This window comes from Strix uralensis, chromosome 7 (genome assembly GCF_047716275.1).
Source record: "Strix uralensis isolate ZFMK-TIS-50842 chromosome 7, bStrUra1, whole genome shotgun sequence".
NCBI lineage: Eukaryota > Metazoa > Chordata > Aves > Strigiformes > Strigidae > Strix > Strix uralensis.
The window spans coordinates 40232105-40355443 of NC_133978.1; the positions used below are offsets into that span (position 1 = coordinate 40232105).

Sequence of the window (123339 nt, forward strand, 5' to 3'; positions counted from 1 at the left end):
CTTGGCCCTTCGCTTCCCTTCCGCGGAGCCAGGAGGGAGCCAGGCTGCCGGGGCGGGAGGTAGCAGCGCTGCTTAAGCGCCCGCCGGCGCGGAGGGGTCCGCAGGATGCGCGGGAAGGGTCTCTCCGCCTCCCCGGTCCCGCTCCCGTCGATGCGGGCGGTGTCCGCCAGGCGGCTCCGCGCCCGGCGCTGAGGGGAGGAGGAGGAGGAGGAGGCGGCGGCGGCGGCGGCGGCGAAAGGAAATTTCCTGCCCGGCTGCCGCCGCCTCTGCCCGCCGCCTCGGGCCGGAGACCGGCTGGGCGTCCCGCGGGCGGGGGCGCCGAGGGGCCGGCGGAGCCACCGCCGAGGGAGCCGGCGAGGCGAGGTGAGGGGAGCCGGAGGGCGGGAAGCGGAGGGCGGAGAAGCAGGGTGGGGGGGAGGAGAGGAGGAAGGACCCGCCCGGGCAGCGGGCTGGGGGCGGCGGGGCCGCCGCTGCCCGTCAGCAGGTGCTTGCGGCGGGGGCCGGGGCTCGGCGCGGAGCGGCGGGGGGAAGCCCCGTCCGCGGGTGCGCGTCGGGAGGAGACCGGGGGGTTTGCGAGCGCGTTCCCGCAGGGCTCCCGGGGCCGGCCCCGGCTGCCCGCTCCTGGGGGTGGGGGACACGCGTGTCCCCTGCTCCACGGGATGCCCGTCCTCGGGAGTGCCCGCTGGAGAGGCCGGAGGGGTTGGGCGCGTTCCCGTGGGAGCCGGGAGGCCAGCGGGCGCCCTGGCGTTGAGGCCGGGTTTTGGGGCGATGCATCGGGGCCAAGCGTTGTGTGACCCACTGTCGGGCATCCCCCTGAACTGGTCTCCAGGTCACCCAACTGGGAGGCACGGTGGCCGGCTCTTCCCCGGCCCCCAGGATGGGGCTCGACAGCCAAGTTCAGGTTTAACAAGGTGTTTTATCTCCTGTCAGTGTGTCCACCTTGTTTTCATCCAGCTCCTTCTGAGGTGAGCGGGGCTGTGGGTCCATGCAGCGTTCAGGGGTACAGGACCAGTGACTGAGGGGGTGACGTGGCTGCATCCAAACTCTTTCACTCTCCCTTGGGTAAAATTATCGTTGTTCAAAACCTTTACGTTTCCGTTGATGCCGTTTATTGGTTTGCTGTTACGTTGGTCGGCTGGTTCCCACGGCTGACAACACGGTGCCTGGGCAAACCCTGAGATTTGGCACCAAAGGGTGCCCCGAGGAAGGGGGTCACTGGGGAGCCAGTGTCGGTGCTGCTGCCCCTGTGCTCCCCAGTGACCCCTTCCCTGGGGGAGAGCGAGGGGCTCGCTGAGGCTCTGGTGAGCCTGGGGCTGCTGGCAAGGAAAGCACCTGGTTGTGTGGAGGTAGGTGTAAATCCTGCAGCTGGTGAAAAACTTTGTGTTTTCCTTATGCAAGCTCTGAGGGAGAAGTCAAATGAGGCTTTTGTGGAAAAAATTGAATTATTACTTGCAAAATTAAAGATACTGTGTTCCCCCCCCCCCATGGTTTAGTTTAAAATAATGACAAACCTCACAAAGATAATGTAAATTTAACTGTCTCCTATAATTGGATTTTTTTTTCACTTTAATTGTGGGTTGTCGAAAGGGTTAATGCATATCTGCTGCAAGATTGGACAGTGTTTTTTAATTGGGAAGGGGTGTCTCTTAATTTTTTTAAATCTTTCTGTGAGGTTGCTCTCCTTGTGGCTTATTTCCATAGAGTGAGGTGATTTGCTGTGTGTTCAGCTGCGTCGCTGCTAAACTACTGCCAGTGCCTGATTTGTATGGGGTAGAGGCTGCTGAGTTAGAAAGAAATGACATCGCTTATTGAGCTTTTTTTTCCCTAAAATGTTATAAGGTCTATGAGAAAACTTAGAAAGTGGAAATAAAGAGGCTGAGAACTGAAAAATATTTATTATGTGCATGGCAATCTTACCTTGTAAAAAAAAAAAAAACAAACTTTTGATAAAAATTAATGATGTTCAGCTGGAAACTTGATGTCATTGAAAAGAGATTTTTATGTGGATATAACAAGCCTCTGGACGAGGAGAGCGCATTAAGTTCCCAGTTATCTTTGCTGGGTAAGAAATGAAACCACTTATGTCATGATGTAGGAAGATGCAGGTGGTCTGGTGGCACCAGCCCTGTATTGTTCTTGCTGGAGGTGGAAGTTGGGCCTTGAGGAGTCCCTAATGGGGTAATGTTAATTACTAATTACTGTTGATGGCGTGGGCGGGGCTTACGGGGCAGCCTGCCCCTGCTTTGTGCTGGGGGTGGTGGCACTTGTGTCCCGGGAGATGAAGGGAGTGAGGATGGAGGTGGGAAAAGCAGAGACCGTCTGGCTGAGGAGTCCGCGATGAGCGGGGCTGTGATGGTGTGGATGCAAATATCACGTACGGGGGCTCTGCATGAGGGAGAGCCAAGGGAGTTAAGCTAGAAACGTTTGTTTTTGCAAGTGACAGAATCAGTTGTTTTAGAAATGTAGGAGGAGAAGGGAAAGAAAATAATGCGAGAAACAAAATGGTGTGGGTGTAGTGTTTGATTCCTTAATTTGCTCTGTCCTTGCTCACAAATAAAAGAATTACACAGAAGCTGTGTTACACCAGCCATCCTTGCTTGCTATGCTTTGACTAACATACTCTGTATTCCTTAAATGCATTTAATATATTCTTTGAAAATAAAAACTGAATTCCTAGTTTAAAAGCTTCCTGACACCTTTAATAAAACCAAACATCTTTATATTCCTTAAATCAGTGTGATGATGCTGTTTGGACTACAGTAATTTATCCTCAGCCTGTGAAATGCAGGTGCAAAGTGGATAATTTTAGCATGTTTGGGTCCTAGTTTGCTTTTGTATCTTGCTTTCTCTCCTCTTTTCCACTTCACATGTTTATGTACATGTTACCCAGCTCGATCGATGTTTTTCATCTGTATGAGTTAAGGGCTGACCTCTGCCAGAACAGCTGCCTCGAATCCCCATTTTTCTTGGTCTTATTTTTCTTCCCCTTCCCTCCGTTGCACTCCCAGCTCCCGGATTATACGGCCTGGGCAATGTCAGAAATGCACCATGTGGGCTGAAATTATGGGGAGCTGGAAGATGATGGTTCGGGGACTCTGCAGATTTGAGGTCTGTGTAAGACCTTCCTCTTCCTCGTGAATTCTCAGGAAGGTGAAGCTGAGGACAGGCAGAGCTGCAGTCCTTGCCTTGCACAGGTCGAGTGGGCTCTGGCATGTTCCCAGCTGGAAGGGGCCAGCAGTGGCTTTTGGGGATTTTGAAGTTTGTATTTTCTTGGCCTCTTTCTCACAGGATGGTGTGTCCTTCGTTACAGCAAAAGTTGCACTCGTGAAATAAGTTTGGCGCCTTGCGCTGCGCCCGTGGTGCACTTTTTGATTCTTCTGTAGGACAAGCTGTGCCATGAGTTGTTTTTTTGGAGTCATTGGTTTATGGATCAAAGCTGCAGAGCTGTGTTATTAACTGAACTTGTTTTAGAGCATGTGATAGGAGTACTTCGACCGGTGTACTTGGTGACCTTTCTCTTTCATTTAAGAGGTTATATGAAGAAAAATGGTGGACGTGGGTTGACAAATTACAAAGTGAAAAAGAGCTGTAGGAAGTCAGTGGCACAATCCTGCCTTGTCAGAGATGTCCTTGGACTTTTCAGAGAAGTCAGCTATGTTATCAGTAAAGTGCTTATATACTACTTCATGTTTGATGATGTCACGTAAATTTGTTCACTGAGGTTTTTGGAGCGGGTCAGTCATACTGTGGCGAAGAACAAAAAAGAGCTGAGGGGAGTGCTGAATGCTGTGTGGGATGAAAAACAGAATGATAAAAAGGAGCAATGACTGTTTGCCTTAGTGATGTGAGCAGAGTCCCCCCTGCTCACTGAAGGAGTGGGAGGTTCTGCAGGACAAATTGCTCGATTATAAAGCTGAGGATTATGTTTGTACCTCCTTTGAATGATGTTGTCATTTTGTAAATGTGATATTATATTTCAGTCTCTATTTCCAAAATACTCTTCAGCACAGATTTATGACAGGGCTTAACACCAGGTGGAGATCCTGTGTTTGAAGGTTGTATCAGAGCACTTGAAGGCCATCACCAATGAATGAAGATGCTTTAGTGAAAAAACAACTTGCCTTTGCATAGAAACATTACAGTGAATGACTCTGTATCTGAAAGTACCCTGAAAATTCCTCAGCGAAAGCAGTTGGCAAGAAAACAGCTGGTTTTGGTAGAAGGTGCTGTTCTGTGGGTGCTGGGGGTCGGTAAGTAAGAAGGGGCCGGCTGAGTGGTGGGGGCTGATCTCCGTGGGGAGCAGAGGTGGGGCAGGTTGGGCTCTCGTTCCTGCCCAGGAATGGGGAAAGCAGCAGCGAGACAAACCCACGTGCTGAGGCGCCCACGGTCAAACCCCTGCTTTCAGAAGGGTGATGCTGGCGTTTTTAATTTTTATGTAAAACGTAGTGATGGGGGCAAGGCAAAGAGATTGCTGAGTATACAGTTATATGTTTGAGTTTACTGAAGGGTGTAAGGGGCTCTTAGGAGTTTTCTCAGGGTTAGCAGGAGTGGTGCATTCAAAGTAGATGGAGAGCTGTGTGAGAAATTGCTGCTTGTTTAAAATGGAAGGCTCATTACCATAATTGTCGTGTTTAGAGATAACCACGCAGTTTACCCCATCCTGGAATGTAAGCCGTACACTGCATTTCAAGGAAATACTTGGATTTTTTTTTTTTTTTTTTTTTTTAAATTAATGCCTAAAGAGTGTAGGAGGAACAGTGCAAGGCGGTGTTCCCGGGGAGTCATGGATGCAAACTGAAACTTGGCCACTTGCTCCGCGTCCAGCGGGCGCCGGGATGCTGTGGTTTTCCAGCGCCGCGTCTTCGCGGGCCGGGAAGCGGCAGCAGAGGAGCCAAACCTGAGAGCTGCCGGTGGGGTGCCTGCAGTGAGCAGGTCTTTGTTTCTTGACAGACGTTTCATGATTGATTTCTTGATACAATATTAATGAAAGCCGAATCCCTCTATAACCTAAAATATAATTTGGTGCCCCGTAATCGAAAGTCTTGTAAATTGACTTGATGCATTATTAAAGAGTTCTGAATTACGTATTCTTTGTGGAGCACCGTGTATGGGTACCCTGTATGTGATGCTTGTTTTATGGGTTGAGAGCTGTCTTGGGGAATGATTCAGATATTGCTTTAACTGATTTGCGATGTGATGCAGCAGAATTCAAGCTGAATGAAAAGTGGCTGTAGCCACCAGGCTGCTCTGCACAGGCTTTCTGCATCCTTTTGAACTGTAATCTTATCTTCTTTTTCTCATTGCTTATGCCCTTCTGCACAAGGTTTCATCCAAGTGTAGTCTTTGTCCTGTCTGATAATATATTGTATAATCCCAAATGCTATAAGGGTTAATATTAAAAAAGAAGTGCCTGTGTTTGTTCCAAACTTTTTGCTAAAATGTAGATATCTTTTAAATATGTATGTACAACAGACTGGAAGACTTGTGTAAGCCAGAGCTGAAATGAGATACTGGTAAGGCAGAGATTAGGAGAAGATCATCATCAGCAATTTATTGAAGTGTTTGTACAAGATTTATTTTTGAGTTATTCACAACATGGAACATATTTTTCAGGCATGTGCACAGTGCTGTGCCTTTTAATTCAGTCGATTTACTGCAGATATTCCATCACAGTATCCTTTTGCCTGCCAAAATCCTCTGTGGGGTCTGCAGAGGATGCCTCTGGGCAATGGAAGAGTAGATGGGAGATTTTCTTGCTGATGGGAGACAGTGATGCTGTTGGACTGCATTTTGGTTGCGGCGTGCTCAGATTTTTCTTTCTAAGTAAGCCAGCCAACCCATTACCTCCAGTGAAACAGCTCCCTGCGCAAGTGTAGCATTAAAGGCTCATTTTTTTTTTCCTATCCTCCTGGCCCTGGCAGCACACGAGGAGACGAGTGGCCTCGCTGATGGTCTGCCCTGGCACCCGCAGCACAGGCACAGGAGCCCTCGCCCTGCCTGGTGCCGTGGCCATTGGGCACGGGGGGAAGCTGCCTCCACTCCTCACCGAGTACATCCCCTGTCCACCAGTGATGCCCTAAAAATGCCCTTTTTCCTTTGACTCCTGGCTTGTGACTCACTGATGAAGTGGCAAAGCAGAACTAGATGCTTGCAGACATCTAGTGCTTGCCCATGCAGAGGTGATGTGTCTGTGCTCAAAGGTGGCTCCTGGCTAAGGGAAGAAATCAAACTGGAAAGAAATTTGTTGGGGTAGTTTGTTGCTTGCAGTGACAGCTTATTGTCACTGGAAAATGTGGCACAACTCAGTCGTGTGCTTTTCGATCCCTTTTATCCCCGCTGTAAAAAAGGAAAAAGTGCTCAGTCCTGAAAACCTAGCTTATCAGAGATTTTCTAATGTAAAGTAATAATTTTCGGTAAGAATGAGAGATCTGAGCAGGTAAAACCAAATAACAAAACTGTAAATCAGGTAAAGATGAGATGAGATATGAACTAAAAAACATAGATGAGTGATGGAAGTGACAGTTTTTTGGATTATTGGCACCGAGAAGAAGCAACTGTTTCATGCAGGAGAGTGGGGATGCCCTGGCAGCTGGGCAAAGCTGTGCCAGTCATGCTGCTGTTCACTGAAGGTGACACACACAGGCAACGATGCAGCAACGTCAAGAATCGCCAGGAAAAATGCCGTCTCATAAAGGCTTTGGGTCAATAGTACTATGAATTTTTAAGAAAAAGCAAATAGCTAGCAGAAGACTTACAAGGGAATCAAGTGAAAATTGTATTACTCCTGTCACTGAAAAAAATCAGGACAAAATAATTAGATAAGCTGGAGGATAAATTTTTCTACCGCAGCAAGGGAGTTAGCTGAACTAAGAGGTCTCTTCCTACTTCGAGGTTTTGTTGCTGTGGAGGCACCAGAGCATAATTCAGAATGAAATATGCAACTCCACATTCATGACAAGATCTTACTCTTTCTGAGACCAGGCGGTTGCAGGTTTCCTGATGGTTGAGTGTTTCTTTAATTGTTGTGGTTCTTGAGTTTTCTTCCTCTTCAGTAAAATCAATATTTCTTTCATCTGAACTAGCTTTTAAAAAAAACTTAGCTAAAATGGAGCGCTGCCATCGTTCACGACAGTGCCTTGCAGGGGGGTGACTGAAGACTAGCAGAATAATTTTGATTATCGGCCAGCGTAACCAGACTGAGGTGAACTGTGGGAGCACGATGCTCTTAAACATCACTTTCCCGTGGACGCGGTGTAATGTGGGTTGTAACAAGGCCACAATAATTTGGTTGCACAGAGCTGGTACTTCCCAGCCTGTGGCCTTGCAGCTGAAGGGACATGGTGCCCCGTGGTTGGCTGGTGTCCTGCCTGCGGGCGGGACCACGTTCCCTGAGCTTCGTGCTACGTCGTCTCTTATCTTGGCATTTGCTCCCATCACTTGTTACCTCTCCTGGTTCTTCTAATGAAATTTTTTATCAGAAACAAAAGATAGCTCTTTGGCGATGAGAGAGAGCCCATGTAATCACAACTTGAAGCTAGCGATGAGAATTTGTGGTTAAAGACCCTCTTGTTTTCAGTACATTTGATGAAGGATCTATAAATATTTCCTTACCAAGAGCTGTAATTCTTTCGCTTCAGAGCAGTTTTCACTACTACATGGGATGCATTTTAATTTGTTTCTTAGAGGGGCAATTCACTTTTCAACCAACCTTTCTGTCTTTTAATTTATTTTTGGTAAAATGTGGCAATTTGTAAGCATATCTGTGTGTAAAATCTGCAGAGAATTTACCATAACTTATTCAGATACTTTCTTGTCTCACTTGTCTGAGTAGTGCCAGGTCTACTCTCACTTCCAGTGTGCTTCAGTTGCAATTTTTAGACTTCCAATGCTGTAAGACTGGTTGGAAGAGTGTGAACCTTTCAAAGTGTACTTAAAATTATTTTTTTCCTAACAGATTTTATTGCTGAACATGCTGATTTCTTCACCTGTAGCTGTTTTTCAGCTGAATTCCAAACTAACAGTGCAGATTAAAAAAATAAACAAGCAAATGAAAACAATCTTGTCCGATACAAATATATCTATTAACCCTTCTTCCATCTGGCTTGCTATTTCTTTTAGTAAATCCCATTTTTATTGTCTTTTGCTCTTTAATCTTGCTGTCTTTGCTGTTTGTCCTTTGATTATTTTTCTGTGCATTCCTAGCCTTAGTTTCTGCTGTAATCCGCTGTGTATGGCTCGAGCTACAATGCTGTGCTTTTTCATGAGTAGTAGGCTGTTGGTTTAAAAAAGCAATGGATAATGTTTGTATCCCATGTTCTACAGCTTTAGATGTCTCAGGTACTTTCTGAGGGGTTTTTTTTTTTTTTTAAATTTAGATTTGGGTTTCATGAATGTGTTTAATCAGACTGCACAGTGTCACTTAAAATATTTAATTACTCAACAATATTAATTTATCTGCTGCCTGTTTCTACTAATCTTGTACAATTGGGCCAAGTTTGCAAATTGCTACTGAGAGCAAGATAGCAGTAAAAAAGCTTTCATAATGCAGAAGAAAAGCCTTTGTATAAACAAGTTAAAATGATATATGCTTTTCCTGTTAAACAGAGAGATGACTTTAAATGGGTTCACATTATCATTTTGTTTGCAGTTGTCAAAAACTCATTAATTTTAAGTCAAACTACCTAGCTTGCTGCTTCAAATTGCTTTTAAATTACACATGGGCTGATCAGTCTTGAAAAGCCAAATTAAAAACTCAGCTGAGGGCACATTTCAAGGCCACAGATACAACACTTAATTCTAATCTGGTTTTCACAGGCTAACCTCCCACCTCCAGCACCTCTCCGGTTCCCGGCAGAGCTGGGGGGAGAGGAAGTTTTAGTGACTTAGATATTTCTAGGAAGGCTGGGAGGAAAAGAAAAGGTGGAAACAGGGAACTATATTTAAATAATGACCTATTTACATTGCTTAGTTTGAACTGTTAGAAGCAAACTTAGAAAGATGTGACGTTGAGATAATTGGTACTGTTATGTGTGATTTTTTTTTTTTTTTTTTTTTTTTTCTTTCCGAGGAGACTTGCTCCTACTCCAGTGTAAGTCCCTCTCTGTTTCATCGAAGCACAACGTGACTTGACCTGCGGTACAGAGTGATGTGCAGGAGGGCTCTTGGCAGTCAGATACTTCACTTTTTCTTTTTTTTAATGTCTTTGACCAGAAAACTGCAGAAGTTATTTACAAGTTATGTGTCCACGTGACTGACTGAGTTGTAATTTGTGCTGGAAAAGCTGCAGAATTGCTGTATTATATCGAGCTATTAGCCCTTGAAATTTGGCCTCATTTACCGGGATCTTCAGAGGAAGAAACTTGAATAATTTCCTTGAAAAATCACTGAACCCTCAAAATTTGCTCTGTAAACAGTGTTTTACATTTCTAAAGGCCCTTGGTTAGCAGTTTATTCTTTAAAATGAAAGCTTAATGCCTTCCAAAAGAGATTACATATTTTGTCCAGTGTAGCTCTGTATGCAGTTAACCTCTTCAGGCTCAGTTCTGCCTGTCTGTCACTGTCCCACCAGCATACTGCTTTTTCCTCCTGTGATGTTATATTTAAATATGATAAATTTTAGCAGGTTAATTGCCCACGATACCTTTTAGATTTTTTTTTTTTCTGGTACTCTGTCTTTCCCTCATCTGCCGGGCTCTTTCACATCAGTTTTGCCAGCTGTAATGTCTACATTTCCTGATGTTGGTTTTGCTTTAAAAAAATGACAAGGAAAGGTCCTGCAGTGGCTGAGCCTCCGTGACATCTTCTGGATCTTAGAAGGAGAGAAAACGGGGGTGGAATTGGTGTCAAAGTTGGAAACAGCTTGCACCGTACTGTTCCCTGATAATATACTGACTTCTTTGGGGCATTGTGCTTTCTAACTGATATTTGACTGCAGTGGATATTTTCATAGCTGTCAGCCTCGGTGGGGAATGGAGGTACCTTTTGTTCCTCGTTGGGGATTGTATGAAAGAGAGCTGAAACACAGGGACTGTCAGAAGGAAGAGAGCAGAGAGCCTGGGAATAGCTGCTGGTTTATCTCCAACCTGCCCCTGTAATCTGTACAGGGCTAATGTTTTAAGTAATTAATACTATGCAGGATGCTTTGGTGCTGAAGATGTTCTTTAAGGACAGTTTTGCGCCATGTACTTTTATTGTAATTGAACTTAAAGGTGGCTGGTTATGACATGCTGAAAGGAGAAGAAAGATTATGTTAGAAAATTCCCTCGGGGGGAGGGCTGTGATTTTTATCTTTTTTAAAGGAGAAAGTATCCTGCTTGCAAAATGAGATGAAAAGTATTCCAGCAATAGATTAGCAGAAGAAAAATCTTCTGGGTTTCGAGACAGTGCATTTATTTACTTTGGCCCTTGTGGCAAGGTAAGACCCTCAAGCAACTCTGCATTTTCGGAGACAAAGCTTATTTTGGAGTTTTTGGAGGATAGATAAATAAGAATCCACTGTTCCTGTCCAGCCTGGCTGTGGTCTGCCGAGATCTTTCCCCTCCGGAGAGAAACTATTCAGCCCCTTAAAAAATGATCCAGTGTGAGCTTTGGGGACAGACCGTGGCTGAGCTTTTGTCCCCAGGGCTCCTTGTTGCAGAAGGCGCTGGGGCTGCCTGCCCCGCGGGACGCTGCTGCCGCTGGGAGCTGCAATCGGAACCAGCTCCGGAGCGTGGGACAGGAAGGGACTATCCTGCTGGACGGCTGTCTGCAGAAATGTGCCCAGCTGTCCAGGGGCCGGAGAGGGGAAAGCGATGTTTTGTCAGTTTTTCAGCTAGAAATGCATTCACAGCTGTGTACCAGTTTTCAGAGGGGTGTTTACAGGATTTAATTTTTGCTTTCATACCTGAATTTTATATATATTTCACTTTTAAATTTAATGACTTCTACTAAACATAGCTGTTTACATCTGTAATACAGATACTAGTTGATCTTTAAGGTCCCTTAAAGATTTTGTAGTCTTCTTCAAAACCTCCAGGCTCTCCTGTTCTCTTAGAGCTGTTGTCCTGTGCTATTACACAGCCCCATATCTATCCAGCAGTGCTTTGGGCAGCTTTTAATGTCTTAAATGATGATGCTACTATGCAAAGACATGTTGAAAGGTGGATTTCTACTTATTCATTTAACTTATTGCTCAAGTGCAGTAATGTTTTTCACGGTGTTGCTGAGAGGCTCTGACAGTGCTCTGTCCTGCTGCTCTCAACCCTTGTTGCATCCAAGTAATTAATATCCTCATCACTGATGGAATCCACCAGGTTGGATTTTTATTAAGCTGCTTGCAAAATAATTTTCTGAAGCTGTCAGCGACTTGGATGCGTGACAGTTACTTCCACTTCCACATGTGCACTCTGCCTGGAAGTGAGTAGCTGTGTTCTCATCCTCCTCCGTGAGTTTATGCCCACAGTGCTAAACCCCATAATAACCATTGCATGACTGATAACGGAAACATCATCTTTGTAGCAAACAGAAAGTAAGATCCTGGTGTAGTTCAGCTGGTTTTCAAGTGTCTGGGCTGTAGTACAGAAAATTGCATATCCTCATTTACTGCTCTCTGTAGGTGTGTGCTGTTATGGCCAAGAAATAGAGGCTGATGATTCAAGGTCAATGAGACAGCAGACTGGCAGGATTTGTTAATAGATATCCGTTGGTGGTAGGATCATGTAACCTACCTGGACAAAGCATTTGACACTGTCCCACACGACATCCTTGTCTCTAAATTGGAGAGACATGGATTTGATGGACAGACCACTCGGTGGGTAAGGAATTGGCTGGATGGTTGCACTCAAAGAGTTGTGGTCAACAGTTCAATGTCCAAGTGTTGAGCAGTGACGAGTGGCGTCCTCAGGGGTCGGGGTTGGGACTGGCACTGTTTAACATCTCTGTTGGTGACATGGATAGTGGGATCGAGGCACCCTCAGCAAGTTCACCAACGACACCGAGCTGTGTGGTGCGGTGACGTGCTGGAGGGAAGGGATGTGCCATCCAGAGGGACCTGGACAGGCTGGAGAGGTGGGACCTGCAAACCTCATGGAGTTCAACAAGGCCAAGGGCAAGGTCCTGCCCATGGGTCGGGGCAATCCCAAGCACAAATCCAGGCTGGGCGAGGAGTGAATGGAGAGCAGCCCCAAGGAGAAGGACTTGGGGGTATCAGTGGATGGAAAACTGACTGTGAGCCAGCAACGTGTGCTGGCAGCCCAGAAAGCCAACCGTGTGCTGAGCTGCATCCAGAGCAGTGTGGGCAGCAGGGCAAGGGAGGGGATTCTCCCCCTCTGCTCTGCTCTCGTGAGACCCCCCTGAAGTGCTGTGTCCAGCTCTGGGGGCACCAACATCAGAAGGACAGAGACCTGCTTGAGCGGGGCCAGAGGAGGCCACGAAGATTCTCGTGGGGCTGGAGCAGCTCCCCTGTGAGGACAGGCTGAGAGAGTTGAGGGTGTTCAGCTGGAGAAGAGAAGGCTCCAGGGAGACCTTAGAGCGGCCTCCCAGGACTGAAAGGGGCTACAGGAAAGGGGGGAGGGACTCTTGATTGAGGGGGGGGGAGGGGGGGATAAGATGAGGGGTAACAGCTTTAAACTGAAAGAGGAGAGATTTAGATTAGACCTAAGGAAGAAATTGTTCCCTGTGAGAGTGGTGAGGCCCTGGCACAGGTTGCCCAGAGAAGCTGTGGCTGCCCCCTCCCTGGAAGGGTTCAAGGCCAGGTTGGACGGGGCTTTGGGCAACCTGGGCTAGTGGAAGGTGTCCCTGCCTGTGGCAGGGGGTTGGGACTAGATGGTCTTTAAGGTCCTTTCCAGTCCAAACCAGTCTGATTCTGTGATCACTTTGAAGACATTCCTTTTATAAAGGTAGATTTATGGCAAATGCTTATATTGTATTTTACTTTTAAAAACATTAAAAAAAAAAAAAAAAAGACCAACCCCCTGAAAGGCTTGTCTGGCAAAGCATGATGTGCCCCTTTGATGGTACTTGGATGCTTAGGTTCCTATGCCCCTTTACTAAGCAGATGGACAAGTTGAAGTTCAGTGGAGAATAGGTGCTATGTCACAGTTCCTCACCCATGGAGCATCGGGGTTAAAATTGGAGCTGGGATATTCTGTCTTCCTCCCAGCAGTCAGGTTATTCTCATAACAAGGAGAATGACATATGCTCTGCAGCCCCTCAGAGAAATAGTCCTTTCTCACACGGTGTGTGGGTGTGAGCTTGTATTATTTTTCTGTGTTTGGGAGCAGGTCCAGCTGCTGCTGGGATGGAAGGAGGCTGTGCCTGATCCTTCTGGCAGAGCAGGCTCAGGCTCTTGAACTGCCTCTCAATGGTCAGCGGGCGTTTGCATGCACAGAACGCTGAATTTAAGTATATGAGAAATGTGTTTTCACACTGGTTGTATTTTAACACTGCTGCTTTTGCCATGATCAGAATGGAAAGTTGGTGGTTGGGTAAATTTTCAAACTGTTGTATCTGTACATGAGGCATGCTGCTGTTAAACAGGACATTCGAAGTTGAGAAGCGTATTAATACTGTATTTTTTCCAAGATTAATGTATTGTGTTTTCAAAGGCAAATTTTTTGTGAGTGTCATATAATTAAAACCTCTAGGAACCTAGATACGTTGCTATCTTAATATTACTGTAAATTTGAAAACTTGTATTTCCCGGTTTATAAACTTGGGTATGTGCACTCCCCAGCACTGTACCCCTAAACTGGCAGGCTGGTTTACTTAAGCTCTGCCTTTAGTTGCTAGAGAGAATCTTCTGCAGTGATAATTCAGACAACCTGTGGGCTTCTGCCCTGTACTGAGGGCACTTCTGGCCCCGAGACACTTGTCCTACCTTGTCCCGCTCTCTGATGAGGGAAGGGAGCACGGAGAGATTAACTGGTCGAGTTCCAGTGTTGGGCAATGTATATTTTATAGATCTATTTGTGTCTATTCATATATAGAGATTGATTCTTGCAGCTAAAAGAAACTTACCAAAGCCAACAGAACAAGGTAAATACAATAAAAATATTTTAGTTTATTTCTTGTATACGAATAACAATGATAACCTGATTGGTAGACAAAATTCATGGATAGTTTGAATGGGAATAAAACAAGGTGTGATTTTTTTATTTTTTTTTTTTTAAGATTTGAAGTGAAACTTCAGCCTGTTGATGTTTAGTTTCCAGGGATGGAGGTGGCTTATGTCAAGCTGTTTGGGGAAAGGCAAGATGAAGAGAACAGATAATCATGAATTCAGGAGAGGGCTGTGGTGATGCCTGGGTCGAGTGGCAGGTGGGTGAGGGTATGAGAAACCCCCTGAAGGGGCAGGGTTTGGAAGGTGGAAGTGGGCTTGCGAGTTCCTGGCTCTGGTGGTCATCACCTCCTTGGTATAACCGGCTACAGGGCAGAAGTTGCAGCTAGTAAGGGTGGTGGGCTTTCCTGTTTCTGCTTTGAATAACAACCTGAAGCCAAAGAACACCTTGCAAATGTATCCTTATGTGCATTAAAGATTTTGTCGTAAAAATGATTTTTTTATAACAAGATCTGCCCTCATTTTTGAATGAATCAAATCTGGCCGTGCTGCAGCTTTCCCTTAGGTAAGCACATTTCCTGATTGCTTTTCATTTTGAGACACTCTGTAGCTTTGGTGCTTACTGAAAGTTGCTTCAAAATGCAAGGATGAAACAAAAAACCTGAAATTTTTAAGAAAATACTGCATTTCTTTTGAGTATTTTTCACCGGAGGTGATACAAGCACATCTGTTGATGTCTAGTAGGCTGCTGCTCAACCCAGCCTTGAGGAACCACAAACACCCATTGTGTTGGGCAACACGATGGGCTCTGGAGCTCGCTTGTCACACGGTGCCAAACACTGAAGCTATTCACAGTGTCTGATCCAAGGGGCTGGCTGACAGCAATCTTTATCTCTGCATAGAAACTAGAATTTTCCTCTGGGACAGAAGCAACAAAGCTTGAGGGGAAAAATGACCGTGTTCAGCACCGATTTGTTGCATCCTGTCAACGGCAAGGCCGGAGTGTAGGGAAGTCTCTCCACTTCCCTGAGCCAAAGGCAGGTGGTATCAGCTCTTTAGTATCTGGGGCTTATGGCTGTGTTTTATATATGCTTATCTTTCTCACAAGTGGGGCTTTTTATTTATTTTTTTCATATCTTATTAGGTCAGAAGGGCATACTGCTTTCTGGAAAGATTCCTTGTAGTATTGATCTATTTTTTTTTAACACTATTGATGAATTGTATCTATGGAACATAAGTGCAGTTTCAAAATACTGTTGTGATCTCAGGTAGAAGGCAAAGGGAACTTTTTTGGGTGGTTTCAGCATCTAAAATCAACAGTTAGAAATGATACAGCATGTAAACATCAGAAGTAGTACTGCATTTGCTGGGAATTGGTGGCATGTCAGAATTTGCTGCTTAGGGGTTTGCAGCAGCTGAACAGTAGCTTATAAATTTTCAAAAGTATTAAACAGATTCTGTTAGTTTTTGGGGCCAAAAGGAAACAAAACTCAGAAACCACAGAGGCATTTGTGTAATTTCCGACTCCATGTTTAAGAACTCCCATGGGAACCTCTTAAAACCAACAGGTGTTTTCTAGCTTTTTAGGTCTTTATTGTTTTCTAGCTTTTTAGGTCTCCCTGGAAACATAAACAATTGCATCACATGCCTGCTCTTTGATCAGAGTCTTTAAATACTGAAACTCTTCTTGTTTAATTGCAACACATGCTGTTTGGTAACATGAATTTGTGAAATAGTGTATCCTTAAAATAGCTTCATACCTAGGTCGTGGTAAATACATAATCAAATTCAAGCTGTACCAAGGTACTAAGTGGGGGAAATTGGTAATTGTTGCAGTAAAATTAATTTCGGGATTGTTGAGACAACAAAGTTGTTGTGTTTCTTTGGTTTGGGGTCTATTTTTGGTCCGTTTTAATTATGCCAGTTAAATAATTGAGCAAGGATGATGTTTATGGCAGCAATTCCCTAGTGTGGCAGAGCCTCAAAATAGGAGGTTGCTCCATCCCGAATCCCTGTAGCCCACATTGCTTCTGGATTGTCTGGCAGCTGTTCGTTTTATTTTTTTTTTCCCAAGGCATGCAAGCAGGTATTGAATATGTCTATGCTGTCATCTCTGTCTGTAGGAAGAATGGGCAAACAAGGCATTGCCTGTTTATAAAGTTGCTGGAACGCTAGAATCATTTGTGTGCTTTGTTTCCAAGCAAACAAAATCAGGACAATGGGGAAAGGATATTGTTATTGGGCCTCTGGGACTCTGCGACTGCATTTTATTTTGAAATAGCCTTTAATATTTCTGACCTGATATCCTGAGCAATATAAGAAAATTCCAAGTGGATAGCTAGCTTTCCTTATTTTGGAAATGTCTCTGCTTCCCCCCATTTTTTATTTATTTATTTTTTTTAACTTAAGATGCAGGTTATTTTCTTAATGCCAGACCAGCTTATCTGCTGGTGGTGCACCACTGTGTCTGAGAAGTTCAGTAAAAAATAATTCTCAACACAAATGAAACCAGCTAATGTGGTGTCGATGTCCTGCCAGATGGTAAAGCAGAAAGTAAAAAAGGGAAATAAATTATGCAGATAAATAGCATCACAAGAGGGAGCATTGAGTATAGGGTTAGATGATGGATGTTGTTTGAGACTGTCTTGAGTGTCCGTCCGTCCATGAGCTTTCAGCCAGGTAGGATCAAGTCTTTAAAATACCATCTGAATGAACAAGGAACCTTTATAATGTTGGATCCTAGAGAGGGCTAAAATTATGTCATGGCCTTGTGGTCCAGAGATCCAAATCCAAACTATTTCTCCTCCCAGCCTTGAATACTATTAGCAGGCATTATTCCGTAGATGTCTTTTAAAACTTTATTTTAAAATGTTGTTTCATGTTAACTGAATGGCCCAGGGCAGGCAGGGATCCCTTGCTCCAGCCTGAAGGGAAGCACTTGAACGGCGCTTCAGCACAACGGTCCAGTTTGATGCTGTTTGGGTTTAATTTAGCAGATTTGGGGCGTTTTCTAGGGTTATTTTTACAAGAGAAGGAACAACTTTCTTGCTGGGAATGCTGAGCAGTTGTTACTGCGTGTGGGTGGGCTGTGTCTGGGCGATGTTACACTTCATTTTGGCTCATCTCTTGGGGGATACCTTCTCTCCATTTATGTCTTCAGTAACATGTTTACTGTTAGCATTTAAAAAGAAAATAAATCTGGTTTTCATTTTCCTTTTACAATGTTTCTGCATAACAAATGGAACAAATTTATTGCGTATTCTCGCTGAGTTAACCTCAGTTCCTGGTAACCCACGAGGACCAGCCAGGAGCCAATTTAGTCTGTGCAGACTCTGTTTCAGCAATACTTCTGCTCGCCGTGAAATAAAAAGTCTACTGATATTGTGAAATAATGCATGGTATTGTGAAGATATAGAGTACATTATTGCATGGTATTAAGACACTAACAGGGATAGATATCTGGGTTAATGTTGTGGCATTCTGTGCTGCTTCCTTCCGAGGCTTAGGCTATGTACTCTTGAGAGTGTCTCTGATGCTGACCTGGTGGGGGTGGCTTGTGCAGAAGCTTTCTTATATTTTTGACTGAGGCATAAAGTGATCATTCCTGGTAACAAAATGATATTTCTGTCATTCATGTCTGTTAGAGGGACAAGGACAGCTTGGACAGATAAGAAATGGCCATTAAAAGAAGAGGTAAGAGCTGCTGTCAAAATTCTTTTTCATGATTATGTACAGAATTTGCCACGTGACTGAAGAAATCTCATTGGCAAATGTAGGTTTTGGAGAAGAGGAGCTACAGAAAGATGCTGCTCCTTACAGTAAACACAGGAGGAATGAAGAGAGAAAAATCCTTCCTTAGATGCACCAATGTGTTTGCTGCCATCAGTAAAAGTGACTGGGACGTCCTTCATATTGTCTCAAAAAGATTTTTAAAAAATTTGCAATAATTAGGGGAGCTTATGACGACTTGCTAATAGTCCTCATCTTCCAGCGTTTGTGCCATCATTTCACTTCTGAAGGCTTTGGGCTGGGATGTGGTTCTTCTCTTCGGTTCCCCTCCCTCACCCAGCTGTGGTTTACCTACTGGGAAGCTGCTAAACCAGTCCTAGCTCTGAGGCCTTGGCTTCCTGAGGGCCCTGAATTTTAGGTTGAAGGATGAGAACAGTCAGAGGTCTTTAAAACTTAGACCCTTTGGGTTTCTGTCCTCCTGAAACAGATCTCCCTGGGAGCTGTGGTTGCAGTAGGGGCACTTTACACTCCACAGGGAGATGTAAGAGAGGAATATGCATGACCCAGGAGACTGTGTGTTGATTTTTTTCCACATCCCTGGAGTGTGGACGGCATTCTTGGTGTGGCCCATCAGTCTCTTGAGCGATTCACATCTTTTGTTGCTGGTTTGTGGACCTGCCTGCCAGGTCCCGTCACCATGTCTGTCCCTTCTGTAGCTTCAACCTCAGAGCAAGAGGGAGAGAAGAGCACACGAGCAGAAAAGGCCTTTCTAAGCTGATTGATTTCTAGCTCTATGGTGTTTATAGTTGAATTCATCTGTGTAGGGCTATCCAACCACCAGTATTGGAGGGAAAGGTTCATCTGAAAGACAGGCACTGTTATTTGAGCCTTTTAAAGGCAACCAAGTCGAAGAGGGTGTTTTCTTCATGGAAAAATAGTCTGTGCTAAAAGCTGGGCATAACTCTCCATTATTTAAGGAAGTGGAAGGGACTGGGGCAGCAGAAGAGCTCATAGAGAGTCAAGTCTACCCCTTGACTTTAACATGTGGACTTCACTCTGAAAAAAACGTGTGTAATACATGCATTGGAAGTTATGGGACTCTGGAGGTGGCAGGAGTCACTGTACTGGTCATCATCCTCAGCCTTGAACAGCTCCTGGACATCTCAGAAAATATATCGGTGTTCATTATGTGTTTTCAGCTTGGAGTTGTAGAACTCCTCCCTCATCGTGTTTTTGTAAAATAGTGAGAGTCCATATGAAATCCTGTATTTTTAAAAGGAGATTCATCTGTTTTTATTTCACTCTCCCACCAGTAGTTTTTGTTTTGCAACTGGATTTCGGGTTGTTTATCCAACCTTCAAACATGAACATCTGACGTGCTCCTGGAGCCAGTAGTAATAATGACTTAAGGAAGAACGAAGTTCACCATTTCTTTTTGGATAATTGTAGGGAAGAATAGCTGAAATAAGCAAAAACTGATACAAGTATGAGTTTTCATCTCCCACATTAGGCAAACAGTGGTTCTAAGTTTCTACAGGAAGGTCTTAGGATAGCAGTGTCCAAGCCCCTGTAGGACGTATCCAGTATATTCAAATGAAGGATATTTTGTATAAATGAAAACATGAAATGCTCTCTGAGGGCGGTAACTTTTATTTATCCCCTCAGTGTTACAGAAAACAAACTTGGAACCAATTTCTGCTCTTTAAAGCATCACTCTGAGTCTCTGGAGGATGCTGGCCTCTTTCCTGTGCATGTACAGGTCTCCAAGGAAGAGTCCTCTCCAGTCGGCTCAATCTGTGAAGTTGGACCTTTCTTCTGCGCTAAGGCAGAGAAACAGTTTATTCTCATCACGTTTGTTCTTAAACAGAAGAAAAGGCTATAGGTTAACTTGGCATCAAAGCACATTTATAATGAAAATTGGCACTCCTAAGGGGAGGAGGTTACATCTCCTGTACTGCAACATTAAATGACAGAATAGTTCCTTGAATCTTACAGATTGATCGTGGAATGGTTAAGGCAAGGCAGTGCTAGAATGAAGAAGATGAAGGTGATATTTAAATGTTTCCTGCTGTTGAGGTATGTGATTGTGAGAATCCCATTGTGATAAAACTTAATGCCTCAGAAACAGGAGATTGTTTGTACTTATCTGGAAGTTACCTTTCTCTCAAGCTGATAAAATTCTGAGGAGAATAAAAATAGAAATTGCCATCCACTGAGTTGTGTAATCTCATTCGGAACAGGTTTTCTAGGCACTCTAGTTGATGGAAAAATATATTCTTTAAATAATATTTAATGCAATCTATCATGTTCGTGAAGTAGAGTTGCATTATATGGGCTGTGGAAGAGGAAACTGAAGGAAATAACTTGTTAACTCTTACCGGTGATCTGGTGGTGTGGATGCTGCTCCCACGCTGCAGACGAGTGTCCACTGCAGCAGACCTGACCTGGCAGCGCCGGTCTCCAGGATGGGAGAGGGATTAATATTCTGTTTGCATTACACTGGAAAAAACTATTCCGAAGTCTGTGCAAATGGCTCACGATTTACTTGAGCACCAGACGGAGATGACCGCAGGACCTGCAAGCAGAGCCTGCGTTTCCCTGGCTCCGCAGAGGAGCTGCTCTGCTTGGCGCAGTCGGTCTTTCTGGTCTGTTTATCTTCCCTTTTGCCCACAGGGAGCCATTATGTGAAGGAGATTTTTGGACAGGAAAAGTTACAAACTAAACAGAGACAACAGACAAAGGCTGAAGTAAATGAGCTAACAGTGTTCTTGTTTTGTCGATTTGAATGAAGGCTCTTCTGGTTATATGAATGTCTTCTTCCAGCAAAAATTGTTAATAGGTTTCTGCCTGTCCTCAGTTACTTATTCATGCCCCTGAGCTGCCACTCACTGAAGATGTATAATGTTATTATTTGTGGGCTGTAAATCAGATCAGGGAAATGTTTCCTTCTGCAGGGCTCTTTTATTTATTTATATTTTATCTATTTCTTTTAACCCAGATAGTTTCTCAGGCTGGCTTACAGCAAACAGTTATGCCAAGAGACCAGGTTCTCAGCTATGGAGGGAGGAGAGAAGAGACAAAGGGAAAGAAAAAGGAACCTCTGATCTTGGACATTGTTTTTATTGCTGTTTGTATTCATGCACGTGCTGCACTCTTTATTTTTGCAGTGCTGTGAGCTGTGCTTCCTTTCAGCGTAATGTTGAAAAGAAGGTCCACCATGGTTATATGGTGTTTTAGATGGCTACGTCGCAACTGGTGGTCGTGTCTTAAAGATGCCACACAAAGAGAAAAGTAGAAAGATTGAACAGGAAGAATAATAAACTGATTATTACTAAATCAATATGAAATGCAGCACGGAGAGCCATGTTTCTGTAAAAGCACGGATGGCTGATGGAGCTGCCCTTTCCTCGGGCTGTGGCAGTAGGTGCTGTAGCCAGGACTGCCCTTAGGGTAGAGGGAACTGTCATTGCCCAATAACCTGAGATTCTGACTTAAATTTGTTGCTTCCCCTGGATATCCCTGTTTGAGAGCACACTCTTGTACCACTTAGCTTGTCAGGTTTGCACTTCCTGTGACACTTCTCTGATTGTCCCAGGGGGAAATTGCCTTGCTCTCGGTAATCCTTTCAGAATGAGCGTGTTATCAAACCCTAGCGTTATTTCCGGATGTTGCAAAATAAGGTTGTCTTCAAGACCTGTATTGCCACATATTGATGCAGAGCTTAGTCATCAAGTTTTGCTTCTGGTAATTTGTTAAATAACTGTTTAAAACTCTTCAATAACAAATACATCTGGGCTGTTTAAAAAAGGAAAAAAAAATCTCCTATGTCCTTATAGAGATAATATTTCATATTATCTTCTTCAGAATTACAATTTCTCCTCTGACACAGAGGGTAAATCCAGAGCTTCTAAAGCAGAACCCTAAAATGTTTGCTGCAAACACACATCCCTTGTTAACTAGTATTTACATAAAACATGCTGACACCACTTTGGGGAGATTGAGTAGGATGCTTTCTCAGCTGCTGAAATTTGCACACGAGATGGAAGATGTTTTGATTAAAAAAAAAAAAAAAGGGTTAGCTGAATATTTTTTTCCATTTATTCCCATGTGTCAAAATCAAAGCAGCGTTTCTCCAGGCGTTTTGCCCATTTTTCTTTTTTTGTTCCTCTTGTTCAGTTGTTTGGATTTTTTCCCTCAAGGTTGTGATTTGGGTTTTTTTTTTTCCTCTTAATGGAGGAATTCAATCACTTAATGAGATAAATACATGTAAAAATGCCTTTTAGACAAAAATGAACATAATGTTACTAGTTTTAGTTTCCTGGTTATTTTTAGTAATATTTGTAAATTCATTCTTTTATTTATTGGTATAGGCAATGGTGAACTAGGGGCAGACAGTAGGAGACCTGTGAGACTTCACCAAGAACGTCCTCCTGCTGTGAGAACACTAATGAAGAAGATTACAGTTATAATGCCTATTTTACTTCTACACATTCTTGTACCTTGTGAGTTTTCTAATATGAAGCCCTTTCTGTGACAACATTTTAGTATGTGGTTGCTTAGTTTATTTTTGAGCTGTATTTCAAAAGCCTCCTGTCAAGGAGGAGAACTCCAACTTTCTTAATCAGTGTTGAAATGACTTCTTAAAAGCATAAAATAGAACCTTATCTTTTTTTTCCCTGCAGTGAGGAAAAACATTCCCTTTCTCGTTTCTTTGTTTTTATTTGCTCGTGCTTCTGGCCACTCAGAAACTAGAGCAAAATCTTTTTTTAGAAACTAGAGCAGAATTTTCATAATAAACCTGATCTCGTGCAGATTCAGAGCCTCCTTCGGGGGGAGGGATGCTGGAATTAGGAAGGGTTATAAGCAATGTAATTTCAAGGATCCATATTCTAAAAAGTCTCCATGGATTTGCCACTACTGCCTGGATTAGGAAGCCCTTTAATTTGCTTTTAATTAAAATGATTTTCATTTATTCTGTGCCTTCTTCAAAGGTCCCAAGGCACCTTACAAACTTGTGATTATATATATGAAATGCAAAATCCATATTCATGTGATGGTGAGGTTTCACGTTGAAGTATGAAAGAGTTTTACCCTCCTTTTTTCTATTAGCATTTTTAGAACCTCAATTCCCCATTACAGTGGAACTTTTAAAGCACTGTACATGTTTGATCTCAATGAGATTGCAGTCCAAAGTGTAAACATTGACCTTCCATAAATATCTTATCTGAATAATATATTTGAGTAGCCAAGGCTTTATTTTTGCAACCTCATTAAGCTGGAGGAAGAAATCATGTAAATACCTTTATTTTGTAACAAAAGGAAATGCACCTATTGCAGAAAATTCCAAAACAAAATGCTATAAAAATGGTGTATTAAAATGGAAACTGTTACATAGCTCGTATGTGTAGTTAGTTTATGCTAATTTTCTTTTAAATAGCTGATCTTAATACAATGTAAATATTCAGAAATGAAGAAAAGCCTTTCCTAAAGATGACTGTACTGCACTATATTTTACTTGTGTACTCGACAAGAATTACTAAGGGGAGACCTTCTCTCCATGTTCCAGTATTTAAAGGGTGGCTACAAAGCAGATGGAGACTCCCTTTTTACAAGGCGTCCCATGGAAAAGATGAGGGGTAGTGGGTACAGACATTCTGACCGGATACGAGGAAAATTTTTCACAATGAGAACAATCAGCCACTGGAATAATCCCCCCAGGGAAGTGGTGGGTTCCCCAACATTGGACACTTCTTAAGATTAAGCTGGACAGGGTGCTGAGCCAGCTTATCTAGGCCGTGCTTTTGCCAAGAAAGGCTGGGCCAGATGCTCCTTGAGGGCCCTTCCAACCTGCTATTCTATGATACTAAAGAATGGAAGAAATAGGGTCATCAGCTGGGAAATACCCATATTTTAAATTACTTCTGTGGTGGTTTCGTTCTTTTTGGTTATTTGCTGTGGAATTAAACTTGATGATCAGCACAGAAACCTGAAGAAGTCCAAGGAGTCGTATGGATAGCGAAGTCTTGGGTAGGAATTTGATGGCCCAGCTAAGATGATGGAGCCGGTGTTGGGAGAGAGGAGCAGCAGAGAGCAGGAGGCTGGCAGGAGCAGGGATGCACAAATGCTGAATTTTTCCAGAGACTGGAAAAGTTGCTTTTATGTTGGTTCTTTTGGTTTTGGAAGAAGCATAAGCTATAGTGGCAGAGATGCTAACATTTATTTTTTTTTTCATGCTCATTAGTTTAGACAGCTCTGCATTAGCGTTGGGACATTTTGTAACGACCCACAGTCTGCTGGAGGCAGAAGTTCTCTGTGTGCTTTTGCACGACGTAGGCAGTTGTACAAATTTGGTAACTGTACCATGAGTTTTTAATATGTGGTAATTAAAATGGAGAGACAGAATAAAGTCCTTAAAACAATTTAGACATACTTATTCCATAATAAACTTGTATCTTGAAAAAAATGGGTCTTCTACTGTCAAGGAAAACCTGATACTTTTGCTTGTTTATAGAGAGCCAGAAATTTCACTGTTCAAGTTTGGGTAAGCAAAATGCCATTTTTGACATTACACTGTTGTTTGAAGATATTACACTAGAATTGTGAGCAGCATATTTTCTTATAATACCGTTTTTGTTTTCGAAATGAATACAGCAGTGTTCGTTTCTACGGAGGAGTTATTCATGAGGAGTTCACAGAACTTGCTGAGGATCTGGGAGGAGGGGAGATGGCTGTGCTCAGAAATTTGACCAAGGATGGGATTTTCAGGGGGTTAATTATGGAAAGGTTGGGATCTTTGCGTGGATATGTAATATACAATTTTAAAAAAAATGATGCGATTCAATTCCGTAGCTGTTGGCAGTCATCTGCCAAAGCTATCCAGGTAGGGTAGAGGTGGTGCTGGTGGAGGCTGCGGTTGAGTAGCAAGAACTGAGTGTTCCCAGTGAACAGACAACTTCGACTTGCAGGATTTCTTTTCCTAAACGTGAATTTTTGAGTTTACTGAATTCAGTTTGAGGCTTATTGGTTTTTTTTCATTTGTTTTTCTTCCACCATTATGTCCCAAACCTGTTCCCCATCTCTTGCTCTACAGTCAAAACCATAAAGTCTCAATATTATTTTCAGGTAGAACCGATAAATAAAAGTGACTGAACACGTGAAGGCTGGTATTTGGCGAAGCATTAGTGAAACACATTGTGAGGTAAAGTGTCTCCTCAGGGCAGATATGCTGCCTTCTCCCTGCTGTGTCCTCTTCTGGCCTCTGTGGTTGACAGTGGCAGCAGATTTCTGGTGGTTGAGTCTTTCTTCAGACCTGGAGTGGCTTGTTTCCAGTAAGAAGTTGCTTGCAAACTTTGGCCTGAGAATCATGTATTTCTGCTTTCTGGAAACACGTTAGGCAGTAGGAAAACTGTATTTTAAAAATACAGTTGCATGGTAAAGCTGAAAAGGCCTTTCATTTATTTTTTTCTTGGTTTTAATTGACTCTTACCTTGAATAAGATGTTTGACTGAATTAGAAAGATGGTTATAACCATCTTATGAAACAACTGTGTTCTGTTACTCTGTAAATAGGTATCAGAAATGACTGGTTTGGGATTGTGTTCATTTGAGACCAAGAAACATGCTGCTGCAGGGTCATTTCTTGTGAAATTGGAGGCCATTAAGACAATGGACTTTGCGGCAGCTCTCCGCATACAGCTTTATGAAGGGCCAGTTTATGCATTTGTGATGAAAACCGTAGCAGTTGTGTACTTTAAATGACTTTGTGAGCCATCTGTGTTGCATCTACTGTGCTCCGTTGTTTCATTTAGGCACAGATGTTAGAAAAATGACTGAATGGAGTTATGTAAAACTCCAGTGCAAATGGTTATTCTCTTTGAAATGAGGACGGTGTCGTCTTATTTTGACTCTGGGGAGGTCAGATGAAATGGGCTTCCTAGAGGAACATCAAATACCAGAATTTGCAGCTGAGTGTGACCCCACATGCTTTGTGAGAGCTCGCTGCTCTCCATCCCTTTAGTAGTACTACCACCATGTGGCATCGGTGTGAATTATGATCCCCAGAGAAATGCCATTTACGCTGCGTTTCGCTGCCCGTGGGAGGGTGTCGGCATCCAATAAAGGACCATCATGTTGGAAATCCAGTTGAAGAGATGTATCCTGCTGTCCTGATGTGCTGCTTCAGGACGAAAGGGTGTAGAGAAGTGCCTGTAAATTCTACAGGTTTAATGAACAGCCTTAAAGGCTTCCCACAAAGCAGCATTCACTGCTCTTCAGGCAGTGCCATTGTATTTTGAAGGCGAGGGCAAGGTATGCAGAGGTAACCCCTGTAACTGCTGAGGGTTTTGGCCGGCTCTGGTCTGGTGCAACTTCACCTCTTTGTTCAGGATTTCTGATCAGGAGTTCATCTGTGAGTTTATCTAAAGCTGGATATGCAGCGAATGCTGCAAAGTTGTTGTCATCTCATACGTGCATGAAAGGAAGTTCCTTAATGAGTGCAGGGTAAAAGTCATTTTCATAATTACTGTTCTAAAATAAATTTAGGAAATACTCATAACTCTGACAGTCTCTGGAAAACCTAATCTAAGGCCCAGCTTTCCACAGAAGATTGGACCAGGTCTCCACAGCTCCTTGCCAACTTCAGCTTTCCTACCATCAATTTTAAAATCACTTGGCATGTTTCTTTCAGGATTTGCAGCCTCTTCAGTAGATGCAATTAATTAATTTCAGGTGGAGAAGAGTGCTTAAAAGAAGCCTTGGGGAGGCACATTTAAACTCGTGTCAAGCATATGTCTTTTTTTGGGAGGGGTGGCAGTGGTGTGGAGCCCTTTTAATGCATGCATTAATGCAAGTGAGTAACCAGCATGTTGGAAATAAATGCGGTCGCACACCCCTCAGTGAACATCTGAGTTGAGCTGTTTGTATTTCTGCTGCATTGAGGTGTAGTGACGTTTGGGATTTTGCCTCTTGAGTGCTTGTGGCAAATGGGAAAAACATCAGCCATTGAAGTCTGCTGAAATAACTTCAGGTTTTAAAGTGTTTTATATTCATCAAGAAGCAATTTTTGTTGTGGGTTGTTTTTTTTTAAGGTGTGGTACAAGAGTTGGATGTTAGTTAACATTGTCCTGATTTTGCATTCTGTATACATCTAAAACATCCTAACAAACATCCTTTGCACATCAAAAACATAGAAGGCATGCAAAGCCTGACCTCTGAACACAGTGGATTTTTCCTGTTTACATTGGCCAAGACGCTTTAAAAAAATTATTTATTTTGTCATGAAGACAACTACCAAATAAGTTCACATCTGTGGAAGCTCGTCTAAGGTAGTGAAACTTGGCATGTTCTGTGTGTTCTTGTCCTTCCAGGAGATCACTCAGGACTTCTGTGTGGTACCATAGTCTTGTCATTGGAGACACATGGGATCAAAATGAAGTGACCGCTACTGCGCTTTACCAGGGAGCAAACTTTGAAGTCAGGTTTGCCCAGCAGCTGTTCCTTATTTAATCTGAACAAACATGAGAGCAAAGGTCTTCATACATCATTTTCCACTGGAGACTGTTCAGCCATGTGTTCATATGCAACATCTCTGCCAGTGACCTGGGTGAGGGGATGAAGTGCGTGCTCAGCGGGTTGGCAGATGGCCCCGGTTTGGGAGGAGCCGTTGCTGTGCTGGAGGTCGGGGCTGCTCTGCAGAGGGACATCAAAAAGCCTCCTGGCCTTGGGCAAAGCCAAGTGCAAGGGCATGAGGATGTGAAGCCCAGAGGAGAGGCCTTGCAGGGTGGGGACTGAACTGAAGTCTCCTTGGAGGAAGGGGATGGAGAAGGCTGAGCCAAGCTCTACGCCGAGGTGCAGAGCGCAAGGGGAGGAGGCAGTGGGCACAAGCAACTGGTTCTATGGGGGGAAAAAACAAAAATTCTTCGTGAAGGTGGTGTGCAGCCCTGGAGCAGGAGCGCAGGGGGGCTGCAGCATCCCTTCCTCGGAGCCCCCCCAGCATGAGCACACATCCCAGCAGCCTGGAGCTCAGCTCTGCTGTCAGCAGGAGGTTGGGCAGATTGACCCTAAAGGTCCTTCTTGGCTTAAGTTATTCTATCTCCTTCAGCATTGATGCCCACCTGAAATCGTTGCCAGAAGCTGTAAGTGCTGTTAAGTGACTGGCTACTGTTAACTGGGAAGTAAGAAAAAATTACTTACGAAAGGGAGTTCACATCTGTGTGCATCTCCAGCTACACTCGGGTATATACAGCGGGATTCCAAAACGCTGGAGATCCTCACACTTCTTATCATCAATCTGCTTAATTTTTATTATTATTAATCATTATTATTAATATTATTATTAATACTTATGATTAGTCTAAGAAAAATGTTTAACATTTCTGTTCAGAGGCTGTATTGACAGGATAGCGTAGCTTATCACAGCGGGTGTTTGTGCTGTTCTGAGGGACTGCACTGCTTTAAAACATCCTCTGGTTACAGTTGTTAATTGAATTATATTATAAATAAATTTTCATGAAGTAGGTGTACTGTTATGCTTTTATTTTGAGCCATGCTGTTAGCTGGTATAATACTGGAAATCGGAAACAATTCTGTTGATTCAGAGGAGAGTAAAATTTGACATTTATGTAATGCTTAAATTATTAATGCTTCTAACGGACTACAGGGCAAAGTGAGAGCTCAGCTTAAATGTGGAGAGGGTTGTAATGTAAGTCTGGTGTACTTAGTGAACTCAAAGCAGCGTTACAGACCGTAGTTAACGGTTTTAAAGAAACTGAGAGGTGAACCCATGTTTCAGGGTTTAAACTCCCAACAGGGGAGGTTTAGACTGGACATTAGGAAAAAAATTTTCTCAGAAAGAGTGGTCAGACAGTGGAATAGGCTGCCCAGGGAGGGGGTGGAGTCACCATCCCTGGATGTGTTTAAGGGTCATTTAGATGAGATATTGGGGGATGTGGTGTAGGGGAGAACTTTGTAGAGTAGGGCTGAGGGTTGGACTCGATGATCCCAAGGGTCTTTTCCAACCTGAATGATTCTGTGATTCAGTCATCAGAAGGTACCATGTTTCAATACTGGTCACTCACCACCACCCATCCTCTGCAAAGAGCTTATCTTCTTGCACCATCCCCGTATTTATATCAAAAATAGTGCTGTTTCTAGCCCATTAAACCAGGACGTGTAACACCAGACACAGTTTGTAAAGGAAGTAAAATATATATTTATATAGCCTTGTGTGGTAGCTGTGATACATGTATGTATGCATATATATCATAGCTATACATATATGTATTATAGCTATACATATATGAAAGGTAATACACAGTTTTACTCTGTTTTGAATTTTTAGTGTTGAAAAATAAGTCAGTTTTTATCAAGTTGGTACAGTTACGTCTTACAATACGTCTACTTTTGTGTTTTTCGTGATGCATTTTGCCTGCGTGGGTGAGCATGCACTAATTAAAAGTCATCAAGGGGTAAAAGTCTTGGATCTTTAATGAGTTTCTTCAGATCTTTTTGATGAAGAAGGGAAGGGTTCCCCTCCAAAGGAGTAAGCTCTGCAGGTATCAAAAGTGTCAACAGAAAATGTGTTTAGATTTAGATCTTCATAGAAGGAAAAGGTTGAGAAGCTGCACAGAAAGGTATGTAGATTAGTTTTGAATTGTATTGTGCTGGGGGAATCATGCTGTTCTAGAAAGGCTGATAATGAATGAATGAATCACCTGAAGATCTCCTGTGGCCTCTTTTGGGCAATATTTAGAGAAGTACTTCGTTACCAGTGCTGGGAGGCAGAAGGACACAGTGGGCTACAGCCGTAGCTCTCAGCCACTGCAGCCAGCTCCCGTGGGTGCAGTACGTGGTTCAACTGAGCGCCAAAACCTCTGCGTTTTGGTCGAAAATCACTCTGCTCTAGAGAGCACGTGGCAGCAGCCTGCCTGGGGGCCTCCTGGCTTCCACCCCTGCCTGTGCAGGTAACTTTGCAGATTGTTTGGGTTTCAGGCAGTGCCATGAGCCATCAGTGCCCCCTGGCGTAGTGGGTTAGTCCTCAAGGATGGGTAGAAAACCAGGGGGCTTTTCAGAGCCAGCAACATCTTCTCAAGATCTAGTGAGTTTAGAGACAACCCGTTGTGTGTATAGTCAACATTTTCCCCTATTTTACCAGTTTGCATTGGTCATGATTGAGTGGTGTGATAACCTTCCCCAAAATCTGATCAGGAAATGTGAACTTTGTCCAGACTGAATAATTTTAAACCTGCAGATTTCGTCACCTCCCTCTTTATCCTTTTTCCAGATCCCTGAAGAATGGCATTTCTTTCATTTATATTGTCCAGGCGCCAGTGCAGCTCCTCATGAAACACTGTTGTGAAAACCAGTAAGTAGAGCAGGAAGAGTAAAGGGCAGAAAAAGTGATTCACCTGCTAGCAGGTCTTCAGCTGTGTCCTCTGGTTAAAATAAAGTGACGTCAAGAACCTCAGTTTTACATTTTCCAAAAATGATGTTTAGGAAGTGTCCTCCATCCCAATCTTATTCTTGGTGATCAGTGTTTGTGAAATAAGGAGAAAAAAAACCCCAGTGTCTTGCCATTCCACCTCACTTCACATTTTTTTGTCAATACAGGTGAAGCAAAGGTTTTGCTTTATTACTGAAGAATCTAGTTGGCCATTGTTTCGAAAATACTCCCTGAGGGTTCATCTTTCACTGGCTCAAAAGCACTTTAAAGAAGGCATTGCCTTATCTCAGGAATGCATCTTGGAAAGTCATTTAGTGAGCAAATTGCCAGAATTGCAGTTGCATTGATCTGCTGTCGAGAAAAATGCTGATAATGGACTGATCTTAATCATGATATCAAAATATTGGTTCTGTTCTATTAATTAGCATGCTGTGAAATATATATATATATATTTTTAGAGAAGCAACTTAGGCTGATCTGATTTGCTTTTTATTTTTAGTTAATGCCTTTAATTGGTTCCCTGAAAGAATCAGAGCTTTGTGCCTGTGTGTGTGAGAGGGAAAAACAATTTCTAGGGTGGCAATAAATGAAAATATTAAAGTGTTTTACATAAAAGAAATTTTGAGGTATATCTCGGGATTTTGTGTAGCTTTGTTGAAAGATTTTTCTCTTTCCTTCAACACTGCTGTTTTCCTAAGAGTTGCCCACCAGTGACAGCATGTGCTTCACTTTTAAATCAGTTGTTAGCAGGAAAACTCCTGCATTAGTCTGTCATGGTACATCTGCATTTTCTTTTGCTGACCTTGTCAGAGAAGGTGATGACTGAGCAGCCAGGAGATGCAGGAAGGTGATTGAGTTTGGCTTTTTCCATGAAGTTTTAAAGCTTCCTTGATGGTTTTGGTGACACCCGGAAAGCTGCTGTTCAGACACGGAGGAGGCTCATTTTATAGGATGTTTATGACTTAATTTGCTTTTCTCCCACACTTTCCTTTGTAGTTGATCTACTTGACCTGTGAACAGAAGGTCTCTTGGAAGCCAGTGTGTCTTGATTTTCTTATGTTGTTGGGTTTTGTTTTTGTTTTGAAGCACTTTTTTGCAGAATAGTATTGACCTAAGTGTAGTTAACATCAATTTTGTTGATAATTAGACTTGGCTCTCTGCTCTCCAGCAATTTTTTTTTTTTTTTAAATCTTTACATAACTTACTGCTGTTAATACAGCCAAATAATTAAGACAGTGAAATAGGTGCAAAAATCAGTTGGAGCCTGGAAATTAGTTACAATCCCATTATTTTGTCTCATTTATTTTTCAGACTGTGGTTCTTCCATGGCCTTTGAGGAAAGGTATGCAGTACATTTGAGTATGAAGGGAGAAGAATTGAGGATAGGATTTCTTTTCAGAAATGCTCCGGTGCTACTTCTGATAAGGCTAAGATATGTTTTATGAAAGAGCTAACTTGCATTAAATTGTACATTAATGACTTGAGCTGGAAAAGCAGATCATAAGCACAAAATATGCATGCCCCAGGGCAGGTTTTTGTAGCTAATGCCTGATGTGATAGGAAAGGAAGGGATATGTTTCAGACGCAGACTGCAGAGCTGCTTGTAAATGTAGCTTGGTTCCATTTCTCTCCATCACTGCAGTATGCTGCATATAGGGTGTATATATATATATATATTTTTTTTTTTTTTTTTTTTTTTCTGTTTAAAAGTGTGTGAGATGGGGAGAAGCCCTCAGCACCCCGGCAGTGCCTCCTGTGGTCTCTGGGATAATCCTTACCAGTGCAGGAGCGAGCGGTTCTGCCAGGCATGCTGTGCTCGGAAGTATACCAGCAAATTATCCTGTTTTGGTTTGGTTTTTTTTTCTTGGTGTAAAGCAGTTGACTTCAACCTAGCAAAATCAGAACTACCCGTTGTTTTGCAGCTGCTAGAAAGATTTCTTGGGGAAAAAAAAAATCAACTCTGGTCTTCCACCTAACGATGGTTCAAGTTCCACATGAGTCTTCCTGAGACTTCATTAACTCAAGTTTATCTGCTGCCTTTCTGAGTTTCCCACAACTAGTAATTGCTAATATCTAAGAAAAAGACCCTGGTTTTGTTACATGAAATTTTTGTTACGTGAAACACAGAGTCCCACAGAGCACACGGGTGAACTCTTATCTTTCCTCTTCCCACCACCCTGCTCAAAATGAGTGTGAGTTACACCATCAGTTGGTGGGGCTTCCCAGAAAGCAATTTCCTTGCTTTGGGACATCTAATAGGCTTTAAATTAGCTTTTCCAGCTCACTGAGTGCAGCTCTTGGTTCTTTTAAATGCCTGTAAAGAGACAGTTCTCCGGAGCCTGCTGGACTCTCAGAATATAGTTAAAATTACCCTGACCTGGTGATAAAAACCTGGTTTACTTTTTCCTGCTCTCTCAAGCTTGTGCATCTTTTTCAAACATGAAATTTTTCTCCTTCTTCCTTCTCGTGAGATGTTTCCCAACATGTATGAAAAAATAAAGTAGTTGGAGATGGGATTTTTAATTTAATCTCTTGCAAATATGTTGCAGGAACCCCCTTCTGGGGGCAGGGAGCAGGGGCACCCGAGTGATGGGAGCAGCGTTAACTGGGTTTGAAGAAGTTGAGCCCCAGTTTCCCAAGCTGGGCTTTCCCAGGGCAGGGGGGAGGCAGCCGGCGTGGGAGCACGCTGACAGTGCGCTTGTAGGGAAAAGGGAAAATTGCAGAAAAAAAAATTTCCTGCAACTTCCCCTTTCCTCCTCCCCCAGCGTTTGTTGATGAGACTGAGGACTGTATATTGAATATTTTGTTTACCTGTACCACAAGCAGATTTTCTGTTATCTCCTAGGATAGAAATATGTGACCAGGTTCTCAGTAGCTGCTCTGTTGAAAAAAAGAAGGGACTTCACTTTGTTGTGGCTTCAACCAGTCATTGATCAGCCTGAGTGTTTCCTTTTCCAGTCACAAGAGGGAAATTTTGATGTTCTAATGTGGCCAGTGCCTCTCAGGTTATTCCACTGAATCCATGGGATGAGCACTTATCACATGCTAAAGCCATGAGCAAAACATTCAGCAATCAGGTTTTCCATCACCAGGGTGGTACTATACAAGCACACTGAATTTATTCTATAAAAAAGCTCATCCTTTTTTTGGCTGAATCACTCTGAAAGACAAGTTTGACAGCCAGCAGCATTCAACTGATCTGAAAAAATGGATCCCCTGGGGCAGCGGTGTTTGCTCTTGCGCAGCTCTGCATCAGTTGGAAAGCAGGTAAATAAAAGGAAAATAAAAATTATCAGTTTGTATAATTCAATTTGATGAAGTGTACCTGTATTTCTAGATATGTGCCATCTTTGGGACCACAGAGGGGAAATACAGGAGATGTTGTGTGTCTCATATTTTGCCGTGCTGGGGTAAATCTGCCCAAATGCTGTGGAAGAGGAGGGCACGGCTGGGGGCGCAGGGAGGCAGCGAGGGACCGGAGGGACAGTGGAAACACGTCTTGCTGAAATACAACTCCACTAGTGCATTTAGATTGAAGGACTGAGAATGAATCAGGATTACTTTTAGTAGGCTTGGCCATTGATTGACCTGAAATAATCTCTTCAGGAATATTAAATTAAAAAAAAAAAAAGAAACACAAATGAGGGGGAGGACTGTAGAACAGCAACCTATAAATTACTTAAGTGAAAAGAGTTGGAAATACAATTTGGAGGGTCTCCTTCCTTACTCTCTTGGGCCTATATTTTTTTTTTTATCCTAAAATGTACATGTGTGTGACTTGTCTCTATGAAGCTGGTACTATGGCTTGGGTTTAAAAATATGGGTGTATTATTTGTGCTTTAAGTGACTGTGGTCCAGAATGTGCAAGGGAAAAAAAACAAGGTTGTGTTTTGTGGACCAGGAAAACAGAGAACTAGGAAGGTATTTTAAATATTCACTGCTTTGAAAGATTTGTTGTTTTAGAGAAATTCAGTTGTTACAGTGTGGTAGCCGATTACTCAAAATATAAGATGAAAATGCAAACCAACCAAACGAAAGAAGTAAAAATATTAGTACCTGTGCATTTGTAAATTATACTGCTTTCGTACTGGAGATTTCGGTGATGCTATTTTAATCCTGCTTCATCAGAAAGGGTTATCAAAAGGAAGTAAGGTTGACTGGTTTAGTTTCATATCCTCTGAGGCTAAAAGTGTCATTTAAGTAATTTTAGGGTCTTTCTGTATCTGACAAACTAAAATTAAGGGTTTATGTTTCTGTAGCCTAAGGCAGTCTGGAAGTTTTATCGTTGTCTTATTAAAAAGTTACTGTTTAATTAGCTATATCATACTGGCAGTGTATTTTTATTACAGCAGATGTAACATACTATGATGCTCAGTACTTGTAAAATTGCACTTCTAGTGAAAACCTCAAATTCTTTTCCATATGAAAAGAAAATTCATCTTCTGAAATGGGCCTTGGGGTGTATGGTATCTGTACGCAGGTGCTTGGTTGTTCTGCAGGTAAGCGGAAGTCTGGAGGGGGGTGAATTTTGGAGTAACAAATTATTTGTGTAATATTCCCTGGTAAAAGCCCGTGAGCAGCCGCGCACCGTGCAATTGCCAAGGTTGGATTAGCAACTACAGCGTGTACCTACCCGCTATGACTGGGACCTCGGGACCCCTCAGTGTCCCCAGAATCCCTTGGGGAGGGACAGAGCCAATGATATCCAAAGCCAATGGTATCCTGGCTTGTATCAGCAATAGCGTGGCCAGCAGGGACAGGGAAGGGATCTTACCCCTGGACTCGGCACTGGTGAGGCCGCACCTCGATGAGTGGGTTCAGTTTTGGGCCCCTCACTCCAAAAAGGCCATTGAATGACTCGAGCGTGTCCAGGGAAGGGCAACGAAGCTGGTGAAGGGTCTGGAGCACAGGTCTGATGGGGAGCGGCTGAGGGAACTGGGGGGGCTTAGTCTGGAGAAGAGGAGGCTGAGGGGAGACCTCATCGCCCTCTACAACTCCCTGAAAGGAGGGTGCAGAGATGGGGGGATGAGTCTCTTGACCCAAGGAACAAGCACCAGGCCAAGAGGGAATGGCCTCAAGCTGCGCCAGGGCAGGGTCAGACTGGCTCTTAGGAAGTATTTCTTTGCAGAAGGGGTTGTTGGGCGTTGGAATGGGCTGCCCAGGGCAGGGGGGGAGTCCCCATCCCTGGAGGGGTTGAAGAGTCGGGTTGACCCAGCGCTGAGGGATCTGGTGGAGTTGAGAATGGTCAGTGTGAGGTTCATGGTTGGACTGGAGGAGCTTCAAGGGCTTTTCCAACGGAGATGATTCTGTGATTCTGTGGAGCTGATCCCAGGAGCCTCGTGGTGCCTCATGCTCCTCCCGTGGCGAGAAACATGCTTTTTTTTCTCCCACCCTCGTGTTCTCCCCCCAAACACACTCCTGCTTGCGTTTTATCCTCAACGTGTAATGTGAAATAAGGGACTCAAACATCACGTAAGTGAATAACCGGATGTGGAGCCTGTCTGAAGCGCAGGGGAGTGTGTGTTTGTGCATCCTCCACGTGAGGCTGGGCTACCAGCAGGTTTCCAGTAAGCAGAAACAGATGGCTCGGGCAGACGCAGAGCTCTTGCCAGCTTCCTTTTTTCAGCACATGCCGTAATAAACACTGGGGCAGAAAAAAAAAAGAAGTTTTTATTAAGAGAAAAAAAAAATCTGCCCTTTCAGGGAACAACTAGTTTTAGAAAGGGAGGAGCTTTCCTACCCCGTTATTTCAGTGGATGCTGCTGGTGCTTGGCATGGAAGGGGCAGGACATGTGCCTGCCAGACAGTACCAGGTTGTAGGCTCTGCTCTTGCTGTTGTCTGCTGTTGGGTTTGTGAAAATAAAGCTTGCAGATTTGGAACTGAGTGTCCTGTACAAATGATGGATTTTATTTTTTTTTTTTAGTTAACATACTTCCAAAATAGAAATAGAATTCTCTTTGATCTTAGATCCAGAATACAGTCTCAGTCCAAAAAGCTATTCCCATGGTAATAACCCACGTTTGACCAACGGGTATTTTCCACCAAATAGTATTTTTGGATGAAATAGGCCAGCATCTCTAAACGCGATGGTCAAATCAACAACTTTGTTACGTGTTTCACTTCAAGGACATTCCAAAATGGGATCCTCTTCTGTATTTTCTACACATGGTGTCTTAGAGACAGCTGTCAAGGTCTGGTGGGAAAACACTCTGCCTTTTTTAATCCCTATCCTCAAAGAAAAACATTCCTTTATGAAAAAATCCAACTTACAGAGTAAGGAAGAGAAATAAATGACTTTAGAAATCCTTGCAAAATTATGTTTTTGTGAGCTATAACAAAATCTGCTGTAAATGCCCAGAGCAGCACTCAAAATTTGCTTGTGCTAAGTATTTCCCGAGAGTATGCTTCTATATTATTGCTATTATTATTGTACTATTAATCCCATACCGTTTTTCTTCTGTTCCTTAGTAAATACGTTCAGGAGCAGCAATTCCTTTTAATACCATGTCTTGAAAAGAATTGATGAGAATTTGAATGCTGCCTGGCTCTGGATGTTCGGTGCTTTGCCAGGGATTTAAGATACGTGTACATTTTATCAACGGTAATGCCATCAGGAATTCCAGTGACAATTTTAAAACACATTAAATAATAAAATATCAGTTTATTCTGCAGCAAACCTAGCAGTAAATGCATACTGTTGTTGACACGAGCTGTCACTGGAAAGCAAATATTCTTTAAGTTGTTTATTTGTAGGCAGCAGAAGTGATGACAGCAACCTATAGGAAAATCAATAGCTGGATTTTCCATCAGGCCAAACTACTCCTGAATGAAACCGCTTCAAATTAGCATGTCTGCACGCTTCTTTGTTAATGAATATTGTTGAAATCCGAGCAGAAGAAAAAGGGGGTTCTGTATTAATTGTGGATGGGACAAATGGCAAGCGTAGGAGTGAGGGCTGCTGGCGGCTGGGTTGGGGAGCATCAGTGTTTCCTACCCCAGCGTGTTGCGGTCGTGGGTGTCCAGGAGGTCAGCCCCTGCTTGTGCTTTGGGGAAGATTGATCATCTCTTGAGTTAATTCTCATCATATTTTCCCAGTTACCATACATCTGCCAGTTGTTTTTCCTTCTGAGTGATACTTTCAACCTTACTTTATTGCTTGAAATTTGCTACTTGAAATTATCTGACAATTAAATGCTACATTGCTATTTTTTGCTTGAAATCCAGCCCCTGCCAACCTCTTTCTTGTCTCCTTCAAAAAAACCTAAAAAAAAGTAAGTTGAGGACTTAGGAGGACTTCATTCATGAATAAGCAATGGCAAATTGTAGCCTTTTGGCCCTGTCTGCTAAAGCTGCTGTGGGGAGTTCTTGTACAGGCTGTGATTTTTTTTTTTTTTTCTTTTTATTATCCCCCCCCAATTTGACTTGAAAACTGACTTTAAGCCTTTGATGCAATGTGATATTCATACCTGGTAAGGTCCCAGAGGAGCCACCAGCCTTCCTGCTGGTACCAGAGTTGCCCTGTTTTCTGTGCTGGACTTTTTCTTTAGTGGATTTTCCTGATTTTTGCTTCAATATACACAATTACAGCTGTATCTCAGAAACCGTCTGGCATCCATCTGCTCCCATCCAGTGCAAGGTTTTCCTTCTCTTACTCTTCTTTACATGTGTTGGAAATGCGTTTTTCTTAATTATTTCACCCACTCCCTTCAAACCGTGTTTGAAACAAGGGAGGCAGTGGTTTACTGCACTAAGGGTCAGCAGAAAAAGGGGCTATAGCAAAAGGAAAGAAGAACTGTCATTAATTGTGGAAAACAAGCACTTATTGAAGTTAATTGAAGTGTAAATGAACTTGTTGCATGCATTAGCATCAGTGAAACTGAATATGCTGTTTGGTAACTGCAGTGGGGGCAAGCAACTCTCTAGATCCAGACTACTTCAGATATTTTTAGTTGTTCCTTTAGTCATCAGCTTCCACTTTTGTCTGTTCCAGGCACCGGTGGGAAAATACAGCAGCTCTTTTCTCCAGAGGGTCACGTTGTTCTGAGGAGATACGATTTCTTTCAGTTCTTTTTTAGCATGAAGGGAAAATGCAGCGTTTTGAGCTCTTAGCATTACGCTGTGAATACTTACTCCCATCACAAATCTGTAATGTTTCTTTCTCAACCTGTCAGCTTTTTGAGGATTATTAGAAAGGTGTTAAACAGGTCTGAGTTTGAGTTGAAATAACAAATACTGCTCGTGATAAGCAGCTGAATATTTCCTCTAATGAATTATCTTCCATCTGAACTGCAACATTGGACAAAACATGAAGTAGCACACCTGGAGATGTGCGTCCATTTTCTAGCAATCTGCTGGGTTTTGTACTGATTTAGGTAATTACCAAAAGTCCAGGCAAACTACACCATTCGTGGCAACTTCCAGTGAATGATGGAATTGCTTTAGAATGATTTTACTTTAAAAACTTCTCTGGGTGAGGCCAAGTGTTATATCCAAGAACTGCCTGGTTTATGGGTCTCCATGTGATTCTGCCTTCTTGTGTCTCTTGAATGCACTAAATGAAGCAATTAGATTATGGGGGAAAAGTGCACAGTGAAAATGTTACAAAGGTTGTAAAACTCCTCCTTAGCTTCTTTCTTTCTGGAAAGACATTGTGCTAATTATTGAGGAGTCTTGTTAACTGGAGGCAGGAGTATGGTGCTTTCCTGGAGGTGGTGGCGTTGACGTGAGCATAGAGGGGAGACTCCAGAGGAGAGAATTGTTCCCGAGAGCATCTGCAGACATCAGGGAAGGATGGGTTGACCTTCCTCTTCCTTCTGTTGTTGACTTGGACTGTACTCATCTGTATCATGTGTGTGGCAGTAAAAGCTGTGGTGGCGGTGGTCTGAGTGAACTTCTACAGTGAACTCTGCTCATCAGAAGAGTTTGGTTCAAGGAGCAGTTGTATGCTACAGGTTTTTGTAGCTCCTTAGATCTACAGGTCAATGTTAAGGTGATGAAGAGGAAATTCAGTATTTTAGCAGAAAATCTCAGGAGCTTGGACTCTGATGGGGTCAAGCTGTCAGGGCTGAAGCTCTCTCTAGCTGAAGACCTATATGGTGCTGTGGTTCATGCACAGTACAATAATCTTTACCATTTTTAAAGAACTTTGCTGGTTTTCTCCACATAAAATTTTTCAAAATAGCTTGAAGTTGCTATGCCAGTTAATTAAACCCATACTGACTATAATCAGAAATGAATGGGAGCAAACATCAGTCACAGCTAAACCTGCGCTGGAATGGAGCGAGAAAATGGCAGAAACAGAAATTCACTGTTTCTCCATGTCAAGCTGCAGCAATAATTGAATATAGTCAATTGTGGGCCAAGATCTAAAGCCAGCTTTACAGCTGGCAGGCAGAACTGGGGTGAAAAGGGGACTGTCACACACAGAATAATGTACCAGGTGTGTTGAAATGGTATAAACAAGGTCTGGAGGAAGCAGAACCTTTCATTTCCATCTGCTCTTAGTCTGTGGGGTCAGAAAAGACCTTGGTATTGTAAATTAGGGAATATCTGCCTTTCAGGTGGTTGTTCACGACGATCATCTTCGTACAGTGTGTCCTTCAGAAAATCAGCTGTAATGTCCCTGTGATGTGCACTGATGTGGACCCTTACTGTAACACAGCCTGTGCACAGCAGAAATACAAACCAAAAAATATTACAGTTACTACAAAATAACTGTCTGGGCTTCACTGTCTGGGTTGACAGTATTTGAACATATGTTTGCTGTCAGCTTGGCTTGCAGATGAAAACCTTAATGTTTCAAACAAACCGGCTCTTGTGGGCTCTGCATGTTAAGGGGAGGTGTAACAGCCCCGAGAGCCTTGTCTGTGGTCGGATTCAGCAGCAGGATTCTTGTTTCAGTGCTGGGAATTCATCTTCCTTTAGCTTCTTTAATATTTTCCCAGTAACAGCTGTTACACCCTATGACTACTGGTGTATACTTACATAATAAGCTTATATATTATTATTTAATTATTTGTATTACTGCTGTATTACCCGGTTTGCTAAGCATTCTGCTTTAGGCATCGCGTGAAGGTGCAGAAGTGGTTTTGCTGAGCAAGATGAGGAGGGGTTTACGCCGAAGCCCAGCCAGGCGTCTGCTCATCGTGCTGACAGTGCTGGATGTGCAGGATAACCTAAATACACAGTTTTAGGCAGCTTCAACTGAATTGATTTGACCTCTTTTTTTTCTTTCTTTTTTTCTTTTTTTTTTTTTTTTAATTTTTTTGGAAACGTGAGCCATAAAAGGGAAGGAAGCAGCTTTCTCTGTTGGTTTTTATTTTCAGTCTGTCTGTTAAGTCCTCTCACATTTGTATTCGAAGGGCATTACGTTTAAACGGTCCAGTTTGCTGTTATGTGGCAGATTGGTACAAGTGACACGTTGCTGCAAGGAACCACACATGCAAACCAGTTCATTAAGAATATATAATCAGGCTTAAAATCATTAGATATTCTCCTGATGACTCCACTGGTGTCATATGACTTCTCATTATTACAAAAGTAAGAGAACAAAAGTGAAAAAAAACAGCTTGTTGATGGCTTTTTGATTTGTGGGGGTTTTTTGACTTGTAAATTAAGTAAGTCTTGGCACATAAATATTTTAAGTTTGGCATCAGGAATTGTTGAAGTTCACGCTTAGTCTGACAACTTAATAGAATAGAATATTTTCTGTTGTAAAGGTGTGAGTCTAGGATGTAAACTACTTTGTGTTGTATTTTCATTTTGGACTTTATAGTCTGAAACACGAATAATTTCTAAATAGTGGGTGGAAATGTATGTGTACATACAGACAGGCCACGGATCTCGAAGCAGTCATACTTGCAGGGTGAGAAAGAGCCATTGCAGCCTCACTATCTGTTGTCCCCCAGAGATCCATCTTCTCCCCACAACGGCTCCTTCAGGAAAGGGCAGCCCTTGCATTTGGGGAGTTGGGGATGTCGCAGAAGGGATGCAGCCCTCTCCTCTGCAGAACAAGTCGCTGTCGGGATGCTGCGGATGTCTGCCCTGGCTGTGATTTGTAACCTGCAGTTTGCTGCTCTCACCAAATATTCCCATTTAAGAGCAGATAAACCTGTCAGTAAATCAGACTGCAGTCTGCTCGTTTCTCTTCCATAGGGGATAAAGTGTGTTTCGAGAGTGCCAACCCCTGTTTTACTCTTCCAGAAGCAAAGACAGATGTAGTGGCCAGCTTATATGAGGCTTTACTTCTCCTGAGTAAAGCTCCATGGGTGATGGGACTTTGTACCTTTGTCTGCCTGAATTTGAGTTAAAGCTGCTGGTCCTACATGAGACCTCTTAGTAATGGGGTCCAAAGTCTTCTGAGAAAATGTGCTGCTTAGGGTGTGCTGAAAGCAAGCCTGAGTGGAAGCTAACATAGCATGAATAACGTGACTAAATGCATCTCTTGTTCTGATTCAGCAGTGACTTTGTGGGAATAAATGGAGAACGTTCTCAAGTAAATATTTTATGCACGTCCAAGTTGTGCAGAACAACAGGAGCGATGCAGACCTTGTCTTGTCAGTGAGAAACTAGGGGATAAGAAGTGAATGGGGGTTAGTTTCATCTCTTTAGAGATTTAGGAAGATGTTCCTACTCAGAGCCTATGTGAAGCTGCTGGAGAGAAACCTCCAGTTAACCAGTGCTGCAAGGGCAGAGGTTCCTGCTTGGTGACACTTCCCCTGCCATGTCATGGCTGGGGTCACAGAATCCCAGAATCATCTCGGTTGGAAAAAACCTTGAAGATCCTCCAGTCCAACCATGAACCTCACACTGACCATTCTCAACTCCACCAGATCCCTCAGCGCTGGGCCAACCCGACTCTTCAACCCCTCCAGGGATGGGGACTCCCCCCCTGCCCTGGGCAGCCCATTCCAACGCCCAACAACCCCTTCTGCAAAGAAATACTTCCTAAGAGCCAGTCTGACCCTGCCCTGGCGCAGCTTGAGGCCATTCCCTCTTGTCCTGGTGCTTGTTCCTTGGGTCAAGAGACTCATCCCCCCTCTCTGCACCCTCCTGTCAGGGAGCTGTAGAGGGTCATGAGGTCTCCCCTCAGCCTCTTCTTCTCCAGACTAAACCCCCCCAGTTCCCTCAGCCGCTCCCCATCAGACCTGTGCTTCCAGACCCTGCACCAGCTCCGTTGCCCTTCTCTGGACACGCTCGAGTCATTCAATGGCCTTTTTGGAGTGAGGGGCCCAAAACTGAACCCACTCATCGAGGCGCGGCCTCACCAGTGCCGAGTCCAGGGGTAAGATCCCTTCCCTGTCCCTGCTGGCCACGCTATTGCTGATACAAGCCAGGATACCATTGGCCTTCTTGGCCACCTGGGCACACTGCTGGCTCATTATCAATCAATCACCCCCCGCCCAGGTCCCTCTCTGACTGGCAGCTCTCCAGCCACTCCTCCGCAAGCCTGTAGCGCTGCTGAGGGTTGTTGTGGCCCAAGTACAGCACCCGACATTTGGCCTTATTGAAACTCCTACAGTTGGCCTCAGCCCAGCGATCCAGCCTGTTGAGCACGTGTAACGCCACCTGGCTGGAGCTCCGTGGTCCTGCCTGGAGTGCCCCGGCAGAGGACAGTGGGTTGCTCTTCTGTTAAGTTGGTAGAGGTTACTCAGCCACCCAAAGGGCTCCTCTCCCCAGTTTGTTCCACAACCAGGTGGGAAGCTACAGAAACCCATAGCAGCTATACTGCAACATCACCATGGCAACCAGCGAAAATAAGGGCCCCTTCTGGGAAAACGAGAGATTTCAAATTTTGTTGCAGCCAAGAATTATTATTAGTGTCTGATTGCAGCGCCAGCACATCCTTGTTTCAAAGTTTCTCATCAAACCAAATGGTGATGGCTATTTCTCTAATGCTTGGGTGAAGGTATTGGCAAGCCTGTACTGTTGGTTCAAGAAAAATAAATGGGATTAAGCCAAAAATACAGAAGAACTACTGTGTTAATTGCATTTATAAAGCTACTTAAGTGCAAGATTAAAACCTAAAAGTCTACAACAGTCCTCAGTTCTGTGTGTAGCCTCCATGAAAAGTATATAAGGCTGTGTATAAAATCAGAACACCTTGAGTCTGTAGGTGAAGTTTAAGGTCTAGTTTTTTGGTTTTAGTTTAAGCCACTGGAGGAACTAGCCATGCATCCAGTCATTTTCTGAATGTGAGAACCCTTTTTTTTTAATATTGGGCTCCTTTGCCAGTCCTCAAGGTATCGGTTCGCTCTAGTTCTTTGTACACAAATCTCTGAAATTGTTGGGGTTTGGTTATTGTTTTTTTTAATCAGGAAGTTACTAACAAAACTTGAAGACATGTAAATAAAAATGGGGAATTTGAGAATTACAAAAGCAGTGTGCTGTTGAGTCAGAGCTTATTTTGCATAGAATTACCATTTCATGTCCTCTTTAGCTAAGAAACTGAACTATGTAAGAAAATACCATATGATATTACATATGGCATTTTAATAACACCTATTTTACATAGCTACTGCTTAGCCTAACTGATAAATGTGAAATGTAAAATTTCAAAGACACTTTACATTTCTAACGGAAAGTCAAGTTTGCCTGGCAAGCTAGACCATGCTTTTGGTTTTTTTTTTTTCTTTTTCATTTTTTCTTTGAGCAGAGGGGTGAGTCCTGTGCAACTGGAGGACTGTTGCCGCATCAGCATGGTTATTCGTTCATCAGATCTTCCCGAGCCGGGTCGTCGTGCTGTGCTTGAAGCAGTGGGGCTCTGTGGGGGCCACCTCCTTCCTCCTCTTCTTCCTTTAATCACAGTTAGTGACAGCTCCTCATTAAATGTAGGTTCAGGTGAAGATCAGGGATCTTTTTCAGTTATTTCTGGCTCCTGCATTTTAACTATTGATCTATGTTGATGAGGGAAGGGAGAAAGAAGGAGAGTAGAGGAGAGCCTGCAGCCAGCAAATGGAGAAGGCATATATATATGAAGATATGACCCTGCTTGGATTTCTGTGTGTCTATTATAAATGAAAGCTTACATATTTTAACCGATAAAAGTTGATTTTATTCTAGTTCATAATGTTGGTGTGGGGAAATACATGGGTCTCCAAATAATAGTACCCACTGGTCTGGAGGGTTGGAGTCTTGGGTTTATTTTCTGGCTTTACACAAACTACTCATGTGTTCTGGTTTGAAAGCCTAAATCCATACATTTTTAGGTACTTAAAGGAACTGAATGTTGCCCAATGAAATTTTCCAAAGTATCGAGGTGCCAGACGTCAGATCTAAGATACAGGATTTTTACCCTTCCACAATTACCTTTATACCTGATTTGAAGACCTGACATGGTGCCTTACTCACACTTACAATATATAAAAGTAAATATAAACTGGTTTTAAATTATAGGTATGGATACTGTGAATTTATCTGTGGGAAAGCTACTTTTGTCATAGAAAATTTAGACTTTGAGGAAAGTTGCTGAAATATTTTTAGCCCTCTACATACTGCTTCCATTGCAGCATATAAAAAGTTTCCAAAATTTTACTCAGCAAAACATACTAACTTTTTTTCATAAATGTAATCTTAGCATTAGTTTATTTTCAGGAAATATATTTCAATCCATTAAATCTGCCTTTCCTAAGGTGGAGGACTTGGAGTTGGCAATAAAGACCTGACCCCTACCTCTTTCCTCCCATTATTAACATTTGAAGCCTGTGATGGTTTTCCTCTGTTTGTTTATACATGGAAAAAAGTTGGATAGATCAGCTCCATATGCCATTTCCTTCCTGAGAAAGTGGAATGTTGAGGTTTTTTTCTGAATGTATAGGTAGGATGAGTATTGACTATCCATCATCTTGATCATTCAAACCTGTTATTTTAAAAATTATCATCACTACTGTGATATTAAAATCAAGGATTAAGTTGCCTTTATTGCAGAGTAGACATTCACTTAAATATTGACAATTCAAGAATAAGAAAAAATAAAGAATTGGAAGTTCTCAGGTTTGATAAAACAGTTTGAGTGATACGTAATTTGTGGATCTCATGCTCAGCTGCAGAGATTCAGCCTTGGGTATCACTTGGGCAAGTAATACATAAGTAAATAAAACCTCTTCCTTTTTAAATCAAAAGTCAATATGGTTGAACCCTGCCCAGCATTCCTGTTTGCAGTCCAGTTTAGTTCCCTGTCCTTAAGAGATGGAGGAGAATCTCTGGCCACACTTCTAAAAGAAAGTTATTTAATGATTACTGTAATCTTAGGTTGTACTGCATTTGAACAAGCAGGTCTCCAAGGGCACTTTACACTGTTAGCAGTAGATATAAGACTTTGCTCGAGTGTTTGAAGTTGGTGGTGGTTTTTTTTTTTTTCGCAAAGAACTGTTCCCAAGTTAACATCAAAACAACGTTTTCAGGTGATCTTGAGCATTTCTGAGAATGCTCTGTGAATGTGCAGTTGAGTCCTCAGAATTATTCTAGATTATCACATCACTGATGAGACTATATAAAATACATATTTTAAAAGCCCCAAAGAAGACTTAAAGATAATTTTAATGCCTTTTGGCTTAAATTTCAGGGACTTTGCTGGGTTTGCATGAAGAATTTTAATAAACATGTATTGGCTGTATTAGCTTAAGTGCTTAGAAAAACACAGTGATGGGAATGGATTGTTTGGTTAATAAGAAAGGAATAGAAAAGTATTATAGGCTTACTGCTTCCATTTTCAGGAACATACGTGTCTTGGGCTGCTTTCCACAATATGAAACAGTCTTTCCCCTAAGCTGATGTATAGGGCATCTCTATTTTGGTGTATATCTAAGTGCATTCCAGCAGATGCATTCAAAAATTCTGCACAGCTGCCATTTTTCTGAAGTTATTCACAATTAAAATAATATGATTAAGTAATTTAAATGTGGTCACAATTAAAATAATTTTTATATGGTATATGTACTCTCCAGTCTGACTTCAGCATGGGCTGCAGAGCTATTCTGCAATGCAAATGAATATTAAAGCGTTTCCTGTTTGAACTACCTGGAGATAGCCACAAATGTTCACCTTCCTTGGGAGGCAACAGATTGCCTGCATCAAAGTTTTTTGTCCTCATTTAGATGTAATCTTTTACCTTTTCCCCAGGTTTTTTTTTTTTTGGTGCCTTCCTTTTCTTGTATGTATGACACTGCCTTATTACCAAATAAAAATTGGCTTACTTTTGGATAAACAGTGTATTTCATGTTGATGAAAAGGAATTAAAGATTATAGGGCATATGAAGAGAAATGAAACTCCTGCATATGTCTTAGAAATGAGTGTTCATGCATCATGAAATTATTCTTTGGCAGTTATTTATATATAAAGACTCATTGTTTTCCAAGTAGTTTTCATTTTGATGAAGAAATGAGGCATAAAGCTGTGCTTTCAGACCATATATGCATTTTGGAAATGACATGTGGACATTCTCCTTTTCTGGTTTTTTTTTTTGGGGTTATAGCGAAGTTGAGTCCAGCGCGGTGCAGTTCAAAGCACCGGTGTGCTAGATTTTGCAGCTGTTACATTTCGGGGGCTGTTTAATTTCTTTGAGATTAATTTTGAAATACTAATCCTTGCCTTTTGAGGCAGTATCTTAGAATTATTGAAGGGATAAATTTTGCTTGGAATCATCTACTTAACTAGCTCAAATGCCAAGAGAGCTGAACTGAAGATTTATCATTTATCACTGTAGTTATGATTGAAGAAAAGATGTTAGCACCAAGTGCCACAGATACACTTTTAGGAGAAGGATCTAAGCTTCACTTTGGCAGGTCATTATGTGTATCATACTGTTGTTCGGTTTTCTGAGCCAACAGGATATAAATATCTAGGAAGGAAAATAGAAGGTCAAGTGTAAACCTCTCAACATCAAAGGAGGCCATCTAGCATCTACCAACCTTCATTGTGCTAATCTCTGATGAGAAAAACATATTTTTTTTTTCATAATGCAAACAAACCAGCCCCCCACCCCCTCACCCCCCCCCCCAAAAAAAAAAAAAAAGTCTCTGAATTCACTCGGGCTAGGAATAGTAAAAGGTGGGAAGTTAGGAAATAGGTGGCTTGAGGAGTGTCAGGGATGGTACAGCCCAAGGGCAAGAGCAGTTACTGACACTGGATCCTTGTGCCAGATTTTCCTGGGAAGTGTTTTTAAACTATACTCTTTGATACAGCTGTAAATGTGAGAATGGGCCATGTTTAAATGTTTTTTTGCTGTAGATAATACTTTCAAGGAAGCTCAAAATGTTATGACACTCGCATAAGAGCTGCTTTTCTAAATATAGTGATGATATTTAATTTATAATTCTCTCCTCTTCTTTGGGGCAAGAAAAGCTCACTCTCCTGCTCAAGTTTCTGAGATGGTGAATATGACTACTGAATGTGTAGGCAGTAGTGGAAGTAATTTGTAGGCATGGAGGCTATACATAAATTTCATATGCTGTTCCCCTACCCTACTAAAATGCCGCGTGATTCGGAGGCTGGGTGGGGGCGCAGGGTGCACCCTTGCCCAGTTTGCCAACAGCACCCAACTGGAAGGGTGGCTGGTAGACCTGATGGCTGTGCCGCCGTCTAGAGGGACCAGGACCTGCTGAAGACGTGGGCCAGCAGGAACCTGGTGAAGCTCAGCACAGACATGCCAAGTCCTGCCCCTGGGCAGAGTCCTGCCTGCGGGAAGGCGGCTGGAGGAATGCTGCTGCATGTTTAAATCTGCTTTAGGATCTAACTTTTGAAAGCTGCCCTTTGGTCGACTAACGTTATGCATCGTTGGCTTGAGCCCCGTGTTCTGCATTAGCATTTTAAGCTTAGTTTTTTAAACAGGAGCTCTTGCAAAAATGGCTGGCATTTAAAATTTGGCCATGTGTATTCAAATATTTATTGTGGCTTAATGACTTCACTCATTTTGAATATATCAGATTGTGATATTTAATTTTTTTTTTTTTTTAGCGATACAAAACCTACAAGCAGTGCACTGCTTCTGCATTTGAGTTTGAATTAAACCAATGGGAAGGATGGTGGTAATAAGCTGCAAGGTCTGCTGTTGTCCAGGGGACACTTTTTAAGTCCCCCAGTCAACAACTTTTGTTTTCCTGACGTCTCTTGGACCGAATGGTCCGGCAGTGCTGTAGGATGGCAGTCGCACAGAGACAACTGTAAGGGTTGAAATGTCCGTTAATGCTATAGGTTGGCTTTGCTGTCAATGCTTACGATTGCTCTTCCTGACTTTCTTGTTAATAGATTAATGCATTTCAGACAATTTGCACTCTTTGGCACAATTTTGGCCTTTATAGATGCATAATGTAGTAGGCTGAAACACTGAATAGTCAAAAGTAAGAGCTAACGTAGCAATCAGCATTTTGGAAGCAGATCTAAAATAGTCGAAGTATGCTCTTTTCTGAACATTCAGACAATATAAGCCTTGTCAAGGTTGTGCAGTTATCTTGCATATTTATGAGAATATCGCCTGCCCTTGCTAAAGCAGTGTATGGTGGGACTTCCATAGCTGTGAAGTCTCTGGCACCTCCTCAGATCGCACAAATGCAAAATTTGTGGCATAAGTATGTTGTTGTGAGCAGCAGTGAGTACCATGGATTATTTTCCTGAAGGTTTTCAAGAAGAACCTTGTTACAGAACTTGCAGTGTTATTAGTTCACAATAAATATCACAGTTGACCAAAAAACCTGTTTTGGTACTGGAGGTTGCTATTTGTGTTTAGGTGGCGTTGAAGAGAGAAAAATCCTGATGTAATTTAGTGAAGCCATCAGAACTAAATAAATAATATGACCTTGGTTGCCTGATCTAATGATACATTTTCTCAAAAGATGCAGCAGCTCCACTGCAGAGAGATTCCTGTATTTTGGGTAAGTAGCACAGTTTTTGGAGAAGGCGGGGAAGCTACTGACCTAAATACATGTTTATCTGAGAACTATTCCATTACAGGGAGGTTTTTAAATAAAAATGGTCTTAATGTTTGACCTCTAAATCAGTAGGGGTTTGGAGATTTTTAAGGTTACAGGACCCAATACATTTGCATGGACTTTTCTTGCATTATTCTGTGTTTATTACACAGTTTCTTTAAAAATCTTGCAGTTTATCATTGGTCTGGATGTTTGTGTATTGGTAGTATGAATTTAGTGTGAAGGTATGGCACAGATGTAAAGTGCACCATGTTAGACTGAATATTATACCTACTTTTCATTAATTTTTTTTGAATGGGTATTTCAGAGGAGATGATTTTCTGGCTGTAACAGTTCAAGTTTTTTCAAGGCTCAGAAGCACTAGATAGAGAAACATTTTTCTTTACTCATAAGATGCTGTCGGTTTTTATATACCACGGACAGTGACTTTTTTTTTTTTTTCCCCTGCTGTTCTCACATTTGTAAGCAGCATCTCTAATGCACTAAAGAGGCTGCAAATGTGCCCTCCGGTGTGTATTTTATTTTTCTTCCACTTGAACTCTCTTGCCGCTGCCTGCCAGCCGCTCTCCCCGGTGTGAGCTCCCCCTCCGTGCCTTGCCCCAGCAGGCCCCGCGGCTGCTGGCATGTGGTTTGGAGAAGTTGTGGTGATCAGGGAGGGAGGGGAGGCTGGAAATGAGGAGGCAGAGCAGCGATGGGTGCTTTTGCAAAGGCCTTGTTTCTTCTGCAAAATTACAGTCAAAAAAATGAGAATATTAGCTGGGGATTCTGTCATTGCCTGCTCCTTCCCTGAGCGTGAAGAACCGTTTGTTGTACCAGGCACGGCTGTAGGATGTTGTTAATAAAATATTTGTGAAGATGAAAATCAAATTAAATAATAATTCTAGAAAATTGTACTGCCTGCAGTACTGAAGACTCTTTCAGCCATCAAGGATGAAGAGAGAGATCTTGGAGGCAGAGTAACTTTTTTTTTTCCTTTAAGCCTGAGTTGGGTGGAAAGGAACAGAGGACTGTGTAAGGCAGAAACTTTGCCTGTCACAAGGCATCCTGTCATCCTGCAGATGTGTGGAGAAGAGGAATATATTTGGGGAACAGAAGTTTTGTCATGTCACTTCAAGGAGAAAAAGGAAAAACAATGCAGCCCTCAGCCCTTATTTAAGGAAAGCTTTCTGTTGACTTGCATAAGACATCGTGAACTTTGGCTGTACTTTGTAGTGCAAACACTAAGAGCTGCTCACAGATACCAGGAGTCACAACCTGAATTTTTGCAAATACAGTGACTATAGCATGTGTTTCACTACGCAGCTTTGTTTCTGATTAATTACTAAGTGGTTAAGTTCTTGCAGATCAGAGCCTAAGGCTGTTGTCATTGACAGTCGGGACGCTCAGACGGTGATGCTGTTCAGATAGGAGAGAAAAAAAAAAAAAGTTCAATAATGTTCCAGTAATGAAGTTTATATTTTCATTCAGAAGAAAAAATTAGAAGCCACCCATCGTTAGACAGAAGTAGTTATGGAAGAAGAATTATCTCTGTGCTTCTTGATGCATAAAGGCTTCAGCCTTAAGCTTTCTGCCTGAAGTGCACAGCTTTGGGGAAATTTAATTATAGAAGGCAAATGGACTTTTCTGGGTTTGTCACTATATTTTGAATTGCAGTTGAGAATGTAAATAACTTTTCTAGTTAACAGTTTAAGGTTTCCAGTCTTCACTTCAGCTACTCATTGCCCAGGTGCTCTTAATGGGCAGGGGCATTTTTACACACTGACTGTCTGCATCTGGGAGAGCCCAGAATTTCTAGAAAATTTGAGATGAAAAGGTAAAAAAATTGTTGTTGTTGACCTACATGTGCTCTGCAGTTTAGTGAGGGGGTTTAGTATCATTTGAGAGAGAGTGTTTCTATACTGGAGATACTGCAGGTGCTTTTGAAACCTGAATGGAAGCAAGTGTCGGTTAAGAAACAGTGATGGGACTGGTGATGCCCTGGGCTGCTGAGGACAGCCAGTGTGGGCTGGTACCTATCGCCTCGTAGATCAGAAACACAGAGTATTTTTGGTGTTTATTTTTCCCTAAAAATACATTTTTAAAAGATGGTTAAAACGCTATGAGCTGATATTTATTGGGCAGTCAGGTCTTGCATACCTCCCTTGTGAATAGTAACACAAAAACATTGGCCTGTACCAACTTTTCTGAATTACTAGGAAAATAGGTTTGGGTTCGGATTTTTTATTTTGATAACACCTTAAATATTCTTAGGGCCCCAGTGTAAAATGGTGGTTCTGGATGTGTTTCATTCCTTTGGTGCTATGCTGCTGCGTTTAGTGGCAACTAACAGAATTACAGAAATACCATCAGAGTGTTTGTTCTGAAGATAAATTCACATTTTCCCCAATCTAGTCTTGGACAGAGCAGATGTGTAACACCAGCTTCTTCATCAGGGGACTTGACATGGAAGTGAAAGGGTTTTGTTCAGTGCCCCACTGTCAGATAGCTCAGCAAGCTACTGCTCCAGTAACTCCTTGGCTTCATAAAAAGAACTGGATGTCTGTCTTATCTCTGTATCAAATAGAAGTACAAAAATGTAGTGATTTTTTTTTAATAGAAAAAAAGGAATCTTACAGTGTTTTAGCAGCTTCTGACCAACATTATGACAACTGTTACTCAGCTAAAGCAGGGGTGTGCTTGGTGGCGAATGAAACAAAAATTGGAAGCCTTCGGTTTTGTTTTGAGCTATTTCCTGTATTAGAATAACAAAAAAATGCATGAAACTGGAAGGATTGTTACTCAGAAAGCTGTTGCTTTGCAAGGCTAGAGGTTTAGAGAGCGCAGCTGGAGAGCAGCCGGGTAGGTGCATCGGCGGCAGGACGAGAAGGTTTGCAGGGGGTGCTTGGGGAGGGGAAGGGCCAAGCCTAGGAGGAGCGGAGGGAAGCCCAGAAATAAGAACAGATAACTCAGTGGGGCAAAAGGGAACACTGGCAGCAATAATTTTTTTCAGTTGTGGTTGTTTTGGTTTTTTTAAATCTCCGTTTGATGTTCTTTTCACATGGGTCTCAGACTATTACACTTTCGCTCCGTATATTGGACATTTTCCCATTCTTATTTATTGTATTTCTTTGTAGATTAGGTTTGCACACAGTCCCAAAGTGTGGCCTAAACACCAAGAACAAGGGAGATGGTTAATTGGCTTGCTGGGGGGTGTGCATTTTTGTTTTGTTTTACCTTTGTCTTGGTTTTTTTTCCCACGTGAATTCTCACTGTTTGCTCTGAGCATCTTCAAGCTGAGGCTCAATCCTGTTTCTCGTGGGAAGAGCGTAGGAAATCGAGCAGCGTGGCCTTGCACAGAGGTGCTTATACTTTTGCCTTCACCCCAGAGACACCCGAGCTGGCCGTGGTGGTAATTGTGGAGAAGAGTCCACCCTTCCAGCTGTAATTTGAAGGGGTGACAAATGGTCTTTTATAGCTCATCAAGAGCCTGGCTTTGCGATATGAATGTCATTGCCTCGAGGAACTAATAGGAATCCATCAATTGTAGGGCTGTAAAAGCGAGATGATGATGATGATGAATGGGAGGTGAGTTAAGCCCACGGAAAGGACATCTCCAGCGGTGTAGCTGTCGATAGTTTGGGCAGCTCGATGTCTGCTCTCAGTGTAACCATCAGAGATCATCATCTTCCTTGGTAAATTTTACCCCAGCTCTCTGTATCTTTGATTTCAGAATCATTTATCTGAAATGGTGTTCAGCTGTCATGTAATTTGAAGGTGATACCTAGCATCATTTTTAAATGTATACTGATTTCCAACTCAGTTTTTAAGCTTAACTGTGCAAGTAGTGGTGTGACAAAAAACTTGTGCAAAGCTTTATCCTTTTTTCTGAGCTTAATGTAAAATTTTTTTAAAGTTGACTGTCTATATCACGCAGCTTATCCTAAAGAGTCCCTGTGTCCTTTAGTAATCAGTAAGTACAGGGAAAATGATACACAACAGTCTAGGATGTTTCTAGACCCAAAATCTTACCCATTATTTTCTTATCAGTACCTCGCCTCCTCCAATCTGTATTTCTTTGTCCCATTGCACGGAGATTTTGCTAATAGGATGCCTGTTTGTTAATTCAAGAGTATTTTAAAGCCGATTAGATAACACGACAAAACAATTGGCATATTTAACTCCAGTGCACCAGGGGTACGTTGTAATCTGCAGAAAAAGGGCGAGTGATTTGTTGGAATAGAGCCCAGGTTGGCTAAGTTGGGCTTGTAAATCCAACTCAGGCCAAACGAGATGTTCTGCTGAGCGAAGACTTCTCTCCAAAGGTAACGTAAGTAATACAGCAGAGTGGGGAGAACGAAAACAAAGTGGAGGGGGAGAAAGGGGGGGGCGGTGTGTTTTGAGTGAAACACCTCTGTATGAGCAGAGCAGAGTTACGGCACGCACAGGAGGCTTTGAGAGCCCAAGGACTGCAAAAGCAAGTGGTGTTTGCTTCCCCCGGGAGAAGCTTCACGAGGAATCTCCCCATATTTATACTTGGGGGGGTTGGTTTTCCTTTCCTATACATGTAGTAAAAGTCAAGCTATAATCCTGGGTCAGCTAGAGAAAAGGAAGGATGGTTTTCCCTGGTGATAAAGGCATTGAAGATCTCTACTTCAGGCATTGCAACAAATACCCAGGTTCTCACTCCTTTTCTTACATTAAACCTATAAAAAAAATCTAATTTTTTTTTTTTAAATCTTTTTTTAGGGAGCTTGCTACCATTGTGCGGTGCTCAAACAATACTTGTCAGATGACCTGTACAAAAATCTCACCCCTTCCTTGCAGTCAGAGGCATTTTGCTGGTGTGAGGGGAAGCTCTGCGGTCCTGCCTTGGCTGGGCCGGGTCCTGGGGGCAGCAGCAAAGCCCCGGTCGCTTTTCATTTGCTGCCTGTACAGAGATTGTCTTTTGATTTGGGGTTTTCTTTCTGATCATTTTCTTTGAAGTGATTGATAGATTGTATAATGTTACATTAAAAAAGCAGAATTTTTGAGTCTTGACTCCTAGAAATGATTCATGTTAATATAAGCAGCTGCAGGCTATGTGCTGCCCTTCAGAGGTGTTGAAGTATTTTTTTTATTGGACTCTTATTTTCTTTTCTTTGTCTTCATGGAGTTTATTTTTTATTTCCTCTTAAAACAGAGTTGACTGATTTTTGTCCAATGATCTGAGTTTGGAAAACATTCCATGAGGTCCCACTTACTGATACTTATTTTTAGGAGTATGTGGCTGGCATTATTAATTTTGAATGGTATGCAGGTGTTTTAAATGGAAATTCACACATTTAAATTGTGCCTTCTTGCCCTGCTCCTTACTCCCTCATTTTTCTCATTCTGTGAAAAAGGTTAATTTTTGGCACAGTGCCGGAGGGGAGCAGCTGCCTGGGCTCTGAGTGTCACACATGTCTCGGGGAGGACTTCTCTCCAAAAGGATGAAAGTAATTTGGTTTTCTGTTTCAATATCTTTCAAGATAGTTCCATTTCTTCAAATCTAGGATAAGCTTAAAGTTCGAGAAGGCTTCAAACTTTGAAAGATGGTCCAAAGACTTAGCTCAGCTCAATACTGTTCTATCGGGTTTTCTTGAATTTTCCCAGGCCAATGCTGATCTGAGCTGAAATGACGGAAAATTCACTGCGTTCCTACAGAGATGGTTTCAGTGGTGAATTGCTCTTGTAGTCTAGTGTCAGTGTTTTGCCATCAGAGATGGTATTACGGGGAAGAGGTAGGAGTTCTTGCTGCATTTAACCTCTGACTGCTGCAGAGCCCGGGGTGTTAGAGAGCTTGGTACTAATGTAATTTTTCTATCTGGTGACTTTTCCAGCCTGCATCAGCGTTTTCCTCTTGGGGTTAACTTTTTTTTTTCGTAGTTGTTGTTCCTCTTTTATGATACTAATTCTTCTTTTTCAGACTTGAGCAAAGATAAATCTTCTCCCCCTGCCAAGAAACCTTAATCTTCTGTTATGCCATGAAAAGTTGCAGATAGCTTATTCGGGAGGGATTTTATTTTCTCAGTGCAGAAGAACAGCATGTGTTAACGCTTTCAGCACCGGTTGTGGCGATGCTGAAGCTGTGCCCGGAGCAGTGATCTGCCCTCGCGCAGAGACTCCTCGGGGTGTGGGGTGGAGTCCCGGGGATTCAGGCACTCAGCACCCCAGGGATGCTGCCCACCGCTTCTGTGGTCAGGCTTGAGTGCCTGCATCCCTGGGACTCAACGCAGGCACCAAGAGCTGCCTGCACAAACCGTGCTGCGGGCTTCAATTTTCCATTTCTACTAACTCAGAGGCTTGCTAGTTTAATTTTAATAGTAAATGCAGTTTCTATTTATTTGTTGAGACTCTAGGCTGTAAAGAACTTTACTATCCCTAGAAATTTGCATTGGTAACGATCTTTTTTTGAGATAAATGGCTTATTAGCAGGCTTAGAACTTAATAACGGATGAGAAAATCAGGTTCATTTCATGTCCCAAAGCCTTATTTCGAATTAAAGCTGCTGCTGTTGATATCATAAATTTAGTTATATAAAGAAAATATATCTGCTAACTTAGTGAATGTCACAGGAAAAGAGAAATGTCGAACACTGGTGACAGATGCGACAATATATATGTAATGCAGGCCCTGCTGTTGCTTTAGTTCCTAGTGCAGGGGAGCTGGAAGAGCAGAGAGCTGCCGTCTGTCCCCGAGACAGCGATGTCTTTCAGATAAATAATTGGAGTATCAGGCTTTTGATGAATGCTCAGCAAGCAACTAATATAAAAGCAGATGTTACCCTTGAATCTCTGTGCACGTTTCCACACACTGTTATTACGATATGACACCAGTCACAAAACAGGTGTTACATGAAATTGTCTGGGGCGTAAGTTCAACATCTGGCGTAGCTTGCTTCATTAGTTTTGTAATTGTTTCTTACGCATTTAATTTGCCGCGTAGCCCGCCTGGTCAATGGGAGGTGCTTTTGGTTGGAAGGTGCAGGTTTTCACAAGCAGCGAAATTTGTTTCATTAACCTTCGATTTGGTTGCTGAGACTGCTGTCACTCTCCGGAGACTGTTAGATTGTATGAAGGAGAAATATTTCGGGGTAACTTTTAGTAGTTGAAGTTGTAGCACTGCTTTGTAAAAAATTGGAGATATGTATATACACACACACACACAATTTCCTAAGTGTGCAGAGCAAAAAAGGCTACAAAGAGTATGGATTTTTGCCTGCTGTAAACTGCAGTGTGTGCTGTTTTGAAGCCGGTGCTTTCCGTGAGCCCCTGGGATGTAGGAAGCGAGCGTGGTCCTCTGCTCGCCTCACATGATGAGTGGCTTAGTCTGAACATCAAGAACTCCTGTTGCTTGAGCTTTAAAAATAATCCCCAAAGTGACATTTATCGTGCTGTGCTCTTGTATTTTGAAAGATTCTGGTTCATGCTCTTGTCAGTGTTTGGATACAGCTGGCTCAGCATGAGGAAGCTGGATCCTGACACCCCACCCCACCCCACCCCACCCCCCTCTGTGGAGGGGAGTTTTCCTGGGACAGTTGGGGTTCCCAGCGTGGGGAATGCCCGTGGCTCAGTGGCAGTCCCTCTTGCCTGGCTGGCAGCTCAGCGTGTGGATGGTGCCTCCTTGCTGCTCCACACTGGCCAGGTCACAGGTACGGATATAGGGTGTAACAGAGGAAGGTTGAGCTTGGGTTTAGAAAGTACTCTGCGCTTAAAGAAAGAGTTGAGCTGGGGGTGGGGGCCTCAGGGAATAGGGTCTGGTAAGGCCTTATTTCAGCTTGAAGAGCAGGTACCCGTCTGTCTGTAGGACATCAGCAAAGTCCAGAAGCTCTGCCGAGGAGGCTGTGAAGAAACAATCTTTGTAAGCAAAGAGGGCTGTGGAACCCCACCTGCAGTGCGTGTGTGATCTGCAGGCGTGGCTAAGCTGCTCCTGACTAGGCTGGCTCAGGTACTGTTCCCAGTCTGAGATGCTCTGCCCAGTGTTTACTGCTGCTGCTCTGCAGTCCCTCGCCTGTGCCTGCATTGCAGTATGTGGGCACCTCAGTTTCACTGGCTCAGCTGTTGGTGGGGCTATGCTTGTGAGTTTGATCATTAAACTGGTTCAGATTTAAGAAGAAAATAAGCTTTCCTTCCTTCTCCCCCTCGTTTTAACCTGATCAGATGGCAGTATGATGTATGGTTGTGTTGGCGTAAGTAGGAACAAGTGGGGCGTAGGAAGACAAAAGGTATGAGAATGTGTAAAGCCTTGTGCTATCAAACCCTTTGTGTTTTAGAGCAGCAGTCAGAGGCTGATACAACCACTCTGGCATTGCCTCCAAGCTGTGCCTGTGTGTGCTGGGAGGAGGAGGTTTCATAGAAGCATAGAATCACAGAATGGGTTGGGTTGGAAGGACCTTTAAAGGTCATCTAGTCCAACCTCCCTGAGCAGGGACATCTTCAGCAAGACCAGGTTGCTCAGAGGCCCGTCCAACCTGACCTTGAACCCTTCCAGGGAGGTAGCATCTGCCACCTCTTTGGACAACCTGTGCCAGTGTCTCCCCACCCTCAGCATAAAAAATTTCTTCCTTTCAGTCTTGGCAGCTCCGTGCCCCGGTGAACTGCTGGAGGAGGCTGACAGCCATGTGCAGATGTGCTGCAGAGCTGATGAGAGGAATTATAAGCCTTGAAATTTATTGGTGCCATTACTATTTCTCCAGTTATACTCTTGCTAAAAAATTATATTACTGTACATGGGAAGCAGCTGAAGGCTTAAAACCAAGAACTTATTCTACTCAAAGTACACCTTGGACACATTAACTGCAGAGTGGGGGGATCCTGTGGAGGACACTGGGCAGGGAGGAGGAGAGGAGGATGAACAGGTTACCCGAGGCAGCTGGTCTGAGCAGCTCTGGGGCTCTCTCCAGTAGTAAATGGGGGGAAGGAGCAGTTCTGAGTGCTCTTGAGATGTGCCAGCTTTGTGGTGGGGCTGGAGCTCATGACCAGTCTCACCAGCGAGCTGACCTCCCCCACTAGCCAAGAAGAACCTTTACTATTAACTTTAATGTTGATCGTGTCCATTTCAATCTTCAGCTTTGAAAAAAATACTTCTATCTTTCAATTTTACCAAGCGATGGAGTTGATCCTGAATAATATGCCCAAGGCTTGACTGCTTACCTTTTCTTCACAGATAACACTGGTTTACCTGACCAGCTCTGGTGCTGGTAGGAAGCACCTGGAGGGGCTGTGGGGTTCACAGTGGGACGTGGGGCTCTTGGCCACCGAGCTCCGAGGACCTGGTGTGGAGGGAGCTCAGGGCATGGTGGGGTTAGAGAAACAGAAGAAGGATCAGGAGTGAGCTGGAACACTGTTCGTGTGTAATGGCCATGACTAATGATGGCACTGAAAGCAGTGACGGAGTTCCCCATGTCTGGACGCACCACAGAATCCACCTTTTTACTTGGGAGCTTGAGCGTTGCTTTTGCTGCAGGGACTTTGGGTTTGAATGTCTGCAGTGCAGAAATTTTGGGGTTGAATTTCTGCAGTGCAAACCCATGCTAGGCTTTGGATATACCCGTAAGGTTTCCACGCCCTGCTGAGCTGAACAGCTTTAAGCCGTAACACTGCTACCTTCCTTTCTGTATTACACCTTCTTGATGTGTTACAAACGAATTCTCAAACATCCAGATGTCATGTTCTCCTTTTGTGCTTTTTCTGAATATGTAGACAGGGCACACACACTTGTGCTTTTGTTTTTTCCTTCCTCCCCTTCTCTCCTCCAAAATGAAATACTTTGCTGCTGAAACACAAGCATTTAATCTGGCCGTTACGGTGTATATAATTTTTCTGTATGTGTTTTTCATCGTATACAATTAGCTTTCCTTTTCAAGAAGCAATTTTAAATATTCATATATATCTGTTACAAGGGAGCATCTGTATGATGATATGTTTTCTGCAACTGAAGAATAAAAGGACCACTGGGATGGAACGAAAGGCAACTTCTCAAGTTAATTGTAAGATTTTATTGGTGTTTCACTCCACTGCTCGAGGGTTTCTCCTGCGAATCAATCGCAGACTGCCTAATTTATGTATGAGCCCCGGTTGAAAGGCGTCACAGATTGATTTGCTGACAATGCACAGGGAAAGGTGACCCTAATTTGTGACTTCAGTCGCCAGCACAGCCCTGTTGGGAGAGGGGGATGCTGGAAACATGCAAAAATGTAAATGCAATTTTTTGTGTTTGCTTGAAAGATTCTCCATACATATTCAGTAAAACAAAATTGAGTTGGGATATGGGTAGGAATTGTTTAGAAGATATTAATGAGGTTTTAAAATCAGTCGAGGTGTTTTTCCTTCAATGTTCTTGTAAGATTTTATAAGGAAGTCTTGGAACTTTTTTGTTGGCCAATGTTGCACTGTTTGATTACTGCCCTGAAAATAACTGCTCTGATAAGCCTCCTTTCTTTCTCCATGTTTCTGTGTTAATGAACTCGCTCCTTTGGTGAGCTTGCAGATAAAATAGTAAATAATTCAAAATAGAGCCTTGCCGTGGAGATCTTTATTTATCTAAAATGAGACCAAGAAGGACAGACAATGAATATTTATGCAGCGAGACACATTTGGATATGAAATAGGAATGTAACAATGGCTGTGGCATGGACCTAATGGTGGACAACATGTACTTTTGAAATCATCCAATGTTTTTTCTTTTATTTCCACCATAATAATTTTCTGTGCTTTAATCTCAACTTCGTCTTTCATGGCTCAGTCCTCCACATGAACACTGGGCAACGTGTAACACCGGGGCTGGTGCGAGCACCCCCTGGGGAGCGTGGCCGCGGTGGGGTGGGCTGGGGCGTGGGTGTGCGGCAGTGGCACTGGTGGTCAGGAGCCACAGCCGCCCTGCGAGCTGGGCCACCGCCAACCCAGGAGTCACAACCGCTTCCTTTCTGTGTGCTGCTCCGGGACACGATGACGGTGGCAGCGGCCGGAACGTGGGCTTCCTGCTGACTCAGCACCGGCATCCTGCCCGCGCTGCCCATGCCACCACTGCCCCTCTCATTAACCGGGAGTTACAGCTTAGCCTCCTGGCAGAATTGCTCAGGGCTTTTCATTTCAGTTATAACTCATTATCTGGATATAATTTCTTCTGTGCCGAGTATCTGTCTCTAAACTTTAAAGTGTCTTTTAGGATTTAGCCTCTGATCTAGAATTCCTAGCGATTTGGGGTAGAACAGAGATTGTCAGGGCAAGTTGGGGTTAGCACTGATAGCCCAGGCAATTTCTAAACCTCCTCTGTCAAAAATAAGATGAGGCCTTTTCTCCCACACTGCCTTTGAATTGGCTCCTCTTTGTGCACTCCAAAAGCTGGCATTATTCAAATGTTCATCAAAACACTGATATAATGCTTTCCTGCGCAGGGGAGTGGGGGGCAAGGGAGGGCTGGCTCCTCGGTGATTATAAGCTTTTCTATATATAAAATTGTGTGACTGGCGATATGAAACGTTCTGTTAACTATTTCAAAAATTCTGCCTTCAGCAGTACTTAGAGCAGGTATCACTTGCTTTCCATTAAGTCATTTGGCTAATGACTAAGAGCAAGGCGTAGTTCTTAATTTTCACGCACGCAGCCTTGCATTGCAGAAACTGCTGCTGCAATTGGGCATGTTAGCAAGAAGGAAATGGTGAAAGTGGTTATAAAAAAAAGGGAATAAGTCCAAGTGCAACTGCATGGTAGAAGTAAGAAAATGGCAATAAAGTGAAAATAGTTTGTTCTTCCTGTAAAAATGTCATACAATGGAGATTCAGGTTAGGGCATTATCTGATGAGCCTGCAGAAATATTGCAATTTAAATACTGAAGACAACTAATTCAGCTTTTTCTTTAGCTCAATAAATACTTTTACAGCAGCTTTTGGGCTTTGTGTGGAATCAGTTAGTTGAGAATCACTCCTGCCTCTGGAGTCACCTGCCAGTGACTGGCGTGTGAGGTGAGCACGGACAGCGGGTAAGATGAGGTTATCAGGGTGGTGACACAGGGACACGTACAGGTGGAGTGATGGTGGCCTCAAACTCCAGGATTTTGCTGTTCTGGTTTCCAGTTTCTGCCTCTGCCACTCTGGCTGAAGCTGCCGTGGAATTTGGGCTCAGACCTGGCGTTTCAGGTCAAGGTTGTTCCTGCAGCAAGGAGCTCTCTCCCCAGAGCTGCAGTTTGCTTTTTGGGGGCAGGACTGGGCATTGCAGTTAAGACATGAGGGAGAGTCTCTCCTGGGACCAAAAAGAAGAAGAATCAACTTCTCATGAATTTTCTGGTTTCTGAAAAGACTTCTGGTTTTGCAGAGTTGTTGTCATTCAGCTCCTTTACAGCTGTACCTTCCCCAGATGACTGAGAGTGTCTGGGCTTAAGTGTCACTGAAAGAAATGATCCTTCGGGGGCTGTGTGTGTGAATACTGAAGGTAGGTGAAAGAATGCATGGAAGAGAGGTGGCTTAGCTCCCCTCCCCAACAAGGATCCTCCGTGCCTCGGGCTGCTGCCCTCCCTGCCTGGGGACAAGCGGGGAACAGGCAACCAAACCCCCCGGGGCGCGGGTGCAGGGATGGGAACTGGGGCTGCCATGAGCAAAGGACAGGTTCGTGTTCAGGTGAAGGTAGGTGTTTTTAAACTGAGTGGTTTGTGTGCAGCTCTCATCTGAAAACAGGCCGGAGCCATCTCTGGGTTTGTGTTTGGGAGGCTGCAGAGGCCAGGACATGTTGTGTGAGCAGGCAGAGGGCGTTACGTGAGTCTGTTGTGGGATGGGGACGAGGACTCCTGGCTTGTATCAGCACTAGCGTGGCCAACCGGGACAGGGAAGGGATCTTACCCCTGGACTCGGCACTGGTGAGGCCGCACCTTGATGAGTGGGTTCAGTTTTGGGCCCCTCACTCCAAAAAGGCCATTGAATGACTCGAGCGTGTCCAGAGAAGGGCAACGGAGCTGGTGCAGGGTCTGGAGCACAGGTCTGATGGGGAGCAGCTGAGGGAACTGGGGGGGTTTAGTCTGGAGAAGAGGAGGCTGAGGGGGGACCTCATGGCCCTCTACAACTCCCTGAAAGGAGGGTGCAGAGAGGGGGGATGAGTCTCTTGACCCAAGGAACAAGCACCAGGACAAGAGGGAATGGCCTCAAGCTGCGCCAGGGCAGGGTCAGACTGGCTCTTAGGAAGTATTTCTTTGCAGAAGGGGTTGTTGGGCGTTGGAATGGGCTGCCCAGGGCAGGGCGGGAGTCCCCATCCCTGGAGGGGTTGAAGAGTTGGGTTGACCCAGCGCTGAGGGATCTGGTGGAGTTGAGAATGGTCAGTGTGAGGTTCATGGTTGGACTGGAGGATCTTCAAGGTCTTTTCCAACCTGGATGATTCTGTGATTCTGTGAAGAGCTGGAGGTTTCGCAGACAGGTCAGCTTAACTCCATTTCCAGGAAAAATACCAAAACAATTAAATATCAGTAACCCCCTGGAAACTGTTGGAAAGATGTGTAGGGACTGACATGTCCTGTCACATCAGGCTTTTTCCCGTGACAGTGTAACATGCCTTACGGATTTCAGCAGAACCTGTAGATGTTGTAGTGGGGTTTTGACCCTGTCTCAAAGAGACGATGCTTTCTCAGAAGCATGTTAGGAGAAGGTGGATGTGATGAAACCGATGCTTTCAGAGCAGCTATTAATTGGAAAAACTCTACCCTGAAGAGTGCAGGTGTGTGGCCTTCACGGCAGCCTGGATGTTGTTATTGATGTCTATTAATGACTTGGCTTGCTTGACAAGTATTGTATTAATGGCATTCAAAACAATCTTGACTAATTAGGGAAGCACTGCGGAGAGGGCGGCATGCAGATGCAGAGCAGTTGCTTAGGGAAGGACCTGCCTGATCCTTCCCATCTCACGATGCGTAAAATATATGAACCTATGAGAGAGTGAACTGGTCATACCTCTGCATTTTGGGCTGATGAGGCCTTACCCAGCGCATCGGGACTTTGGGAAGGATCTTGGGCTGAGAGAGTTCAGCAGACAGTAATGAGAATTACTGGGGTTTAGAAGTGATCTTTTTGGGGAGACTGAAAGATTCACTGTGGTGAATGAGTTTACAGAAGAGAATATTAAAGGGAGATGCCCGTCTTCAAGCATAGGAAGCTCGAATGGGAATGGTTTGTAATCTGTCTCTCCAGGTGGGGGGAGAAGGAGCAGTGGGCTGACTCTACATGGGGAAAATAAATTTAAAAAATAAAATGTGAAGGACTAGAATACAGAGCTGAGGGATGCTGAAGAACTGGAGGTTTGGATGCACACTCCAGACTACCAGGTCAAGAACGGGGTAGGTGTAGTCAGTCCAGCCTGTGGTGAGGACATGGCCTTGGTGACTTGTCAAGGACCTTTTGCAAAGAAGGCCCTCTTTGCTCTGCTGTATTATTGAGCACTTTACAGCTCTATTGGTTGTATTTAGAATTAATCCTCTTGCAGTTGTGTAAAAACCTAAATAAAAACATGACTCATTTAATTAATTACACTGAAATCATAGAACTTTACACTTAGCTTTAGACAGGAGTTATTTTAACTTCCTCCTTAATGATTAAAGCCTCAGTTCAGGACATAAGGGGTATGAATCGCATAAAAATATATTTTGGTTAAATTTTCAGAATATTTAAACATTTTTCTGTACATTGGGTAAGAAAGTTGTGAAATAGTGTCCTCGATGTTTTGACTTTGGAGCTATAGCTCCTAGTTGTAGCAATCTGGGCTTGAAAGACATCCATCCATAATGGTACTCATCACATCTGAAAACAATGCTGCATCTACAAATAGTGTCAGTCATTACATCATCAGGTGGGGGGTTATTTTATAAACTATAATTTGCTTTCTGGCTTCATCCTGATTAATTATATTTCATTTATTCTGGTTAGTGTGGGCTGGCTTACCCTAGCTCAGTTTAAATCAATATTGGTCTCCGTGCTCACCGGTGGAGGTGGATTATCATTACTTCAGAACTGCACCTGCAGAGACTGTTGTTTCCTACAAAAGCTGGTCAGACAACTGAAAAAGTGGCAAAGGAGTTTTTTAAAAAGTGTTTGAGAGTAAATGTACATCTGTGAGAGAGAGAATTTATTAATCATCCTGACCATTTTTATTGCCGCATGGAAATAGAGTTTTCAATTTGAAAATAACTTTAATCTCTATCTCTGAAGTTGTAGTTCCTTCTCTTTTCTGTGCACTCTTTTCTTAATTTTGGATTTTGATGATATGAAAGCTGACTGTTCCAAGTCTGACCTGTGTAGTTTTAGATATGATGTCCCAAAATCTTCATAGCCTTTGTATTGCTTCACTGAGAGCTACTCAGCACAGCATGGAAGAGAAATCTTTTTTTTTTTTTTTTCCCCCTTCATTTCCAGAACTATGGGGCTGCAAATAAGCGCAGACAAAATACACGAGCAGGAAATGGATACTTTTCCAAAATCAAGGCTGCAGTTAAAGTTCATTATGTTCCTGGTTTTAAACACACCTAAAGCAAACCTCCTTTTAATGCAATTTAGCCCACAGCATCTTTGTAACTGCTTTGAATCTAATCCTGGTGAGCAGTAGTACCAAAGAACCCAAGCAAATCGAAGCAAACAGATCGCCGTCATACTCAGCGCTGCTGCCTCCTGCTCCTCTGTGCATTTGTAGAATCCTACTGAAAAACTCCTCACCATTTTTAGTGTGGCAAATGTCACCGTGTAACGGTGGCATGTCAGCCCCACTGTCAACACTGTCATTTAATCCTTTTCAGAGCAGACTTGCTAATGCAGTGCTTAATCTGCTGGTGACAACCAGTGATTTATATTCACTGGAGATCCCGGCAGTGCTAATTGAAATGGATTTGAACTAGTGTGAGCCATGGTAGACTGGGTTTTGAGACTTGCTTGTGACACTGAGAAAGACAGACGGGACCAGCTCTATCAGGTCAGTAGAATTTAAAAATTACTGTTGCAGAAGTGGTAATTTTTGTCTGTATTAAGGTACGTATCTTTAAACATAACTTTTTTTGACCAGATAACATTTTCTCTATAAATCCTTGTTAACTGTATATAGTCCATGAATGCGTGTGCCCTGCAGATTGCTGGTGTGTGTACCTGAGAAACTGGCTCCCAGCAGATCGGAAAGCGTCGTTTCTCGGCACTGCTGTAACTTTTTGTCACGCACATACTCTGTGCTGCATACACTGACCTCTTACGTGAAAGTGAAAGCAAATGCAGTAATTTGTCTAACTGAATTAGAGACGAAGTGACTAAGCAAGTAAGACAGTCTATCAAGCTTGATTATTCTAAATGGGAATTCATTTTATTCAGTTAATTGGTACTTTGCCTCACTCAATCTCTTACGTGTAAGTGATTATTCTAATTTGTATTTTTTCAATCTAATTATTTCCATCTCCTTTAAATGATCTTTATGGCAAGTGTTCGTATAGAATACATGAGGAATTGTTATTGTCAGATAGAATTTTGTGAGCGTTTATATTAAGTTATACATGATTTTAAATATTAGATATATATCCCTTAAATTCTCTTGCTATTCCTGAAGAGGTCAGAAACAAAGCTTGTATTTACATGTACAAAAACCCCAACAGTGAGTGTGTTGTAGACAGTCCCATGAAAAACAGATTTTTATGATGAAATTTAACTTCCCATCACGAGGTGTTTTCTGACTTGCCTTTGAGGACTGGCCGTGCAGCAGTCCACACGGCTGAATTTTGAGGAATGTTTCCCAAGCAGAGAGGTCCCTGCCCAAGTTTCTTGCTGTTTGCTGGGCTGCACTGAATGCACGTGTGAACAGCTCAACAAATATCCCAGTCCTTTTTCGTTTTCTGGATTTCAGGACATCCTAAGTCTCTGAGGCAGAATTACAGGGATTCGGAAAAAGAAAAGGGAAAGATGCCCAATATATTCATTTTTTCTAAAATGAAGCCTGACGTCCTGCTGCTCCCCAGGTTTTGATGCTGACTGCCCAGGGTGGGGACAGCGGAGGAGAGCTTGGCCTTTGCTCGGAGGTCTGCTGGGACTTGGCGCTACCCTCTGCCATTTATTCAGTTATCCTGAAGCCATGCGTCTTGAATTCATCTTCATGCAAGTTTCCACTTTCACCCTGTTTCTTTAGAATGGAAAAGAGCATTTCCTTTTCTATTTTTTTTGTAAAAACATAGTTCAAATGAATAATTTTCTTTGAAATGCTGCAGTAATGCTTTTTGACCTGCCTTATGATGTCATGGTGCAATAAAGCCCTACCTAAAAATGAAGTCATGCGAGAGCTATTTCAGATGAACTGTAGCTCGGTGCTGAGCTGAGGTGGGACGGCAGAGATGCGGTGGGAATGTCAAGGCTTCAGGAAAGAGAAAGTAGCTGCAGTCAGCCTGGCTGGGGGCGAGAGCTGATCCCAGTGCCCGGGGGTCCCAACTGGAGATGAGAGCTGCTCCCGGTGCCTGGCGATCCCGGCCGGGCCAATGCCACTGTGCCAGCTCGCCTGCTCCAGGTCTGGCAGCCCCCCAGCCAGCAGGAGAAAACAGTCACTGGGGCTTAAGACTCTAGAGCAGGACCAACGGTGTTTGGGGGTTTATGGGTGAAAAGCAGGAAGAGCAAAAGGAGAAGAAGGAGAGAGGACGGTTTTCCCCTATTCCATTTTCGAAGATTTGGGTTTTTTTTTAAACTATCAACCTTTTTGGGTAGGTGCTTGCTCTTGGTGTGGCCAACATCCCAAGTGCCAACGCGTTAGTCAGCCTACAGTGAGAATGCTTTCACGTCTCTCACTTTTAATTATATTTTCTGAACTGATGGGTGCTTATCCTTTAGAATATTACTTTCTTAGCACTAAAAATCTGGGGCATGACCCGAGCTGCATGATACTAAAGCCTGAGGGGGAGAAAAACCAAAACCCGTCAGCCTTTCCACCGTCCTCTTTATTAGATGGGATGTTTCGCTGTGTTGTTCCAGGAGGGTGCAGGGAATGGGTATCTATTTCACCTGCTCTGAAGGAGCTTGTGCATCAGGCAAAAGTCACACAGCTGTAGCAACACCACGCAGCATGACAAAGGTTTTATTAGCGTATTTTCTTAAAACCCAGGTTTTATTCTTAAACGGTCAGGTCAGATGAGGATTCACTTCTGTGGCGAAAATAGAAATTAAGCATGTGTAGTAATCCAGTAATCCCTGAAAATAATGCCATTTTCTCACATTTTGGGGAGCTGGGCCATTCCCCATGGCATGTCCTTGGGCTGTGCGAGGAGCGGTGGCAGCGATCCCGATGCTGGGAGGAGCTGTACAGGGGTTTCATGCGCTCCCCTGACTTCTGAGCTGGCCCTTACTGGATTGCTTTGAGATTTCAAGTGCTTTGCCTCCTTGGCAGGATTTGAGTTAGCTGTGCGATTTTACAGTCTTTTTTTTTGTTGTTGTTGTTGTTGTGGTATCAAGTTCTCTGTTGGACATAGAAGCATTTTTCTGGAACAATGCAGACTTTTAAAACTGTGGTTGTAACAGGAATCTCTGGCACCTTTTTAAGGCTTCAGATAATCAGAAATAGCTAAGAATCCTTCACTACAAAAAGTACTAGTCCATGGAGTTAAAGCTTAAGTGCCTGAGCCATTTACCCACGCAAATCCAGGAAATAAAGGCTGGAGGTAGTAGGATATAAGTAGATAAAAATGCATTGTATTCCCATACGGTTATGAAAGCAGTTCCTATTTCTTCTTCCAGGCGGGGCAGCAGTTGCCTTACAGTAAAGCCGTGTAATAATGACAGTGTGTGCCTTTTACCTGGGTCTTGTCCTTTCTGATTTTATCAACAAGAGGTTTCTTTTGTAGTACACAGTTGTCCTTTCTTGTTCAGCGGTGCTCGTCTACCTGCCTGTCCTCTCTGGAGAGGAGTTGTTATTGTTTCTTACTTTTTTTTTTTTTTTTTAACAGACTGTACCATGACATTGTACCTTCTTGAGGATGGAAAATGTTGCTGTGTCTATGATGATAGGGGTTTTTGGTTCAAAAAATTGTATCGTTGCTGTATCCTGTATGTGAAGTACATAAATATACAGTAAAGCTTACAGTGTTTTTATGTTATTGCAACTTGCTCACCTCCCCATCCACCCCAGTCTGAAGAGGAGTACTTACTACTTGGTTGTACGTAAATCTCGGTCGTGCCAAGCTCAGTCTCTTGCATCTGTCTCTGTGCTGCAGCACCCAAATTTGCTGTAAGTTGTAATCCTTCTTTCTTTAGCAAGTCAGAAAGGCAAAGTGCTTCGGACAAAAATGAGATCCCAGAATTGGCATAATCTTTATAGCTGTGTTTATTTCTGATAAATTGTGGGGCATCAACTGTACACTCAAGTTGTACTTGGGTACGTTCAAGAGAACAGGTACAAGATGTCTGGCGTGGGGTTTGTATCTGTAAAACACTCATAACAGTAATTTTGTGAGAAATTATGTTCCTTACGCTTTCCAGTCTCTCAGAAACCTGCCAGCAACTTCAATTATTGTGTTTTTCTTAAAGAGCTGGATGTATTTTAACTGTGAGCCAGTGAACTCAACGCTGTTCTGTAAAATCATTCAGCAAAGCAGCTCGCTGTAACTGCCGGAATCGATTACCCGAAAGGCCAGTGGATCTGAGCAGCCTTTGCCGAGGGTGTAAAGCTCTAAAATCAGTCAAGTGCAGCATTCAGCACCTCATTCCTGGCAACGCCAGCCCTTTCCCTATTGATTCCACTGTTATTCTGGCTTTATTTCAGATTTCCAAATCCTCTTCCTTCCTTTCCCCTCCCTTCAGTTTATGTAAACTGCTGCTGTGTGTTTTGAGCTTCCAGCATACTATTGCTTTATAATTGTAAATTTAAAATTTTGAAAGGTTATATATGTAATGCTAAATACAGTGTCACCTTACCAGGTTTTTATAATATGGATTGCTTCCAAAATTACACCAAATTCCACTGGGGGTGTTTGTTTTGCTGAACAGAAAAATTCACAATGACTTGCAGGTTTCTAGAGCAGGTGATTGTCTTAATTTTTTTTTTTGTTAGACACAGCCTGGGTTTTTTCCTACAACATCGAAATACTAACTTCTTACTCAACTCTTAGAATGGATGGACAAGACTGAGGAAATATATTTGTTTAACTCAGCCCAAGCAGCCTAGGTATAAAACTTCACATACTTGATAGCAATATGGTCCCTCACCATAGTGACTATCATATGAAACTGTAAATGGTTTTGATTTTATCCAGTTACACCTGGCTAAAGAGATTTCTCAAAGCTGGAGTGTTTTGGAGTAAAAAGGGTGGATGTCCTGCTGACAAAGCTGGGTCGCAGTTGTCAGACCAGGTCTGCGTGTGATGGGAACACTGATACGTTTTGTGATAAGCTATTATGCATAATTAGTTGTCTGATCCTAAGAATGGCTAGTTCAGGGGTAACCTGGCTGTTGACTGAGCCTGTTAGTGTAAGACATCAAGTCTGCTTAAATTATAAAGAGTAGCAGAAGGAATTGAATGAGTAAATCTGTCAGTAGGAAGCTGGACTGGGAAAAAAAAAAAGACATTTAAAAAAATAAAGTTTGATGCTTATAATACTTTTTTTTTTTCACTCATTATGTTAGAGAAAAAAACCAGCTAGATCCACTGAGCTTCAAGAGGAGCAAGAATAAAGAAATGCTGTTAAGTGTGTGCTCCTATGTAAAAAAAGTTTTATACCTTTTATTTTTTCCTCAGAAAATATATTTTGTCTTTTTACTTTCATGCTTTTTTTTTTCTTACTCCTATATTCTCAGAACACTTGGAAGAATTTAAAATGGCATCTTAGGAGCAATGGATAGCATCCTGCAGTCCCTTCTGGAAGGGGTTACTGTGGTAAATGGAGCGTGCTCGAAGTGCTTTCAGCAGGCAGAAGGGCTGCTCTGTATCGAGAGCCTTGAAAAAGAAAACAAATAATGAAGTGTAATATCAGATGAGATTATTTGACGCCCACCCTTTAAGGGTCTGTGTGCTCCTTAAGGCAGCTGCAGTTTGAGGTGCCCTCAGCTGAGCCTTGCTGCTGCCAACATCCCTTCAGAGCATAAGAGAGTTAATTTTTAGGTCTGTTTCTCTTTTTTAAAGAATACCAGCTGTGTGCTGAGTTTGAATTTAGTCCTAGGTATAGCAGAGAGGCTGGGAATAAGGTTCACTTCTGAGTAATGCATGTGAGAGTGATGAAAAGGTGGTGTGAAAGTTGTTGTTACAGGAGTTTTTTATACATTCAAGATTATCCAGAGATAATTTCTGGTAGATTATCCCATTTTACATTGAAAGGAAGGATTTTCTAATGGTTATTCTAATACTGGATTTTTCTAATGGTTATGCTGAACTGCCAAGTTCATGGATTTTTTTTTTTGTCTGTTGTTAGGCAGCACTATATAATATCCCGTGCAAACTGTAATATTAAATATATTTAAACATCAGGGAGCTTTGTTGTGCAGTATTACAATGATTATCATTTTAGCAATGGATGTAGAGCCACCATCTGGATGTGTTCTGCCATTTGCGAAATACAGAAAGTAATGTTTGTGTGTAATGCCAAAGAAAATATTTTTAAATCAAGCAAGACTGGCTAATGGCTGAGATGGCAGCCTCTTATAATTAATATGTTTATTAGGGACTGGATAAATGTAGACTAAATTGATAACATTTATTTTTTCCACATAAACGTTGATTTAGAGGGACTAGAGTATTTCTAGACCAGCTCATTTATAGACACTTATTAATTTCCCTGAATTTCTCTACGATCTTCAAAGTAGCAACACATTCTCATCACACCTTTTCTCTAACCTTCTCTACATTGGAAATTATTTTCTGAAATTCTGTGTGTTTGGAAGGCTTTGGTGAAATGCTTTATAGCTCGCAGACGTGTTCTCCAAAGGGATGTATCTGCGAAGCACCATGTGTATGTCTATACATGTGTATGTCTGTAGCAAATCAATGTGGGGTAAGGAAGCTCTGAAAAGTGCTTGTTACAGGTACTTTAAACCTCATGGTTGTTACTGGTCTGCCTGGTCATAAAAGCTTTTCCTCTTTGTTTTGGTCTCCAGGCATCGGTGGTGCCAAAATGGTGTGTCAGAGTTACACCATGGTATTGGTCTTACGGAGGAAAGTCTCTCGGACCCTTGAGACAGGGTCTGGCCACGCTGGGGTTTTGGGCTGCTTTCCCCTCCCTGCAGCCGATGGTCCTCCTGCAGTTATGGCAGGAACCACCAAAAATACGTGGGTTTTGCATTTATTCTCAAGATTTGCTTTCACTCTCAAGATTCCAGTTGCTGGTCCTCATGAGTTTTCTTCTTATTTATGGAAGTGACTTCCAGACTCCTTGCCTCGGTGTCCTCAGCTGCTGTGTTTTACTGATGTAGAGTAGCTTTTCTGGCCCGATTTGAGTTGTTGTCTTTGAATGATGGCTGAGCGTTATCTTCCTGTTCTTGGATTTAAAACATTCTCAATGAATTCTTAGTGTGCACAATGGGTATTTTTCTTTTCCTTCTGCATCAGAATTGAAAATTAAGTGATAAGGCAGTGGGAGAGTATAAAACAAGTTTTAAAACTTTCCTCATCTAAAGTAAACATTGCTTTTTCTTTTCACTTTGTTCTGATGTGAGGAAAAACCGTAACAGCAATTTGACCTGAACATTTATCTTTTGCTTTCATTTTCTTTTAGGTCCAGGATGGAACATTCCTGCTCGCTCCTGCTGCTCTGTGTTAGTTTTCTGTTTGCACAAGCTTTACCACCCAATGGAACTGAATTGCCAAAACCACCACCAACAACAAGTAAGGACATCACTTAATTTGTGGGGATGGGAGTGGGTGTGGAAAGGGTCTTACTGAGTTCCCCCTGGTGACAGAGTCCTGAGTATTTTCCCAGGACTTTGACCACACTAATGTGCTTCTAATCTTACCCATGACCTCTGTACTTGATCTCCATATGACTGGTGCTGTACGCTTTACTTTCTCACGTATGGGAAATGCACAGGATAGCTTTGGGAGAGGTGGAGAGGCACAGGATGTCTCCTCCTGCCTGGGCTGCAAGCTCTCCACGGCCCAGGAGCTATCACTGTGGATCCTCCAACGTGATGGGACCTGGACACAGATAATATGAAATAAAGAAATTATCAGTTAGACAACAGGATGAGCGCATTTAAACATCACGAGGAACTACAGTCTATATATGTGTTCTGCGTTTTCCAGTGATACAAGCTGTCTAAAGCAAGACTTGAGGAGATGGATAATGCGTAAGATTAGGTCAGGTGGCAAATAGAAAAACCCTTCTACTCACCGGTCCTCCACGGCATCTTTTATTCATTGTCATTTCTGTTTCTGGAATTTCTTCCTCTTGCTTCAAGCCCTCCTACAAGTATGTCCTAATACATTACAGTCCTGGAGAGGGGCTCGTTCAAGTCAAATAAGGGTTTGTTGGGGTTTTTTATTTAAGATACTGATGCTACTATTCTGTTCTGTGATGGGATAATATATTTTACTTGCACATTGTCCTTATCCTTTGTAATCCTAGCTGGCTATCTTTGAAATCCCTGTGCTAGTGGTCAGGCAGTGGTTTGCTGTTCCTGCTCATGAACACTGTGCCCATGTCAGAGGGGGGTTTCCGAAGGGATAGCTGCTCTGTGGGCTTGGTCAAAGGGAAATAAAGCTGATGATGTTCCATATAAACAGTCTGGTGAAATCTTGGTAAGTTTTCAGACAACTGTTGTTGACACCCGGTCTTTATAGGAGGGTGTTTCTGTGGTTTCGTTGGTTGGTTTGTTTTTAATCTGCCTGTGAACTTTACACACATGTGGAAGGAGAGCCAAACAAGAATCAAACGCTAGCCATGGCTGATGGTCACTTTGATTGTTTTGGTCCTTAGCTGTAGTAATTTAGGTGTTAGGCATTTGCTTCCACCAAAATCTGAGGCTGGAGAACAGTGGAAGTGCAGCCGAGCACTGCTCTGCCCAGGTACTAACACACTGTTGCAGGGGAGTTGGAGGCTTAGGGGCTCTGCTATGAGTAATGACTGTCTTGGTGTTGTTGCTTGAAGCTTTCAAAACAAATAAGTTGCTAATATAAATAAAAAATTAGCTAAGTATAAAATTGGTAATAAACAGCTCTGCTGAAATAGGGTCAAGTAGTTGTCAGTGTCCTACTTCTTGTCTGGCACTTGGAGCAGTAGAAGAACAAGTTACTAATATTGGTCTGAATGTGTAAGAATATGGGAATTGGGAAAGAGAAGTAACTTGTTTGTTGTATCACTTCCCAGAATTTTAATAAAATCAGTAAAAAGGGAGTTTCTCCATAGATGCTGTTCATCTTGAAAGCTTAATTCCACATTATCTTGAATTTAGGTACGATAATATGGGTAAGAGTAATCTTATCATCCATGTTTTAATTAAATCTTAATTTCAGTGATACGATCTAGAGACAGCTTAGCTGTACAATACAGCTTTTCCCCAAATATCAAAGCCTTCATTATTTTGCAGTGAGAAGCAAAGAGTTTTGTCTGATAGCCAAGTACGTGCACACTGAAAACATACTACGGTATAGAAAGGTCCAAGATAATAGCATTATCTGATACATTTTATAGCTATTAAACTAACACACTATTTTTTAATGCAAAATTAAAGATTTTTGATTGAAGTATCAAGAAAACTCCATTTAAAAGAATATGGAAAGAACTGAAGAACACTAAAAAACATCCAGCTTTCCTTCTGCATGCTAATTTGATGAATGATCCAAAAAGATAAGATGCTTTTGATTCTGAAAGGAATAGTTATAATTTATTGCATGTCATTATTTTAGCTGACTTGCTCTTTAAAACATTTGTTGAATTAAAATATTGGGTTTATACTTATTTTAAACATGGATACCTAGTCTGTATGGCTCAATTTTTCAACACTACTGCCGTTTTGCTTCTTACAAGGGTGCCATGAAATTGCTACCATGAAATTTCCCTTGCATAAAATCAGAATATTCTGGGGTTTATTGCACTGCCATTTACTGGAGATATTGCACTGCCATTTACTCAGAGTATTCAACTGTATTAAATAAATATAAACCAGTAATTATTTATTTGGATTTGCATAATAAATGTGTATTTCAAGTAGATAAAACTTTATGCTGTCAAATATGTGTGACAGACTATTTATACATGATGTTGTCCATAGCATTTAAATAATTCCCTGTTACTCAAATATTAATTAGTTATCCAGTATTCTTAGTCAGGATTCTTTTACTTCCTCTTGTATTTTTACTTGTTATGTAGTTTAAATGTGAAAGGAGTCTGGGAGTTGCAGTAGTAAAGCTTTTAAGACCTTTCCAAATGTTTAAATTTCTTTAGTGTTTACTCAATGAATGTTTCATGGGTTTCATGCACATCTTTACCATTTCTTTCTGCTACTGATGTACGAACATGCAGAAGTAACGAATTTATCAGATGAGTGGGAGGTTAAAAGACAGCAAATGGTGCAGCTTTTGATGCCCTATTGCTTGCTGGTTTAAACTTTCAAGAAGTTAGTGGGTGTCTTTGAAGACAGCTGAAGCTGTCTGGGAAGCTTGAAGCTGTATAGGAAGAATTGCTGTACGATAGCCAGAGATAGGGACTTTCACACTAGACTTGGGGTGCTGCTTTCATGTAGAAAATGAGGCATTAACAGAAAATTGAGTTTTGGAGAAGGAGGCTGGCTCATTTTACTTAGTATTTAAAAGCCAAAGGGATGCTTTGCTGGTAGATACTCACTTTCAAGAATTAGTTTGAAAAGCAGAACTTCAGAAATAGGTGATTTTGGATTGGGGGTTGGGATAGATGGCATTTAAAGGTCTCTTCCAACCCAAATTTGCGGTGGCAGGTTGAGGCTGTGCTCGGTCTGGCTGTGCGGCATTCAGCTCTGCGGTGGCACGATTCTTGCCTTTGCTGCTGCTTGCCTTCTTGTGTACTGCAGGCTGTGGACAGTGGTTTGTCTTCCCTACCTGTCTTTTTCCTTTGCCCTTCCTTTATTCATTTTTTTTATTTACTTTGGGTTTGTTTTTCATATGTACCAAATGCATCTCCTGGTTATCAGCTGCATATCTGCTTCCTCTCCACAGACAAAGCATGGTGAAGCAACATGATTCTCTGCAGGGTTGGGGTTTTCCCTTCCAAAAATAGCGAGAGAGGGCTTAGTCTGGACTTGGTGGTATCCCCGTTGGTGTGGTGAACTTTTGCTCAGCCACTGCAGCACAAGTTCAACTGGACAGCAAGGAGGCGGGGTGGCTAGATAGAAACACAGAGAGGCAGAGAGTTCTCCTTTTATTGAGTTAAGTTGTAGGTTTTCAGTGTAGAGAAAGCACACAGTGATGTGCAAGAGGCTTAATTATAATAAATCAGTCACTCTTAAATCTGAACAAAGAGTTCAGCAAACAGAAGTTAAGCACCTGCAAAAATTTTTACAATAACAACAAAAACTACTTTAAATAGTTTATTTATGCCCAGGTGGCCAGGAAGGCCAATGGTATCCTGGCTTGTATCAGCAATAGCGTGGGCAGCAGGGACAGGGAAGGGATCTCATCCCTGTACACGGCACTGGTGAGGCCGCACCTCAATGAGTGGGTTCAGTTTTGGGCCCCTCACTCCAAAAAGGCCATTGAATGACTCGAGCGTGTCCAGAGAAGGGCAACGGAGCTGGTGCAGGGTCTGGAGCACAGGTCTGATGGGGAGCGGCTGAGGGAACTGGGGGGGTTTAGTCTGGAGAAGAGGAGGCTGAGGGGAGACCTCATGGCCCTCTACAACTCCCTGAAAGGAGGGTGCAGAGAGGGGGAATGAGTCTCCTGACCCAAGGAACAAGCGCCAGGACAAGAGGGAATGGCCTCAAGCTGCGCCAGGGCAGGGTCAGACTGGCTCTTAGGAAGGATTTCTTTGCAGAAGGGGTTGTTGGGCGTTGGAATGGGCTGCCCAGGGCAGGGGTGGAGTCCCCATCCCTGGAGGGGTTGAAGAGTTGGGTTGACCCAGCGCTGAGGGATCTGGTGGAGTTGAGAATGGTCAGTGTGAGGTTCATGGTTGGACTGGATGTTCTTAGATCATCTAGACCAGATGAGGGGCATGCTTCTTACAGCAGCTCCCCTGTGAGGACAGGCTGAGAGAGTTGGGGGGCTTCAGCTGGAGAAGAGAAGGCTCCGGGGAGACCTTAGAGCGGCCTCCCAGGACTGAAAGGGGCTACAGGAAAGGTGGGAGGGACTCTTGATCAGGGAGTGTAGGGATAGGACGATGGGTCACGATTTTAAACTGAAAGAGGGCAGATTGACATTAGATGTAAGGAAGAAATTCTTCCCTGTGAGGGTGGTGAGTCCCTGGCACAGGTTGCCCAGAGAAGCTGTGGCTGCCCCCTCCCTGGAGGGGTTCAAGGCCAGGTTGGACGGGGCTTTGGGCAACCTGGGCTAGAGGAAGGTGTAGTGGAAGGGTTGGGACTACAGGATCTTTAAAGTCTCTTCCAACCCAGATGGTTCTGTGATTCTATGACAGATTATCCAGCCTGAAGTATCCCCTAAATTAATGTGTGAGGTTTCCACAGGCACCAGGCAAGCTGGTTGCAGATGTTGGTGCAAGCTGGACTGAGCTCTTCAGCAGAGCCATGCCTAAGAGCTCCTGTAGCCGCACATGGGGGATACGTTATTCTGATAGAAGTTGTGTGTAAGTACCAACATTATGGTAAACTGGGAAGCACTGGGTTTTGTGTCTGCAGGTGACAAAACACCTCTATTAAAATTTGACCAGAATTCTATTCATAATCATAAATTTTATAACGTGGCACTATTGAAGATCGCATGCACTGTTTGCTGTGTGATGGATACGGTCGGTGTCAAGATGTGACTGTTACTTTAAATGTAAAATAAATGTAGGAGGAAGTCAGGGTCCTTTGCAGGACTTGATGTCTGAAACAACAGTTCTGACCCAAAAAAGAGGCATGTGTCACTGCCCAAAGTGAGACGTGACTGAGCACTGTTTAAAGGACATTTGTGTCTGCTGAAGGGACAGCAGAGATGAAGGATGCACCCTGAAAAAAAAACAAAACACTTGAAATCTAACCCAGCTAATGGGTGAGAGCAGTTTAGTTTTAGTTTTAGAGACGTGGAGGGTTCAGTTCTCTATTTTTTGAAAAGAATTTCAGACCTGTGAATAAATAGAGCCTGTTGTGGGATTTCTTGTGTGCTTGGATAAATAATATCTTGTCTGTCAATCACCTGAATAATTTCAGGTACCTGACTTTCTGTCAAGGGCAAACCTCGCACCTTGCCTTGTTAGCTTGCTTTTGTGGAGGGAGAAAAAAGTGTTTTAACCGCACTTTTATTCATGGGCCATTTTACTGTTCTTGTCCTACTTGCATAGGAACCAATCCAGGGATGAAGAAAATCAAAGATTGGGAGAGAGTGTGGAGAGCGGTTCACAGGGCAGTTGCTGATGTGCATACACTGCTGTTAGTTCGCTTTTTTCTTGTGGGTGGCTTTGTTTTTGACGCACACGGAAAGTGGGAACATCATAACCCTGAAGGAAATGGTGATACATTTCCAGAAAGAGCCGTTCAGAGAGCTGGGCCAGCAGCTCAGGGAATGAAGCTGGGAAGAACCCATGAGTCAGCCTTGGTGGGTGGCAGGGGAAGCACGAGGGGTTGCCACCATCCTCCGGGTCATAATCCTCCTCTCTTGTCAAGATGGAAATCACTATTTCATTGTATTTCTGAAAAAATACCCTTGGGATGATCTTTTTTGTGTGGCTGCGAACAGAAAGCCCTGTGGTTTTGGACCACAGCTCTCTTTGTGTTGAAGCAGTGGAAAATTTTCCCTGGCAGTGGCTGCAGTAGAGCTCTGCTTTAGAGGACATCTGCCTCTTCTGCGTGCCTTTACTCATATGTTTCAGTTGTTAATTTTTGAAGCAGCACTAATTAAAAAATATTTCAGGTCTGCGTTTCAGTCTCCCCTTAAAATCCCACTTAGTATGTAGACAGTTGCGTTGCCCAAAGATGGTTCAGCCTCTGAGTCTACAATGACCTAAGCCCAGTTGTAACTTTCTGTTAGAATTTTTGGGCTACATTTATAAAATTACCAATGCAGATATTGAAGAAAATCCAGGTAATAAATGAAACTGTTTAAAACCACACCATGCCTTACATGCAGGTTCTGCAGAGGTGAAGCCAGTGGTGTGCCACTGCAAGGCTTTGAAAATAAATGTGACCATGTACAAGGAAGAAGGGACTGTTTGTGGGTTTTGTCCTAATTTCCTTGTGAAATGGTAGGAGGAGAGATGAGGTCTCAATGCAGAGAATTGCACCGGCCGTTGCAGGGATGCTCTGTCCTTAACTAAAGAAATTTAGACAGTGGTCTGGCAGGAGGTTGAACTTCTCTCCCCCTGAGTTGGATTAAGGCTTTTTGTGTTTGTCTGGGAATCAGTCTTCCAAAGACACCCCAGAAATGTGTGAGGTACATCCATTCTTTTGAAGGGAGGAGACGGATGATTTTGTATTGTGTAATGAAGTGAGGGAAATTTTAATTCCCTTGTGACTCAAACTTGTTGTTTTTTCCCCCCTTGTGTCATGGGTCTTGACACAGAGCCACTGAGGAGAACTAACACAAAACCCCTACATCCTGGAGGATTCCGAGATACTGAGTCTGAAATTTCTAAACTTCAAAAGTGGGTTAAAGTGGCTCCTTTTTGCCTGTGGGGGGCAAAACCAGGGGTCTGTGTGTGTGTTTGTCAGACCTCGGTTTCTGTGCAGAGCACGGTGTCGCTAAATACCACACAGAAATTGTTAAACCATTCCTGGTGATGAACGTTCATCCAGACACTCCTTCCAATAATGATTGTTTGAAACCCTGTCAAGTGATGGTTTCTGATTACAATTTTGTCATGCCTGTCACTTTTATCTTTATATACCACTTAAATGTCAAGTTTCATGCATTTTATTGCCTTTCCTTTCTTTGTACTATTACATTGACTTGAGATACCTTCTTCCCTTGTATGCCACCTTCTTTCCACGTATGCCTCTAAAGGAGGTTTTTCCGTGCCCTAATACCCTGTTTGAGCATCCAGAGAGTTTCCAGCCGCTCACAAGATACAAACCAACACTCAAATGGTTTTGCAGCAATTCTGGACAGTGGGTTTATCCATATGTGCTCTTTTCTATAATATAGTAGTTGCTGTGTACTCCTAGATATTTACTGTAATCTTGTGCTTTCATGATGTTTTATGTCGAGGCTGGTGACAAGATCTCTTAAAAAAACCTTTGCTGCAAGTAAGCAAAAAGAGTTTAGGGAAGTGTGAGTGCAAGAGGTGTTAGGAGAATAACTTGGATTTATTCATCTAGTTGGAAAGAAAAATGGATAGCAGGGTTGTATTTTGCTTGCTGAAAGCTAAGGCTGAGAGTTTTGCTTTCTTAAATAAAACATGTTGGGGTTTTAATGGTTTTAATGTGTTAAAATATTGAATTGTTCAGTAGAATTTTAAAAGGTTAGAGAAGCATAATGAAACTGAAATGTGAAGTCACGTACATAAAAACACTATTAGCAGAAGGAGGAGACTCTCAATTTATACTAGATATAACAAAGATATATTTGTTTAATCTCCATTCTGAGTATTTGTTAAAAGCCTCATCATTCCTACTTGTTCTTATATAATATCTATATGATATATAATATAGAGATATATAAAAGAAGCAGTAGAAGATGCTGCAGTTTGTGCTGTCCTCTCCTGCCTTGCCCCTCCATCATGCTCAGCACGTGCTTTACAGCCTAGTACAGCCAGCAGCAGTGGTTTGGACTGTTCAGTGAGATGTGTTTAAAACACATGTTGTGTCTCTGGAGTCAATAAAATCCATACAAAGGGTGACATTCTTGGGTGATTTCTGTCTGGCTGAGAAACAGCTCATGCGTATAAGGGTGCTGCAGCAAATGTTTTGAATGGGCTTCAAATGTAGCTGAGTACCTTGTGCCCATTAAACTTACTCTAACTACAAGTAAGTTCTTTGCTTAACTGGTCATCCCCCAAAATATCCTCGATATTCTCAGCTGCAGGTAGTTTGGTTGTGCTTTTGAAGGGAGGCAAAAAAATAAAAATAAAAAAATTTAACTTTCAGCTTTGCCTATATTAAATAATTTGTGAAGCTTTTGGTATGTACAAGTAGATTATTGCAGAGATTTTTGATACACCAAGCACAGTTTCTCTACCAGATTAGGCAATCCATGTCTATAATGCTTCACGTTTGCTGTGTTCAATCCACAGACTCCACAGAGGAGAACAATTTACACAAGGACCTACTGACTTCAATGCTGATTCTGCTCCTGGTCTTCATCATTTTCATTCTGTTGGCTGGCTATTTTTTCAGGTAGGTCTGTGTGGAGCTCTGCAGGCAGAACTAGCTCAGTCTTGTTTCGATATGATCTAACAAGGAAATGAAATGCGTATTTATGGTGAGGCAGGAGCCTCCATCACAGTGTAGAGGAGGCTGCCGCGGCGGTGGTGGCTCTCGCTGTCAAGATGAACAGAAAGAGTTTCTCCAGAATTATGTGGTTGGTAAAGACAGGTTTGGGAAAATGCCTGTTGCCCTTCAACGTAGTTACTCAGATTAACGTGGTGTATGTATTTCAGGTTCAGAAGACATAGGAAAGCTGTTGTGAACTCCGGGGACAAAAAGATGCCAAATGGGATCTTAGAAGAACAAGGTACGGAGAGATTTGCTTTCCTTCTCAGTGTGAATTTTGTTTGTGTACGTGCACATTTGTTTGCTAATTAAGAATTAAATTATTCAGTTATGTTTGCTTTTTATTTATAATAGAAGTTATAGGGTTATTATTAAAGAGAAAACAGTTTTAAAAAATTGGAGGTCCGTATTAAGCATGTGTATATATAATCTTAACTTTCTGATGTTGGTTTTAAATCATTTTCGCTTTATGTTGTGATACAGCAGATGTTTCTTTGTGAATGTTTCTTGTGCTCTTTATATACGTTTTATTATGATGCCAACTGAGATCCAGGTTTCTGGCCCTGTGATCTTTGTATTTAGAGAAAGAATTGCAGTATTTCTTCTTAAAAGGGGGAAAAAACAGTCCTTAATTCTTTGTGAATTTACTGGCTGGTTCCTGAATGTGAAGAGAAACAAGCAAGGGGATGAGATAGGGCAGTACTGTAAGCCAGTAGCACTAAAATAAAACACTCTTAGGAGTTGAAAATGTTTTCCTGTGGCTTTTTCAGTGTGCTGGGTTTATGTCTGTTCGTGGGGAGCCCTTCGGGTGGGTTGCTCTGTGGATATAGGAAGTGTGGAGGGGTTCACTCGTTTCTTGCTTACAAACTATTTTAGCCATAACAAAGAGAAAAACTTAGTGATAAAAAGAATTACATCTTTGTGCCAGTTCTGCATCGCTGCGTATGAACTGAAGAGTGAGTTAATAAACACAGTAGCAGTCGGATAGAAAGTCAAACCTCTAAATATACCCGTCTGCTTCCTGTTGGGTCGGTGCTTGTGCACAGGAACCCCGCGAGGCGAGCGTGGTTTGGAGATCCCCGCGGTGGCCTGGTGTCCTTGGGCGATGAATGGTTAGTGCCACCGCCAGCCAGTTTTCATTTGCAAGTGGAAATGCCCCCCTCGTTCTCAGCGTGCAGGGAAGTGGTCGGCCTTTCTGGTTGCCTTGGGTTGTAAATAAAACTTGTCTTCGCCAACAGTGAGCTTAATCCCCCCCGCTTCTTCCAGCCGCCCGTGGGGATGCTCGTTTCAATTTCTAAGTGGCCGGTTGTGCTCCTGAGGGGCCATGAAGGTTTCCTGGGGCTTTATTTCCTGATGAGAGCCTTTATTTCCCTACGTGAGCCTTTCTTATTTCCCTACACGAGCTGAGGTCTAGGTAACAAGCAGTGCCTGCAGCAATCCCTGTACCAAACCGTGCTGCCATGGAGCCATTGCGTGCTGGGGCTGGGCTGATGCTGGGCTGGGGCAGCTGAGAGCCACAGCTCATCTCAGCGCAGAGTTTCTGTCATCTGACAAGTTAAAGTTGTTTGAGTTTTTTTGGTTTGTTTGGTTGTTTTTTTTTTCCCCCCTTACAAGTGAAATAATCTAGCATATCTTTTCAGTGGTAGATACTAAAAGCTGCCCCTGCCCTGTGACAGAGCAGCTCTGGGTTGGGACACTCTTCATCAGCAGAAGGAACCTTTTCCTTTTCTAAATAAAACTTGGTCACATTTTAATCTGCTGTAAATACAGAAACCAGTAATTTTACCAATTGGTTCTACTTGAATTTATTATCTTCTCAAAGGAGCTACTTGGCCTGTGGTTTTGGTTCTTTGTTTCATTTAAATCAGCTTTATCACTGATTGAAGTGTCATGTGAGAAGTATGTTTTGTCATCTTCCAGCAGAAAAATTAATTTGTAGTTGGAAATAGCTTGTTATCTGTTGCTTTGGACACACCTTTAACACGTTCTTCCCTTGTGCTGACAGAACAGCAACGGGTCATGCTGCTCAGTAGGTCTCCCTCGGGCCCAAAGAAGTATTTCCCTATTCCAGTGGAAAATCTCGAAGAGGAAATACGGATGCGCTCAGCGGATGAAGGGAAGCTCTTCCGGGAGGAGTTTAATGTAAGTTCTTGCATGTGGAGTGGACGACTGGATTGCAAGAAGTGGCAGGCAAATCAACACATCTGCAAATATTAACGATTCTTTGAGAACTGTTTGGTGCGTGATGCTGATACCCCAGAGCCTCAGCACTTGTGTGAGTGTGCTGATACTGTTCGTACGTGCCCTGTCACGCGTGGTAACACCCTTTCTCTGGGCAAAATCTGAAAAGTTAACTGCATTATGACACAGTGATGCCAAATATGTAATATATAAACTGTCTGACACTTGCTAACATTTAAAGAAGGTCTTTAGTGTTTGTCTGAAAGCTGGAGGAGGGGAAAATTGAATATAAATCTGTTCAGCATTGATTTTCTTGGTGGTGGTGGAGGGTTTTTTAGGAGTCTGAGTCTCTCACCTCTACGGAAAGTACTTAGAGGAGAAGACACAGTGTGGCCTTTAACATTGCCCTGTTGAGGTTTGACTTTTTTTTTTTTTTTGGTAAGTTGACCTTTTGCTCTTTGTTATTATCCCATCTCTTCCCTATTTGCAGCACCCTGTGCTCTAGCACATACTTTTCTATGAAGTATCTCAACTTTAAGGGTTTTTCTTTGAAGCCTTGCCTGGTCAGAAAGGAGATTCTATTTTCTGCCCATGGGCTGAGCTTCAGGCACGTGTGGTCGTGTAGATGAGTCTTAACTGGAGTCTGTGGCAAGCTGCTGCAAAGCTGGTTTCTATGGAGAAGCCCGACGTGATGAGTCTGTTCTCTCACGTCTGCATTTGGGGGCCTTTTCCATACTTTTATTATTTCTTTTCACTTCCCTTAACAGCAGAAGCAACTTGCTCAGAGCAGTAGCTTAAATGTCAAATTGAAGTTGTCAGAGCTGATGCACACATTGATTAGACAGTCTGTTAAGTTACCTTCTTAATTGGTGGCATATTTATATCTGCAATTTGTTTGATGATATATTTAAAACAGAATTTCTTTGCCTTATCAGAGAGTGAGCATTGTGGAGATATTTACCAAAGTCAACAAAATGAATGTGAAAACTGATTTGGCAAGATGTGCGCCTTTGGATTTTGACTCTCCTGACTAATTTGTTCTGCAGTTAGGAGCAAAACAAGCCAGCTATTTTTATTTTTAAAACTTGCTTTGCTTGGATCGTTTTCTGCACCACGCTGTGCACGTGGTGGATGGTGGACTGGATGATCTTCAAGGCCTTTTCCAACCTAGATGATTCTGTGATTCTGTGATTCTGCGTGTGACTTTCTGTCTGCACAAGTGCTGAGTCTGAAAACTGGGGTCCGGTCCACATAAATGAGCAGTCTGAGCAGTGATCTGAGGGGTGATGGCACATAAAGTCTGCTTGATGCTTGTGGGTTTGTTTGGACATTGAATTACTTGAGCGTGTCCAGAGAAGGGCAACAAAGCTGATGAAAGGTCTGGAGCACATGTCGTACGAGGAACGGCTGAGGGAACTGGGGTGGTTTAGTCTGGAGAAGAGGAGGCTGAGGGGAGACCTCATCGCCCTCTACAACTCCCTGAAAGGGGGGTGCAGAGAAGGGGGATGAGTCTCTTGAGCCAAGGAACCAGCACCAGGACAAAAGGGAATGGCCTCAAGCTGCGCCAGGGCAGGGTCAGACTGGCTCTTAGGAAGGATTTCTTTGCAGAAGGGGTTGTTGGGCGTTGGAATGGGCTGCCCAGGGCAGGGGGGGAGTCCCCATCCCTGGAGGGGTTGAAGAGTCGGGTTGACCCAGCGCTGAGGGATCTGGTGGAGTTGAGAACAGTCAGTGTGAGGTTCATGGTTGGACTGGAGGAGCTTCAAGGGCTTTTCCAACCTAGAGAATTCTGTGATTCTGTGGTTTGGGTTTTTTTTTTTTTTATCCCGCTGTGTCTCCTGTGTCTGCTTGTGTTGGATATATGAGCTGTTTGCTCAAGCCTGAGAGGGGAAGAAAGGGTGAAAGACAGTTGAAAATGAGAGTGAGCGATATTGTAGCATAAACCAGGGAAGCTGACAAACAGAAGTCTGTTATTGCAGCACTGGAAGGAAAGGAGCTGAGGAATCAAGACCCTTCAGCACAGACATCTGTGCCTAATGGTGTTCTTCAATACTTCTGATTTTATCCTTAAAGTCTAAATTACCCTTGCTCTAAAAATTACCTTTGCTCTAATCAAAATAGCAGAGGCCTCTTCTACTCTCAGTTGCTTCATTATTTTATTATTTGATTCCTTTGTGACCATAGGACACGAGGAAGTGTGTTCTTTCTTCACAGGAAAAAATGAAAAAAACCTTAAAAACTCCGTGTTCCTTTCTGTATGGGCCCTTACCTCTATTTCTCATCTGTAATGCAAGATGAGCTGGATGTTTGAAATTTGTGAGGGCTAGCTCATTGCCTTGATTTTTCAGATTAGTGTCTGAAAGTCTTCCTGTAAGAATTTGCTTTCAAAATTTTCATTTTGACTTGATTAAGATGTCCCTGTGGCTCATTTAGTGGAAAAAAAAAAAAAAAAAAGGAGAAAATGCAGCAATGCTGGGGTCGATGGGGCCCCTGGGAAGCTTCAGAGGAATTTTAGGATTCCTGCGAAGTGGGAGCAGATAGGACTGTGCTGGCAGCGGATGACCCAGCACCACCAGGACTCATCGGCTCCTCGTGATTCGCGGGGTGATGGAGAGGACGTGGTGAAGTGCATCCTCGATGAATCACACCCTCCCCTCTGAAGATGGGTGGGAGCAGCGAAACGCGCTGTGTCCTTGTGCCAGGGTTCAACGCTGGCTCTGGGCCGCGCAGCGCGACGTGAGGAGGTTTCTAGGGAGATGTCAGGGCCTCGCAGGAGTATGGCACAGGGAATGGAGAGGTTATTTTGCCAGAGATAATGACTTTTCATGTTTTTTTTCACATGAAGATGCAGAACTTATGTGACTGTTTATTGGGAAATTATTGCCTGACTTTTGAAGTTCGAAGAAATCATGTTTGAAGCGCTAATTATTTCTTTTTAAGCAAAACAAATTACGTTTCTGTGTTTTCGAAATTGTAAATGTATTTTAATTAGCAAAACCATGGGCTTCGTTCAAATAAGGAATTAAACAGTTTGCTAAAAGCAGCTTGCTTTTTCAACTCTTTTTTAACCTTCTCTCCTTTCTTTTTACTTACATTCACAAGTTTAAGTGATACATATAAAAAAAAAAACAACAAACCCAACACCCAAACCCACAAATGCACATTGCTGTTTCCTCTGTGGCGGTGGTGAAGTCCTCCCTGCACCCCCCCTTTTATCCTATGTCACCCTGACAACACGGATTGCTGCTTTTAAGGGGAAATTCCAGGCCCTGCTCTCTGCCAGGCAAGCGGGGACAGTTGTTTTAAACCGTACCATCACTTACCGTTTTTTTCCCTTCCCCTAACATGATTCAGGCTGGGCTGTGGGAAGTGGGAGGTAGAAGGTGGCTGGGAGAAGGTGGCTGTGCGTTCCCAAACCGCTGGGATTTTACCTTGCTGGCATCCAACACACTAACACTTATTTTTTAGGAGTTCAAGACAAGAAACTTGATGAAACTCGGTTCTCGTTTACGCCATTTGCAGTGGGGGGGGCAGCTAAAGGCAGGAGCCTCAGGCCGTGTCTCTTGCTGAGCGGTGCCTTTCCTGACTCCCCCCTGCCCTGGGCTCCCGAGCTCGGCCCCAGTGGTGGCATCTCAGCAGCTTCTGCCGTGCGGGTTGAGGGGCTCCACCTCAGGCACCTCCTTGTTTTCATCTTCACCCTCTTCCTCTCCGTTTCTTCCTTTCATTTGATTGCTCTGCATGACTGTTTGTTTTTTTTTTTTTTTTTAAGCTTGACTAAATTTATCTGCAGTCTCAAATCTTGCTGATTACTTGCAGAATTGGACTCGTGCTCCTACAGCGACTTTCAGCATAAAAGAATTGCGATTTTATTTTTTCCTTCTCCCTTTCTGCCAGAGTTGGGCCCTCACCTGTGGATCTCGGCAAGATGTTTGATATTTAATGTTCTTAGCAGTGAGCTATTAACAATCAAACTCTATTTATGCTATTGAACCAACTGTTATTGCTAAAAGTAGCTGTCGGAGCCGAGCTCGAGGGAGCGGCGCATCCGCGCGGCTGGGTCACGGCGCTGTGAATCACCACGGCAGATGGCAGCTTAAAGCAGCAGCTCAGAGTTTCACAATTTTCTAAATAACTGCGATCTCTGGTGGAAAAACTACTTATTTTTCCAAAACTGCTGAACTTGTTTTCTGTGGTTTCCTGTTATAGAGTAATGAAAGTTGTTGTGAAAAAAAAAAAAAAAATTCAATTCTGTTGGATGCGAGGCAAGATGTATAAATGCAGATTTTTCCCTAAGCCATGTGCAGTCAAGAGTTAGTTGTTTTCTAACACATTGACTTCTGTATGTTTTTTTTTTTTTAGTCATTAACACCTGGATATGTGCAGGGAACATTTGAAATGGCAAATAAGGAAGAAAACAGGGAGAAAAACAGATATCCTAACATCCTGCCATGTAAGACATTACCTTTTCTTTTAAATGGACTCTGGCACTGAGCAAGCTGGTAGTAGTGTTCATTTGCTGAAAATATTCAAGGAATACAATTTCCCTGGTCACAGATGTTCTTTGTATATTGTGTGTGCAAAACCTCTCTGCTCTGTGGCACATCTTGAGTATTGATCTTCTCCTAGTGGGGTTTTCTGTGGTGGTTCTCGGGTGCTGTGCTATAAAGCCTTAGCTCTCACGGGGCTCTACCAAATCACACTATGTCAGGTGGATATTTTAGGACCTCGGTTTAGCTGGGGACAAGCAAATATGGAGAATTTTGGGCTTCCAGTATTGTAGAAGCTGGAAGTCCTGGTGACCTCCAGGTGTGGGAGCAAAGCAAGATGTTAGTGGAGAAAGTTTCTTGATGAGAACAAAAGACAGTACAGGAGAGCGCTGGTTTGGGAAGTATGTGCTTAGCCAGGCTTCCTGCTTGCAAGGAAATAACATATTTCGGATTGATTAACATGCAAACGTGCTCATAATGTGTTTTCTTCCAGATGATCATTCCAGAGTGATTTTGACCCAAATCGATGGAGTCTCACCTTCAGACTACATTAATGCATCCTATATAGATGTAAGTTGACAGTTGTCCACTGTTGGCCAAACTGCAAACTTTGGCTGTGAATTAAATAAGCATTTTTCTGCTAACATGGCATTTGATCTTTTAACTGCTATGATATTTATTTCCATAGGGTTATAAAGAAAAGAATAAATTTATAGCAGCACAAGGTAATTTACTCTCATTTCTCTATCTGTACATCTTATGGCCGAACGTATTTAATTCTAGATGTGTTTTAAAGGTTATTTTCAGCTGCAGATGGTGGCCAAATGTGAGGTGGGATTTAGAGGTTACAGTTGAAACAGATTTAAAGGGAGCTTGAGGTAACCCACTGCCTTCAGACCTGCAGATACTGCTCTGAGCAAAGAGGCTCAGAGGCTCATCTTCCCCCCTCCACCCCTGTTTGACTTTTCTTTTTTTTTCTTTTTTCATCTACTTATTGGGTGTTTGAAAATTGATGTCTCCTGATAATACAGTCCATCTAAGTGATCGTGATACAGAAACTAGCATTTTCACAGGAATTCTTACACTATATTTAGTCACAAATTTGGGGAACTTGGTCACTGCAATCCCAGATGCAAAGCAATAGCTGTCCCTGCCCTTTGGGAATGCTCCTGTCCTGCCCAGAACGAAGAGCAGCTCTCCCACAGCAGCTCGTTGTGGTCATGGGGAGTGTCTGACCATGGCATGGGGGAAGCTGCAAAGCAGAAATCCTAGATGATGCTCCCACCATACCCTGCTTAAAAGAACATTAATAATATTTCAAGAGAAGAGATACCTGCTAGAGATGTAGATTTGAGTGCGTATGGTTGTGTAAAAGAAAATAAGATTTTTTTTTTTTTTTTTTTTTTTTTTTTTTTAAGGAGTAGGTGGTGTGTTCAAAGCCTGAGCAGTCTGTAGCAAACACAGGTCTGGGTGGGCAGGCAGGGGCAGGGGGTGGTCGCGCATGCTGTGATACGCTGGGCTCCGTCACCCCTCTTGAGCAGAGCTGTATTCTGGCTGCAGGACCGAAGCAAGAAACAGTTAATGATTTTTGGAGGATGATATGGGAGCAGAAGTCGGCCATTATCGTCATGTTAACCAACCTGAAAGAAAGAAAAGAGGTAAAGAGCTTTCAGTTTGCTCTGGGATGTCTCTACAAGAGCGCGCTCCAAAAGCAGCTCAGCAGCTGGCCAGTCGCCTCTCTGACCACTTCCTCCTCCCGTCTCTGTTAGTGCATCTGAGTTTCTGCTCATAAATGTAGTCTTCATTTCCAAAATACAAATTTATTTAAGTCGTTCCCAAGGAAAAAATACTGACAGCTGATTTTGCCCTGCGTAGCCCATAGCCAAAGGCAAATTCTCGTGCCTGTTTTTATCGCAGCATGAGGCTGCACTTGTGGGTGGGTTTGGTTAGAAATGAGGATAAAAACTCTATTCATTTTTCTGAGTATTAGGTTTCAAAATTCGTTTTGGCATATGCACAGAACAACTAAAAACCAAAGCTGCTTCTTTGTGAGAGTGATGCTTTTCCTTCCTCTCCCCCCATTCCTCCTCAGATGTGTGTCTCTCCTCTGGTTGTGTGAGATTTTCTACGTTCACCAGCTGAATGCTGAGACGTACAGGACAAGCATGAAACATTTAATTTCATTCCTGCTTCGCAGGCTTGAGAAACTAAGTTAAAACATTAAGGAAATGTACCATCAGAAACTTAAAAGATACTTTTTAATTATTTTCTTTTCCCCTGGGGGACAGTTTGCCACACTGTGCATGCTGCATCATTATTTGAAATGTCTATAAAGTCCTCAAAAACTTATGCCTGAGAAAAAAAGCTCGTTTCCTTGGGGAGCAAGGAGAGGGAGGAGGCAGAAGCCACCCGGTGCTGCAGAGCTGGGCTTTTCTTACCCTCCAAGGGTGACCTCTCCTGCCAGTGGGGAAATACGGGGCAAGCAGCAGTAGTTGGCCTTGCGAAGGAGGTGAGGACCCACTTGTGCGACATGATGGGCCATATCGCTGCATGAAAGTTGGCCTTTGTAGCTATTTGGTGCATTTTTGTACAATAACGAAAAGGTGATTGTGATCCCGTCAGCTCACCGCGGTTCTGAGGATGGGCAATCCTTGTCTGCCTCTTCACAGTGGTGCTTTGGCTGTATTTTCCTGCAAGTGCAGTGTTGCTTGATGAAGCTCAAACAGCAAAGGCAGTCCATAAGTCTGTAAGAAGAGCCCGTTCCCAATGTGAGAAGCCAGAACTGTTCAATCTGGATGTTCCAGATGACTCCAAATGAGGACTCCTCGCGTTTCTCACTGACTACACCTAAAGCTTAAAAATCAAGAGTCAGGACATCACAATCCCCACAGTTAGGCACCTCCTAACAAAAAAAAAACAAAACAAAACAAAACAAACAAAAAAAAAAAACGAAACAAAAGCTATTTAGGTCTGGCTAGGTTAAAAAACAACTTCAAAGCTGTTCTCACCTTCTCTGCATAAATTGAAGCACCAATAGCACCAGCAAAGTGTTAAAGCTGTGTTGTGCCAGATGAGAAAGTCTGCGTGCTCATATGCATGCTTATGTACACTGTTCTCAAATAATTTCAGTGCTTTATGAGTGACCAACACTGGAAGGGGACTCAGTGTTACAGAACTCACTGTGTGTTTGTACAGGAAAAATGTTATCAGTATTGGCCTGATCAAGGGTGCTGGACTTACGGAAATATCCGCGTGTCAGTGGAAGATTGCATCGTTCTGGTGGACTACACCATCCGCAAGTTCTGCGTTCAGTCGGTAGGTAACAATAAAGCTCTTGTTGGGGGTCTTAATTTTTAAAGCTGATTGTTACAATGTCAAATATTTGCTTAAAAGAAATTCAGGAAATTAGTTAAGCATATTTGCCGATGGAGAAAGGTGTGGCAGCTCTCCCAGGCGGGGAGGCAAGCTCTGCAGGTCAGCACGCGTAGCATCCGCGACGGTTTAAGGGGTTGTGAGAGGTTCTGCTCCATTTCTTCTCATCTGTAGCCAAGGGCCCCAGAAAGTCATTCCTTGTGACTGTCAGGGAGGGAGCACAGGAGAAGCATCTTGAACTTTTGGGGACAAACTACATAGATAAATAAATGAGTGAATTTGGATCTGTTTATTTGGAGTAATCTGTGGATATTAGTTGGCCAATGTCAGCCAGCAGTGCAGCCTGATTGCTGTTGTATCCTTGGTCTGCAGCACAAGTTAAAGCTTTAGATCACAGCAGAGATGGTGGGATGACTCTGCTCTGGTCCACAGCGTGTAGCCTGGTATGGGAGCAAACTGCAAGAGATCCTCACCCCCTAAAGGGAGGGCTGCTCTGTTTGTATCACGATGACGGTCCAATTCAGATTGAAAACTGAAGAAATAAGGCTGATGAGAGGTGATAAACCACATGTAGCTGTGTAGAACTACATGGAGAGCTCAGAGCCCCTCAAAATATGTGTGGGTTCATTCAGCATTAGTTACAGATTCTGAGCTGTGGAGCAGTCTCTGCTGATTTACCATGGAGATCACTTCGGTATGAGTAGCAATCGCTGATAAGGCATCGCTGATAAAAATGCTCAGAGGGAATGTGCTCAGAAAGGAGAATGGGAGAGAAGGAACAGTACAGAGATGTACGTACTGTGGGTAAAATGAAAGTTTATGAATGGACCTGGCTGCCTCTCAGTTGTTCATCTCTGCTGAGTATGTGTTTGTCAGGTTTGGTTATGCTTTGGTGGAGACAAGGCAACCTTACAGAACCAACTGACCTCCTGACCAACTGAGCATAGACCTGCTCGAGCGGGGCCAGAGGAGGCCACGAAGATGCTCAGGGGGCTGGAGCACCTCCCCTGTGAGGACAGGCTGAGAGAGTTGGGGGTGTTCAGCTGGAGAAGAGAAGGCTCCGGGGAGACCTTAGAGCGGCCTCCCAGGACTGAAAGGGGCTACAGGAAAGGGGGGAGGGACTCTTGATCAGGGGTGTAGGGATAGGACGAGGGGTCACGGTTTTAAACGGAAAGAGGGCAGATTGACATTAGATGTAAGGAAGAAATTGTCCCCTGTGAGGGTGGTGAGGCCCTGGCACAGGTTGCCCAGAGAAGCTGTGGCTGCCCCCTCCCTGGAAGGGTTCAAGGCCAGGTTGGACGGGGCTTTGGGCAACCTGGGCTAGTGGAAGGTGTCCCTGCCTGTGGCAAGGGGATTGGGACTAGATGATCTTTAAGGTCCCTCCCAACCCAAACCAGTCTGTGATTCTGTGAACTGGCTTTCCCCAGTTGGAAAGCAATGGCCTTGACCCTGGCCAACAGCCTGAAAGCTTGTGGGACAGATACGCTTCCTGACCTTCAGGACAGGTTGGGGTTAGTGAATGCAGGTGAAACAATGCTGAGCTCTGCTGTCGTTGCTTCTGTAGCATCTTCTCTTTTCTTCTTGAAGAGCAGGTCAGGCCATGAACCTGTCAGTAGTTGGCCATTAGAGGTGCAGCTCTTCTTACATTTTTCATACATGATATGGCAAAATCTGGCATCATTTGGCATCTCACAGCAATGCAGATCCTGAATGTTTAGACTGAATTTTGTGAGTGTTATCTGAGGCTGCTAAAGAAAGTGTTCTGAAGATTTTATAAGCGAAAAAGGACTTAAGATTTGATCCGTTATTAAGATAAATTGTGAGTCTTACTCTTTGCAGTCCTACCCTGGGATTATTCTAGTTTTCACTGCAAAGATGCAGTTTAATAATATGTGGTAATTTTACTCTGTGTTTATATTTTACATATACTGTAAACTTCTGATCCTTGAGTCTGGCTCTAAATGTTGCAGGAATTAAAGTCATAAATAACCACAAAAGTTTGTTTATAAATCTTTGCATGAAAACGAAATGTCAAACTCAGAGTCTGTGTGTTCCCTGCAGCTTCATGACGGTTGTAAAGCTCCGAGACTCGTTACACAGCTTCACTTCACCAGCTGGCCTGATTTCGGGGTGCCTTTCACACCTATTGGGATGCTGAAATTCCTGAAAAAAGTCAAAACATTGAATCCTGCCCATGCTGGACCAATTGTGGTTCACTGTAGGTATGTATGTGCTCTTCAAGCCATTCTCTTAACTTGGCCTGGAGTTATGTGTATAATATCAAGGCTGAATTTTAATCTTCTGTTCATAGGCCATGAAGTTTGTGTGTGTGTATATACATGTGTATATATATTTACTTACATATTTTTATATTTAAAGGGCAATAATATGTTGAGTTTTTTGAGAGCCCAGGGTAAAAACAATTTGAAAAGATCTGTCTTTGCTGTCACTTTAATACTCAAACAGAAGTTGTTTTGGTGGTTTTTTTTAATCCATGAGTGATATCCAGTGTTTGGAATAAATATGTTCTTTGTCAGAAAAACAGACTTGTAATACAAATCTGCGCCCTTTGCCACTAAACGCTCCTCTGAGAATTCATCCCCCACTTCTCCCACAATAAAATTGCAGTTTGCTATGTAAATTATCCATTAAATGCCTAGAAAGTTTTGAATAAAGGCTTGCATTTAAGAGACTTTAACTCTGCAATGTTAAAAATCTGCTACATACCAATAGAGAACATACTCCCACTCATTCGGTCACACACACATGAACGTCCTGCTATTAAAGGCTTGCGTTAAACTGTTTGAAATCTTATGTTAATGAAACCACAAACAAACTCCAAATCAGTGGTAAAAGAATAATTGCAATCTCTATAGCAACTGTAAGCTCACAACTGAGCAAGAAGTGTCTTTTCAGGAGCAATTATCATAGCGAGGTTAGAAGAAAAAGAAAAGAGTAGCAGCCTTGTCTTTTTGGGTCTTTTTTTTCCTAAGGAAATGGTTGTAGTTTCATGTATTTGTTTCTTTTTCTCTTGCTTGTGTCAGACATCTAGAAATATTCTCCAAGAGTCCTTGAAGTGTGTACTATTGAAAAAGAGTGTGTTTGTCCTGACCAAGCCAGCCTTTTTGTTCCTTCGTTTCCACCCAGATCTTGCCTTGCTAAGATTCATCTTTTCTCCCAGGTGTCATACATAACAGGCCTAAAGAAAAGCATTAAATGGAAAAAGAAGATTTTAGTAGTCTCGTATAGTCCTTCCTGAAATACACAATATTTTTGTAGCCTTTTGCCATGATCTGTGGAGACTCACACTGGGCTTGAGCCAGCACCAGCAGGAAATTCTGTACTTAATCAGCAGAAGTACAGACAAAATAAAGGAAAATATGAAATATCTTAATAAAAAATCTGCAGAGATTTACATATAATGGTCCAACGAAATGCAGTAGCACCGTTATGTGTCAGTGCTGGGGGCTAATGCAGTGCTTCAGCCTGCGTTAGAAATAAAGAACGAGAGAGGTGACACTTAATTTCCGTTGCAGTTCAGGATGTGACACTATTGAATTGTTGAAAAAAGGAAAGGGAAACTCATCAATAGTGAGTAATCGTCCATTTTTAGTGAGCTTTTATAAAAATATCACCTAGTCATTCTGACCAAAACTGCTCAGTCGGAATCTTTTGGAAGTTAATAAAACACTTATTTAGCATTTGGAAGTAAAGCAGATAAAATGGCAGGGGGTGGGGGTGGAGCAGGATGTTCTGCCAATTCTTTTTTTCCAGAAGTTTTCAGAAATACATTTTTTTCAGTGAGCAGAGAGGTGCACTGAGGAATAGCTGAGTAAGGGATACCCTAGAGTAGGTTAAGGATGGATAAAATCAAGGAACTTCTAAGGCCAATGTCAAGGTTGTTGAAATCACCAGCTTTAGCAGGAACCTGCAAGGCTTGAACGAAGCGCTGAGCTGAAGTAAGGTCACCTTGGGGCAGAGGCACGGGGAGGGAGCAAGGATGTGTAAAAAGGGATTGTATTGGTGAAGGGAAGTGAGGAGGCTGAGCTCAGGGCTCGGTGGGTGAAAGCTCACGGGACTGAGCAGTGAAGGACAAGCGTGAGCTGGCGACGTGTGACCCGTGCCCAGAGGTGGTTTCCAGGACAGGCCAGGAAGAGGAAGATCTCTGTGAGCAGAGAGTCAGGACAGCAGGACTCGGGGTGGACTCGTCTGCAGTGGCCGAGGTCAAACATGGAGGCAGGGACATGAGAGGACGGGGAGCCTTGGCCACCGTGGGGTGCAAGCTGCGGTGGCCCGTGACCACAAAGGGGCCAAGGGGACCGGCAGGTGGGAGTACTGGAGCAGGACATGGCTGGGCGAGGAGCGAGGGGAACCTGCCAAACCGATGGTTAAACACAAAGGGATTTGGAGGCAGAAGGTCAGAGAGGGCTTGTTCACTGTGCAGAAGTTGGGTGAAGTTTTGGTGGAGGGCCAATGGTGATCCACGGCTCTGCCCGTCCCCATTGTCCCTCCGGGTCTCCGGAACTGGAGGGCTCAGGGGCTTTGGTTCCGCGAGGTGTTTGCAGTTAAAAGTATGTCTGTGTATGTATGAACTGACTCCTGGTATGCATGCAGTAATTTTTTTCTGGTATGATTGAAAACCTAATGTTTCCGCTGGGATGGGCGGAGAGATTTTAGTCGTGTTTCAGGTGTTTGTGGACATTACAGCAGTTGCTGTACAAAGTAGGCTAACAGAAGGTTAAAGGAGAGCTCTGAATGCCTCGCACAGGATGCCATGCCCTTTTCCTCTCCAGGGAAGAGCTGAAAGTCGGCTGGAGTGGTGTAATTTATAATGATCGTGCTCCCTCTCGTGGCTGTGGAAGGATATTTAAACAAAAAAAACCAAACTAATTGGGGATGGCAGTTAGGAACTGGTAACGAATAACTATTATCTAAATAGCCTGCGGCAGCAGCCATGCAGAAAAGAGCTAAAAATTAAGAAAGAATATTTAAAATGTCATCTTAGACCGAATTATTATAGCTTGCCAAGCAGAATTTTTTTCCAAAGGTCTTTACTAAATAATTCTGATGTCGTCATTTCCGAGATGTTGAGGTGACTTTTTATGTTAAAAACTTACACACCTTTTTTTTTGCTATCATAGTTAAAACAAAAAATGAAATTTTATGTTTCACAGTGAGTATTTCAGCGCGTTATATACAGCATAAGTTCTACCTGTGTCGTTGCAGCAGCAATTCCCGCAGACCTGGTAATTCCATAGAGCTTTTTGTTTGCTTTTGTTTCCTTTTCCAGCGCTGGTGTGGGTCGCACGGGCACGTTTATCGTTATAGACGCCATAATAGACATGATGCACGCAGAACAGAAAGTTGATGTTTTCGAGTTTGTTTCAAGAATCCGTAATCAGCGTCCGCAGATGGTTCAAACTGACGTAAGTGGACTTTCATTGGTTCAGATGACCACTTTTTGCAAAATAATTGGAAAATCAACAAAGCCCAGTGGAAGACCAGGGTTGGGGAAGAAGATTGAGGCATGTTGGGGCTGGGAAGACCATCGTAAGGCACATTCTCTTTAGGTATCATGTCCAGGTTTCCCCATGCACAAGAGAGTGGAATTTTAGAGAATGTAGGTGATGTAACAAGAAAACTGTTTTAGCTTAAGGTATATTATATATTATATCATATACTTAAGGTGTAGTTGGGAACTGTCAGTGTGAGGTTAATGGTTGGACTGGATGATCTTCAAGGTCTTTTCCAACTTTGATGATTCTGTGATATTTTGATAATTAGTAGATGGTAGACCAAATGAGATAGGTGAAAGTGCCAGATTTGATAGTTTCACTTCCTTGCTTTGCAGTATGCTTACCTGGCTGGTTTTTGTTGGTTCCAGATGCAATACTCCTTCATTTATCAAGCCTTACTTGAATACTACCTCTACGGTGACACGGAGCTAGATGTGTCATCCTTAGAAAAACATCTACAAACATCACACAACGCGGCGCCAAACCTTGTCAAAATAGGGCTAGAAGAAGAATTTAAAGTAAGTATGGAAGTCCTTTGGCACAGGATTTGTAAGTGTGGAAACATTTAAGCCAAAAAGATACTTCAAAAGCAGGAAAAGTGTAACCTTAAAAGAAAAGGCCCATCCAAACGGAACAACTTGTTTTATTTTGTGCTTGTTGTCAGTGGGTCCCGTGGAGTTGGTGAATGGGGCCTTGCTGAACATCCTGTCCTGAAAATCTCATTCAAAGCTACATCGCCTTGCAGACCTTTTCCTATATGCTTTCTGTTTATTTATAAAAGAAAAATGGAATTATTCTTTTGGTCTGGTACTAGATGCCAGATCAGATAATGGTGGAAGAGGGAGCTGGATTACATGCACCTAATTTGCATTTCAACAGGATCGTTACCTCAGTGATGACTGAGGGCAGAGAGAATGGCAGAGAATTTACACATCCTGTGCAGAATATCATGACCTGTCAGGAAAGAAAATCCAGAAAAAGCATTTCTGTTTAGTGGAGAACCCCCAAATGCAAAAAGCAACCACACTGGCTGTTTGTGATCATCGTTTAAAATAGACTTTATTGTCCTGAGGAAATAGAACTTTTCTATGACTTTTGATGTGCTAAAATATTTTATATATAATATATAAGCCTAAAGCATTAAATAACAAGTAGGTGTTAACTGCAGTTCTCCCTTTTCTTTAAAGGATTAATTTAATCAGAAATTGGGAACTGGAAAAAGAAAGTTATGTAAAAATAAGTCTGATGATACAGCAACAAGTTCAAAACTCAAAACTATTGGTCTGTCTGAGGGAAGGAACCAAATGAAAACGTCAATATTCTACTTTCTCCAGAATTCCTAAGTTTGTTTTTGCTGCCCGCTGTGCCAGCAAGGCTGCATTAAAGTGCAGAGAGCAGCGCTTAGTCTGTTCTGAAAAGCACCAGGAGCACGGAGCCCACCTAGACCAAAAAAGAGTAGAGCTGTGGTGTAACCAGTATGAGAGTCTCTGACATAAAGTCACAGTATTGCAGAGTAGCTGAAAAGTGACTTCTCGGAGGGTAGGAGTTTCTTTTTAATAGTTTGTTGCCAGTCCTAGAGATTTTATTGGGATTGAGACATGCTCCTGAAACTCAGTACCTGGCAAATACGTGCCTGAAAACCTTGCAGTTTGAAAATGAAATTAATTTTAATTTAAATTGAATTAAGTAGTTGCTGAAATGCAATTGTGTAACTATGATCGTTTTCTGGTAAGTCCCACCCCAGCAGAAGCAGCTGATTATTGTGTTATCTTGCACAATCTTGTGGTGTGTAATCTATACTATAAAAAAAACTGTTGGGGCAAGGGCAGTGTTTGTCTTCTGTGTCCTGGGAATGCTGTCAGCACAAACTGAATAAAAAATATGGAATATTGGTCCCTTCACTAGCAAGAGCTTGAAAATGTACAGAGCAGAGCAGTCCGTAAACTCGTGCAACCTCGTTACGCCAGAAACAGGGCGGTGTGCTGCAGGGAAAGCACAGTCCTGGACTAAAGGACCAGAGTTTTAATACTCTGAACAGGATTGTAATAATAGTAATTTGAAAACTTAAAAAACTACAGTTAATTTGATAAAATGGTATGCAGATATTTTCCTTAAAAGGTGTTCTTGAAAGTGGCTAATTTTATGAAACTTAAGTTTCCAACTGTCAAATTTAAGAAGCGGAGACCTTGTCAAAGGGAATGGCTACTCCTGCTTCTGAAAGCCATGCTCAGGCCATCCAAAAGCGTCTTAAAAAAACCCAAACCGACCTAAAATGCTAAAATCTGCTGTCATTTTACAGCCCTGCAACTTTATTGATATGCCTTGGGAGTATGTTCCGCTTCTTAAATATTTTATCAGTATGAAAAAATTACATGCCTGTTACTCTTAATTCATTTTTATAGGCAGGACAGTGAAGTGGTTTTTGTGAAGAGTCAGTCTGGCTTTGACTGTGTTGCTGTTTTGCACCTGATAAAGGCACTTGGGAACCCTCTGAGTACAGGACATGGTGAGCCAGAACTGCTTCTGTTCCAGCGAGTTCTCATCCTCATTTGTGTGTTTTGTTACAGAAGTTAACAAACGTTCGAATAATGAAAGAAAACATGAGAACTGGCAATCTTCCAGCAAACATGAAGAAAGCTAGAGTCATCCAGATTATCCCATGTAAGAGATCAACTTTTTATATATAGAAACAGGTGCTATAAATACGGGATTATGCTAAGGCTGTTGTCAGTACATACTGTATCTGTGTGTCGGCAACAACCCCGCTCACTTCAGAATGCTGCTCTATCGGCGTAACTCAAGAGCAGAGGTCCTGCCCCCACTTGGAAACTGGAATTCTGCAAATAACGACTGCGTATGTCTTGGAGAAAAAGTTTTAACTGCCTGTAAAATTCAAGGGCTTTTTGTACTGTACAGAGTGGTAGTTTTTGGTTTTGCTTCATTTTTAGCTAGAACACATTTTTTGGGGTGTTTCTGTTAGCCATCCCCTTGGTTTTGTTGTCCTCTCTGCTCTGAAGTTTCTGGAGAACTTACTGATACAAACAGCACTATCCCCTCCTTATAGTGTAATACCCTTATAAAGTGCCTGCAAACAATTTAATGAATTGGTTTTTGCTTTATCAATGCAAAATATATTACGATCGGGTATTTTGGGGGACTGAATTAAATAATGCAGCGGTTTCAACTTTTAAACAGACGTATTGTCTGTGTGATTCCTTGTGATTCCTTGCGCAGTCGAGCGGTGCTGTAATATCTGCACCTGAAAATGAAAGTTTCAGGCCTTGCTGGCCATATCCTGTGTGAATGGAAAATCTAGTGCTCTCCTCCCCACACTTACTAAATCCTGGATAAGATCTTTGAGACACTCTGGCTTTCAGAGAAAAGATTTTGTTGCTTTTGTTCTTTCAGAAATGTAACAGTGAAGCAGGCAACATCCAGTTAGCAAAAGTAAGACTTGTCTTTTTTTTTTTTCCCCCAGATGATTTTAATAGAGTGATTCTGTCGATGAAAAGAGGGCAAGAGTATACAGACTACATCAATGCTTCCTTCATAGACGTATGTATAAAAAATTTTCATGTATTTAAATCATAAGTCAGATATTTTGCTGTTGCTGATAAGTCCTTTTAAAGAGACACAGTCAACTGGGCTTATGATGAACATTAGCTTTTTTGTTTGGGTTTGGCTTATGAGAGTTTTCAAATGTATTTCTTAACTGGTGTTTCCAATTTCAGTTTAAATGGTTGGGTAATTTAAACATTCTTCTTGTTATTATATTTATAACCTGTGGCTTTTATTAAATTCTAGTAAATGGGGAGTGAAACAAATTATCAATACAACTAACATCCCCCAGTTCCCTTATCTGTGTTCAGGTTAACGGATGTAAATACGTGCTCTTCTGAGGAAAGGAAAAAGAAAAGTCCATATTTAGCACAGGGAAAGGCTGTGACAGTGTCTGGGAGCCAGGGTTTACTTGGAGCCAGGGTTTACCTGGGCAGACCTGTGCTAATTCCCAGCTTTCTTCCCACCTTCCTGTTGGAACGTGGGCAATGCCTTCCACTATGTCTTGTTTTTATTTAAATATGGGAATTAATTATATCCTTAATCAATAAGTGATTGAGGATTGTGGATACTACAGCTGTGAAGATCACGTCAGTATGTAAAGAGAACTGTAGCTCAAAAATTGAGGTTAATTCTGTAGTAAAACTAGTAGCTGCACTTATGATCACGGTGTGAAATCCTCTCGGTTACCTGTCACTGCAGAATTTCATCCCTTCAGCCACAACTGTAAAAAAACCTCATAAAATGTAACTCAGGATTGTGAATTTGAGGGATTTTTTTTTTTCCTGCGTTTCTGGGAACGAGCAAGAGTTGGGTGGGCTTGGTGTCATCAGATTTGCAGTAACTGTCACATCACCATGCAGTTAGAATCACAGAATCATCTCGGTTGGAAAAGCCCTTGAAGCTCCTCCAGTCCAACCATTAACCTCACACTGACTGTTCCCAACTCCACCAGATCCCTCAGCGCTGGGTCAACCCGACTCTTCAACCCCTCCAGGGATGGGGACTCCCCCCCTGCCCTGGGCAGCCCATTCCAACGCCCAACAACCCCTTCTGCAAAGAAATACTTCCTAAGAGCCAGTCTGACCCTGCCCTGGCGCAGCTTGAGGCCATTCCCTCTTGTCCTGGCGCTTGTTCCTTGGCTCAAGAGACTCATCCCCCCTCTCTGCACCCTCCTTTCAGGGAGTTGTAGAGGGCGATGAGGTCTCCCCTCAGCCTCCTCTTCTCCAGACTAAACCCCCCCAGTTCCCTCAGCCGCTCCCCATCAGACCTGTGCTCCAGACCCTGCACCAGCTCCGTTGCCCTTCCCTGGACACGCTCAAGTCATTCAATGGCCTTTTTGGAGTGAGGGGCCCAAAACTGAACCCACTCATAGAGGTGCGGCCTCACCAGTGCCGAGTCCAGGGGTAAGATCCCTTCCCTGTCCCTGCTGGCCACGCTAGTGCCAATACAAAACGAAGCAGCAGTTTGAGCCGTGATCTCCTCTGGGACCGTCGCCTCCTGTCGCCTCCCGTCCCCCATCACTCGTACCCACGTGTCGGGATGTGAACGCCTCCCGGTCTCTCTCGGCAGGGCTATCGCCAGAAGGATTACTTCATCGCCACCCAGGGACCGCTTCCGCACACGGTGGAGGATTTCTGGCGGATGGTGTGGGAGTGGAAGTGCCACACCATCGTTATGCTCACAGAAGTTCAGGAGAGGGAGCAGGTACGTGTCCCGCAGCGGCCAGCTCCAGAGCAAAGCAGTTGCTGTTCGCACCAGTAAAATATAAACATTAATATTAGAGAAACTATTTGTTGCCTTCAAATCCTACTGATATGAGATTTTTTTTTTTTTTGCCTAAAACAAGCACTTGCTTCACAATTTGGTGTGGGCCAATGTTGTTGCTTTTGCTTGAATTGTCAGAAAACCCACCAAAACTACTGAAAATTATGGTTTGCAGAAAGGCCCAGTTCACATTAAAAGCACAAAATTTATAGGGATGCCTGACACGGGATGGTGGTTTGGGATTTGGGAACAGCTGGCCAAAGCTTCTGTGAAAATTTCCCTCCCTGTTCTGCTAGTAGAAGCTCCAGTGACTCGTTCTGAACCTCTCCTGGTGCCTCATTCATTAATGAAGAGAGGTGGGGTGCTGCAATTGGAAGATTAGGGGTTCAGCGCTGCAACCAGGGTGTTTTAGTGCTGAAAAATGTTTTTTGGTGGTGGTTTCAAGAGGCTTTTTAACAACACCGCATTGCTTTCAGAATTACTTTTCATTTTATTTTATTCTAATCTGCTTTAAAGCAGTATTTGCCATCTATGACTCTAAGCCCTTTTCATGGTTTATATTCTAGAAATATTACTGCATTCTTGGTTATTAGCCTTTTCATTATGAAGTGTTTAGAACACGTTTATTACGCTGTATGTCACATCCTATATTGGATATTCATGACAATGTAGATAACTGGAAAAAATTGCAAAGAACTTTTACAATTTTCTCTCAATTTTGCAGGAGAAGTGCTGCCAGTACTGGCCATCAGAGGGCTCTGTAACTCACGGAGAGATAACCGTAGAAATAAAGAATGACAGTCTGTTAGATGCCATAAGTGTAAGGGACTTTGTAGTCACATACAGTCAGGTAATGTTTTTAAATTATATGAGGGGTTTTTTTTGCATTTGAAGGCATTTACAAATATGATTATGTAACTTAATGCTGGAATTTCTATCCAAAGATACATGTGATTAATCAATGTTGACATTGTATCAGTCAAGAGGAAACTTACATGAAACATTTGTGCTTAAAGCTCCATGAAAATTCTGGTCAGTAAAACACAACCTTGATCAAAGGGGGGTGTGGGATTCGGAGGGTTTTTTATGTTTTGTTGCTGCTGTTATTGTATTTTCTCCCACATATCTATATAAGAACATTTGATTGAAGATTTTTAAATCTACAAAGCACTTTAGAGCACATGTACTTGCCTCTGCCTACCAGCTCTTCTTTTATGTTGCTCTGCTACAGGCATGATCTACTCAAAACCTGGTTTTAATCTTTTGGGCGTGCCTCTCTTCACGGCATCATTTCTTTAGGATCTGATTTGCATTGTTCTTTTTGAAAAACAACTAAAAAAAATATTTGCAGTTAAGAATATGATTCATTTAACTACTTACTGCACTGCATGTAATTTAGGCACTTATATAGTTGGCGCACACAAAGTAAAAGGACTTTAAAGCACTTTATTTCCTTAGGAAGGAGCGTGGTGGATTAGGTGTGAGTACACATTGCGCTTCACAGAGCGTCCTTGCCAGTGTGTTGACTTACGTCACATTGGAAAGTATTTCAACTTCAAGTCACAGCATTTTAGGTAATATCCAAGCAGCAATGAGCGTTTTTGCACTACAGTGCAGCATCGTTAGAAGTGTTTGCTGCTGCAGATCTAAGAAATCTGAGCAACGTTTGTATTGTGCCCGAGTCCAGCTAGACTGCAGTGATGATATTTGAAGCAATATTACGTTAAAATATCTCCTGCAGGGAGGAGGGAGGGACCGATCAAGCTTTTTTCCCCGTAATGGTGAAACCTTCCAGGCTTCCAGTACAAAACAGTGTCCAGAGACTTCCCAGCAAACTTCCCAGCAAACTCATTCACCAGATGTCCCCTGAAAGCACCCAGCATCATCAGAGACCTCATGTTTTCAGCTCCCGATGGCTTGCCAGAGTTGATGATATATAGTAAAATTGCCAGAATATTAATGTTTTATCCATACACTTACAATGCAGCCGTGGGAAGCAGCAAGCAGAAATTTCAGGGTAGTTAAAACGAAGAGCCTTTCTGCATCCAAAGCTGTCCAGAGCTAACTGCATTAGCTTGGTGTTAATAGCTGTTTGAACTTTTACTGTGCTTTTGATCAGCGAGCATAAAGGCAAGGCAAATAATTGTCAGGTTTCAAAGCAGCAGGTAGTGGGGTGCAGAGAGGAGTGTATTTCGTGAACTGGGTTGTTTTAAGGGCACTTTTGCCCTGCACATGGTGAAAGCTTTCAGCCGTTGGCACTCGGGATAAATAATCTTTAAGTGTATCCTTAGGGATGAAACAGCTGTGCAAATCAAAAGGAAAATGGTAGGGGTAAATCAGCAGTGTAGGGGATGGGGAATTTAGAAGTAGAACTTTCAGGTCTGCATCACCAATAGATTACAGACTGGGCTGCAGACAGCCCTCTCCACGAGAGTGGTGCAAAGTGTACGTTACAAACATTTCAGGTAAGAAGTGTCTTTCCGTTTCGCAGTAACAACTGGATAAATCTGGTGTTTCCCCGCGCACAGGGTAACCAGGAGAAGCAAAGCAGGCTCGTTCGGCAGTTCCATTTCCACGGGTGGCCAGAAATCGGGATTCCTGCAGAAGGCAAAGGGATGATCGACCTGATTGCAGCTGTCCAAAAGCAGCAGCAGCAGACAGGCAACCACCCCATCACCGTGCACTGCAGGTAGGAGTCGCCTCTTCTTCCCGCCATTATGGAAGGAAATGGCTTGATTTTTCTCCAGTCTGGTTGTTTTTACGACAGTTTTCCTTTGCGAGGGAGTAGACTGCATCCTTTGGAAAAAATAAATAAAAATTAAGAAACATGAGAAAAAGATAGGAAAAAAGAAAAATCTAGCATAAAGAATTTCTGACTTGTTTCTTGCTAAATTAGCAAAGCAGACACCTCAATGGTAGCCGTAACGGCTGGGAGTAAATAAACACATTAGTAACTTGGGGTGTTGTATCTTGCACCTGAGTGTAGCTAAATGCTGTGCTTGGGGGAGTGAAGCTGTAGGTCTGTTGTGGTGATGTGTAATACTCCCCCCCAATATAGGGCTCAAATGTTCTGTCAGGATCAAAACGCTGTTGTTTTTTATGAACTATAAGGAGAATGAAATGTATTTCTAGTCTAAGCTGAAGGCAAAATGTACTCCTGCCCCTGAAAGCAGAGAGGAAACAATATCTGCATCAATGCAAAGAGGTACCTTGTGTATGACTTGATACATGACAGCTGGAATATATCTTCATCCTATGCCAGGTTTTCATTTTTTTGTTTTTGGGTTTTTTTTTAATAATTGTACATTTTTATTGTGGCCTCTTTCTTTTTTAAAAAACTTTTTAAAAGGTATACATTGAGCTTTTCTTCTGTTTTTTCAAATGATATTTTTCAGAGTGTGGGGTTTCTTAGCAGTCATGTAAATAGGTCTTTTTCTGTACTACATCCTCTGATTTAAAAAAAAAAAAAAAAAAGTAGTAGTAAAACTAGTGTTCTGCCTTTTCCCAAGTCAGAAATCATGCCTTGCTTTTAAAATATTTTAAATTTTATAAATCAATAAAACTTTTTCTATTGTCTGGTCAATACAATGCCAAGCTCACAGTACACAGGGACAGGGTCAGCAGGGTTTCAGAGCCCCCAGAAGAGAAGTTCCTGTGTTTTGGGTTGGGTTTTTTTTTTTTAAGAAGCAGCTATTAACCTTTGACACAAACCTCTTTTCTGCTGGGGAGTGCCTGGGCCTGTTCCGGGCGATGGAGAGACGGACTCCCACGCCCCTTACCCAGCATGAGAGCTCTGAGAGGCCACATCCCTCTGTTCCTCTAAGACCTCCCATAGGAGAGTCTCTCTTGCAGTTGAAGCTTGCAGGCTCAACCACGACGTAAAAAACAATCATTGTTTTGTCTCTGATTGCCCTGAAAATTGTGGGGTTTTAATTCATTTTAAATACTGACCTTTTAAATCTTTTCCTCTTGGGCACATTGTACAAGATGAACTGGTTTTGCTGGACCACTGGGTATTTTCTAGCAATATAAGGAGGTCAAGTTCCTGCCATCTTTATATCTAAAAACATCTGTTGTATTAAGAGTGATATTTTCTCTACCTGTCTGTGATCCCACTGCTGAGAAACGCTTGGCACCTGCACTGTGGTAGAGCCCCCTCATGACTGATGACTGCATGGATAAGCCTCTCCAACCTTTGGTCAGTGAGCTAGATAATCTGATGCTGCTTCTGGATTTTTCCTGCCTTTCAGAGACTATCTATCTGATTTTGAATGAGCAACCAATTATTTTTTCTTCTGGAAAAAAAAATACTATATTGATTTATCTGACACTCAAATTGTTGTAGCATCATCTACAGGGAAGTAGATTCACTGACCACTTGTATTTTGTATTTTGGCAGAAGTAATTTGTATTTTGGCAGAAGAACCTGCCTGTTTGCTACTAGAGTTAGAAATAGGAATGGGCGTATTACAGCTGTTCTCGGACTTTTATTTTGCTCAGAGTTGAGTTTCAAAGGTGCTGTCTCAGTCTCTGAGTACTGTGGTTTGTGTTCGGCTGTCTGCGATGTCACCTGTATTTTTCATGCACTGTTGAAGCAAAGAGATCCTGGGAGCTTGAGCCAGGACTCGGATCTGGTGATGTTTTGGGACATGATCTTGTACTGATGCATATTCATTGCTAAAACTTTCTCCTCCTCGCTTCGGAAGTGTTTTGCTCTTTGCTGTTTTCATACGTTTTCCCTAGGGGACTGTGGGTTCCCCCACCCCATGGTGGCTGCACTCGAGGGTGATGTGGTGACATTTTGTGTTTGATGCTGCGAATTGACAAATTTTTAACAGCCACTTCTTTTGAAATGCTAGGGAGTTAAAATTCTGAATGATAATTAAAGTGGGTAAAACATCAAGGAGTTCTAGCCAGTAAAATAAGAGATAAAAACTAATGTTTTTGATATGCACAAATTAGATGCATAAGAACTATCTGAGTAGCTGAGTATCTGCTGCTGCTTTTTCAAGCTTTTAGACCTGCAGCCTCTCCGAAGCCTTACCTTAATCTTTTGGCATGCGTTTTTCCTAGATTTTTTAAAAAACTACTGCAATCATTTTAAAATGGATTAAGCAAGAAGATAAAACCCAAACCACACGATGTGTTCTAGGATTTTTAATGCTGAGAATTCTCTCCTGTCCCTGCTTGGACAGCCTGTATGTCACAGCTTTTGAGGTACTTGAACTTCTCCATGAAGTTTGAGTCTTCAAATATAAATGAATGTAACTTTATGAATAAGTAGACACATGTCAAGTCTAAGACTGATTTTTCAGAGTGTTCGCATGTACTTGTCAAAACTTCTGTTCTTTTTTTCCAACTACTTATGAACAGTTTAAGGAGCTACAAAAAGATAATTCTTAAGTAGAATCAAGACGTAACCCTAAATGGTTTAGAAGGGTTTTGCTGACAGAGTTGGCAACAGAACTCAATCTGTTCTAAATCCTTCTCTTCCAGCGTGTGTCTGCAGCTGCCTTCTGTTTAGTTCCTGGCTACCTATGCTGCTTCTCTCCATCATCTCCTCCTTTCCACACTCTAATAAATGATGCAAGTTATTTAGAGATCCCTTACTTCTGTCTTTTGCCACAGCTTTGCCCATTCTGCATGTCCTTTGCCTTTGAACTTTCTGTCTCCAGAAATGAAGTTTGAGTCAAATTTTAAAGTTTTCTTTTTTAAGGGAATTGCAGAAAGAGAAGCAAGTATGCAAAGAGTAGTGTTGTGTTCCCATGAGACAATACATATTTTCTCCTGCTTTCCAAATGCAGTTTAGTTTTCCATGCATCCATATTAAAAAAATTTTAAATTAATTAAAAAACCCTATCTTGTATGGGCTTTAAGGAGTTGCTAAAAGCACATTTTTTGGAGTGAGCCTAGCACAAGTAGCATTAAAAATGGAGTGCAAACCTCTTCTAGGCATAAACAAATAAGCAACATGAGTGATGTGTGTGTACAGGTTGACTTTATGTCTTCACGTCCTCATCTTTTGATAGTTGTAGACCTACTTGGAAATGCATCACTCGTGGGTTGCTCTAGAAACTGCAGATGGCTACTAGAGATCAGCTAATTGCAAATAAATCTGAACCCTTTTAGATTTTGTGTTTGTCTTTAGTCTGATAAAAGTAATTGTCTAAAGGGAGTAACACATCAAACACATCATATGGGTTCATTTTTCCTCCAACGAGACTTTTAAGGAATCCAGCTGAGGACACATGCATTTGCACTTAATCTTTTTATAAGGCTTGTGCTTATCAGGTTTTTTTTGTATTTGATAGAAATAAGGTAGAAGCAATGACATGTGATTACAGTTCAGTACTTAACTGTAAAAAAACCCCAAAAAAACAAAAAATGAAAACCTGGCATAGGATGAAGATATATTCCAGCTGTCAGGTATCAAGTCATACACAAGTATGACTTACATACAGTACTTATGGTTAAGGCACATGAAAATGATCAGTTTAATAAACTATTTTGTGTTCATGATTATTCAGCAATCCAGTGAACCTTCCACTCCATCTTACCTCCGACTGCCAATTTCTCAATCCCATCCAGGTTTCAGTAACTATTCCCTGTCAAAGCTACTGGCATTCCGGTGCACAGCCACCATTTTGTTGGTGTCTAATAGTCCTTATTTAGTGTGATTAGGAGAGAGAAGGCAATGTTTTAAAAATTTGTTTCTTTTTTGGCTCTAGAGTTAGGCATAATAAATCAGATAATAATTATTAAAATGTATTTTGGTTCCATGGCATCATGATTTGAAACGGGTAGAAGGACAAAATACAGAGTCAAACATACTGAAATAAGAGAAACTAGTTAGTTGGGAGTACATTAGGTGAATTATTGTAGTCAAGATCTAGGCAGAACAGGCAATTTTAGTTTCTTGTAGTTAGTATAGCCTCATGTGTAGTCTTGCTTTAGTTTGTCCTTACATTAATACCTCTGAGAATCACTGAATGGTTTGGGTTGGAAGGGACCTTGAAGATCATCTAGTTCCAACTAGAGAGGTTGGAACTTCTGACTGTGGATAGGACATCAAATTGCTTTGGAGTAGTAACATAATAATGATGATAATAAAATAATAATGCTTTCGCATCTGTCCACCGTGCAGAAGTATAAATCACAACGTAATAGAAAAATGGGGGTTTGATCACACAGTGCTTCTTTGCATTATAACCAAGTTGTGCAACTGAAAGTCTAAAGGTTGTGTTCTCCCACCTCAAGAATAAAACCAAAAGCAGAGTGTGGGAGCACCGAGAGTTGTCTTTGCTGAAGATGAATGCAGACTGGAGTAAGCAGCTTTGCCAGCTCATTATTTGAGGCTCAGACTTTGGCTGAGGGTGCCCACGTACTGCTGCAGGATCTCCCACTCGTGCACAGAAGCTGACCCTAACGAGCCTTTATTGGTTCCAGCCTGGCTGTGAGTTAATTGCCATTAATTCTGGCTCCCTTCTAGCAGAGCTGAGGTGACAAAATAAGCCCCAAAAATGAGGAAAGTTGGCTAATAGTCATATTTGGCTATTCTATATCACTATTATTTCTCTTTTTAACATTTTTATCCTACTGTATGTCAAGCAAATGTGTTTCCGTTGCAGCGCGGGCGCAGGAAGAACAGGTACCTTCATAGCACTCAGCAACATTCTGGAACGGGTGAAGGCTGAAGGGCTCTTAGATGTATTTCAAGCTGTGAAGAGCTTAAGACTGCAAAGGCCACATATGGTGCAAACACTGGTATGATATTTAACAATCCGGGGCTTTGTCAAAGGATGTATGTTTGTAAATATTCTTGTGGGAGAACAAAGGATTTTTTGGCAGGTTGAAATAAATTATGTATGATGGCTGTGTATGTACAAGGTATTATCAGAAATCTGTACTTTTACAGATTTTTTTTTTTAAAGCATTTCTAAAAATACAACTTGGCTAAACATTCTTTGTCTCTTAGGACAGTTAAACCAAAATTTTTTGTGTGTTGTGGGTGACAAAGCATATGAAGGGAATGTGTTTTAAGCTGTGTATCAGTTGTTGTTCTTTCTTACCTTAAAATGTCTGGGTTAAAATTGGCTTGCAGTTGGTTGTTGCAAGGGAGAAATGTCTTTGACTTCTTTAGCCATCTACAAGCAATATGTGAGGCTTGGTGCAGACACTTTTCCCTACTGAATAAATATTAAAAAGTTTTGAGACTTATGTTTTTGGAAAGTATATAAAAATGCTGATATTTTGTATTTTGATGGTAGCTTTCATTCAGTAGTTTGAAACTTCTTCAGACACAATTCTCTCAAAATTCTCTCAGGTAGATGTTTTCTCTATGCCACAGATAGGAAGAAGGGGCTTGAAGAAGTAGAACTGGATTATCCAGTCATGCTGAGACAGGGATGAAATATTTCTTTTGGGGTTCTGTGATTTAATAATGTTAGTTAAGGGTGTAATTGCCACCAATATTCCCAGCTGAGCCTGCGGAAAGGCTTCTGCTTTCCAGCGTGAGTGAATTCAGGTGCCAATTCCATTTATTATCAGTGTTGTTAGAGATTTGGTAACACAGCAAATGCCGTTGAGAGTGTATGAGCAGGGCTACAAGATGAGGATGTGTCCCAGCTGTAGGATGCAGAGGACGAGCCAGCAGGCTCACGTAGGCAGCGGCTGAATATGCTGCTGTGACAGCCTGTGCGAGGGAACTCGGGTTCAGAAAAATGAACGCAGAGGTTTTTTAGCGTTCTATACACTGTCACTTAGTTTTGCTGTAGAGCTCAGCAGGTGGAGCCCAGAGTTAACCAGGCAGGCTCAGGAGGAGGGACCTGCCCCAGCGGGAGCCGGGTAACAGCCAGGTGCAGGAACTGCTTCATTTCAGTAAGACAAGTCTAAGAATTGATTCAGTTTAAGAACGATCACCTGGAAAGCTTAAAGAAATCATTTTAACTGAAGAGCAACAATCAGCCTGAATTTGACAAAAAAAGAGTGAGGTACCATTGCTTTTATTTAAAAAAATAAATGCATAAATAAAAATCAGAACAGACCAACCCTCAGGTACTGGTTGTTAGAACGTGGTGCATTTATCACTAGGCTTTGCATAAGTATGACTTTCTCCACTGTAAAAGCACGTTTTGATATCTTTTTATTGTTTTTCAGGAGCAGTATGAATTCTGCTACAGAGTGGTACAAGATTTCATCGACATATTTTCCGATTATGCTAATTTCAAATGAAAATTCCTGCCTTATTTTTTAATTTCTCTGTATAAATAGTTGTATATGCTGTTAATTTATTCCATGTCATTTTCATGGCTGACTTTACTGTAAATATGACCTTGTGTTTGCTCTAAAAGTTGCATTTGCTGTATAAAGTTATTTCTTAAATATAAATATCTTCTAAAGCGAAGTATAATGTTCATATACAGTATATCACTATAAGATGGTATAGAAATCTTTATTCTAAATAACAGTAAATTAATTCTCGAGGGTCTATTTGAATTTTTCCACTTATAAATATTTATCAATAATGTTATCTCCCAATTCTTGAAACTTTACACAGGTGATTTCCATTTCATACTAAAAAAAGTGAATTGTGGTACATACGTTTAAACTAAACATCTTTTGGCCGTAAACCCTCCTTCACAATGAAAATAGATGTTTATTTGGGGACACGTTCTGATAACCTGCTCATGCTTACTTGTAATTTATTTCACAAATAGTCTCGTTGAAGGCAAAGAGACTGTTGGAGTGAAGTGCTATTAATGGTAAAGGTATCAGAATATGGCCCTTCATGTGTAATAATGTACAGTCCAACTGAAAAATATAACTGCTTTTAAAGTCTGTTTTTAAGAACCTCCCGGTTGATGGCAGTTCTATTTTGAGTCTTACTGTCAATAAGATATAATCCATATAAATACAGATGCGAATGTTTGACTTAATATAGCTTTCAAAGTCCATTTATTTTGTTCTTTCCTAAATACTACACCAGCTTAAATCAATTTAGAAAGACAATAATGTGAGTTTACCACTATTTTGAGAATATTTTGCATATCAGAAGAGTATATTTTGCAGCACCTGAACTTGTCTAGTTGAAGAGGCTTTATAGCCATTGCCAGAAATGGATTTAAAGCTTCTCTATGTACACGTGCATAATTTCCCACTTCTTTGAGAAAAGGCAAAAGAGATGAACTCTTATTCTTTGATTTGACTTAACAGAATAATTAACAGTATTTGCTAAAATTTTGAAAAAAACATTTTACTAAGGGTAATGCTAGCAACGTTAAGCGTTGTAGCAAAAAGCTCCTCGATGTTCTCACCCTCCCATATATATTATCAAATTATCCTTTATCTAAAAGGGGTATATGATTGTGTATATAGATATATTTTTAATGAAAGTACTACTGATAGTATAATTGGTGAAATAAAGTTTAAAAGTCTTTATCGTAGCCCTGAACAGGATATGCTTGGGGGTTAGAAAATCCAAAAATCACAGGGCATCTGAATGTTGAATAATTGAAAAGTTTATGTTTTCCACTCTTTAAAATGCATATATGAATTAATGAGCACAAAGTATGCGAATATGTACTTTAATTACATAACTAATATGCAATAGTTCTGTCTTGTCCAGTTGGTTGGGTTTTTTCAATGCAAACATAAAAGCCTTATTTAAAATAAGCAACTTACACTGATCATTTCACTGTTCTTGCACTATTTTAGCCCGTGACCATTTTTCATTCCCGATAACAAGTAGCATTATACTTTGTAACAATGCAAGGAAAGGGGGAGGTGTTCATACCTCTCCTTTCACTTCATACCAAGCAGAAAAGGTGCCGTTTAGAAATTTCTAAGCACGCTTGTTCCGAACCCTGCCATTTACTGCTTCTTGTCTTCCCATCGATGCACTTCTGTATTTATTTGTACAGTAAATTATGCACTTAAAAAAGATTGTCTAAAGACTAAACCTGTGTCGTGAGTTGCTATGAGAAGATACACTCAAGCCGCAGGAGGTGTTGAGTAACAAAAACGAATGCTAAGTAAGTTTACATTACTGCTGCATGCTAAAATTTCATCACATTTTCACAAGCCATCAAATAAATTTGCTATGGAAACCAGTACAGCGAGGTTTTCAGTACGATCGTTCCAGCACAGACTCAGAGAGGTTAAATGATGATAGAAAATAATGCAGAGAAACTCCCACCGTTTTCCAAAGAACGATGTTTTATGGTCCCATTAGATCGCAATGTCAGGATCTTTCCAAACATTTAGCCTATATATTTGAAAAATAACTTGTCTGTTGGCTGGCCTTTTGGGTCCCTCAGATAAAAGCCTGGACGAAGAGCTGCCTGGGAGGCGAATCTGCTGGGCGTGGTGGCCGTGTGGTGTGGCGTTACCGGGGACCCACGGCCCCCCGCAGCGGCAGGAGCTGCGCAGAACGGCCCCTGGGGTTACTGCGAGGGGTCGTTCTGCAGGGCACAGGCAGCTCTCGGAGCTACGGCAAGTTGTAGGATGGAGTTAAGCTGGAACTTCAAATACTAAGTAGGTACTCAGATGTTAGTCGCTAACTGCATTAAGATATCTAGGAGGAAACAGAAATACTTCTAATATATTTCAGAAGTCACAAATATAGCTACATGACTTTTTTTTATCATCTGAAAAGCTTCCTTTCCAGTTGTTGTGTTTAGTCACTTATCGCAGCTGCCTAATAACTGGGGAGCTGTATCTTGATATAGATATATATGAATTTTCTTTTAAATTTTCCTATGTTGCATGGAATTCCTTTAAAATGCCAAATAGTTGATTAGAAGTTGTACATTCTGATCTGTATGTGGTTTGGTCACTATGTGACTTGACTGTCTGTTTTCATGTGTTAAGACAGGTTCCAGTTCACCCAAGCATTTAAGCATTCGCTTTACGACGTCTCTACCCCACAGAACATTTAAGTCCCATAGGTTCTCTGTTCCTGAAGCAATCCCTTAAGTGCTTTGCTGAATTGGGCCTTAACGAAGAATGCATACTGTAATTACCAGTGTTTTTTAGGGTATTTTTACGTATCAGTTTTTTAAACTTTTAAAATGAGCCTGACCACCTGTGTTCAGTATTTTGAAATGTTTTCGTTTCCCTAGTACCATTTTTAATGTAAAGTTATTGAAACTTTTCTGTATAACCAAATTGTATTTAATTTGTCAAATCTTTATAATATATGTATGTATTATACAGTTTCAGCTATTATTATTTTCTTTTATTACATTTATAATTTCATCTTGCTGTGTTTTTAATGCCAGTGAATGTTGCTGAATTATTTGTACATGCAAATTGCAAGATCTAATACATTCTGATGCAAGAACAAAGCTTCGTTTTTATTCTCCAACTGTATTACTTCCTTTAAATCTTTTCATTTCATTCCTGTACTGCGTGTTCATTTAAATTAAGTATTCTAAAAGAATTGAAATCCATTATCTAGATAAGTAATTTTTCAGTACTTATCTGCAGCTGTTTGGCAGCATTACTCTGATTCACGTCGGAACTGAAGCATTGTGCATATAAAGTGCACATAAACTCATGATAGTGAGCGCAAGGCCGGGTCTTCCAAACTGCCTTAATAAGTAAGACCTGACACTATCGAGCTCCGACGTGACTCATCCCTTTGCAGCCTTCGCTTTTGAGTATAAATTTGACGATTTGTGGCTCTTTGTTCAAGCCCTGCCAGCCCGGTGCCATTTTGCATTGCAGGCTGCTCCTGGGATGGAGAAGCGGGCCTCGGCCTCTGAGGGAGACGGGAGGGTTAGTGAGAGGGGAGAGAGCTCGCTCACAGCACATAAAACCTTTCTGTTCTTTTGTACCTAAGTTTTAATAGTACTGTGGTACACTACGGTATCGCACCAAGATAAAAATAGTAGATTAACTTCCAACTATGTCACCCATCCTTAATCAAAAGCCTACTCTAGTTAACAGCAATTTCTTCATTAATTTCAACAGGCTTTATATGGGACCTCGTGCCAAAAACAACCAAGATGGCCCACTGTTGTGACAAGTGTCGGGGGATTTATGTAAACCAGGAGGAACTATGGTGAAAGATTACAATCCTAATGTCAAGTTAATATCACTGAGATTTGAAAAGACACGTGTCTTATGAGGAGCGGCTGAGGGAACTGGGGGGGTTTAGTCTGGAGAAGAGGAGGCTGAGGGGAGACCTCATCGCCCTCTACAACTCCCTGAAAGGAGGGTGCAGAGAGGGGGGATGAGTCTCTTGACCCAAGGAACAAGCACCAGGCCAAGAGGGAATGGCCTCAAGCTGCGCCAGGGCAGGGTCAGACTGGCTCTTAGGAAGGATTTCTTTGCAGAAGGGGTTGTTGGGCGTTGGAATGGGCTGCCCAGGGCAGGGGGGGAGTCCCCATCCCTGGAGGGGTTGAAGAGTCGGGTTGACCCAGCACTGAGGGATCTGGTGGAGTTGGGAACGGTCAGGGTGAGGTTCATGGTTGGACTGGAGGAGCTTCAAGGGCTTTTCCAACCTCGATGATTCTCTGATTTCTGAGACTAAACGTTATGATTTAATGAATTGACTGAAGTATGATTTAATGGAGCAATGTTTATGTGTTTGACCCCTTTAGCCCTGTTTCATCTTGGTACACCTGACACCTAACATTTAGGGAATTACCTTTAATTTTCTGATTATTTTTTCTAAACTAGTTTGGAAGAACTTTGAGTTTGCGTGTCCTTCTTGTGCACTGCTCTAACACTGAGGTATTTGCTCTTGATAATCACGCTGGCTTTCAACACAAATTCAACCATCCAGGGATAATTGTAGCAACATGTTTGCCAGTAGTAACTGTGGTGAAGTGTTGCTTCCTAAGGACAGCAAGCATGTTCATCCTGAAGAGACATCTTTGCTTTATCTAAAAGATTTACTAATCAAGAATTTGCCTGTGGAGTTTTAAATACAGGGATCCACCACACTGAAATACAGAGCCTCGAGGAAATTAGTGTTCAGGAAAATATTGCTGTTTCTCACTGTGACACTAAATAGTACCAAGTTAAGAGTAATCTTTTTCATTACATGTAAACGCTATTAATTTTTTTTAATAATTCCAGATGAGCTGATAAAATATTTTTGTGATTGGATCGTGTACTTTCAGCAGATAGCGAGATGCACAGCTTGTGAGCCCACTGAAAGTTAACTTTGTATAAGAAGAGACAGATGGCTTTGTGTGGTTTCAGAAAATAGAAAAATCTCAAGTATTAAGCAGTTATTAATGAATTAAAAGTTGATTTTTTAAAAGTTAATTTAAATATTGATAATCGTTGCTACAGATCTACACAATTTCTAGTGTAGTAAGGTTCTGTGTAGCAGTATAGCAGAATCACCATTTTTAGATTATTCAAGCTAAATAGCGGGGATTACAAATTATGAGGCACAGAATGAGTTTCTTGTGTTCATCTCAGTGCGCTTCTGTTGGTCTTTTTCTGTATTAAAGATCAACAAGAAAAAGCATCTTTGTTATCCAGCCAATCATAGTGGTTTTAGTAACAACAAATCTGAAGTTGTAGAAAGGACTTGGGATCACTTGATCCTCACTTAAAGCAGCTAAGATATGTCTGTTTAGATACTGCGGTGATGATAAAGTTTTCGTATTTGCCTGTAACATCCCCTAAAAAGAGATTTTGGTGAGAAGGTGACAGTGTACTTCGGATCCAGTGAGTGGAAATGTGTTTCTCACAACAGATACCATCTGTTCTCTCCTATGTCCCATTTCAATGACAAATCTGTAACAAACAGAAGAATTGTAAGACTTCACTGGAATAGAGAAATAATATAACTATAAAGAAAGTATGAAACTGTATCTTTTGCAATCTTATTTATCTATAGATTCTATTTAATTACATGCAAGAACTAAATTTTATCACTGTGCTCTTCTCCAGTGATTAATTTTTCTTGGTTCATCTGATGAGAATGTGCACCTGTTTTTTTCTGCTTCTAAAGATTACGAAGAAATACCATAAAGACCTTGTGCTTCTTTGTCAAGTTTTTGCATTTTACGTTTTGTGATGCTGAAGACGGTTATGTTTGAAAATCAGCTTTTAGAAAAAACACACTTTCATTGTAAATGGTTCATGAAATATATTGTTTAAATAACCTATTAAAATAAATATAAACTAAAGAAGATCAAAGACATATTTGTTCTGTGTAGGGCATATATGTCAAGTCTAAGCTATGCTTTCCGTAATACAGAAATTGCTCAATGCGTCTGAGAATTTTTCAAGCAATTGAACTTCACCGTGAATGTTCTTCATCTTAGGTATTAAAGGATTATGTTGTAATTTAAATAGTTTCATAAGAGCTCTCTTCTAATGACTTTTATACATTTTCTGTGCTGCTTTGCACAGAAAAGAATTACTAAATTATTAATCAAGTTGAGACTTTGCCAAGGAAGTTCTTTTCACAAATAATCATTTTTTTTCTTTCACCTGTTTCCATGGCATTAGAAATTGTTCCAGTGTTTTCCTGAATGTCACACTCAAACTATTTCTAAATGTTAAACAAAAGTGGTGACTTCATGCCAGTTGGGTAGGCCCAAAGCAAGCACAACTGTACCAGCCTGGTAGAGCTTGAGAAGGAGTTACTTAGCAGGGTTGGAATAGTACCGGGTTGTGAAGCTGAGGTGGTGCTGGCGGGGGCAGTGACCCGGTACCAGCAGACGGGGTGTAGCAGAACAGGCCGCGGGCCACATCTGTCACGTTTTGGTACAAGAGAGAGGGCTGTCTCTGTGCTGCTCGTGGTCCCTGGGGGAGAAGATCATGTTCTCGTCATCCTCGAGACACCATGCTGTCTCTGTCTCTATGAAATATATACGTTTGGGGCTTTTTTTGCCTTTATGTTATTTTGCTTCAAAATTTTATACAAGTATTTTCTAGTTGAGATTTTTACGGTAACCATGTGGTAGCCTGTGGGTAAGTACAGCTGTTTCCAAGGACGCAGCACATGGAACAGCTTTCCTCCCTTGTTAGAGTATTTCATGCTTGAATAGAGCTGATGTCATTTGCTGAATACAGTGGAATCTTACCCCGATCATAATAGCCAGGCGCACAAATCTCTAAGTCTTAGACAAGCAGATGTGCAGAAGGACTGAATGGGCAATGCAGAATCCTGCTTAGGGTCACCTTTAGGATTCCAAGTCACCTGGTGAAGGTAATGGGAAAATTTCCCAGAGTAAGAGTTTTGTTCCCAGATTACAGGATTCTCGCTGGTTTAGTATGGAGAGCTGTCAGGGATGGTTTCTTGGCCATTCTGTAACATTGGAATTGGCAGTCTGAAACACAGACACACAACAAAGACGTGCCCAGCCCCAGATACGGACTACAAAGTATTAATTTACATTTTAAAAAATTATATACTTCACCATGACATTGTGTAGTTTGCTTTCCAGTCATCTTTCATGGCTTGGAAGGCTTTATGTGAAAACCACCTATGAGAAAGCTGGTTTTCAAGATGAATTTTGATCTTGTGAAATACGGAAGTTTCTCCTTAAAAATATTAGTGCTTCACATCACATAGGGAAGTTTGATCTTTCACAATTTCTTTCCCTTAGTAGTTTGTTATGCCTTGTTCTGTCACCATTTAAAAGAAAGAGAAATGTATTATTTCAAAGTATTTATGAAATGTGAATAGAAACCAGTTTGGAAAACGTATCCCATTTGTTCATAAACTCATGCAAATTCCTCACACATAATATAACTTGTCAAAATTAGATTCTGCGTATGAATACAAGCATTCAAAAAAATCTTAGGTGCAATAACATGTCAGTGTAATAGGCCATCATTTTAAGGGAGGAAGTCTATTGCAAAACATTAAATTTGCAGAGATTCATCATAACAGTAACTTACTAATCTCTAGACTTTGCTTTACACAGTGTGAATTGCCTGAAATATGTATTTTTCAGTGCCCGATAAAAAATCATAAATTGAGAACTGATCTGTGATGACAGTGCAATTTCATCCATTCTAATCACACCTACGTTAACAATTTTCTGTGAGAAGATAGCTGTTTAATCATCACTTACCAGGTGTAATTCTGTCTGAACTTTGTTTAGTTTTGGCGATTCTAGAAGCGAGACTTCCCGCCGTTGGGTGGTTTGTGCCTCTGTTCACTTCCCTGCTGTGTCTTCTGGATCCCCTGGCCAAATCGCAACTACGTTTGGAGGGCACTGGTGTATACCCCAAGGTAACTCTGTTTTCTAAAAACGGGGGCTGAGGAGTGGTGACGGCCTTTCACTAACACTAAAGTTGCTGCCTGAATTTAGGCCCTTATTTACCTAATACCTATAAAAACCCTAATCTAGTAAAAGCTTTAGGTGGAACTTGTGCTTTCTTAGACTCATTTGAAAACCAATAGTAGTATAAATCTGTGAGAAATAAGCTTCATTCACTCAAGTGCCTCCCAACCACCTGTTCAGAAACTAGAACAAATGACCTTGTTATAAGGAAGGATCTTTGTATGAGGAATTAAGATGCTAACTTTTCTAATTCTTTTTATTTTGTGGTTGTGCTTGTGCTCTTGGCTCAGTATGCTTTAGTGATTAGGGGCCTTTTTGTATTACTGGGCCACTGTACTCCACTGATAATCCTGATCATTAAATCCTCAAAAGGCTCACAAATCCATCCTGATGGATCTCAGTGAAGTGGCTTTTTTCTAATTTCCTGTTGATTGGTCCAATAAGTTAAAAATGTCTAAACAACTAGCAAGGAGGTTCAAGGACTGATTTAAAATAGCCTGTTTTTCAAGACATTTTTGAAAGTTGACAGTTTTACTTCAACATGTATGCAGATGTCAGCTTGTATTCCTAGTAAATTCAATGTTCACAGATACCAACTAACCTAACAGAAAATTTAAACCTTGAAGAAAACGTCATTTTTCCCTCCTATAGATTTACTTTTTGTATATCTACTTAAGAGAGCACTGCTGCTCTTGAAAGCAGATTTAAAGGCATGCTTAAAACCTTTATTATCATTTGTGTTTTCCTCTAAGTATTGCTGTTTACAGACCTTTATCACAAAGGATGTGACAGGGTTTTGTGCAGTAGGCGCGCTAATAAACCACTTTGTGTCATGCCAGAATACACAATTATTGGCATACTGCAGATTTTTATTTTTTTAAAATCACCAAAGTCCTTGTCAACCTGACAATGCCCATATAACGATAGCAGCAAAATTGGTCCTTTGCTGTCTAGCTCAGTTTGATCAGATGTGGGCTAGTAGAGACTTTAATGAATTAGGCTTTCAAAGAGTTTTACTGGTATAAACTGGTTTAGATACATTGTTCAGGTAAAACTGCACTTGTACACACCCCCAGGAATGCTCTGACTTTAATGTTTGTTTATTGGCAATGATACCCAGTGTTAGAACGCTGATTTGTCTGAATGTTTTATATCTACATACGAGCTTGTCCAGTAGCATAAAGCTATTGTGACAAGCTGAAGGTATAATGTCATGGCTTAATACACTGAACTAAATTAAAACCCACCAAAGCTTATAAAATAGACTTCAGAGTGATTTAATTCAAAGGGGAAAAAACCCCACCACATTTAAAAAGCTGCTTACATCTAACCGTATCACATCTAAAGTACCCTAAAGTCATCATGCCACATGAAATAGTATTTGAGGCAAACTAGGTAATTAAATAAAATAGTAATATCAAAAGGAGTTCTGCTTTGTGAAAGATCTGAATAGTAGAATTTTATCCCCTGAAGCACAAAAGACTGGACGACCTTGTAAAAGGCCTTTCTCCCTTTGTATCTCTTTCCCCCCCACACACATAGAACTTTAACTTGGAATTAAGGTCACCAGATTCTATATCTCAGTAATGCGTATTTATTATAAAAATAAAAAAATCAGGCATCACTCAAAAACCTGCCTATTTTCCCTTGGAGTCTCCCCAGCCATCTTGGGATGGGGGGGGCGGAACTGTAAAAGTGTGATGTTGGGGTAGGAAGAAAGGAGTTGAGCAAGCTTGTCCTTGCTGTAAATTAGTTATGGTAAAAATAAGGGTTGCTCTTTGAAGGAGTCTGGTAACTGGAATGTTTTGGTTTTAAATGTCTTTGATAATATGGTGCATATCAAAAAAGCTGTGCAAGTTGGAACCCACACTGCTCCTTCAGGATGTTTCTCCTGTGGTCATCTTAAATGGTAAAAAACAGGTTTAGGTGTTAGTTACAAGTTTATGTTTGGTGGCTAGGAAATAGAGGGGGAAAATATCAGAAATTCAAACTTATGTATGTTATGCAGGGTATATTTTAAATATCATCTGTAAATTGCTCTCCCTTTATTTCGGATTACTCAGAGTTTCTGGAAGTACTTTGGTTTTGGGTTTATCTTAGATTTCTTTTCTACTTACTTCTCCAGCAACAGAGGTTAATTTAGCTTAGATTTTTGTGGAACCATGGCCAGAAGATGAGTTTTCAGACAGTCTGAGCAAACATACCAGAACAGTCTTGCCCTCTGTCCCCCTCAGTACTGGCCTACCAGGGAGACAGAGACTGTTAAGTCACCTGAATCCTCGTGTTTTGTGTGGCAAAACTCCGTTCCCTTGGTTTTTAAACACTTTCCTACCCTGTTTCCTGGAGACAAAACCGGCACCTTCCAATCTCTTCTCTAGAAGTCCAGAAGCTTTCATGACTCCCTTGGATGTCAAAAAGAATGAGAAAACAAATAGGGAGCTCGCTTTTAAAACTTAATATTGTGCATCACATAGAGGAGCCTTCGGAGAACAAAATTACATAGTTGGGGCCTATATTCTGCAATTTCAGACTGCTGCTACAAATGTTCAAACTACAGGAAGAACTGAATATAATGATGGAAGTTGTACAGACTCAGCATAATCTGCATTTTTCTGCACAAATTTTTAAAAGCATTTGAAAAAGAGATCTTGTATTCTGGAGAGGGCTACAGTTAAAAGCATTTTCAATCTGCAAAATGTTTCTGATCTGAGATTATATTCAAAATTACCTTTCTTTCCTTGGATGTTTTCAAATTATGGCTTCTTTTCATTTTTAGTGTCAGGAGTTTATTTCATCGGTTGGAGATGAATTTTTAAATTTATACAAACACAATAGCAATATCGAAAATATAAAATCAAGGATGAGGATGGAAATGATACTGGATTTGTCTAGGAACAGCTCTTTCTACCTTTGTGTGACTGAACCAAATTCTGGTTACTTACCAGTTTGTTGTGGTTTTTTTTTTTTTTTTCTTCTGTCTTCAAATACAGAGCAGCACAGTGTTGTTGATTTTTTGATTGTCTTACAGATTCTCAAATTGAAGCCTTAGTAATGGACTCCTGTCAGAAACCCGAGATGGGAATCAGTTTATGTAGATACATGAAGGTAATTAAATGGCTTATTAAAATGGGACTTAAAATGCTAGTTTAATTTTTACTGCTGCTTTCTCCCTCCCATCTTTGCTTGTTTTTTTCCTTCTTTAAAGTCCCTTATTTTTAATATTTTAATCTCACTACCAGAAGACCAGTGCAGAAGATGCAGATATTTAAATTAGTTTAGAAAGCCTAAGTTAAGCTGAAGCAATATAAACTGATTCTGGACCTTTTTTGACTGATCTGAGGAGTTCTCACGAGGCTGAAGCAGCATTAGTCGCTAAGGAGGTGCATCTTGGGGACCCAGCTGGCTTCCCGGGGACTCCCTCTCAGAGCGGCTGAGGACTCCCGCCCAGGTACAAGCCCAAACTTCCACCCGTGAGGTGGAGATCCCTTGTCTCGCAGCGGGGCTGAGGTTAGAGAAGGGTTTTAAAGCTGGAGATGGGTTTTAAAGCTGGAGAAGGGTTTTAAAGCGGAGGCGTCGGCGGGCGGAGCCGCCCTGAGGCGGGGAACGGCTGCAGGGGCGGTGCCCCCGGCCTGCGCCGCCATTTGAAATCAAACCGCCTCCGCGCTCCCGATTGGCTCCGCCGCGCGTTCACGTGACCGCCCTCCCACCAATCGTGAGCTTCCGCGCGTCTTTTCAAAAGAAAACCTCCCCGTCCGTTCAGTGGGTTCTTTTCTCCTTCCGCCGAGCTGGTGGCTGTTAATGTAAAAAAGTCCGGCCGCCGAGGGGCGCCTGTCCCAGCCGACCGGCCCCGGTGCGTCCCGCCCCGCCCGCCGTGGCGGCTGTCAGCAGGTGAGGGCGGCGGCCGTTCCGCGACCGGTCTGCGCGGCTGCCGTGCTCTGTCTCGGCGCGGCGCAGGGATACACCCGCGGGTACCGGGGTTGTGCGAGGGCCCGGTGCGTGCTCGGGCGCGCGCGGGAAGGCTCAGTCTGCGCCGCGCACTGACAGGAGGGACCGTGCCGGGACTGGGGGCGGGAGCGGGGGGCGGTGGGCAGCGCCGCTGCCGCCGTCACCGGCCCCTCAGCGAGCCGACACCGCTCCGTCGCAGGTAGGAGCCGTCCGGGCCGCCGCTGCGCTCGGGGAGCGGTGGGTGAGCGCGGCTTCGTGGGAAGGAAGGGCCGTCCCCAGGGGTGAGGGGGCTCGGGCCGGGCGGACGCGGTTTTAAGGCTCCGGGAGGAGTTGGGGCGAGTTGTTCCCCTCGGTGACCGTCTGCTTGCCCCGTCCTGCCGGTGGGAGCCCGGACGCACCAGCCCCCGCCGCGCCGGTGGCTGTGGCCGCCCCGTTTGCAGAGCCTGGGCTTGGAACGGTGGCGTAAACTTCGGCTTCTGCAGCTCGCGTGGTGTTTTTACCTCGTAGGAGGTGGTGGAAACTGTGAATGAGACGCTTTGGGTAAGGCAAATTGGAGACTGCCGGTTCTTGGAACGTATGTTCAAATTTGGTACTGTCAAATTTGTCTATGCGTGTGTTTTGTTTTGGTTTTTCAACAAGTATTTTTACCGTATGAAACCCAGCGAAAAAGTTCA

The 123339-nt window shown here is 42.4% G+C and overlaps 1 protein-coding gene across 7 annotated transcripts; it reads left to right on the forward strand.

Annotated features, from left to right (window-relative positions):
- Positions 1 to 244: 244 nt before the first annotated feature.
- PTPRE (protein tyrosine phosphatase receptor type E) lies at positions 245 to 113800 on the forward strand. Of its 7 annotated transcripts, none has more exons than XM_074875537.1 (21): positions 2033 to 2178; positions 27129 to 27239; positions 71806 to 71915; positions 80380 to 80482; positions 80746 to 80819; positions 82584 to 82720; positions 87116 to 87206; positions 87737 to 87813; positions 87932 to 87968; positions 88804 to 88901; positions 90439 to 90558; positions 92677 to 92837; positions 95906 to 96041; positions 96500 to 96649; positions 98699 to 98792; positions 99610 to 99686; positions 101262 to 101396; positions 102181 to 102306; positions 103985 to 104145; positions 109085 to 109220; positions 110613 to 113800. In XM_074875537.1, exons 1-21 carry the CDS (start codon positions 2174 to 2176, stop codon positions 110685 to 110687), a joined length of 2214 nt encoding a protein of 737 aa, XP_074731638.1. In that variant the 5' UTR covers positions 2033 to 2173; the 3' UTR covers positions 110688 to 113800. The 7 variants fall into 7 exon arrangements, with proteins under 7 accessions (XP_074731643.1, XP_074731638.1, XP_074731641.1 ...); XM_074875540.1 differs by lacking the exon at positions 2033 to 2178 and adding an exon at positions 14898 to 15072; XM_074875542.1 differs by lacking the exons at positions 2033 to 2178; positions 27129 to 27239 and adding an exon at positions 245 to 363.
- Positions 113801 to 123339: the final 9539 nt, after the last annotated feature.

Excerpts from the sequence above, each read along its gene's own strand:
- PTPRE (XM_074875537.1), top strand. Across the intron at positions 27,240-71,805 it reads GGAGCAAACTTTGAAGTCAG|GTCCAGGATGGAACATTCCT; the intron begins GTTTGCCCAGCA and ends ATTTTCTTTTAG. Across the intron at positions 87,207-87,736 it reads ATATCCTAACATCCTGCCAT|ATGATCATTCCAGAGTGATT; the intron begins GTAAGACATTAC and ends GTTTTCTTCCAG.